General features: G+C 36.3%; 2 protein-coding genes across 12 annotated transcripts; one reads left to right on the forward strand and one right to left on the reverse strand.

Annotated features, from left to right (window-relative positions):
- Positions 1–8474: 8474 nt before the first annotated feature.
- On the forward strand, positions 8475–67715 carry DNM1L (dynamin 1 like). Of its 9 annotated transcripts, XM_081309612.1 has the most exons (21): positions 8475–8703; positions 28113–28260; positions 33077–33115; positions 34583–34629; positions 35270–35341; positions 37705–37791; positions 39401–39563; positions 42186–42306; positions 44161–44292; positions 45934–46140; positions 53071–53191; positions 53682–53837; positions 54040–54129; positions 56712–56804; positions 60641–60697; positions 61328–61405; positions 61713–61745; positions 63612–63788; positions 63894–64003; positions 65468–65627; positions 65900–67715. In XM_081309612.1, the coding sequence occupies exons 1-21, from the start codon at positions 8602–8604 to the stop codon at positions 65954–65956; spliced, it is 2250 nt and encodes a 749-aa protein (XP_081165738.1). In that variant the 5' UTR covers positions 8475–8601; the 3' UTR covers positions 65957–67715. The 9 variants fall into 9 exon arrangements, with proteins under 9 accessions (XP_081165738.1, XP_081165739.1, XP_081165742.1 ...); XM_081309613.1 differs by lacking the exon at positions 61713–61745 and having other exon boundaries at positions 8476–8703; XM_081309616.1 differs by lacking the exon at positions 61328–61405 and having other exon boundaries at positions 8476–8703.
- YARS2 (tyrosyl-tRNA synthetase 2) lies at positions 53978–78282 on the reverse strand. 3 transcript variants are annotated; one of them, XM_081309622.1, is made up of 6 exons: positions 77472–78282; positions 76522–76689; positions 71989–72144; positions 71504–71674; positions 69227–69495; positions 53978–54112 (listed from the first exon to the last, which is right to left on the reverse strand). In XM_081309622.1, the coding sequence occupies exons 1-5, from the start codon at positions 78251–78253 to the stop codon at positions 69336–69338; spliced, it is 1437 nt and encodes a 478-aa protein (XP_081165748.1). In that variant the 5' UTR covers positions 78254–78282; the 3' UTR covers positions 53978–54112; positions 69227–69335. The 3 variants fall into 3 exon arrangements, with proteins under 3 accessions (XP_081165748.1, XP_081165749.1, XP_081165750.1); XM_081309623.1 differs by lacking the exon at positions 76522–76689; XM_081309624.1 differs by lacking the exon at positions 71504–71674.
- Between the last annotated feature and the right edge of the window lie 45722 nt (positions 78283–124004).

A 124004-nucleotide genomic window follows, 5' to 3' on the forward strand; every position in this document is an offset into this window, starting at 1 on the left:
ATTGGGTCCACACTTATCACTAGATTTCAAGAAATGGATAATGGCAGCATGCCTGTGGTTGTTGATGAAAATGTTGGTCAGGGTGCAGTGGTGCATGCCTATAATCCCAGTGGCTCAGGAGGCCGTGAAGTAGGAGGATCACAAGTTAAAGGCTGTCCTCAGCAACTTAGTAAAGATCCTGCCTTAAAAAAAAAAATGAAAAGGACTAGGGATGTAGCTCAGTGGTAAAGCACCTCTGGGTACAATCCCTAATACCAAATGAAAGAAAAAAAAGTTGGTCTGAAATGATTATTGAATACATGCTATAAAAATAGTCTAATCTTTTGCAAGAACTATTTTCAGTTATTAATTTAATTCAAAAATAAGCATTGTGCTAGGTGTGGTGGTACATGCCTATAATCCTAGTGACTTGGGAGGCTGAGACAGGAGGATTGCAAGTTCAAAGCCACCCTCAGCAATTCAGTGAGGCCCTAAGCAACCTTGATAGACCCTGTCTCAAAATTAAAAAAAAAAAAAAGAGCTGGGGATGTGGCTCAGTGGTTAAGCACCCGTGGGTTCCCCCCCCAAAAAAAAAGCTTTAATTAGATACTTTAAATTAGAATAAAGCCAACTTACTCCATGACTGATGACAGTCCTGTGCCAAGCCAGCCTCCTATGTATTGCCTGGGTTTAATTGTAAATCCTGGTTGAAGTTGTATCAATTCAAAGCTGCTTAAAATCTGTGTTATTCCAGACATTTTAGGTAAAAGAAAAGGGATCCTAAATCCAGTAGATTGGTATTAGATAACAAGTGTCATACAAGGTAGTAGGGGAAATCAGCTAAATAAGGCACCACTGCTGTCCTTAGAGAGTTCACTATAGGGGAGGTGAGAAGGGCATGCTATTGTTGTGTCCTTGGTTTCTCCCTGACCTCCAGTGAATTCCATGTGTCAAATATGTATTTGATAAATGTGTTGAATAAATGAGGGAATAAAAATAATTTATGTGTAGAATTTAAGAGTTTAGCTAGGCACGGTGGCATATGCTTCTCATCTCAGTTACCTGGGAAATTGAGGCAGGAGAACCACAGTTTTTTAAAAAAAAATTTTTTTTAGGTGTAGATAGATAACATACCTTTATTTTATTTATTTATTATTTTTATGTGGTGCTGAGGATCAAACCCAGTGCCTCACACATGCCAGGCAAGCGCTCTACCACTAAGCCACAACCCCAGCCCAGAGAACCACAAGCTTAAGGCCAGTGTCTGGGATTTTTGTTTTGTTTTGTTTATTTGTTTTTGGTACCAGGGATTGAACTCAGGGGTGCTTAACCACTGAGCAACATCCTCAGTCCTTCTTATTTTTTATTTTGAGATAGAGTCTTGTTTAGGACTTCACTAAATTGCTGAGGCTGGCTTTGAACTTGCCAACCTCCTGCCTCAAGCTCCTGAAAGGCTGGGATCACAGGTGTGTGCTCTGGTGTTGGCTTGAGGTCAGCCTCTGTAATTTAGCAAGATCCTGTTCAAAATGAAAAAATAAAAAGGACTAGGGATGTGACTCAGTGGTACATCAGGTTTATAGATGTAGAAATTGAGGACCCAGGGATTTAAGCACAGCAGTAAATTTAGATAGCTAGTATATGGTGGATTGGGATTAAAACAGGCAAATTTGTGTGTGGGAGTGGGGTCAGGGAGGGGTTGGAAATTGAACCCAGTGGTGCTCTAGCACTGTGCTACATCTCCAATCCCCCCTCCTTTTTTTTTTTTTTTTTTTTTTTTTTTTTTTTTTTTTTGGTATTGGGGATTGAACCCAGGGTCTCACACATGCTAGGCAAGGACTCTACCACTAACCTACATCCCAAGTCCTTTTTAAAAATTTTATTTTTGAGGCAATACTTTTCAAGTTATTTCAGGAAATAGAAAAAGAGGGAGAACTTCCAAATACATTCTACGGGGCCAACATCACCCTGATTCCTAAACCAGACAAAGACACTTCAAAGAAAGAAAACTACAGACCAATATCTCTAATGAACCTAGATGCAAAAATCCTCAATAAAATTCTGGCGAATCAGATTCAAAAACATATCAAAAAAATTATACACCATGATCAAGTAGGATTCATCCCTGGGATGCAAGGCTGGTTCAATATACGGAAATCAATAAATGTTATTCACCACATCAATAGACTTAAAAATAAGAACCATATGATCATCTCGATAGATGCAGAAAAGGCATTCGACAAAGTACAGCATCCCTTTATGTTCAAAACTCTAGAAAAATTAGGGATAACAGGATCATACCTCAACATTGTTAAAGCAATCTATGATAAGCCACAGGCCAGCATCATTCTGAATGGAGAAAAATTGAAGGCATTCCCTCTAAGATCTGGTACAAGACAGGGATGTCCTCTCTCACCACTTCTGTTCAACATAGTCCTCGAAACACTGGCCAGAGCAATTAGACAGACGAAAGAAATTAAAGGCATAAAAATAGGAAAAGAAGAACTTAAATTATCACTATTTGCAGACGATATGATTCTATACCTAACAGACCCAAAAGGGTCTACAAAGAAACTATTAGAGTTAATAAAGGAATTCAGCAAAGTGGCGGGATATAAAATCAACACGCATAAATCAAATGCATTCCTGTATATCAGCGACAAATCCTCTGAAACGGAAATGAGGACAACTACTCCATTCACAATATCCCCCCCAAAAATAAAATACCTGGGAATCAACCTAACAAAAGAGGTGAAAGACCTATACAATGAAAACTACAGAACCCTAAAAAGAGACATAGAAGAAGACCTCAGAAGATGGAAAAATATACCCTGCTCATGGATAGGCAGAACTAACATCATCAAAATGGTGATATTACCAAAAGTTCTTTATAAGTTCAATGCTATCCCAATCAAAATCCCAACAGCATTTCTTGTAGAAATAGATAAAACAATCAGGAAATTCATATGGAATAATAAAAGACCCAGAATAGCAAAAACAATGCTAAGCAGGAAGTGTGAATCAGGCGGTATAGCGATACCAGACTTCAAACTATACTACAGAGCAATAGTAACAAAAACAGCATGGTACTGGTACCAAAACAGGCGAGTGGACCAATGGTACAGAATAGAAGACACAGTAACCAATCCGCAAAACTACAACTATCTTATATTTGATAAAGGGGCTAAAAGCATGCAATAGAGGAAGGATAGCATCTTCAACAAATGGTGCTGGGAAAACTGGAAATCCATTTGCATCAAAATGAAACTGAATCCCTTTCTCTCGCCATGCACAAAAGTTAACTCAAAATGGATCAAGGAGCTCGATATTAAATCAGAGACACGGCGTCTGATAGAAGAAAAAGTCGGCTATGATCTACATACTGTGGGGTCAGGCCCCAAATTCCTCAATAGGACACCCATAGCGCAAGAGTTAACAACCAGAATCAAGAAATGGGACTTACTCAAACTAAAAAGTTTTCTCTCAACAAAAGAAACAATAAGAGAGATAAACAGGGAGCCTACATCCTGGGAACAAATCTTTACCCCACACACTTCAGATAGAGCCCTAATATCCAGAGTATACAAAGAACTCAAAAAATTAGATAATAAGATAACAAATAACCCAATCAACAAATGGGCCAAGGACCTGAACAGACACTTCTCAGAGGAGGACATACAATCAATCAACAAGTACATGAAAAAATGCTCACCATCTCTAGCAGTCAGAGAAATGCAAATCAAAACCACCCTAAGATACCATCTCACTCCAGTAAGATTGGCAGCCATTAAGAAGTCCAACAACAACAAGTGCTGGCGAGGATGCGGGGAAATGGGTACACTTGTTCATTGTTGGTGGGACTGCAAAATGGTGTAGCCAATTTGGAAAGCAGTATGGAGATTTCTTGGAAAGCTGGGAATGGAACCACCATTTGACCCAGCTATTCCCCTTCTCGGTCTATTCCCTAAAGACCTAACAAGAGCATGCTACAGGGACACTGCTATATCGATGTTCATAGCAGCACAATTCACGATAGCAAGATTGTGGAACCAACCTAGAAGCCCTTCAATAGATGAATGGATTAAAAAAATGTGGCATTTATACACAATGGAGTATTACTCTGCAATAAGAAATGACAAAATCATAGAATTTGGAGGGAAATGGATGGCATTAGAGCAGATTATGCTAAGTGAAGCTAGCCAATCCTTAAAAAACAAATGTCAAATGTCTTCTTTGATATAAGGGGAGTAACCAAGGACAGGGTAGAGACGAAGAGCTGGAGAAGAAGAATAACATTAAACAGGGATGATAGGCGGGAGGGAAAGTGAGAGGTAAGGGAAATTGCATGGAATTGGAAGGTGAGCCTCAGGGTTATACACAATTACATATAAGAGGAAAGGAGGAGTACGAGAAAAATTATATAAGTGGAAGAAACGATTTATAGTAGAGGGGATGGAGAGAGAGAAGGGGAGGGGAGGGGAGGGGAGGGGTGAGGGGACAGTGGAGAATGGGATAGACAGCAGAATACATCAGTCACTAGAAAGGCAATTTGTAAATCAATGGAAATGTAACTGATGTGACACAGCAATCTGTATACGGGGTAAAAATGGGAGTTCATAACCCACTTGAATCAATCTGTGAAATATGGTATATTAAGAACTATGTAATGTTTTGAACAACCAACAATAAAATAAAAAATAAAAAAAATAAAAAAAAAGAATAGAGGACACAGAGACTAATCCACAAAGCTACAACTATCTTATATTTGATAAAGGGGCTAAAAGCATGCAATGGAGGAAGGATAGCATCTTCAACAAATGGTGTTGGGAAAACTGGAAATCTATATGCAACAAAATGAAACTGAATCCCTTTCTCTTGCCATGCACAAAAGTTAACTCAAAATGGATTAAGGAGCTTGATATCAAATCAGAGACTCTGCGTCTGATAGAAGAAAAAGTTGGCTCCGATCTACATATTGTGGGGTCGGGCTCCAAATTCCTTAATAGGACACCCATAGCACAAGAGTTAATAACAAGAATCAACAAATGGGACTTACTTAAACTAAAAAGTTTTTTTCTCAGCAAGAGAAACAATAAGAGAGGTAAATAGGGAGCCTACATCCTGGGAACCAATTTTTACTCCTCACACTTCAGATAGAGCCCTAATATCCAGAGTATACAAAGAACTCAAAAAATTAGACAATAAGATAACAAATAACCCAATCAACAAATGGGCCAAGGACCTGAACAGACACTTCTCAGAGGAGGATATACAATCAATCAACAAGTACATGAAAAAATGCTCACCATCTCTAGCAGTCAGAGAAATGCAAATCAAAACCACCCTAAGATACCATCTCACTCCAGTAAGATTGGCAGCCATTATGAAGTCAAACAACAACAAGTGCTGGCGAGGATGTGGGGAAAAGGGTACTCTTGTACATTGCTGGTGGGACTGCAAATTGGTGCGGCCAATTTGGAAAGCAGTTTGGAGATTCCTGGGAAAGCTGGGAATGGAACCACCATTTGACCCTGCTATTGCCCTTCTCAGACTATTCCCTGAAGACCTTAAAAGAGCATGCTACAGGGATACTGCCACATCGATGTTCATAGCAGCACAATTCACAATAGCTAGACTGTGGAACCAACCTAGATGCCCTTCAATAGTTGAATGGATAAAAAAAATGTGGCATCTATACACAATGGAGTACTATGCAGCAATAAAAAATGACAAAATCATAGAATTTGCAGGGAAATGGATGGCACTAGAGCAGATTATGCTTAGTGAAGCTAGCCAATCCCTAAAAAACAAATACCAAATGTCTTCTTTGATATAATGAGAGCAACTATGAACAGAGCAGAGAGGAAGAGCAGGAAGAAAAGATTAACATTAAACAGAGACATGAGATGGGAGGGAAAGGGAGAGAAAAGGGAAATTGCATGGAAATGAAGGGAGACCCTCATTGCTATACAAAATTACATATAAGAGGTTGTGAGGGGAAATAAACAAGGAGAGAAATGAATTACAGTAGATGGGGTAGAGAGAGAAGATGGGGGGGGAGGGGGGATAGTAGGGGATAGGAAAGGTAGCAGAATACAACAATTACTAATAGGGCATTATGTAAAATTGTGGATGTGTAACCGACGTGATTCTGCAATCTGCATTTGGGGTAAAATTGGGAGTTCATAACCCACTTCAATCTAATGTATGAAATATGATATGTCAATTGCTTTGTAATGTTGTGAACAACCAATAAAAAAAATAATAAAATTAAAAAAAAAAAGAATGAGAAAAAAAAAAAAGAGTCTTAACCCAATCAGTGATTTAATCCCCTCATAACTGAACAGTAACAGAAGTGGTAGGGTGTGGCTGGAGGAGGTGGGAATTGGGGCGTGGCTTTGGGTAATGTTTGTATCTGGCCAGTGGAGAGTCTCTCTCTCTTTCTGCTTCTTGATCACCATGATGTTGGCTGCTTCCCTCTGTCACCCTCTCCCTCCATGATGTTCAGCCTCACCTTGAGCCCATAGGAATGGAGTTTGACTAAGACCTCTGAAATTGTGAGCCCTCAAATAAACTTTTCCTCCTCTACAGTTGTTTTTTGGTCAGATCTTTTAGCCACAGTAGTGAAAAAGCTGACTGAAACAGCTTTCCCATAAGCAAGAGTGCTCTGAACTTAAAATGTGAAAACCAGATTGGTTTATTTTGTTTCCTGCAGTGAAACATATTGCACGTAGAATATCTTGCCTTATGTTGAAAAAAAAGTTATCAAATAAGAGTTATTCCTTTTCAAGGGCTCATCAGTTCCTGCTTCATTTCCTCTATGTCTGGTTAACTCAGTGCTCTAGGACAGGGACTGTCAGTGGTGGTGGCGTGATAGACTATGAGCACTGGTCATGAGATTATTCTTCCTTTTCCTAGAAAAAGATACATGTTAATACAAGGCTCTGGAGATTCTATACCAAAAGAAAAAATATAATTTAAATGGGAATATATAATGCCACACAAAGTTTATGACATTTTGCTTTCTGGATATATGTATGTTTGCTAATTATGCTATTTGCAAATAGGAAAAGACTGTGTCTATTGGTGCCACAAATAAGGGAAAATCAGTTGTAGTTGCATCATTTTTGCCTTAGGGCACTCCCACCCTTTAGAGTAGTAACTGGTTATGCCCATGAAACTTCACCCTGAGGCTGTCCTCTCTCTTGTCTGCCCTTTCTTTTTGGAATACTAGAGACTGCTCAGAAATTTCTCTTCTACTTAGAAAACAGCCAAAGTTCCATCAACAGAAGGTTAAGAAGCAAAGTGGGTAGTATTTGACCATTATGTAATACGATCTTTGGTAAAAAATAGAGTCACTTGGAATAAAATTGTCTCCTTTTTTTTTTTCTCCCCCTGAAAATTTTGTCTCATTTTTCTTAAGTAGTCACTATTTCTCCTTCCTCCAATTCCTGGCAACCAAAACTCTACCAATCTACTTTCTATCTCTGAAATTTTGTCTCTAAGCTTCTCAAAAATTTTTATTTATTTATTTATTTTTGGTGGTGCTGGGGATTGAACCCAGGGCTTCCTGCATGCTAGGCAAGTAGTTTATAATTGAGCCACATCCCCAGCCCTGAAATCTCTGCTTTAAAAAAGAATCAAAGGCAAGGAGACGGTCACAAAACTTGGCAAGATGCCAAAATATCACTACTGCATCAGCAATTCATTTGTTTAAAAATATTAAGCATCTACTTAATAGGTGCTCAAAAATATTAAGCACCTACCATAAGTACTACAGATTTATTAAAGTACAGAGAATAAGTGGTCAGCTCTTGCCTCTAAAACTCCCTACACTCTTAAAATTGTTTTCTGAACACTTAAAAAAAAATTCCGGAGAACCCAAGAGTTCTCCTAACATGGGTTGGTTTTGCACAGTAGCACCCCAGACATTCCATATCAACTTACAGACATTTTGCACCTATCTGGAGAGTCTTGTCTTGGGCCATTCTTTGTCTTCTCAGCCCGTTCTTCTTGAGAAACCTTTCTCATAAGGAAATGACACTGGTTAATCAAGAGAGAAAACACTATTCGTGTTTTTTTGGGGGGTGGTGGTGGTGGTGGTGGTGCTGGGTATTAAACCCAGGGCCTTGGGCATGCGAGGCAAGCACTCTACCAATTGAGCTATATCCCCAGTCCGGACAACGCTATTAAGACATATTCACACCCAGCGTTTCACATCCATCTTGCCTCTAGGCAAGCATAAATGTATCTCTTCCGTCCAGTTCTCCCCGTCCTACAACTCAGCCTTTTGACAGGGGCGGGCAAAACATCCCAACCCCTGGCTGCCCGCCCTCCCCGCTCTGCCCGCCCTCCCCGCTCTGCCCGCCCATGTCGCGCAGCCTTCTGGAAGTCGTAGGCACCAGTGCTCCACCGTCCCAGAACTACAACTCCCGGCAAGCATTGTTCCTCTCTCATTCCCTGGAAGCGCATGGCCTGCCGGGAGGGGGCTGGAGCAGGCGGCGGGTCCAATGGGTGCGGGCTCCCGGGAAGAGGGCGGAGGAGAAGAGGAAGGAGGTGGACTGTGGGCCCCGTCCCCATTCATTGCCGCGGTCAGTCGGGCGGGGGTCTGGTGTTTTGGGAATTATGGAGGCGCTAATTCCTGTCATCAATAAGCTTCAGGATGTCTTCAACACGGTGGGCGCCGACATCATTCAGCTGCCTCAGATCGTCGTAGTGGGGACGCAGGTGAGAGACGATGGCGGCATTCGCTCGGTCCAGAGCCCAGGGTGCGGGCCTGGTCGGGGCTGCGGCAGTGCCCGCTCCCGGGCCAGCCTTTGCGGCCTGTGGTGGGAGCACCTTGAGAGGTACCCCGCGGCTCTCCGCGCCCGTCCTCCCGGGGCTGCGTTGCACCGGGCGAAGAGTCTGAGGCCTGGCCGGGCGGCGAGGGGCGGAGTCGGCGCGGTGCGGCGGTCCCCGCGGGCGGGGTGGGGAAGGACAGTCGGGCGGCGGAACTGGAGTCAGCCTGGACCCGGCGCGGCTGGGTCCGCGGGCCGCTGCTTCCAAGGGCACCTAGGGGACGCGCGGGGCTGCACTGGGCTCGCGGGGGGCCAGACAGCCCCGCCTTGGCTAGTTTCCGGGCGCGGGATGTTGCTTTCCCTTTTTGCCTTGCCCAGGGGCTACGGAGTGTTTTGGAACCGCGCGGTGGAGCTGAGAAAGGCCGCTGCTGGGTAGCGCCTGCTTTCCTGCACTGCAACCCCTCCAGCTTTCCCAACCGCTGAAGCAGTGCTAAATAAATAGATAAATAATAAATGGTAAAATCTCACGTGTACCTGGAGTTCTGAGTGTTAGAAAGGAATATCCAATTTTTCTGCGTAGGCTGAGGTTTTTGTCTGCCACAGTTTTGTGGTTGTGACCTAAATTTGGCATGAGGTTCTCTGGCTCTTCCATGATGGGTCTTTTATGGATAACTCGTCAATTTTTAATATATGCATAAATGTTGAGAAAATAAGTGTATTAATTATGGAGGGACAGGAGAAGTATAAAAACTTCGTTTCCTCTGATCTTGATTTAAGAGGAATCATAGGACTTTCAATTAGAGTTCAAGAGTAACACATTTTAGTGATTACTTGGTATATAGATTTTAAGCGCTGTCATTCTTTTTTTCTTTTTCTTTTTAGGTACTGGGGATTGAACCCAGGGAGCATTTACCACTGAGCTACATCCCTATCCCTTTTTATTTATTTTGAGACAGGGTCTCATTAAGTTCCCTGGGGCCTCACTAAGTTGCCGAGGTGCCTTGAATTTGCCATCCTCCTGCCTCAGCCTCCTGAGTCGCTGGGATTGCCGGTGTTGCGCCACCGCGCTGGCTTGTCATTACTTATAATAGTATCTTTTGATATTATTACAGCGACGTTTCCTCCATCATTCTCCAGGAGGCGCATCGCTACATCTTGCTACAAAATGAAATTGCAATAAATATAATGAGAGGGAACTTATGTTCAGAATATTAGAGGATATCCAAGTACTGCAAACCTTGGAAGCCATAGATCTTTAATTTTTTTTTCTTTTGTTGTATCTGGGACTGAACTCAGGGGCACTTCAGCCATTGAGTCACATCCCAGCCCTATTTTGTGTTTTATTTAGAGACAGGGCCTCACTGAGTTGCTTAGTGCCTTGCCATTTGCTGAGGCTGGCTTTGAACTAGTGATCTTTCTGCCTCAGCCTCCCAAGTCGCTTGGATTTTAGGTGTGCGCCACGGTGCCCGGCTTCTTTTTGGCTTTTAAATAAAGCAATAAAAATTATTTTTGAAACAAATTATCTTGGTTTACTATAAAATTAGTATAGATACTGCCCAATCCTGCCAGCATATTCTAGTATTTGTAACAATATTTGTAATGATCAGAAACTGAATCGTCAAACATAATAAATCCTGAACAATATTTTTATTGAGCATATTTCATTTAGTCTGAATCATGTAATTAGGTGCTCCATTAATACTTTGAGTGAATATTGCTCACTGTAATTAGATAATATTTTAGAACACTAGGACTTTTATTATCAAAAGTGATCTGTTTTTGTAAATAGAATTAGAAATGATATAAATTAAATTTTCTTTGGTAGTAATTAAAAAATGTTCCCTAAGCGCATACCAGAAACCTCCCATATACTTTTTAAGATTTTCAGTGCTCTTTCAGCATGAAACAATAAAAGAATCATGGCTTAAGTGTATCAGCATAAGTAGTTTAAAATAAAAACGGAGTTTTCTTACACAAAATAAGAGTTGTTGGGCTGGGGATGTGGCTCAAGCGGTAGCGTGCTCGCCTGGCGTGTGTGCGGCCGGGATTCGACCCGGGTTCTATCCTCAGCACCACATACCAACAAAAATGTTGTGTCCGCGGAGAACTAAGAAAAAATAAATAAAATATTAAAATTCTCTCTCTCTCTCTCTGTCCCCCTCTCTCTCTCATTCTCTCTTTAAAAAAAAAAAAAAAAAAAGAGTTGTTTTTTTTTTTCAGTCAATAAACCTGATGGCAAAATAGAGAGGGGCAGGAAAGAAAAGACCCCATCTTTCTGAAAGCCATTAACTGCCAACAGAAACCATCCTAGAAGTGATAGTTATGCCACTTTTGTATGTTGATGTTTGAAATTTCTTAAGGGAATTTTTTAACTGATTTAATGAGGTTTATTTCTGTCCAACTCCTTGTTAGCCAAAATTTAGTCCTTTATTATTCATGTACAGAAAAAATAAAAATTAGTAACAGTTTCTTTTTCCCTAAATTTTCCTCAATGTGTTGGAAAAAACACCTCTTCTGCTTACTTTGAATACTACTAGTATACTACTATCTTATTTATTCCATTTTTACTCTTTAATGTTGTGTAACATAAATACAGTACACATCTCACATTCTTGTTTAATGGATGGAGTAGTGTATAGTGAGTGAGCTCCAGACATATAAATGTTGCATATGTAGTTCTGACTAGTAAATTTCCCAGTTGCGGTGATCATGTCTTTGTAAACCAGGTAGAGTCTATCTTATATATTACTTACATGTTAAATGGCTGCAGGTCCCACCTTGTTGAACTTAGAACTGTGATTTTTAAACTTGAGTGTGTATAAGGCTCACTTGGAAAATAAGTTTCCTGGATCCCATCCCCAAATTTTTATTTTATATGTCTGAAGCTAATGTAGTATCATAGGTTATTCTGATGCAAATGGTTCATAGATGAAACTGAACCATCTACCTGTGTATATTTGAATTGTAAACCACACAGTGCTTTGAAAAGCAGGAATGATTTAGGGAAGCTGAGTCTGAGGGCTTATTACTATTCATTATCATGTTGATTTTGGTGGCATTCTTGGTCCAAAGCATCAATTCTGAGGCAATCTTTGCCATTTCCTAAATGTTTTGAACCTTGATTTCTTAAATTTCCTAAATAATACTTATTTGATGGCTAGGGAGTTGGAGGAGTTGAGGAAAGAGAATCATGTTTACAGGTGTCGATCATTCACATATTTTATTATTTAGCTAAATAAATTGCTTTCCTCTTTCTCTAGCTGAGATCGTCTGTATGGAAAGAACAGAGAATGGGGAGAGAGAAGGTTGATACTTTTAGACCATGGTGTACTTTGCAGGTGGAGAAGGAGATAAGACTTAAAACAACTTTTGTGACTCAACTTGGGAAATTTAATCACTATTTCTTAAGTTGAGAATTGGAAGGGGGAGCCCTCCAGGTATGTAATCCAAACCACCATCCAGAACAGGCATCACAAAGCAGATGACATTAACCAGAGATTGTGGCTTAGTATTGCTAGTAATGTACTTTTCACATTGCATTTAATTTCAGTGATTTAATACTCTGTCTTCAGTAATTAAAACAAATGTAAAAGGAAATGAGATTTGGATTTTAATGACCAATTTGTAAATCAATTTTTTTAATTCAACATTCAGAAAATTGAAATTTATATACATAAAATTTACTATTGTGGAGTATGCAATTCTGTGATTTTCACTATATTCACAAGGTTGTGCACCCATTACCACCGTCTGATTCTAGAACATTTTCATTACCCGAGAAAGGAGCCACTTAGGTTTTGGCAGTCACTTCCTCATTTCACCTTCCCCTATCCTCTGGCAACCACTAATCTACTTTCTGTCTCTATAGATTGCCTGTTGTAGACATTTTATATAAATGAAATTGTTCAATCTGGTCTTTTGTTTCTAACTTTTTTTGTTCGACATAATTTTTTTTTAGGTTCATCTGTATTATAGTGATTAGTGCAGGTTGAGCATTCCTAATCCAAAAATATGAAATCCAAAATGCTCCAGTGTCCAAAATTTTCTGAGTATCAAAATGATGCTACAAATGAAAAATTCTACACCTGAGCTCGTAACAGTTACAGTCAAAATGCAGATGCAATAAAAATACTGTAGAATTACCTTTGGGCTATGTTTAGAAGGTATATATGAAACAAATGAGTTTCATGTTTAGATTTGGGTCCCATCTCCAAGATTATATTGTTACTTATATGCAAATATCCCCAAATCTGACAAAATCCCAAATCCAAAACACTTCATTCAGTTGTAAGCATTTCAGATAAAGGATATTCAACCTGTACTTCATTCATTTTTGGTGGCTGAATAATATTCCATCGTATAGATTTACCACTGTTATTTGTTGCAGGATATTGAGCTATTACCACTTTTGGGCTATTATGAATAATGCTGCTGTGAACATTTTTTTACAAGTTTTTATGTGAATGTATGTTTTCAGTTCTCTTGGGACTAGAATAGAATTGCTGGATCATATAGTAGCTTTTGTGTTTTAATTTTGAAGAACTGCCAAACTGTTTTCCACAGCAGCTGCAGCATTTTACATTCCCTCCAGCAGTGTATAGGATGTCAGTATACCATTACCAATGTCTTTATTTTTAAGTGTTAAATTATTCTGAATTTTTTTACTTAAAAAAAAAAATCTTTAAATCCCTACCCTGACCCTAAGTCTTCTATGGCCAACTCTTTTCATAGTTTGATGCCTCCTTTTCTTTTTTTCCCCCTCCATTGGATACACTGTCTACATTTCAGTTGCATATGAAATCTTGACTTCTCCTGCCTGATGCCTGATACTGCATACATTTGTTTAGTGTCTGTAGAGATGATGCCTTCATTAGGTTTAGTAATTTGGCTCCAATATTGATTGCAGTTTTCATTTCCTGATGTGGAGTATTCTTTTGAGTATGCTTAGGTAAAGAACTTTTTTTTTTTTTTTTTGGTAGTTTCTTTGTATAGATCATAAGCGGCTTCCTTTTTAACTTTAAAAAACTTTTGGTGAAATTTACATAATATAAAAATAACTTTAAGCCAGGTATGGTGGTATATGCCTGTAATCCCAGCTATTGGCTACTCAGGCAGTGAAAACCTGTCTCAAAAGAACAAAAAATAACCAAAAAAAAAAAAAAAAAAAAAAAAGGCTAGGGTGTAGCTCTGTAGTAGAGCACTTAGCTCAGTGGTAGAGCACTTGCCTAGTATGTGTGAGGCCCTGGGTTTAATCCTCAGCACCTATACCACCACCGCCAGTACCACCACCAAAAAACTTCACAGACAAATCAGTGGCATTTAGTACATTCAAAATGGGAAACCACCACCTCCACTTAGTTGTAACATTTTTGTTGCAAAAGAAAATTACCCACTAAGTAGTCATTCCTTAGTTCTTCCTCCAACCACTGGCAAGCATCAATCTAATTTTTGTCTCTGTGGATTTACTTATTCTAGGTATTGCATAGAAATGGAATCATATGATATGTGATGATTTATGTCTGGTTTCTTTTACTTAGCATATGTCTGGTTTCTTTTACTTAGCATAACATGGTTCTTTTGTGTTATAGCACATACTGGTACTTCATTCTTTTTAATGGCCTAGTAATATTCCATTTTAGTAATTTTCCCTATAAAGGGTGTGTGTGTGTGTGTGTGTATGTGTATGAAACACACTTTGTTTATTCATTTATTCACTGATGGGCGGTTGGGTTGTGTCTACCTATTAACTACTATTGTACTACTGTGAACTAGTGTTTGAGTATCTGTTATATGTTCTTTTAGTATATACGTAGTAAAATTGTTGAGTCGTATAGTAGTTCTATGTTTGACTTTTTGAGGAACTATGAATCTTTTCCATAGTGACTATATTGTTTTATAGTTCTCACCAGTAGTATACCACGGTCAGTTTTTTCTGTATCCTTATCAAAATCAAAATTTGTAATTGTTTGGTTATAGACATCCTAATGGATATGAAGTGTTGTGGGTTTGCTTTGCTTTTTTTCCCTAATGACTAATGATGCTGGGTATCTTTTCATGTGCTTGTTGAGGTTGTCTTTTCATTGTTATGTTTTAAGAATTCTTTATAAATTTTGGATACTTGTTATGGTTTGAATCTGGAAGTCCCCCAAAGGCTCATGTATTGAGGACTTGTTCCCAATTTAAAATGTTTGAGGCAGGGCTTTTAGGAAATGATTGGATCATGAGGATTCTCACCTCATCAGTGGATTAATCCATTGAAGCTTCATAATTTGAATGGACTAAGTTGGGAGGTGGTAGAAACTTTAGGAGGAGGAACCTTGTTGAACAGTGTGAGTCTTTGGAGACTGTGTCTTGTCCCTGCCCTTTCTTCTCTCTTCTTCTTGGCCACTGAGAGGTGAGCAGTTCTCTTCTACCATGTCTTCTCTGCCATGGTGCTTTGCCTCAGTGTAGGTCCATGGCAATGGAGCCAGTCTACCATGGACTGAAATCTTTGAAACTGTGAGCCAAAATAAATCCTCTTTTAAGTTGTTTTCTCAGGTATTTTGTCACTGCAACAAAAGGATAATTAACATACTTACCAGAACCTTAATAATATATGGTTGCAAATAATTACTCCCTTCCTACAGCTTGACGTCACTCTCTTGATAGTGTGCTATAGTGCATATAAGTTTTTAATTTTACTGAAGTCTAATTTATCTATTTTTTCTTTTGTTGTTTGTGCTTTTAGTGTCATATGTAAGATATTGTTAAATACAAGATCATGAAGATTTACTATTTTATATTTTCTTCTAAGGGTTTTATAGTTTTAGTTTGTATATTTAGGGTTTTGATCCATTTTCAGAAAATTTTTGCTAGTATGGAGTAGGGGTCCAACTTCAATTTTTACAAATGCCTATTCAGTTAACCCAGCACTATTTGTTAAAGAGACTGTTCTTTGCTTGGTGAATAGGGTTGGCACTATTGTTGAAGGTCATTTGACCATGAGATGTATGGATTTATTTCTGGACTCTCAGTTCTTTTGCATCCTTATGCCAAAACACATTGCCTTACTGTTGCTTTGTAGTCTATATTGAAATTGGGATGTAGGAATCTACCAACTCTGTTCTTCCTTTTCAAGACTGTTTTGGTTATTTGGAGCCCCTTTTCATTCCATGTGAATTTTAGATAAATTTTGTAAATAAGACTTAGGATTTTGATGGAGATTACATTAAGTCTGCAGATTGCTCTGAGGAAGTACTGCCATCAATAATATTAAGTCAGATATAGAATCTTTGGTTGTTAGGTTTTCCTTTTAGCACTTTAAATCATCCACTGCCTCTAGTTTTCATGGTTTCTGATGAGGAATCTGTTATCTATTGCTAATCTTATTAAGGATCCTTTGTACATGATGAGTTGCTTTCTGCTTCTCTCTTGCTGCTTTCAACATTTGTCTTTGTCTTTCAATAGTTAAATTATAATTTGTCTCTGTAGATCTCTTTGTGTTTTTTCTACTTGGAGTTCACTGAACTTCTTGGGAGTGTAGATTCATGTCACTTATCTCATGCTTCTCTGCTTTTATGGAAAAAGTATTTTTTGTTTTTGTTATTGTTTTGGTTCTAGGAATTGAAACCAGGGCTTTGTTCATGTTAAGGACATGCTCTACCACTGAGCTCTACCCCCCACCCCATAAAGTGGAGATTTTTATGGATATTACTTTTGCTATGGCCTTATCAGATATCAGATTTTTATGGATATTACTTTTTTCATGGCCTTATCAGATATCTGAATCTCTTTGCTCTTTTATGATCCAAAGAACACTGGGCTTATGTTTCATAACTAAGAAAAGTTCTTTTCTAAAGACTGTTATATTTTGTCTTTAGGTAGAAGGTATGAACTATAAAGTAAAAACAGTTTAGCTATTTTAAATACTGTAAGATTATAATTCTAAGAATACTGTAAAGAAAAAATTAAGGAAACCTCTAAATCTATAATTATTTCAAAATATATTAAGTATATCTTTATCAGCTATATTAATATCAACTATATCAGCTATCTTACACAACTACAAAAAAAAAAAAAACCTTAAAAGTTAAAAATTGAGTTGTCCTTGGTAAATGTGGCATATGTGAACATTTGTAATTCCTCACTCTCCAACCAATGCTACTTATCAGGGTTTTCTTTTTAGAGATGAAAATTTTAAAAATCTTTTTCAGTAAAAGGGCACATCTTAAAATAGAATTCAAAACATTATAAATTTCATTAGAGTTCTTTTGGAGGAAAATGGAGGGTAATGCTGAAACCATGCACACAAATCTTTTTATTTTCAATACTATGACCTCACATATGTTAGGAAGTGCTCTACTGCTGAGCTACATCCCCAATTCTTTATTTTATTTTGAGAGAGTCTTGCTAAGTTTCCCAACCTTGCCTTGAACTTGGGATCCTCCTGCCTTAGCCTCCAAAGTAGTTGAGATTACAGGCATGTACCACCATGCCCAGCCAGGCACGCAGATTTTAGCTCCTAAATGCTGTACAGGATATTGAATCAACTTTGGATATATGTGGAGATGGGAAAAACTGAAGACCTTAGAGTGCCAGTGGAGTCCTATTTTCAGAACAAGCTAGCTATAATTTTTTCTACTTTGTAGCTGCTGTTCACCTTCCTGGAAAGAGTATGTGGACACTGAATGGTTAAATCACTAGAGAAAAAAAACCACTGATCTAAACAATTGTTAAAGAAGTCAATGCTATCTAAAATACTGAGTATAGATAAAGGATTAAAAAAACTGGGAGCTAATAGACATGTTTTGTTGGTCTGAGTGTGTTGGCACAGTATTAAAAAGAAAAATTTTTGCCTACATTTAAAAAATTGGTGGATTCAGTTGAAAGATCCAGATTCTAGATTTTCCTTAAAAAAGTCAGAAAAGATCAAAACACTGAGCCCACATATCCAATGGATCTGAATAATGCCTTCTTTAAATAGATCATCCAGTATCTAATTGGTCAAAGCTCCCATTTGCCTTCCCTTGATGCCATTTATCATCATATACGTGGTGTTCTTTCTTATGGTGTGAAGAGGACAATGAAATGTTTTCTGTTTCTACATCTGTATAAAAAGTGGGAAGTTGAAGACGGCCTGGGTTACAGTTCAACCCTGTTGATTAGTTACCTAAGTATACCTGTGCAAATTATGTAACTTTTCTAAAAATTAGCTAATTAATCTATAAAAAGAATAAATAACAATTATTTTATGGAGGAGTTTGCCGAAATGACATTAATCATTTGAAACGGTGATAGTTATGTAGTATGTGCAATAAGCATTGGCCATTACTACTGATTAAGATGGCTGTACATTTTAAGAAAAAAAGAGATTTTGGGAGAACAGATGTTAGAAATATTCATGACATATATTTGGGGGAGGGATAGGATTGTTGGGGGATCAAACCCAGTGCATTGTGTAAACCTAGGCCAGTGCTCTATCATTGAGCTATACCCTTAGCCCTTGTCTGTCTGTCTCTGTCTATCTATCTATCTATATTTTTTTGGTACTGAGGATTCAACACAGGGACACCTTCCCACTGAGCTACATCCTCAGTCCTTTTTTATTTTTGAGACAAGGTATCACTAAATAGGCCACCCTGGCCTCAAACTCGTGATCCTCCTGTCTCAGCCTCTCATGTCACTGGGATTACCAGTGTATAACACCCACACCCAGGTTGCCCTCTTATATATTTAATGTGGAAACAAGAGGTTAGGACAATACAGTTCTGTGGCATTTAAAAAAAAAATTACTTTATTGAGGTGTGATTGACATTCTGATGACATTTTGATTGAAGACTGGGTTGATTTATATATTCACTGTCTTTGTGGGTAATTGAGTTTGTAATATCTGAATTAGTTTGCTAAGGCTGCCATAACAAAATATCATAGACTGGGTGACTTAAACAACCAATTTATTTTCTTGGATTTGGAAGCTAGAAGTCTGAGATCATAGTGTTTGCAGATTTGCTTTCTCCTGAGCCCTCTCACCTTGGCTTGAGAAAGCTGCCTTCTCAATCCTCACATGGTCCTTCTTCTGTGTGTCCAAACTTCCTCTAATGAAGATGCTAGTCAGAATGTATTAGGGCCTATCTACCACGCGGCCTGCGCAGTGGTTTCATTAATGAGGTTCTAGGCATAAAGTTAGTTAGAAGAGATCGAAATAAAACACACAAACCAGTTACCTTATTTATATTGTTAGGTCCGAGACGGCTCACCTCTCTGGTTCCCACCTCTAGCTGCCCAGCAGGGCAGCGAGGATTACTCAGGGCTAGCAGGAGAGAGAGAGAGCGAACACGCCTGGGAGTAGCCCTTTATTGGGGAACAAGAGATTCAGGGGAGAATTCCATCCAATGAAGGTTGAGGGGGGGGCTGCACTCCAAGGTCAGGGTCAGTGATTGGGTCCCCGGGGTCAGTGGTCAGGCACACCCCCACACGGATGGGCTCTCTCATCAGGAAAGGGTCGGGAAAGCTTCGACAGAGCCAAAGCGCCTCAGGCCCTTAACGGGAGTCACCCAATCACGTGTTAGAATGGCTTCCCACAGGCCTACTCTGATAGCCTTACCTTAAATTTACCACCTTTTCAAAGACTCCATCTCCAAATACAGTTACATTCTGAGGTACTGGGGATAGGATTTCAAAATATGGATTTTAAGGGGACATAATTCATTTCATCACAACCCATCTTAAAAAGTCTAATATACATATATTGTGTGTATATAAATATGTGTATAAGTGTAAAACTACAAATCAGAAGCCATAAAGGAGGAGGCATAGTTAGACAATCAGTAACAAAATGAGGTTAATTTAGAATTCAAGAGAGAACTTAAAATGTATTTCCCATGAAATACCTCATTTAAGAAAGAACAAAATGACAGGGTGGGAATGGTTGAAAGCAATAGTAACCGAAATTGCTGAAAACTTATTAATTAAAACAGAAAAATAACTTGAGGAATTCTCCTAAAAGATCAAAACACATGTTGTGGAATTTATTAGAGATAAGGGACTTGAAAATGACAGTTAAGAGAATCAAAATCCTTATCACAGATAATTGGGAGGAGTGCTCGGAGCAGATGACAAAATAAATAATAATAAAGTAAGTCATAGGCAAAACTTCTTCACTGCTGAAGTCAGACAGCTTCAGATCACAATTACTGGACATAAATATTGAAATAAAAGAGATCATTATTAAATATCTGAAACTAAAACACAAGGCATACCACAAACTTCTAAATAGAAGCAGGGTAGTGGTAGTGGTGAGGGGTACAGGTTTCTATAAAGGGGAAAAAGAATCGGACTACTAGTCTACAAAAGTAAATGTTAGATACACAGAGAAGTATATAGCTTTCCAAGGAAAACTGAAATTTAAAAATTCTGTATCCATCCATAATATAACCATTGTTTTTTTCTTTTTGGATGGTGCTGTGGTTTGATTGTGTCCCCAAAGGAATCAAGTGCTGGAGGCTTGGTTGTCAGTGCAGTGATATTAAAAGGCAGTGGAAGCTTTATGAGGTGGGATTTAATGGGAGGTGATTAGGTTACTGGGGGTTCTGCCATTATTCCCTCAATGCTATTCTTATGGAATGAGGTCTCACAAGAGTGGGTTGTAATAAAGAAAGGCCACTCCACACACTTGCTCCCTTTTCTGTTTCCCTTCCCACTTCTCTGCCATATTGTGCTGCATCCAGGAAGCTCTTCACCACAGGCTGAACAGATGGGGCTACCCATTCTTGGACTTTAAGTTTTCTAAAGCATGAGCTAATAAACTTTTTTCTTTAAAAGTACCCAGGTTCACTATTTTGTTATAGCAGCAGAAACCAGACTAATACAAGTGGTGATGTGCTTTTTGTTTTATTAAAAAAAAAAAATGGGCTAGGATGTGGCTTAGTAATAAAGTACTTGCCTAGCATGCACAAACTCCTGGGTTCAATCCCCAGCACCATGAAAAAAAACTAATTATACATTCTATAGTTATGATTTACGTGTAATCAAAATTAGTAAAAATCTGAGAGAGCACAGGGGGTCTGGTGCTAATTTCAGGAAATCTGCTGGGATCTTAGGAATAAAGACAACATATTAAAAATTTTGGTTTTAACTTATTATTCTTGCTCTTTTAGGTCATTTTTCTTCATTTCCCAGGTATGAGTTGACATGAATAGACAAGACTTATTTTAACAGCAGTCTAACCAATTAGGTGGGTTTTAGGAACTCTATTTTCTAAGAAGTAACTCAGTCCAGTTCCAAAATGACAAAAAGCAATTCATATCATTTTGTTCACATTTGAATTCCACTGGTGTCAGAGATGAAGTGACATTTTCTAGTCTACCAATGAAGTCTTTAGGTACTTTCTCAGTTTACTAGGCATCATAAAAATGTAGGGTTCATAATTTCTCCAATTTAATAAGTTTTTTTATTTCTTGAAGCATCATATGAATCAACCATGCTACTAAAGTCCACACAGAGCAGTCATCATGCTCTTCCCATTCATTTTAACATGAGGCTTACTTTCCATTTCAGGTATTTGTACATTTTCATAATGAGACAGGTCATAGCATGTAAGTGTTGGGTCCAAAATGCACTACCATTCAGTATATTTCATTTCTGGAGGAACCTTAATCCCACAGATACCTCTTTTTTTTATTTTCTTAGAATGGATACCAGCATATTTATGTCAAATTTGGATGAGTGTGATCCACACTGTGCCTGAATCCAGGTGCCTCTTATTGGCTGCCCCCTCTAGCTGCTCCTCCAGTTGAGGTCCACAGTACAGGTCTCATAAGGTTGGCAAAGGGTTCTTTGCTATAGCAGTGCCCCAGGCCTATGTGCCATACAACCCTTGTAACCATTCTTTTTAAGTGAATCCTAACCAAACAAGAGAACAGAAAATATGTTTGTCTTAGCTCTTCGTTTCCTAAGATGATGTGAAAGAAGATTGAAATATTACCTGAATTGCTTATAGACCTTTGTTGTAGACTTGAGTAATACAGTGAGCTTTCTGGCAGAGCTGGACACTTAAGAGAGTACAGATCACTTTTACAGAAGGCAGGTTGTACATAGTAGTTGATGTATAACCTATATCCAAGTTGTGTGGCTCCATCAAGTGTTTGCTTTGGGTATAGGAGAAAAGAGGCCTTTTATTATCTCTTCAGTGGGAGATTCTGTACCACATTTGAGGCATTATAAAATTATTTTGAAACACTGAAAATGTCAACAGAGTATAATAATAGTAATAATAATAAATACAGTAATATTATGAATATTGTTAAATGTACCTTCCAAATTAATAAAATATTAATAGCTAGTTAAATTTCTTTTCAGAGAAATGGAAAGAGAGGCACATTCTTGAATTTGGTGTTTTGTCATACCCTTGCACTTCATTATACATATATATAGAGAGAATCTAAACAATATATAATATTTTCTTAGATGGATTTAACTTGAAGTAATTGGTGTCAAATAAATAGTATATGCCCTTCTGCAGTGTTTTTGACGGTCATGTGAATTCATATACCCAGGCCTACATTCCTCATTTATTCACTTATACCTCTCTAAAACAGACAATTATAAGAATATATTACAAATTATCCTCTTGTTGAGGAACATTTGTCCTGTTCTCCATGTCACTGAGGACATTCCTATGCATATCTCTTTATACATGTTTCAGAATTTGTTTAAGTTATCAAAATGGAATTGCTAGACTGTATGTTATATTTATTTTTAATAGATATCTCTGCTGCTTAGGATGTTATAATCATTTATATTCCTACCAACAGAGCAAAGTATGTTTATTTATATAGTACTTGGTATTGTCATGATTTTTATTTATGATTTCTCATTGTGGTTTTTGTTGCATCCTGCTGATTATTAGTGAGTTTGAACCTCTTATTTCTTGACCTTTTGTGGTTCTGATATTATGAGTTTTTGTTCCTATTTCTGTACATTATTTTCTTTTAGGTTATTCATCTTTTATTGATTTGCAGCAGTTATACATTTTGGTTATGAATTATTTTTCTTTTTTTGCATGCTGAAGATTTAGCCTAAGGCCTCATACATGCTTTATAATAGTTACTAATTATTTGTAAGTTATATGGATCACAGATATTTTCCCTAATTTTTTCTGTGAGGGCAAGAAGTTTTAATTTTATGATCAGCCTTTTCTTCCCTGGTTTGTACATTCTGGGCATTAAGAAATCATTTCCTTTTAATTTTTTTCAGTGCTAGGGATTGAATCCACAGCCTTATGTGTGTGAGGCAAGCACTCTACCACTGAACTATATACCCCTAGGCCCTTTATTGATTTATTTATTTTGAGACAGGGGTTATACTATGTTGCCCAGGGTGGCTTCGAACTCCTGGGCTCAAGTGATTCTCCTGCCTTACCCTCCTGAGTAGCTGGGACTATGGCCACTATACTTGGCTTTATTTTATTTTTTAATGGCTTTATTGAGATAGAATTTATTTGTCATAAAGACAAAAGACATTATAGTGACAATAGGCATTTCAAAAAATTGGCTTGCATCAAAATATTTTAAAGTTAGATAGAATTTAATAAAGTATTAGAAATAAAAGAAAAATTATTTTAGAAATGAAGACAAATTATCTGGGTGTAGTGGCTCATGCTTGTAGTCCCAGCCACTTGGGAGGCTGAGTCAGGAGGATTGCAACTTTGAGGCCAGTTTCAGCAACTTATCAAGGCTCTAAATAGCTTAGTGAGACCCTGTTTCCAAAAATAAATAAATAAATATATATATATTAGTGTGTGTGTTTGTGTGTATGTATTTATGGGGCTGGGGATGTGGCTCAGTGCTTAAGTTCTCCTAGGTTCAATCCTTCAATCGTAATACCAAAAAACAAAACAAGACAAAACAACAACAACAAACCTATTGAAGACAAATTAGAAGGAACACAAATAAGAGCAAATAAACATATCTTAAAGCTGGGTGTGGTAGTTCATGTCTCTAATCTCAGCTACTCTGGAGGCTGAGGCAGGAGGATTCAAGTTCCAGGCCAGCCTCAGTATTTAGTGAGACCTTGTCTCAAGATAAAAAGGCCTACAGCTGTAGTTCAGTGGTAAAATGCCCGTGAGTTCAACCCCCCTGAGTTCAAACCCTAATACTTAAATAATGAACAAAAGCAACAACAAAACAAAAACCTCTAACAAAACAAAAAATCAAGGGACTTAGAACGGATACTAAAAGTTACAATTTAAAACAATTTTAATGAATTATAAACAGATTTGGAACTATATTTTGACAGAACATACCTGAGAACATTGAAAATACAAAAGGACCAATTCTGAGACATAGTCTAGAGAAACTATTTGGACTTTAAAGGAATAATAGAAAATCTTAAGACATGTGGGCAGAAGTCACATAAACACAAGTGAAGGAAAATCAGATTATTGTCATAGTTTTCTTCAGTAGCAGCACATGGAAAAAGATGATGGAATTCTGTATTTAAAGTACTAAAAACATGTATGAGTCAAAGATTTTATGTATATCAAACTGATGTCAAGTATAAAAGTCACAGATATTAATATGTTAGAACTTGAAGTCTATTGTTTCTAGTAGACCTTCCTGAGAAATCTAGTAGAGAACAAACTTCAGAGAATCAAAATGACTAGAGCTACACTAAGTAAGGACTGGGGGCTAGGATGTAGCTCAGTGGTAGAGTAGATCCTAGCATGAGTGAGACCCCTTTTGGTCCCCAGTAGTCTCCAGTCCTGCAAAAGACTAGTGGTTTGCATTATACACAAATAAAACCAGACCAAATGAAGGTTTAAAAGGAGGAAGTATGGTCTATAAAGTGGGTGTGGGAGGAGAATGATCATATGTAAAACACTTAAAAGTTATTTTCAGCAATGGTGGTGGTAATATTTGTATTATTTCAAGAATCTGTGTAAAGTGAAATAAAAAGCAAAGAAATTGTGTTGTTCTAATTCTGTCACTAACTGTCATTGTGAGCCACAATTCCGGTTTTTTTTTTTTGGGGGGGGGGGTTGGTACCAGGGATTAAACTCAGGGGCATTCATCCACTGAGACACATCCCCAGCCCTGTTTTGTATCTTTTTTTTTGGGGGGGGGGACACAATACCTACTTTTCTTTCTTTCTTTTCGAATCCAGGGCCACCGCACATGCTAGGCAAACACTCTACTGCTGAGCCACATCCCCAGCCCCTGTTTTGTTTTTTTATTTAGAGACAGGGTCTCAATGAGTTGCTTAGCGCCACACTTTTGCTCAGGCTTACTTTGATCTCTGATCCTCCTGTCTCAGACTCCTGAGCAGCCTGGCAAGAACCACAATTCTTGATGTGGTAGAAAGATTCAGATGACTGATTGGTGGATGTATATTTGTGTATGGGGTACGTTGGGGGTGCAAGTGTTGGTAGCTACAATAGAGAAATAAGGTAAACATTCAACTCAAGGAGTTTTAAAAAAGAAAAACAGATGAACCCTCCTTTTCCTGGGGCAGGGAGGAAAACAAGAAGAAATTAACCCATTATAAAAAAATTAAAAGCAAAACCAATAAAAGGTAGATTTAAACAATAAAATCAGTTAATTTGTTTCAGTGAAAAGCCTGGCCAGAAAAAAGGCCATAAAGATAAAATATTAGGAGTAAGAAAAACAAATTCTAAGATTATTATTAGCAGTTATTTGAAAATCTAAAAGAATTAGATGATTTTTTTAAACTGATAGGTTTTGTCAAACACAAAGAACAGGAAGTTTGTTTAAATTACTTAGAGTACAGAGATGAAATGATGGAAAGTACCCCATTTTACTTAATAAGAGGGAGTAAACTTGGATATCAAAACATTTGCAGGGGTGGGGTCTACTGAGGATCAAATGGGGCCTTGCTCATGCTAGGGAGCCACTCTACCATTAAGAAGTACCAAAAAATTCAGTTTCACAAATGTGTCATGTAATTGGACTCTAAATCCACTCAGCATTCCTATTCTCCACCATAGGGGACCTTTTTGGGCAATATGAATGATCTCCTATGTCCTCTGGCTTCTCATTGCAATTGGAAATGAGGACTCCTAATGGGGATTTGGAGGAGGGAGGAGACAGAAGTCTTTGGGTATTTATTCCCTTGTCAAGCATGTAAGAGAAGTCCAGGGCTGGCTTTGTCTCTTGTCTGAAAGTTTTAGTTCTTCCTTATGGAATTATGGATGATAAGAGTGTCTCTTTTTTACTAGCCCGGGTTATTGTATCATCCCTTATTTCCCTAAACGTCACCCACAGCTTTGTAAATAGTACTTTTGTAAATAAGCCATCCTTAACCTAATTTTTGTGGGTCGCATTGATTCCCATAGATCCTTCCTGATTCAACAGGTGAAATTAGGATTTTTTTTCATTTGTAGAAAGTATTAAAAGATATACTACTTTTGACTAAGGAAAAAAAACAGTACGGGAAAAATACAGTATATATAAAAACACAGTATATTGAAAAGTTAAGAAAATTGCAATTCTAGAAGTATTTAAAATGTGTATTAGGTATCATACACATTTAAAAGACTATCTAATAGAGGTTTATATGTTATTATTTACTGCATGTTAGATATTAGTATTGTTATCTGTATTAAATTTCCTGAGTATGATAATTATGTAGTTATAGAGAAGAATGACCTTGTGCCTAGGAAACACATGCCACATTATTTAGAGGGGAAATATTCTGGTATCTGTTACTAACTCTGAAATGGGAAAACAAAAGAAAAAAGTATGTGTGTATGTGTAAGGAGAGACATAAAACAAAAAGCAAATGTGTCAGATTGTTAATAAATGATTGACTCTGTGTTAAGGTTTGTGACTTCTTGCAACTTTTGGTAGCATTTAAAATTTCAAAATGGGCCTGGGGTTGTGGCTCAGTGGTAGAGTGCTTACCTAGAATGCACGAGGCACTGGGTTCGATCCTCAGCACCACGTAAAAATAAAATAAAGATATTGTGTCCACCTAAAACTAAAACTAAATATTTAAAAAAATTTTCAAAATAGCCGGGTGCAGTGGCACATGCCTATAATCCTAGCAGCTTGGGAAGCTGAGGCAGGAGGATTGAAAATTCAAGGCTAGCCTCTGCAACTTAGTGAGGGCCCTAAGCAACTCGGTCAGAGCCTGTCTTTAAATAAAATATTAAAAAGGCTGGGGATGTGGCTCAGTGATTAAGTGCCTCTGGATTTAATCTCTAGTTCCCCCCAAAAAAACCCCCCCTTTTTTTTTTTCAAAATAAGTAGTTGGGGGAATATTCAAAACAAAAAAATGAAATACATTATAGATAAAGAGCTTTATAAGAAATATAAGCTTTATAAGAAATATAAGCACTAGCATTTGCATAAGCAGATCACAAAAGGAGAAATACAGAAAGCCCTTAAAAAAATTTGACCTCAATGATAAAGGAATGCAGGCTGGGGCTGGGGCGCAGTGGTAGGGCACCCACCTTGCACGTGTGAGGTCCTGAGTTCCATCCTCAGCACCACATAAAAATAAATAAAGATATTGTGTCCATCTACAACTAAAAAAAATGTTAAAAAAATGATAAAGGAATGCAAATTTAAAAGAGCTGTTAGTGTCCATCTATCAAAGTAGCAAAGACTTGAAAAGTGACAATGTCCAGTGAGGCTGGGGATGCAACAAACAACAGATTTGTAACAAACTGTTGGGAGTACAGCTGAATGCTGCTATCTTGTAGTATGCAGTTTGGCAGTAACTATGAATGCTTAAAATCTGTATCTTCTTTAATTGCAGCAATTTAATTTAAATGAACTAAATATAATGAGGTAATAAATGAGTAAGGTTATGTATACAAACATATTCACTGCAGCATTTTTCTTAATAGTGTAAACCATTTAAACATTCATTAATTAGGGTTTGGTTTTACACACAGTAGAATACTGTGTAGAATAGTTTAACCATTAAACTCTGACGTTGTTAATATAATGATATGAGACTATATCCCTGATTATTATATTAGAAATAAAAGCAAGTTAGGGAAAGATATATTCAGTACTGTCCCCATTTAATGTGAAATACCTACATATTATAAGCATGATTTTATGTATATATCAGTATTATGTAGATTTTAAAACCTGGTTGAGGGAGTATCAGTAGGAAAATTATGGGAAAAGGGACTTTTTTTTTTTTTTTTGAGTAGGCTTTTATTTTTTTGTTTTTGGATTTTTTTTTTTAATAAGAAAGATGTCCTAATAGAAAATATAATTAAATTTCATTAAAAAAGTTTCCACTGATTTTTCCCTTAAGATAATCGGTGTATGTTGCTTTATTAGTAGTCTATTAACAGAAAAAAATCTGTTAAGAAACTCATTGTTTTCTTGTATATTCTGTTTTCAGAGCAGTGGAAAGAGCTCAGTGCTAGAAAGCCTAGTGGGGAGGGACCTGCTTCCCAGAGGTACTGGTATTGTCACTCGAAGACCGCTCATTCTGCAACTGGTCCATGTTTCACCAGAAGATAAACGAAAAACAACAGGAGAAGAAAATGGTAAATTTCAAATTGGAGATAAGAGTTTTTTTTACAGCGTTATTCTTTTTTTTTTTTTTTGTCTGTTCTTAAAAAGATATGCATTGATTAGACAATTAACAATTAGTGATCATAGCAAAATTAGAAGTCCTATGAAGAGAAGCAATATGCATTTTTCTTAATGTAAAAAAAAGTAATTTTTGTTTTTGAAGGGCCATGAGCAAAGCTGTTGGGAATAGTTCCTTTGGAGGAATTCAGCTTAGTAAACAGTTAATACTTTTCAAGTTGGATCCAGTGAGGCACTCAGTAAATAGTAATCAGTTATTTTTTTTAAAAAAAAGCTTTTAAATGCTTTATGGAGTATTTAAAGTTTTTTCCTCTTCTAGTTTTTAACCATATATATATATATATATATATATATTTTTTTTTTTTTTTAAAGAGAGTGAGAGAGGAGAGAGAGAGAGAGAATTTTTAATATTTATTTTTTAGTTCTCGGCGGACACAACATCTTTGTTGGTATGTGGTGCTGAGGATCGAACCCGGGCCGCACGCATGCCAGGCGAGCGCGCTACCGCTTGAGCCACATCCCCAGCCCCCATTAATATATTTTTTAAACTTTGATTTAGAATTTTAGTCATTTAGATTCTAGTTGAAGAAATTCATTCATCATTCATTCATTTTTTTTGTTTTTTTTGCAATACTGAGGATTGAACCCAAGAGCACAGCCCTTTTTATTTTATTTTTAGACAGTCTTGCTAAATTGCCCAGTTGGGCCTTGAACTCAAGATCTTCCTGCCTCAATCTCCTGAGTTGCTTGGATTACAGACATGTGTCATTGTGCTCACCAAAAGATTTCATTTTAAGTAAAATTAAAATGACTAATTTTTAGCTTAGCATTGTTTTCTCACTTTCCCTTTTTTTGGTCTTACCATGTGCTTGCTATTTTTGATTCTTCTGCTCCTCTATCGAAGAGGAATATTATTTATAGAAAGAGTTGTAATATTTAAATTGTTACTAGTTTTTTCTATTCTCATGTTAAGGTTTTCCTATATAACACATACTATTTGATTTTTAAAGATTCTCTTCTCCCTGTGTTTAGGTTTAGTTTCCAGCTAAACTGAATTAGGCTATTTCTTTAATGGATTAATGACTAGTAAGCAAGGAATATGAAAGTAAGCAAAATGCATTGTTTTATATAACAAGGTTTTAGAAAAATTAAACGGAAAATATTTTAAGAAATGCTATTTTGTCTATTAGCAGCTTTTAAGTTGCTTATTAAATATGTATCCTATATTAATCATATTAGTGAGATTTGAAATGTTTCAGTAATGTATTTAAGGGCTGAGGATTTAGCTCAGTGGTAGAGCACTTGCCTACCACTCTGATCCCTAGTATTGTGCATGCTATGTACTAACTCTGTGTGACCTAGAAAACAAAAAAGAGAGAAAGTTATGGATTCAATATTCCTGTTTATTTCAGTGTTCAGCTCAGACTTTCTGTCTTACAAGTGTGTAAAATAGCTCTAATTATTAAGTACCTTTTGCAGTAGAGTACCATGTCTGTAGCCAGGAGCGGTGGCACATGCCTTAATCCCAGTGACTGAAGAGGCTGAGTCAGGAGGATCTTGAGTTCAAAGTTAGCCTTAGCAATGGTGAGGTACTAAGCAACTCAGTGAGACCCTGTCTCTAAAAAAATATAAAAAAGGCCTGGGGATGTGGCTTGGTGGTTAAGCACCCCTTGGGTCAATCCTGGTACCACCCCCCTGGGCCCCCAAAAAAGTACCATGTGTTGTTTCTTACCTGCAGAGATCTGTGTTCAATGCAATTTCATTCTGCTTATATTCTGATGTAAGATGAAATAATGATATTGACAAAATTGATGGTATTTTAATTTCTGTATTTGATTTTTTTCCTTCATTTATTATAAGAGCTATTGGTGGTGTTTGTTTTATTTTTAAGTGGGGAAAACCTGTTATGAGCATCTACTATGACCCTAGAATGTTAATCATTGAAGCAAGTTAGCAAAGTTATAGATGTTAACAAGTAATGTTTTTGTATAGACTGTCAGAGAGACACAAAGAAATCTTTTAAATTATATTAGATATATCTAATATAATTGTGTGTTATTAATCACTTTACATTTCTTTAATATTTCTTTATTATTGAAATTCTGAACTGCAGATTTAGTCCTTGTGGGCTAACCTATATTTCAGCCTCAAATATGTAGAATAGCACTTTTTAAAATTCGTCCCCACCAATTTCATTAAATACATTTGTCAGACAATTTTAGCTAAGATTTTAAGAAAACTATATAGCATTATGTCTCTTAATTTTTAAATTTCCTTTAGTCACTTTGAAAGAGCAGAGGATATCCTGTCTCTCAGAAACTACTTGCAAATGTGGGCACTGTTTCCTTAGATTAAAGTTTTTCTTGTTTGGAAAGATAGTATATTTCAGCTATAGATGTGTCAGTTCCTCAGTATCTCTTTTGCTTATCTGTCCAATGTGTTTTGTTGATGTCTCCTCTCTGTATCTTTACCTGTGTATACATTTTCCCAAGCTTAGTGCTTTTATACACACACACACACACACACACACACACACAGAGTCAGGTCGGATATGGTGATGCATTCCTGTAATCCCAGCCCCTTGGGAGGCAGAGGTAGGATGATCACAAGCTCAACGCCAGCCTGGGCAATTTAGTGAGACCCTGTCTTAAAATATAAAATAAAAAAGGGCTGGTAGATCAGTGTTAAAATTCCCTTGGATTTTAGATTATTCGATTGGTTAAATCTAATATTAGGGGAAGAAAATGACAAGTTACCTAGAACACAAAATAGATAACCATAAATTTGAGTACTAAATTTCATATTTTATTCTATGATAGTTCTTTAGTTTCTCATTAGAGCTAATTTCTCCTGGATAAGCAATTCTAGTTATCATAAATCATTCTAACCCAGAGGAAATTGGAAACCATGAAGTAGATTAGCATACAGTTTAACTAAAAGAGTATGAACTTGCTGAATGCAATGGCACACAGCTGTAATCCCAGCTACTTGGGAGGCTGAGGCAGGAGGATCACAAGTTTGAGGCTAGTCTTAGCAATTTAACAACATCCTTTCTCAAAATCAGAAGGGCTAGAGATATAGCTTAGTGTCAGGGTGCTTGCCTAGCATGTGCAAGACCCTGGGTTCAATCCTGAGTACCCCAACCCCACTCTCCAAAAGGATAAATTACCCGATAGCCTGACAATAAAAGAGAATGGGAGGAAATCATAAGCGAACAGAAGTTCTTCAAAGAATTATTCATTGGCCATTTTGTATAGGGATTTATAAAGCCTGTGAGGGCTTTGTTATTTCATAAAAGTCTGAGTTACTAATAACATACTAAGAACAGTGCATTCTAAAATGACAGAGAAGTCTGGCATGGTGGCGTATCCCAGTAATTGAAGCATTCAGGAGGCTCAAGCAGGAGGATCACAAGTTTGAGGCCATCATTAGCAATTTAGTGAGACCCTGTTTCAAAATTAAAAGTATTGGGGATGTAGCCCAGTGGTAAAGTATCCCTGGGTTCAATACCCAGTACCACCGCCCCCCCCCAAAAAAGAACAAAACAAAATCCAACATGGATAAGTGTAATTTATATATAGGTCTATCAAAACTGGCTAAAATATTTTAGTGTTTAATAGGTATAATTATGATGAAAGTTTATTTAGCATGGGATCAGATCCTTCATTCTACTAGCTACTTGGGAAAATTGATGTATCAGTACGTAAATTTATGGTATTCTCATTGCTTCCTACTTCTAACAATGTAAATGAATTTTTTGTTAAATTCTTATTAAAAACAAAATTAAACTATGTTTTAGAGTAGGGTGTTTAGCTTGAACTTTATAAACTTCACAAATATCCTTCATATATTTGTAAAAAATCAAATTTTTATCAGATTTTCTTTTAGACAAAATGCAAAAGTGGCATGCTGATTAAAGGCCAAAATTCTGTTATATCTTATACCTCTGAACAGTGAGTCACTGGAAACTTGAAAAATTATGAATTTTTGGGGAGAGAGATTTTGTTTTATTAAGTACATATAAAATAGGATAATACTAATATTTAGGATAATACTAAAAATTTTGTGTATAATTTGAACTGTTTAGTTAAATTACCCATATAGGCAATAAAGACCAAAAGAAAAAGGTAGGATTAATCTTTCTGTATAGAGGGTTGTGGTTATAAGCAGTAGACTCCTTTAGTGGATTGAATCCATGAAGATGGAGAGATTACTTTCTGTTAAATTTAATTTTATTAACCAAATATATTCTGTTAAATTTAACATCTGCTTCAAAGAAAATACCCTTATAAAGTTCAGTCTTTGCTAATAGGGCAAATACTTGTATATACTTACTAATTCTTAAGGTTTTGAAATAAGGGCCCAATATATTTTATAGATTTTTTTTTTTATCAATTTATCTTTTCCTATAGTAGGCTATCAAATAATATCTCAAAGGCAAGTTATTGAATAGTGGACTAATTTTAATCTATTTAGAATTAGAAACAATGGTGTTTTCTAAAAATGTTAAAAAGAAACTATGGCACACAATATGATTTATAATTACTTTAAATATATATATATATATATATATATATATATATATACACACACACACACACACACACACACACACACACCCTCTAATTCAAGTGGTAAATTTTGAATAATTGAATGCTATGTGCATTTGAAATGTGATCATATTTTTACAAATTTGATTTTTTAAAAAGGTTTAAAATTTTAGGGTAAGCACTAAACTTTTCATTCTGTGCTGTTTCTCTTTAACTACAGACCCTGCTACATGGAAAAACTCAAGACACCTTTCTAAAGGTTTCCTCTATCCATTTGTTTTTGGCCCTTCTTTTTCTATTATGCCTGCATGTGTGCTTATGTACTCTTACAGGCTGTGTGCATTTTTTTTTCTTCCATTTTTATTTGCCTATCCACATTGATTGCAGGTTTTATCTTGTTATCTTTCTGGCATTACATCAAAATGCAAGCTTTTTCGGTGGTGAATGTAATTTATTTTATTTTTATTTTTAAAAACATGCTTGTGAAACTAGGCCTCTTTTATATTATAAGGTAAACTAAAAACACCCCTTTGGTATGTAGTACCTGCCTTTGTGAGTTCTGTTCACCTAGATAACTCCAGTCCTCCAATGAGACTTCTTGGAAGAAGGTACTAAGCTTCAAGTAGGTGAGCATTTTACTTGCAAAAAGGATCCAGTTTTATTTACCTTTATTCCACCAAAGAAATGATCCACCTTTCTTTGATAAATATTTATGTGGATATCTTATAGTCATTTTATTTTGATTTTAGGTAGCTAATATACATTATTCAATACACTTCATTATTATTAAAAATTTCTGTGAATTTGGCAAAAACAAAATAGCTCTGCTTGGGAGAGGTAGATTTAGATTATCTTTATACAATTAAACATTTCTAATTTCTGGGAAAAACAATAAAATTTGTTCTCCAAGTTTTAGCCTACTTTAGACTGTGTATACAGTGAATCTATTTTCCTTATTTCAGCCAGTACAGGAGGAACAGACCTATGATTGGAAACTAATGGAGAGTATGTCAACTCCATACAGTGCATATACCAGGTTTTTTGTTTTTGTTTTTTCCCCACTCCATTTCATTTCTTTCCTACCTTCAATTCCATGGGAAAACACAGCTTTGACCTTGGGGGAATTATCTTAAAAAGACATGTTACAAAACAGTTAGCTCCATGCTACTGAGAGAGCTCTTAAAGAAGCACCAAACTGTGACTTTATAGCTATCCAACTGGAAACTAAATAAAACAACAACAAAGCACTGAAAAAATTGGCTTTCATTCATATAAGAAAATTTTTACTGGGGGTGTATGCACAAATATGTTATATATGCTTTTTGTATTACTCAATGGAATTCTTTTATTTTCTTTTTAGCCATTAGCTTAAATGCATATTTTCATCAGATAAACTGCTTTCATACATAATATGTTTGGAGAATATACCTTTTACTTTATCATATTACAAATAAATAAAAATGAACAATTTTATTTATCAAATCTATAGAGTTCAAATGGTGGCAAGACCTATGAGCAAATCTCCCTGAAATTAGACATGATTTTGATATATGTGATACAATTTATTAAATTTGAAATGTACAATTTAGCAGATCTTAAAACACTTGTTACCTTGTTAATGGCAAAATAGGAACAAAAAAAGCAATTTATTGTGTTGCCTTTTTGAATTCCTAACCATAAAAAGTGATTCCCATAGTTTTCAATAAATTAGTTTTTCTTTTTCTAGGGGTAGAAGCAGAAGAATGGGGTAAATTTCTTCACACCAAAAATAAGGTAATCATGCAAGAATGTAATGAAGAAATAGCATGTTGAAAATAATATTTTGGAGAAATACTAGATAATTTAATTTCTTGTCATTGGCAATCATGTTATTTTAAAGCGAACATTTCTTGTAAAATAAATCTTAGTAACTTTTCTAACCACAGTAGTATATTTGGCAAACAATCTCTAAAGTGAGCCTGATTTCTCTCTAATTTGGAGATTCTTAACTGTTGCAGTTTGGAGATTCATAATTGTGGGATCAGGCAACTTTGAAACAAAGCTTCGAAAAACTGAATCTCCCAGTAGTTTGGGAGGATGAGACAGGAGGATTGCAAGTTCAAGGCCAGCCTCAGCAACTCAGTGAGGCTGTAAACAGCTTAGTGAGACCCTGTCTCAAGGGGGAAAAAAAATAGCTTGGGCTGTAGCTTAGTTGTAAACTGTTCTTGGGTTAAATCTCCAGTACCAAAAAAATAAACTAAAAACTAAAAACTATGAATCCTAGGCTCAGAACAAGTATATGTGTGCATTAGAATTTGTTTACTCATTCTTTGAAGCAAATTGATAGACATCCTTGAAATGTGTGGGTATCTCCCAACTTGAGAGCTTTTGGTCTTATTTTAAATATTGTGCTTTTTGTTTCAATAACTTTCAGCTTTACACGGATTTTGATGAAATTCGACAGGAAATTGAAAATGAAACAGAAAGAATTTCAGGAAATAATAAGGTAGGCATCTTTTTAGACTTGGAAGGCATAAACATGAGTAAATATATCATCGAGGATTTTTCTGTATCTAATATATGAAGAGTATTGTAAATTTGCAGTCTTGGTTTTTGAAATAAATGGAGTATTTTTATAACCTAAAAACTTTTGCTTAAAATCACTTGTTTTGTGACTGGGGATGTGTGAGGTGCTGGGTTTGCTCCCTGGCATCAGAAAAGAAATCATAAAATTCGTTTGTTTCTTAGAATTTTTATATATATTAAATATTTTATTTATATTTTTATTATTGATCCTATCAGGTACACATTACTTTATTGTATAATTATTCTACTTATTACAGTTATTATGAGTTATCTTTTTTGGATGGATTGATTTTTCTGTAACTCAGAAGCATTATATAGCTTATGAGACACATGTATTTGGAAAAGCTTTTTTTGTGTGTGTGAAAATGAAAAGCAATATGTTAACTGATGACTTTCTTATTTTCTAAGATTGTGAGAATTTAAAATAAATTAGATATCTAAGATACCATTGATCTCAATACTAGGCACTATCACCACCTCACATAAATCCTTATTTTTTGTTTTTCTTTACTCTTGTAACTTTTCTCTTTTATTCCTTTTTTTGTTTTTACCTCCATTCTTGTATTATCCAGGGGCACATTTAATCCCACAAACAGTCCCTAGCCTAATATTAATATTCTTCACATATTTACTGAGTCCTTTTATCTGCAAGATGTTGTGGTGAGGTTTTTTTTTTCCCCCTACCAAAAGCAGTTTTTGGAGACACATTAAGTCTTTATGCCTATTTGTCTGTTTTAGTGACTGAGTTTTGTTCATTATTTTACTCTAAGCTGATAACTTTTGAGTTTTTGTTATAGCTGCTATATTTCTATGAGTTTCTGATATTGTTATATATAGGAATAAAAAAGGGACCAGATAATTTTGTCTTTGGGGACATTATTAATCATAACACCAATTTGAATTATCTCTACAGAGATCCCAATGTACATACTGAATTCAGCAGTTGGTGGTAATTTTATAGTACCAGAACTTAAAGTATGAGACTATGATGATTCAGAAATGAAAGTGTTTAGTTACATGAACTGAATGTCATGAAATATTTAGTCTGTATTCATACAAGATGTTTACATTATATAAAAAAGATGTTTACATTATGCTAAGGATATAATTTACTTACCCAGTAAATTTTTTATCCACTCTTTACCTTTGAAATGTCCATTAGCTTCAATTAAATAAAAAAAAATCCTCTTAAATCATGCGTGTAATGAAGTAAATGCTGCTTTGATCGTATGTGATTTAATATGACTAAATGTATAAATGGTTTCATATAGTTAACATAAATCCCTGAAGGATTTAAAATGTAAGATTGGAGTTTTAAAGGTATTTGGCAGTACTTTGAATTGGACGCGCTGAGAATGCCATGGCAGTAGATCCTGAGAAATAATACAACCTAGGTGTGCCAAATAATGACAGTTAATGACTTTGGAACACTAGAGTATTTAAAATAGAAAATAGCCCACTACTTTTTTAAATATAGCAAATGTAACTGTTTAAAAAACTTATACTAAAGCTTCCTAGGAAATTAGAATTTTCAGTGGGTTATAAAGGAAAATATAAGGTGTATAAATATGAGAGGACATATTAAAGGATAAGGAAGAACATGTACAAACAAAAGGTGTAAATACCTCCTAAGTGTCCTTTTACTTGTATCTGACTCAATCCTAAAACTTGTAGAAGGCCAATGTTGAAGAAGAGGGAGGCTCTGCAATAATTATTCTATGGAAGAGAAAATAAGGTATCTCTCACTATTCATATTTTTACTATTTGAAGTTAGGAATCTAAAAATTCAGATGAATTGTCTAAGAAAACTCTTGGTATACACACTTTTGTCATTTCATATTCAAGGATCAGGAGCCAACTTAATCTAAGTAAGTTTTTATCTATTTCTTACTATCTCAACTCAAGAGCATCATAAATTTGAATAGTGAATTTGGATAGTGAATAAATTATTCTTTTGTTCAATACTAAGTCTATTAGACATTTAAGTAATATATGGACAGAATATATTACTTAATAGAGGAAAGAAATAGAAACAGTGCAGGTGATATAAATTGTTTATGTAAATGTTATGGGGTTAGGTAGGATTATAATTTGTTATATGACTGACTGACTGCCTTCTTGTGTTTTTTACTGTTTTGATTGTTGGAAAGTTGTAGTGATCATGGTTTAATTCATATTTAAAAGTATCTAATGTCTTATCTACTTGAAATGAGATTTACCTTAGCATTTCATACTTCATTGAAATTTTAATGTGATTTTAATATTTTTAAAACTTATTTTTAGGGAGTAAGCCCTGAACCAATTCATCTTAAGATTTTTTCACCAAACGTTGTCAATTTGACACTTGTGGATTTACCAGGAATGACCAAGGTGAGGAATAGTTGTTATTCATGGTGGATTTGGTCATGTTTTCACTTGAATAAATGTATTTACGTAACCTCATATGAGAATAATGAGCTTCGTTTTGCAATCAACTTAATCTGTTATAGCAATTTATATAGTTATAGCCTGCTCTGTCTTTGAAACACTTTCTTTACTTGGTTTCCAGGATACCACACTCTACTGTTTTATCAACAATATTAATGGTCACTTTTTTTCCAATCTCTTTTGTAGGTTTCTTCTCATCTCCCCAATGTCTAAACAGTTGAGTGCCCTAGAACTTAGTGTTTGGACTCTTGTCTTCCCTAGGTAGACTTACCTCCTTGTTTTCATCAAATCTTAATGGCTTTAAAATATATAAATTTCTATATTTTGATATTTACATATCTCTAGACTTGGATATTCAGCTATCCTCTTAACATACACACTTAAATATCTATAGGCATTTCAGACTTGAAATACTAAATTCCTGATCTGTCCTTCAATTAGATTTGATTTTTCTATTGTCTTCCTTATCAACAGATTGCTGAGCCATGAAGTTTATTGTTATCCAGGATACTTTTTTATCCTTCATTTCACTTTTGTCAGCAAATCTTCTTGTTCTTCTTATCTTTATAATATATCTAGAACTGTCATGTCTTACAGATTCTTAGCTACTATCCTGAGCTGGCCACTATCATCTCACCTGGATTGGTATAATAATAATAAGTAACATGTCTTCTTTATTATCTGTTCTTAACTTAGCAACCAAACATTCTGTTAAAGTAAAAATTAGATCGTATCATTTCTTGGCTCAGAGTCTCTTTAGTGGCTTTCCATTTCCCTGAGAGTAAAAGTCTAAGTTCTTACAGAGAGCTAAAATATCTACTTGATATCTCCCTGTCATTCTTAGTTTCTAACTTCTGCTCTAGTCTCTTGCCCTTATTTACTAAGCCTGGAATGTTCTTCCTCCACTTCTCTGTATGTACTACCTCTCCCTTATTGCCTTTAATTTTTCATGCTCTCAAATGTCATGGTCTCAGTGAGATCTTCTATGAATTTTCTTATGTAAAAACATAGCCTAGTTTAAGTCAATAATTTAAAATCATAAGTCTCTCAAATTATTCCCTAGCCTTTTTGTTTTGCTTTGTTTTTTCAATAGCCCGTTCTACACCTAGATACTTTAGATGTTTCTTTATTATCTGCCTCGCATCACTAAAACATAAGCAGGAATTTTGGTATTTTAAAAATTCATTACTGTAAAAGAATCTCACTGAGACGAGTACCTGAAATCATAATAGGCTGCCAATAAACATTTGATGACTTAATGAATGAACTTGTCTTTAGGCGGTTAATACTGATCAATCCTTAACATAGGCTTGTGTTTAGTAAACATTTGTGTAAAAGTAAACTTTGATATTTGAAAGATTTACATTTTGAGACTTCTGTATATTATCAAATTCATAGATGCAACTGCACAGTATATTATTAATATCTTTATTTTAACTCTTTGGAAATGGAGAAAAACCTATGCTCTGTGGATTAAGTGAGGAAGAAAAACTGAGTTGGTTTTTATTATTATTGTTATTATTAGTTCCTTGCTCATCTCTGTTTGGTTTAGGTGCCTGTAGGTGATCAACCTAAGGATATTGAGCTTCAAATCAGAGAGCTCATTCTTCGTTTCATCAGTAATCCCAATTCCATTATCCTTGCTGTTACTGCTGCTAATACAGATATGGCAACATCGGAGGCACTTAAAATTTCAAGAGAGGTAGATCCAGATGGTAAGGACAGATGTTAATATTTAATGAGATGCTTGATTTACCATGATAGATCTCCTCAAGAAAGAGTTTTTTTTGTTGTTGTTGTTGTTGTTTTTTGCGGGGGTGGGGGTGCGTTTTGGGGATTTAACCTAGGGATACTGTACCACTGAGCAACACCCCAGCCCTTTTTTATTTTTATTTTGAGATGGGCAGCGGGTCTTAAGTTGCTGAGGCTGGCTTCAAACTTGTGATCCCTTTGTCTCAGCCTCCTGAGTTGCTAGGATTATAGGCATGTGCCACTGTACCTGCCAAGAAAAGAATTTTTATTTTTAAATGGAATTATCTCAGATTAAAAAAAAATGGTTTCCTATTTTGCTTATAATTTCAAAAAAATGCTGATGGAAAATAGTTATTAAGCTGGTATACAGGCTAGGCAAAAAAAAAAAAAAAAGAAAAACTTGACATAACATCTGTATTTGCAATAGTTTCCTAGTGATTTTAACATAATAATATGGCATTGCAAAAAGTGTTTCTTGTTTTGTGTAAATGACATGATATAGGTTTTTGCTTGAGTGATTTTTAAGAATAACTCTCACAGTTATTGTTGATTCTCAATAATACAGGAAATAATTAAGTTATCTATGTTCTGCAGAATTAGAGTTAGAAAACATTTGGACATGTTAAAGGCACAGGGGATTCTTAAAAGTAAAGGTAAAATCCTATTCTGAAGCATTTGTAGCTCCAAGGATTAGATCATACCATAGGTTACTAATGATTGGCTAATGATGTAGGGATATCACTTAATCCATATAAAAGACTAGCTTATTGGAGAGTGGTCATTGTTGATACTGCTAGTAAATGTTTGCATTGCTCTATAATGAAATTATTATTATTATTTACTTAAATATTTGGAGGACCTGAAGGCTGTGTCATATTTTTCTTTTCTGGCTTTGAATAAGAATTTCAAATAACAATTTGGTAGGAAATGTTAGTATTAAGATTGTTAAAATTCCCATAAACAAGTACATTATTTTTTAAAAATTTCATGTTTTTAAGAAACTTTTTTACTTTGAGTAGCTAATGTGTTTATTTCAGTTGGATTAAATGATGAACTATACCAAAGAGCTTATTTAAATTTTACATTATTTAAAGTAAACTGTTAAGCATTTTATATGTATTTACTCTATTTTTAAAGTGGCCCTTGAGCTGTAACAGCTGGGGGCAAGACAGTGCTACAGCACATACTTAAAAATTCTAGCAAGAAAAGATAAAAAAATGAAAATAAGATTGAGTGACCCTTGAGCCATAAATATGTTTATACATTTTTTTTTTTTTTTTTTTTTTTTGGTGGTGCTGGGGATAGAACCCAGGGCCTTGTGCATGTGAGGCAAGCACTCTATCAACTGAACTATATCTCTAGGCCCTAAATATGATTCTACTTTTGATCTAATAATCTTAATCTGGTAAGACATGGTAAGAAAATAATTGAAACCAGTATGTAGGATCAAAAATTTAGAAATAACTTAATGTGGCTAACAATAGGTAAATTAAGATGTTAAAATGTTAAATTAAAAGGGAACTTTATTGATTTGGAGCAATATGGAAAAATGCTTGTAATTGAAAAATGTTTTATGTAAAATTGTACACTACACAGAGCAGCTGGAATTCTGACACATTGATGGTGAGAATGGTGGGAATTTCTTACAAAGTTAAATCAGCAATTGCCCTGTGTTAAACGAGAAACTGTATTCATATAGAAACTTGTATACTAATGTGTGTAGCAGCTTTCTTCAGTTTTCAAAAATTAGAAGCAACTTAAATAATTCTCAAATAGGGGATGAGAAACTAAATGATGGTATATCTACACAGTGGAACATGGCTTGGCAATAAAAAGAGATGAATTATACATGACAGATAGAACGTGTATATATCTCCAATGCATTATGCTAAATGAAGAAAACCAGACTCCATTTATATACTACTCTAAAAAAGGGCAAACTAGAAATGGAAAATGCATTTGGTTATTTAGTACAAGAAAATGTTGGGAGACAGTAGAACTGCTGTATCTTGAGGTAGTTGTGACACATCAGTTTTCACTTATCAAAAATAATAGAACTGGGTCCTGGGGATGTGGCTTAGTGGCAGAATATCTGTGTAGCATGCTGAAGTCCTGGGTTTGATTCCCAGCACTAAAAAACAATACAACACCAAATACCCATATTGTTCACCAAAAAAAAGTAAATTTTAAACAAATTTTTTTAATTTTAATTTTTTAGTTGTTGATTGACCTTTATTTATTTACTTATATGTGGTGCTGAGAATCGAACCCAGTGCCTCACACATGCTAGGCAAGCGCTCTACCAATTGAGCCACGACCCCAGCCCAAACAAATTTTTAAAAAGGCTTAGAAAAAGGTTAGTCCCAAAGTTAATGAAAAATTGCATGTGAAAGTGTTTGTAAAAATTTTACAGAATGTTTAAATTTGTTTCTTAAAAAGTATTTTAAAGCAGAGGTTGGAAAAATATTTTCAAAAAGATGAAAGAATTTATGTTAGGTGGGATTATATTTGAAGATTTTCTTTTATTGATGGCTTTACTTAATGGGTCATTTTCTTCTTCTTTTTTTGCTTTTTGCATTTACCAGGTCGCAGAACCCTAGCTGTGATCACTAAACTTGATCTCATGGATGCCGGTACTGATGCCATGGATGTATTGATGGGAAGGGTTATTCCGGTCAAACTTGGAATAATTGGAGTAGTTAACAGGTTAGCTATTAAGAATGGAATAAGGATTACAGTATTCTTGTTTCAAAACAAGTCCAAGATTCTTTTTTTTTAATATTTATTTTTTAGTTTTAGGTGGACACAATATCTTTATTTTATTTTTATGTGTTGTTGAGGATCGAACCCAGTGCCTCACGCATGCCAGGCGAGCATGCTACCACTTGAGCCACGTTCCCAGCCCACAAGTCCAAGATTCTAAAATCAGTCTGAAATGTGATACTACCCTTTTCCCTTGTTTTACCATAACGTTGGTATTACTAAAGAATTCATTGCCTAAAGATACAAAAAGAGATTTACTAAAGCCTCTCATAGACATTTCTAATGAAAATGTTTTTGAAGTAAGCAGTGTTACATATGGATGATAATAACTAGACTTAAGAATTCTTGTCTATCATTTAAGCTACATTTGAGAGGAGCATGAGGTTAGGGAAAAAGAAGAGTTAGCTAATCTGTACTCAATAAAGAAAGTTTAATGTGGTATGACTTTAAATAGCTTGGTTTAATCCATACCATTAGTGGTGCTGTATAATTGCCAAGATGTGACTTGGAGAAATTTTATTAAAGGTCTCCTAATTAGAAATTGCTGGTATTAAAAATTGTGAAAAAGAAAATATTATTGTCTATTTATGTTTTAGACACTACTGTGAGCAGTTTGCAAATGGTTTCTTTTGGAACTGTCACAACATCCTGTGAGGCAGGTGTTGGTTCTATTTTATAACTGAAAACTCAGGTTATACATTTACAAGAGTCTCATGGCTAGTAAAAAGGCTAGGTTTAAATGATGGTCTCTTTTAGTCTGAAGCTCTTATATGGTAGGAAACACTGAAAGTATCTTGAGACCTGGGTTATAGTCTAGTTCTCACACAGACTAGATACAATAAATGACGCTTAACATCTTTGAGTCTCAATCCTTTTAAAAACAAGAATGTTTTACTAAGTGGTATCTAAGGGCCATTCCAATTGTCTGTTTCTCTTCATATGTCCTTCCATCTCACCCCTCCTCCCATTTTGTTTTTCTTCCTATTCCAGCTATCTCCTGTTTCTTGCAACTAGGTATTATAATGCTGTTTTCTGTATTTGTAGATAATTGCTCTTCATCTTAATTATTTTTGGTAGAAACCATTAGCCTGTCAATGGATGAAATATAGTTGATTAAGGTACACATATTTTTGCACCCATCTATAATTGTTACTTAAGAATACTGCTTTTCATGACAGTGGGGATTTTTTAAAAAGTCTATATTCTTTGTAATAAATGGTTGGAAGACTTCTTGGGTGTCCTTTGAAGTGTCTGGTTTAATGTAACTTCATGTATTTACCATTTACTGGAATTGAGTTTTTATTTCTGAGGAAGAATTTGGGGCTGTTTCTCTGAAAAAAAGAGGCTTGCTTTATTGTCACAGGAAACCTTTTTAAAGTGACTCTGTAATAGAAAATTGTGGATGAACTTAGCAGCAGCTGGAAAAGAAAGGGTTGTGATTTGATTGAAATAAAACTAAATGTGTTGTCCTCCTTAAAAATAAAAAAGAATATTGCTTTTGAGTATAGTTAATGGTATAATGAGCTTACACTATTCAGGCCTTCATTATTTATAAGTCACATAGTTCATATCTTGGCTGTGCTACTTAATGTGTGGCCTTGGTTACCCAGTTCCTTGCTATAAAATAGTATAATAATACCTATCAGAATTATTGTGAGAATTAAATAAAACAACCCATGTTAGTTATTAGGGAACAATACCTGGTACCATCAGTATCTCATCATCTCTGTCATCATTTAGGGGAGGGAGGATGACAATTGATTTTAGTTGGACAGTTTTTCTATTTTTTATCTGTAGGAGCCAGCTAGATATTAACAATAAGAAGAGTGTAACTGATTCAATCCGTGATGAATATGCTTTTCTTCAAAAGAAATACCCATCTCTGGCCAATAGAAATGGAACAAAGTATCTTGCTAGGACTCTAAACAGGTAACATTTTTACCTTTTGGAAATGAGATGTTTTTGTTTTGGTGACTGGTAGCTGAGACTGTTCTTGTTTACTAGTTCCTTATGTTTTCACTACTGTTCCATACAGTTACTTTATAGTAGGCGCTGATGAAGTACATGTCTTTTTACTATGGTGCTTAACATTAAAGCATCCCATTGTCTACAATACTTAAAATAATTTTATAATGTTTTAATTATGAAATTTTTGACAGCTGATTTAGTTTTGAGTTTATAACTAGATAGCAGATGACTTTATTTCCACTTTGGATTTCAGGAACTGAAATAAAATTTATAATTTTCAAATGATCTATTTTTAATTTAGAATTTCTTCTATTCCTATATTCATAGTAGAAATAATGTAAGTTGTATACTTTGAATTATGAATACCCACTAGTGGTGTAGGAACTAGAAGAACTTCCTAATTTTTCTTACTTTTGTCTTGTTCCCCAAACTAAAGGCAGATGGACTTAGATTTTAATAGGATAGATTTACATTCTGTAAATCCTTAAGATAAGTTGATGAAACCAAAATTATATATGTAGAATTGGACTAAATGGTGATTTCAATTAATTTGCAGTTTTTCAGTTCTTATAATTGCCACGATTTGATGAGTCAAAGACAGATTTCAAAAGTATTGACCAAAACAGTTTGTGTCATTGTTTTTTTAGACTAAGTAGTTTACCTGTAATTTAAGATTGCTTTATTTCCTGCTCTTGTAATAAAGGGAGAAATCAAAAGTGTTTTTTCCTATTCTCAGTCAACAGAGCAGAGAATGTTTCTGATACAAGATTTATGTACTTCTCCCCAGACACCATGCAAGCAATTCTCTGGTAGTTTGCTCTGTCTCCATTCAGTTCAGTTCTGATGCTACTTATCTAGAGATAGCATGAAATCTGATAGGTTGAGAGCTCACTCTCACAAGTCTGCCTCTCCACTTTAGATGCAAGTTGCAAGCAGAGGTTAAGGCCTGTGTTTCTGACTGGCTGTAATTCTGGGTTCCCAGGAACCCCTCTTGGTTTAATTTGCTAGAGCAGGTTACATTCAGGAACATTTTACCCTTTTATTATAAAGGTTATTACAAAGGGTAGAAATGAACAGCCATTTGGAAGAGAGGAATAGGGCAAGACATATAGAAAGGGGCACAGAGTTTCCTTGACTTCTCTGGGCATAGAACCCTCCAGGAACTTCCATGTGTTTAACTTTATGAACACTGTCTTTTTGAGTTTTCATTGCAACGACATCGATTATATTACTGGCCATTGATGATCAACTCGGCCTTCATTCTTGTTCTTGCTTTTCTCCTTGGAGGCTGGAGATTGTGGCTAAATGTCCCAATCCTCTCATTATGCCTGTTCTTTTTGTTGACCAGCCACCATTCTGAAGTTTTTTAGGGATTTCCAGCTACAAGTAAGCTCATTAATATACAAAAGACACTCTTAACACTCTGGATTCCAAGGCTTTTAGGAACTGAGTGTCAGGAAATGTGTATATCTTAATACCAGACCGTAAAAATATATTGTTTGACAAGTTTTCCATGTTGTTTGCATTTTAAAAATTTTGACTGTTTACAGTGTCAGAACACATAATTTTACATTAAAATCCTGCCTTTCTAATCTTTGTTAGGTTACTGATGCATCACATCAGAGATTGCTTACCAGAGTTGAAAACAAGAATAAATGTTCTAGCTGCTCAATATCAGTCTCTTCTAAATAGCTATGGTGAACCTGTGGATGATAAAAGTGCTACTTTACTTCAGCTTATTACCAAATTTGCCACAGAATATTGTAACACTATTGAAGGAACTGCAAAATATATCGAAACTTCAGAGCTGTAAGTAAGAAATTTTTGTATAAATTTGGTTACCTGAATTGCAAGACCACTTTATCTTTTGCTAAATTGACTTTAAGACTATTTCATTGTGATTTATTACCTATAAAAGAAACAGGAATATCATTTTTTTCGAGAAATGATAGAATGATGACTGGTATGTATGGTAAATATTTTATAAACTATTGAAAGCATAGTAAAAATTTAAGGTTTTCTTTAAAAGAAATATTTTATTTGATAAGCATTTAAAAATTAATTACCTTAAATGTCTATTTCTTTAAAAATACAGCATGAGAAATTAGAAAATGCAGATAAGTAAAAATAAAACATAAAAATAAAATTGCCTTAATTTTATCAACCAGGGATAGTTCCTGCTACGTTTGGCACTGACCTAGACATTCTTCTATCTATAAGCAACATAAATGGAGTATCACATACTTAAAAATCAGATGCTATTCATGCTACTTTGGGATAATTTCTTTTAAATCTACATGGAACAGCTTTTTAATAGGATAGGATGAGTTTTCAGTCTGAAAACTTGCATAGTACTATTAAGTAATGACTGAGATGGCTACCAGGTAACTGATGGGCAGGATATACTTGACAAAGAGATGACTCAGATCCCAAGTAGGACAGAGTGGGACAGCATGAAATTTCATCATGCTATTTAGAATGGCTTACAATTTAAAATTTAGGTATCATTTGTTTTTGGAATTTTCTGTTTAATATTTTTGGATTGTTGGTGAACATGGAACTGAAATCTCAGAAAATAAAATCTGAGCGACTAGTGTATACACAAGAATAAGTGATGTTGTGGCAGGCTACACTTAGTCTTAGGGGCATGTATCCAAGTAAATCCTGAGGATAAATTCCTCGGAGTAGAATTAAAGCATGTAATACCCTCAAACTCATTTATTACATACTATATACTATTAGCATATTTTACTGTTTTAGTATTAGCCATATGTAAAAATCTCGATTTTCCTACACCTTATTATTATTATTTTTTTTGCCTTGTCTGTCCCCCCACTCAACCCCTCCCACATTAAAAAATACTTTTTATTTTGGGATAATTATAGACTCATGGAAAGTTGCAAAGAAATATACAGGGAGTTCCTATTTACCCTTTTCCACTCCTTCCCCAATACTGACATGTTACATAAGATTAGTACAGTAATAAGAAAATGAACACTAAAACAATTCAGAGCTTATTCAGATTTCACCAATTATATATACCTCATTTCTGTGTGTGCGTAGTTTTGAATACTTTTGTGTGACTTAGGTGGGCCTAGGTGGTGTTTCAGATGACTTACCTTCATAAAAAGATAGGGTATTTAACAGACTAATTTTTGATGGCTATTATATGCCTGGTGTATTGAGAGAAATAAAAGATTGCTCTAATGGGTATCTTAGGAGTTCAGTGGGTAACGTAGGTAGAGGTAATATAAGGCTTCATTAGGTGGCAAAAGTATATTTTTATTTAGACGTTTCTTATTGCTAAATACAATACATATGCAAAGAAGTGCATGTAATATATAAGGGCAGTTTTGTAAAGTGTTAACGAATCAGTTATCTTTGTCTATATATTCAAACCTTTGGGACATTCAAGAGAGACTATTTACATTTCTTTCAGAGATGGGGGAGCCCCATGGTTAATAAGTCATCTGAGTTGGGCTCTGAATAAAACTTGGGGAGGTATTTGGGAGGGCATTTTAGTCTTGGGAATAGCAAAATAGTACAAGATGCATTTGGAGAATGGCATGTACACTAATGGGACATGATAGATAAGGCAAGAAAGGTATAAAGGAATAAGACTGTAAGAAGTCCTGAATATCTTGCTCAGGATATAGATGATTTCTTACTTAAAAAAAATAAAACGCTTTTGGTCAGAGGAGTAACCCATTTTATTATTTTTTATTTTTGGTACAGGGGATTGAACTCAGGGGCACTCAACCACTGAACCACAGCCCCAGCTGCTTAAGGCTGTGCTAACTTACTGAGGCTGGCTTTGAATTTGTGATCCTTCTGTCTCAGCTCCCTGAGTTCCTAGGGTTATAGGCATATGCTGCTTTGCCCAGCAGGAGTAACTCATTTTATTTTATTTTTATTAATTTTTAAATTTATATATGACAGTGGAATGCACTACAATTCATTATACATATAGAGTACAAATTTTTCATATCCCTGGTTGTATACAAAGTATATTCACACCAATTTATGTCTTCATACATGTATTTTGGATAATGATGTCCATCACATTCCACCATTATTTCTAATCCCATGCCCCCTCCTTTCCCCTCCTACCCCTCTGCCCTATCTAGAGTTGGTCTATTCCTCCCATGTTCCCCCTCCCTATCCCAGCTTCCTTATATCAAAGAAAGCATTTGGCATTTGGTTTTTTGGGATTGCCTAACTTAGCATTATCTTCTCTAACTCCATCCAGTTACCTGCAAATGCCATGATTTTATTCTTTTATTGCTGAGTAATATACCATTGTGTATATATGCCACATTTTTTTAATCCATTCATCTACTGAAGAGAGCATCTAGGTTGGTTCCACAGTTTAGCTATTGTGAATTGATGTGGCTGTGTCCCTGTAGTATGCTGTTTTCAAGTCATTCAGGTATAGACCGAGGAGAGGGATAGCTGGGTCAATGGTGGTTCCATTCCCAGTTTTCCAAGAAATCTCCATACTGCTTTCCATATTGGCTGCACCAATTTGCAGTCCCACCAGCAGTGAATGAGTGTGCCTTTTCCCCCACATCCTCACCAACACTTATTGTTGTTTGACTGGAATGAGGTGAAATCTTAGAGTTGATTTGTATTTCTCTAATTCCTAGCAATGACAAACATTTTTTCATATATTTGCTGATTGATTATATATCGCCTTCTGAGAAGTGTCTGTTCAGGTCCTTGGCCCATTTATTGATTGTGTTATTTTATTCATTTTTTTGGTGCTTAACTTTTTGAGTTCTTTTTATACACTAGAGATTAATGTTCTATCTGATGTGTGAGGGGTAAAGATTTGCTCCCAAGATGTAGGCTTTCTATTCACCTCACTGATTGTTTCTTTTGCTGAAAAGAAATTTTTTAGTTTGAATTCATCCCATTTATTGATTCTTGATTTTAATTCTTGCACTATAATAATCTTATTAAGGTTGTTGGGGCCTAATCCCACATTATGGAGATTAGGGCCTACTTTTTCTTCTATTAGACACAGGGTCTCTGGTTTTATTCCAAGGTCCTTGATCCATTTTGAGTTTTGTGCATGGTGAGAGATAGGGGTTTAGTTTTGTTTTGTTGCATATGGATTTCCAGTTTTCCCAGCACCATTTGTTGAAGAGGCTATCTTTTCTCCAATGCATGTTTTTGGCATCTTAATATAATTGTAATTTTGTGGGTTAGTCTCTGTGTTCTCTGTTCTGTACCATTGGTCTACCAGTCTATTTTGGTGCCAATACCATGCTGTTCTTATTACTATTGTAGTATAGTTTAAGGTCTGTTATAGTGATGCCACCTGCTTCATTCTTCCTGCTGAGGATTGCTTTGGCTCTTCTAGGTCTCTTATTTTTCCAGGTGAATTTCATGATTGCTTATTCTATTTCTATTAGGAATGTCATTGGGATTTTGATCAGAATTGCATTAAATCTGTATAGTGATTTAGGTAGTATGGTCATTTTGATAATACTAATTCTGCCTATTCAAGAGCAAGTAGATCTTTCCATCTTCTAAGGTGTCCTTTGATTTTTCTCTTTAGGGTTCTGTAGTTTTCATTATACAGATCTTTCACCTCTTTAGTTGATTCCCAAGTATTTTATTTTTTTCGAGGCTATTGTAAATTGGATAGTTTTCCTCGTTTCCCTTTCTGAGAATTTGTCACTGATATACAGAAATGCATTTGGTTTATGGGTGTTGATTTTATATCCTGCTACATTGCTGAATTCATTTACTAATTCTAGAAGTTTTCTGGTGGAACTTTTTGGGTCTTCTAGGTATAGAATCATATTACCAAATAGTGCTAATTTGAGTTCTTATTTTCTTATGTATATCCCTTTAATTTCTTTCCTCTGATTGCTCTGGCCAGTGTTTCAAGAACTATGTTAAATAGAAGTGGTGAAAGAGGACATTCCTGTCTTGTTCCAGTGTTTAGAGGGAATGCCTTCAGTTTTTCTCCATTTAGAATGATGTTGGCCTGGGGCTTAGCATAGATAGCTTTTATGTTGAGATATGTTCTTGTTATTCCTAATTTTTCTAGTGTTTTGAATATCAAGGTGTGCTGTATTTTGTCAAATGCTTTTTCTGTGTCTATTGATATGATCATATTGATATGATGAATTACATTTATTGATTTCCTTATGTTGAACCAACCTTGTATTCTTGGGATGAATCCCGCTTGATCGTGGTGCACTATCTTTTTAATATGTTTTTGTATTAGATTTGCCAGAATTTTTGCATTTATGTTCATTAGAGATATTGGTCTGAAGTTTCCTTTTTTTAATGTGTCTTTGCCTGGTTTTGGAATCAGGATGATATTGGCTTCATAAAATTACAGTTCAGAAGTACTGACTCTTTTTCTATTTCCTGAAATAAACTGAAGATTATTGGTATTAGTTCTTCTATATAGGTCTTGTAGAACTCGGTTGTGTGTCCATCCAGTCCTGGGCTTTTCTTGGTTGGTAGACTTCTGATGGCGTCTTCTATTTTGTCGCTTGAAATTGATCTGTTTAAATGTGTATATCATCCTGATTCAATTTGGGCAAATCATATGACTCTAGAAATTTGTTGATGCTTTCGATATTATCTATTTTATTGGAGTACAAGTTTTCAAAATAATTTCTAATTATCTTCTGTATTTCTGTAGTGTCTGTCATATTTCCTTTTTCATCCCGTATGTTAGTAACTTGAGTTTTCTCTTTCCTCTTTGTTAGCATGGCTGAGGATTTGTCAATTTTATTTATTTTTTTCAAAGAACCAACTTTTTATTCTGTCAATTTTTTCAGTTGTTTCTTTTGTTTGAATTTCATTGATTTCAGCTCTGATTTTAATTATTTCCTGTCTTCTGCTTTTGGTATAGATTTGTTCTTCTTTTTCTAGGGCTTTGAGATGTAATCTTAAATCATTTATTTGTTGACTTTTTCTTCTTTTAAGGAATGAGTTCATGCAATGAACTTTCCTCTTAGAACTGCCTTCATAGAGTTCTAGAGATTTCTATAAGTTGTATCTGTGTTCTCATTAACCTCTAAAATTTTTTTAATCTCCTTCTTGATGTCTTTTGCAAACCCTTGTTCATTCAGTAGCATATTATTTAGTCTCCAGATGTTGAAGTAGCTTTTATTTCTTATTTTATCATTGATTTCTAATTTCATTCCATTATGATCTGATAGAATGCAGGGTAGTATCTCTACTTTTTTATATTTGCTTTGTGGCATAGTATATGGTCTGTTTTAGAGAAGGATCCATGTGCTGCTGAGAAGAAAGTGTATTCATTCATTATATGAAATACTCTATATATGCCACTTAAGTCTAAGTTATTGATTGTATTATCGAGTTCTATAGTTTGTTTATTCAGCTTTTGTTTGGAAGATCTATCCAGTGGTGAGAGAAGTGTGTTAAAGTCACCCAAAATTATTGTGTTGGGGTCTATTTGACTCTTGAACTGGAGAAGAGTTTGATGAACATAGATGCTCCATTTTGGGGGACATTTTAGAATACCCCTTTTAGAAGGATAATTTGATCGTTATGGAAATTACTTGGAGAAGAAGAATGTTGGAAGCAGAGACCAATTACTAGTAATTTTAACCATTTTTAAGTGCACAGTTCAGTGGCATTAATTGTATTTGCCATATTAACCATCACTGGTATCTGTTTCCCCGATTATCTTCAGAGAAACTCTCTACCTATTAAGCAATTATTTACTTTCCTCCCCTTCCTTTCCCCTTCTAAATTAGAGAATTTACTTTCTGTCTCTATGCATTTACCTGTTCTAGACATTTCATGTAAGTAGAATCATAGAGTATCCTTTTGTGCTTGGCTTTTTTTGGTTAGCATGATGTTAGATTAGTACCTCTAATGTGAATTACTATTAAAAAATATTGAATAATGATGGTGAAAACAGAGAGGAAGAGATGATTTGGGGAAGTATTATGAAGGTATTTGTAGAGTTTGAGTGGACTTGAATAAAAACACAAAAGGTAATTCCAGAGTTTCTAGTCATTAAACAAGATAGGAAATATAAGATTCTTAGTAATCAAAAGATTTAATCTGTCCAAAGTAGTAGGCAGACAGCAGTCCACCAGTTAAGAATGATTTTTCACAATAAATGTAAAATTTTAAATGTAAAAGTGAAAAATAATTCAGAGTATTTCATGACATCTGAAAATTACATGAAATTTAAATTTCAGTGTGCACAAGTTTTATTGGAACACAGCTATGCTCATTTGTTTATATATCTATGGCTGCTTTTGTACATAATGGTAGGGTAGAGTAGTTGCAACAGATTATATGCCCTAAAAGCCTAAATTTTTTACTCTCTGGCCCTTTAAGGAAAGACTTTACTGACCTCTACTTTAGATTTTATGAATCAACAGAAAACACTGTTTCCTATCTTTATGGAGCTCATAAGCTTGCTGAAGAAAATTAGGACAGAGAAAGGCTGTTTAGCAATCTTTAAGTTATGTTTTGTTTTAGAACAGTTATTTTCTATATTTATACCATTCATGAAATGACTCCTTCTCCTGTTTAAAAAAATTAGAGAAACTAATATTTTAATAAATAATGATTCTGAATTTAGAACACATGTAAATAACTGATATGTAATTATTTATTAGGCTTTCTCAGAAAATTAGACAAGCTTCAAGCTTATACAAAGACTTCTAACTTACAGCTTCTTTCCCTTATAGTAATGCAAGAAACCATATATTCATTGCCTTTCAGATGCGGTGGTGCTAGAATTTGTTATATTTTCCATGAGACTTTTGGTCGAACCTTAGAATCTGTTGATCCTTTAGGTGGCCTTAACACTATTGACATTTTGACTGCCATTAGAAATGCTACTGTGAGTATGTTTAACTTTCAGACTTTTAAAAAAAATCAAGTTAAAGCTTCAATTGTTAACCATATATTCCATTTTTTAATTAATTTAATTTTTTAATAACAGTTTGTTATTTTACTCTCATACTTGAAATTAAGAAGCATTTTGGGGGGGGGCTGGGAATTGAACTCAGGGCTTTAGGCATGCTCTGCAAGTGCTCTAAGAAGCACTTTCTATGAAAAATAACAAAGATGTGATTTCTATTTTAATCTTTGGGAAGAATTGAAATTATATGTAATGATGGGCTGAGGATGTGGCTCAAGTGGTAGTGCACTCGCCTGGCATGCGTGCGGCCCGGGTTCGATCCTCAGCACCACATACAAACAAAGATGTTGTGTCCGCCAAAAACTAAAAAATAAATATTAAAATTCTCTCTTTCTCTCTCTCTCTCTTAAAAAAAAAGAAAAGAAATTATATGTAATGATAATAAGAGCTCTGAGGTCTATTTTTCTAGGGTCCTCGTCCTGCTTTGTTTGTGCCCGAGGTTTCATTTGAGCTATTGGTTAAACGACAAATCAAACGTTTAGAAGAGCCCAGCCTACGTTGTGTGGAACTGGTTCATGAGGAAATGCAAAGGATCATTCAGCACTGTAGCAATTACAGTACACAGGTAATTGAGAGGAATGTAATGGGTTTTAGGACTTGCAGTGGTGGTTTCATAGGGAGGGAGAAAATGATGGGATAAAAGTTCTAATCTGTAGTTCTTTTATTTAAGTGATTTGTAATATAACTTCCAAAATAAATTCAGTATTTCAGTACTATTCCATTAAACAAAGTAGACTGTTACATTTGTATTTCTCCATGATTTATAGGAATTGCTACGGTTTCCTAAGCTTCATGATGCCATAGTTGAAGTAGTGACTTGTCTTCTTCGTAAAAGGTTGCCTGTTACAAATGAAATGGTGAGTTATTGTCACAAGTCATTGTAAGTACTATTAGTAAAGGGTTAACTTTTACTCTGGTTGGTTTTTATATATAGCATTATGGTTAGTTTAGGCATATTTCTCAGTGGGAAGAAAAAAAAAGTTAAGTTTCAGTCTTACTTCAAAGGAAATTTTTCAATAATTCAAGTGCAAAATGCATTTTTCTTCCTATTTTAATCATTGCTAGCCTTTGCAGCCACAAGTTTTCATGAGAATGGAGTTATTATTGAGGGCTGTGAACAGCTTTGCTCTATTATGTGGTACTACTGATTTTAGTTCTATCTTCAGCCTCAATAAACTGAACCTTTACAGCAAGCTCCTATTTTAATTGTGAAGTACATCAGAGTAATTGGGCCTCTTCTGCAGTTTGCTTGTCTGATGACCTAAAATACTTCGGTGGGTTGCATCTGTCCACCAGAAAAATAAAAATGCTGACAGATGTATGAAATAAGCATTTGAAATTGCCCTTAGCTTCTAATTAAGAGTTTTGTCTTCATTCTGGTCTCTAAAAATGCACTTGGGGCCTTGGTTGGAGCCCTAGTGGAGGTTTATTGAGATAAAATCATCCTTGGAAACAGAATATAAGTTCTGTTACTTGGTTATTACCCAGTAGGAATAACTGTCAGGACCAGGCACAGTGATGCACAACTGTAATCAGGACTGACTTGGGAGCTGAGGCAGGAGGATTGCAAGTTTGAGTCAGCAACTTAGTGAGACCCTTTCTGAAAATAAAAAGTGGTAGAGTACCCCTGAGTTCAATCCCCAGTACCACCAGAAAACAACAAAACCCCTGTCAGATTAATATCTAAGACCAAACTTAACCTGATCTCAAACTGTACCTACATAACCCAAAATCATTGGAACTTCATTTGAATAGATCCTTACAGTCTGTACCTGTAGTGCTGTTCTAATATATGAAATTTATCAGGACAGTACAATACAAAAGATAGAGGAATAGATTTAAGTTTATTCTCTTTAGAAGCCTCAGGAATTTTATAGAAGGCTGGAGAAATTAATTTCATTTTTTTGATTACTGTCTCATTAGATTTTGAACCAATTAGTTTTTCATAATTAAAACTAATTAGTCAATACCTAAATATATTCTTTATTCAAATAAACAAACAAATAAATAATATATTCTTTATTCAATAAAGTTAAAAATTTAAAACTTACATATGATTATGCACTGTGTTTTTGTTTTGCTTTTTTTGTGGTACTGGGTGTTGAACCTAGTGGTACTTTGCCACTGAGCCATATCCTCAGACCTTTAAAAAAGTTTTTTCGTTTTGAGACAGAGTCTCACCAACTTACCTAGGCTGGCCTCAAACTTATGATCCTCCTGCCTTAGTCTCCTGAGTTGGTGGGATTATAGGCATGTGTTACCATGCCTGGTTATGAACTGTTTTCTTATTATTGAACTAAAACTTTGACTGGAATAATGAATGATCTTAAGTTTGAATAGCAAAGTTGCCTATTAAAGGCTTGGAATTTAGATTTATGTCGGGTAGATAACTTATTTTTTTTTCTAATAGTAAAATACATCTAAGCTAGCTTAATGTCATTTTTCTTCCTTAGAAATGCAATTTTCTTTTCTTTTTGTGTGTGTGGGGGTGCGGTACCAGGGATTGAATTCAGGTGTACTTGATCACTGAGCCACATCCCCAGCCCTGTTTTGTATTTGATTTAGAGACAGGGTTTCATTGTGTTGCTTAGCACCTCACTTTTGCTGAGGCTGCCTTTGAACTTGTAATTCTCAGCCTCTTGAGCCACTGGGGTTATAGGTGGGAGCCACCAAGCCTGGCTGCAATTTTCTTTTCTTTTTAAAGAGAAAGTGAGAGAGAGAGAGAGAGAGAATCTTTTAATATTTATTTTTCAGTTTTCGGCAGACACAACATCTTTGTTTGTATGTGGTGCTGAGGATCGAACCCGGGCCGCATGCATGCCAGTTGAGCGCACTACTGCTTGAGCCACATCCCTAGCCCTGCAATTTTCTTAAAAAAACTTTTTAAAAAATTATTTTTAGTTATACATGACAGTAGAATGTGTTTTGACATATCCTATATAAATGGAATATAACTTCCCATTTTTGTGGTTGTACATGATGTGGAGTTAAACTGGACACATATTCATATATGAGCATAGAAAAGTTATGTCTGATTCATTCTACTGTCTTTCCCATTCCCATCTTCCTATCCCCCGCAACTCAGCCTTGTCGAATCTAGTGAAACAGCCCCCCCGCCCCAATCCATTGTGAGTTAGCACCTACATATCAGAGAGAAGTTTCAGCCTTTGGTATTTTGGGATTGGCTTATTTCACTTAACATAATAGTCTCCAGTTCCATCCATTTATCAGGAAATGCCATAAAGAAATGCAATTTTCAATGCTGAAATGCAAATTTAAAAGGTAGAGCAAGTAACATTATTTGGCATAAGATTTATCAGTGGGAGTATAATTATTTAGGCATGACTTTCTTTTTTCATCATTGTCTGTATAATAAGTCATATGTAAATTTTTCAAAGTAAAATTTTGTATAATACCCTAATTTTATTTTATTTTCTAGGTCCATAACTTAGTAGCAATTGAATTGGCTTACATCAACACAAAACATCCAGATTTTGCTGATGCTTGTGGGCTAATGAACAATAATATAGAGGTAAATATAATTCAGATTGTCTTTTTTCAGAGATAGAAATCTTTTATAACTAGGTTATATCAAAACTTAGCATGGGCTAACTATAAAACAGGTATGTCATAGTAGTGTCTGTTATATTCCAGCAAATATGCACCTGAGGTCATTACATTGTTTTCTTAAATTTAATTCTCAAAATTAAATAATGCCTTGGAGGCATTATTCTTATTTTCTGCTTAGGAAAACAAAAAACAAAAAACATTGTTTTAGTGTCAAAAGACTGCCTGGCTTCATTTCAATAAGTGTTGTAATTTATTCAGGTTAAAGTATATAAAACAAAGTGAATGTTTAAAATTGTTTTCATTTGGCTCTGAAAGCTGTGAAGGAAGTATTTCAAGAAAAGCAGAGTACTCTTTACTACTATTGAGGTGTATGCAAGGACCTTCTTTCCATATGAAGTTAATGTAACAAGTTGGAATAAGATCTGAAAGTCAAGACTGATGGCTACAGCAGTTTATCCACAAACTGTTTTTTACTTTTTTTTTCTTCCGACATTTTTCTCCAAGAACACATTATCCTGCTACTCCCTAATCTGGTAATATTGAGTCCCCTTCAAATCATACCTCCCCTTCTGCATATGGGTAGAGAAATTATAAACATGGAATTTGGGATCTGGAAAGGACCCTGGATTATCTTCAGCTCTTTGATTAAAAACAGATGAGGAATCAATAAATGGGATGGATTCAAATTAAAAAGCTGCTTAGCAAAGGAAATAATAATGTGAAGAGAAAGCCTATAGAGCGGAAGAAAATCTTTATCACATGCACCTCAGATAGAGCATTAATCTCCAGGATATAGAAAGAATTAAAAAAACTTAACACCAAAAAAAAAAAAAAAAAACCCAATCAATAAATGGGCTAAGGAACTGATCAGGCACTTCACAGAAGAAGAAATAGAATTGATCAACAAATATACAAAAAAAAATGTACAATATTTTTAGCAATTAGAGAAATGCAAATCAAAACTACTCTTAAAGATTTCATTTCATTCCAGTCAGAATGACAGTTATCAAAAATACAAAGAGTTACTTTAGATTGGGTAGAGGGGAGAAGGGAGGGGAGGGGATGTAGAGGTAAGAAGTATAGAATGATGATGTTGAGGATGTGGGAAATAAAGTACACTCATATATTACTGGTGGGAATGCTAATTGGTGCAATCATTATGGAAAGCAGTATGGAAATTCCTCAGAAAACTTGGAATGGAACCACTGTTTGACCCAGTTATCCCACTCTTCGTTTTATACCCAAAGAACTTAAAATCAGCATATTATGCTGACACAGCTTCATCAATGTTTATAGCAGCTCAATTCACAATAGCTAAACTATGGAACCAACCTAGGTGCCCTTCAACAGATGGAAAAAAAATATATATATATATATATACGCACATATATATGTATGTACATGTGTGTGTGTGTGTGTGTGTGTGTGTGTGTGTGTATATATATATATATATGGAGTATTACTCAGCCTTAAAGAAAAATGAAATTTGCCAGTAAATGGATGGAGCTGGAGAGTATCATGCTAATCGAAAGAAGCCAATCCAAAAAAAACTAAAAGCTGAATGTTTTCTATGATATGCAGATGATAATTCACAATGGGCGGTGACTAGGGAAGAAAGAATAGTGTTATTTTAGATTAGGGAGAGGGGAGTGATGGAGGGGAGGGGGTATGAAGGTAGGGAGGATAGTAGAATGAATCAGACATTATTACCCTATGTACATATATGTAACTATTCAACTGGTGGTATTCTACATCATGTAGAACCAGAAGAATGAGAAATTATACTCCATAATATATGATGTGTCAAAGTGCATTTTACTGTCATGTATAATAACTAATTAAAACAAAAAAGACAGATGAGGAACCTGAGGCTCTTAATTAAGAACAACTATTACTTCAGTATTTATTTTGCTGAGCTCTGTTATAGGAAACAAGCACCTTCTCTTTAATAGGTATTTTGAACTATTTTTTACCTACTAGAGCTGTAGTTTTTCTTATTACCAAAAAAATTCCAAAGTGCCTACTATAAGACTGTCACTCAGAAAGTAGACTAGAGGGAGTGAGGGGAGGGTTAGGATTGTGGGAATGGGAAGGGTGGAAGAATGAGACAGACATTATTACACTATATATATATGTATGATTACACTACTGGTGTGACTGCATCATGTGCAGCCAGAGGAATGAGAAGTTGTGCTCCTTTTGTGGACAATGTGTCAAAATGCATTCTGTGCATTCTACTGTCATGTATGACTAATTAGAACAAATTAAAAAAAAATACAGAAAGGAGACCAGTAGAATAGAAGAAGGGGATCAGGGAGAGCTGGGGAAGGGAAACGAGAGGTACTAGGGAATGAAACTGATCAAAGTATACTGTTTTATTGTGTGCACATATGACTATATTATAACCAATACCACTGTTATGTATAATTATAATGCTCCAATAACAAGGGAAAAAAAAAAGAAAGTAGATAGCAGTTGTTTTAAAAATTGGCACATGTACTCTTCCTTAGTTTAAGGATTTAGTTCCTGCAACATTGAAATCAACTTTTCTTGGAAAACTTTATCTGGAACAGTTTTGTTATACTGATAAGGTCATATAACATAGTTTCAGATCAGTATTTTTCTACAAACAAATATGCCTCTGGTTTTAATGACTACCAAGGAACTTTAAGTAGATATTAGAAATACTACAATTTTAAGTGGATATACCTGTAATTTTTATAGTAACCTTCTGAGGGTAGATAGTGTTGTTGTTAGATTAGGAAATTGAGGCTTACTAGAGTTGGTAACCTGTCCAGTTAATAAAGCAAGTAAGCCAGGTCTGCCAGGGGCCAGGGCTAAGGTCATAACTGGCTAGGGTGAAAATTCCCATTCTCCAGCTTTTCCTTTATATCCCTCTCACAATGTACATTTTAACATGTTAACTTTTTATTATCTCTGTAGTTTATTCTCACATACAGATTGTTAGAATCTGTTTAATTCTGGTATTTTATAATTGTTAACTTCCCATGAAAAAATTAAAGTGGGTCAAATTTTTATTTAGCCTAACTGCTCTTCTACTGTATTTGAAGATGCCTGTGAGAGAGCTGTTCATCATCTACATATCTACATGATCTTGCACCTGTTATGATATTTGGACACAGCAGATGCTGAGTACAGAGAGAATTTTTTAATATTTATTTTTCAGTTTTCGGTGGACACAACATCTTTATTTTATTTTTATGTGGTGCTGAGGATCGAACCCAGTGCCTGGCGCATGCCAGGCGAGCGCGTTACCACTTGAGCCACATCCCCAGCCCAACCACAGATACTTTTTCAAGTGACAAAGTAACAGTTTTGTTGTGTGGGAGTTGTCTGAATTTAATGCAAAGGTGTGCAGGTTAGAGTGACTTTTAACAGATTTAAGTTTTCTGTGATCTGTGCACTTCGAATTCTACATGATATGCTGAAGGCTTTTGTTCCACACTTATGTGGGAACATTATAAATCAGTGTTTTTTCGTGGGAAAGGGAAGAACATGTTGGTCCTTTGCTCCTATTAGAGAATCCTGGTATAGGGAGCCACTGTTACTGATGTATTATATCCCTCAAGTGTGCTGGGGCAGAAAAAAAATGATTGAGAGAAGCATTGGGTTAAATAATTTATTTGTTTTAAAATGTAATTATGGGATGAGTCCTAACAGTGAGAGGCTATATCTATAAGTTATGCCACACTTTTCAGCTAAGATGAATATTTTTTAGTAGTTGTAAATCTCAGTACTCTGATAATCACTTTTGGTTTGCTTGGTTGCACTTTATAGGAACAAAGGAGAAACAGGCTAGCAAGAGAATTACCTTCAGCTGTATCACGAGACAAGGTAAAAAACCCAGTATTTTTAAAGCATATTCTTAATTCCTAAAGACGGATGGGTAAGCCTCAAGAGTATTACTCAGTTCTAGAAGTAATTTTTTTTTCTCTAATACTCCATTGGAACTATTTAATTGTTTGAATAAAGGTATGCAAGTTTAAAATAGGCTTTGAGTAATCTAAAGGTAATGGCATTTAGGATGCATTGGAATAAATATTTAAAGGTGGCTTTTAAGTGTCAAGACTTTTTTAAAATTAATTCAGTCAATGATTTTATTACAATAAGGTTTCCTTGGAGTGGGAAGACATATTGCACATTAACAGGTTTTAATTACCAGGAATAACCATAGAGATGATAAATTAAAGTATGTATGGAAATCTGTTACCTTATTAAATGCTAAAAATGAATGGAATTTGGATTTTTCTTAGGCATTTATTCATCTGAAAAAAACTCTCAACAAAGATGATAATTATATAGGAAATAAGGCAGAATAAACAATTTTATGTCCCACAGTTACTTTGTTTTTCATGTTATTTTACTATTTTGTTACAGAGGGGAAACATTTTTCACATTTATAGAAAGTTTCTGAATGCATTTTTGGCATCCTTGATTTTTTTTCCCTGCATTTTTTGCCTTTAGTCTTCTAAAGTTCCAAGTGCTTTGGCACCTGCCTCCCAGGAGCCCTCCCCTGCTGCTTCTGCTGAGGCTGATGGCAAGGTCTGTTGTGATTCTTAATCTAAGCCTGCATGCCTAGTTGTTTCGTGCAACATAATCTTCTGGAAACAATACACTGAAAGAATACTGATATGGGATATTATGCTAAGGTCATATCATTTTAGTATAATTGAAATTTTAAAATTATATAACAATGCATACTTTAAGATATTGGTGCTTTTGCTTGCAGTATAGATGTACACAGAAAAAGTAATTTAAAGAGGAAATTATCCTTCATTTTTTGAATTTCAAGCCATTGATATCTAAATATTGCTTGTTAAATTGCATGTTTTAACATATCTTTTAACAGTTAATTCAGGACAGCAGAAGAGAAACTAAAAATGTGAGTCTTTTGCTTCAGAATGGAAATGTTGATATTTTTGGTTTTCACTGAACACTGTCTTCAAAACCACTGAGGAACCTGTTTGTATAGTGCCATCTATTTCTTGTTGTCTGTGTTATGTTCCTAATGGTCCTTTTATCTAACCCTTATAAGATGGCATGAGTCCAGTTCTAACATTGTTTTAATTAATAATAGGCTTTCATACTGTTTTCTGTTACTTTCAAGACTAGTTTTAAATTTTGTATTTTGATGGCAGGGAATTAAGATTTCAGAGATGGAAATTGTACTTTTGGACACTTCCTCTTTAAAAGGTTCTGAGATCTGTTCAAGACTAATGGATAATCTCCTCTAATGCTGCTCATGCTTCCCAATTATGTGTACTTTTTACTCAAAATATATAGCTTATAAAGATGTGCTTCGACAGCTTAAGCAAATTTAAAACAAACGAGGACTGTGAGAGTTTGAGACTACTGTTAATCCTTAATAACCATTTTAGTGGAAAATTAGATAACATGTAAATTATTCGGAACCATTCCTATTTCTGGTTTTTCTGCTTTTTAGTTCCCTTCCATACTTACTAGCCAGATTTAAAGTTCTCTCAGCCACTGTGTTAATATTAACAGATCATTGAAATTATTGCACAAGTTTTATTTCATTCATGCCACTGCATTCATGGAATGTGCTCATTTTCCTTATAATTTCATTTGACTTATCATTCTTGTTTCTTTAGCAAGCACTAAAATATAATTACTCATTTTACAATTGTATGTATAATTAAAATTTGTATAACTTAAGCCCTCACTTAGAAATAACTCACTTTATGGGCTGGGGTTGTGGCTCAGTGGTAGAGTACTTGCCCAGAATGTGTGAGGCCCTGGGTTTCTCAGCACCACATATAAATAAATGAATAAAATAAAGATCCATTAACATCTAAAAAAAAAAAAAAAAGAAGAAAGAAAGAAAGAAATCACTTTAACACACTATAGACAGATTTTGGCCAGCGTTAATTTAGAATAGTACTTTAAACTGCCATTTTTGTAACTACCATAACACTCTGCTGCTAAATTTATATAATCAACTTTTAAATCCTAATATCTTAGTATTTAAAAAATCTCTGAAATGCTGATGACTCATGCTTTTTTCATTAAGTCATTTTTCCCAGGCTACAATGTTGCGGAAGCAGCTGTATTTAATAAGAGCAGTAGATTTCTTTCAGGGGATCTTTTCTCAGGAGGGTAGATGTTGAGGGAGCTTACAGTGTTTCTTATTCCACAATTTAGGCAGCTTGAAGTGACTATCAACCTAAGATAAGGAGTTTCTACTTTTACCTCGTGGTGTTTTGGGTGACTATTAGGAATGTAAACCAATTTTGAGAAATTATAAACTCTTCAAGTTTGGAGACATCAGTTCATAGAGCTTTAGGTGAGGTCATAGATTGACAGTGTTTTAAGATGACTTCGAAGAGATAACACAGGGTAGCAGTTCTGTTTTCTGTATATGCTTTTAATAAGTAGTTTTATTTTATAAGGGCAGCATATACTTTTTCCACAGTCTAGTATTAGAGGGGTGGGAGAAGGAAATTTTTGAAAAGACAGCAAATGATAAAGAAGAAAAAGGGAACTAAATAGGTCCTAAATCGGTCAAGGCTTTGAAAACAAATTTAAAACAGAACTTGTTATTCTGTTCTCTTATTCAGTAGCTCAGGTTTCTAGTTATATGCTACCCATCATCTCTCTCTGACCCTCTTTATCTGGAGTTTTCCAGATGGATGCTGGATATGTGTTCTTGACTACTATCAAAGAAAGTAGACTTTGTTAATGTCAAATATGATATGGTTGGTATAGGTTTTGGAACATGTTTTTTCAGGTTGCACCTGGAAGTGGTGGGGTCGGAGATGGTGCTCAAGAACCAACAACAGGCAACTGGCGAGGAATGTTGAAAACTTCAAAAGCAGAAGAGTTATTAGCTGAAGAAAAATCAAAACCAATTCCAATTATGCCAGCCAGTCCACAAAAAGGCCATGCTGTCAATCTGCTGGATGTGGTAAGCCATGAGAATTTGGTTTAGGTGACCAAATTAGTAGGCAGACACTTCAAAGTAGTAAGTCTCAAAAACTTTTTAGTAATATTTCCCCCTTACCCCATTTAGCCGGTTCCTGTTGCACGAAAACTATCTGCCCGTGAACAGCGAGACTGTGAAGTTATTGAACGACTCATCAAATCATATTTTCTTATTGTCAGAAAGAATATTCAAGACAGGTTAGTGTTTACTTAATATAAATTAGAGACTGTAATACCACTGAATGAGTTCATCACCTGTTTTGAAAATATATGTATTTTAAAAATTTTAAGTTAGCTTTTTAAAAAATATTTTAAAGTTGTTGATGGACCCTTATTTATTTGTTTGTGGTGCTTTGAATCAAACCCAGTGCCTCACACATGCTAAGCAAGCTATAACCACTGAGCTATAACCCGAGCCCTAGGTTAGCTTTTTATCCTAAGTCAAATGGATTCTCTGATAGACATTGAGTAACTATTGCAGCAAGATTTAGATAGTCTAACATAGACTGACCTGATGTTATCAGAAAACGCTATTAATAGATATTCTTTTGTTGCATTCATTACCACATTGTTATTTTAAAAGTTTTTTTCCTAAATTTAATATTGTAGCTTCATTAATTATTTGGTTTGATTCTCTGAAATACCAAAACAAACCTCTTCGGGAAATACATTTTTTCATTGTAATTCAGAATGCTTTTTCTTGTGTTCACTGCCTAATATTGTTTCTTTGGTGTTGCATGTGATGTTGTTTCATGCAGTAATAGAGAGATGAAAATCATTTAGCTTTGTCTATTAGAAAATATTCTGTATGTAATTTGTGGGAATCTGTAGGAGGTAAGAGAAATCTGTACAGAGGAATAAAAAGCCAAATAACCTGGTAATTCAAAATCGAAAGTAATGATTTTATCTGTAAAATCAGTTATCTTTTCACCTATAGAATCTTTTAACTTATAGCTTGTGGTAGGAATAATTATTTTACATTGTAGATTGAACAAAATTCCAAAAAGGCCCTACTTTTGTTTCTCTGATTGTCCCTATCTTCTACAGAGGTCTTTGTTATTTTTAAGAATTTAAATATCGTAAAATTGACTGTTTAAGTGTACTTTACAGTGATTTTTAACATCTTCAGAAAGGTATATGATGCTAACAATTAATTCTATAACATTTTCATTAACCCATAAAGAAATCCTGTACCTAATAGCAGTGACTTCTCACCCCCAAACCACTGACTTAACATCTCTATGGATTTTTCTATTCTAGACATTTCATATATGTGACAACATACTAATATGTGGTCTTTTGTGTCTGGTCTCTTTTCACTTATCACATGTTTTAAGGTTCTTCTACAGTGTAGCATGAATCAATACTTAATTCATTTTTATGGCTGATTAATACTAGGTTATATGGAGATACCATATTTTATGTTTTCATTCATCAGTTTGAGATATATGAGTTTTTCACACTTTTTAGATATTGTGAATAATGACAGATAAAAAAACATAAAATACCAAGAATTATGTCTATTCTTATGTTTGATTATAATTATGCAAAAATTTGAAGGGTAATTATGCATTAAGGAAATATTCTGAGGCCAGAATCTAAGTCAAAGTTTTTAGAAGTAGAATTTTTACCCAGAGTTCATAATTTGGTTTTGTTTTGCAGTGTGCCAAAGGCAGTAATGCATTTTTTGGTTAATCATGTGAAAGATACTCTTCAGAGTGAGTTAGTAGGACAACTGTATAAATCATCTTTATTGGATGATCTTCTGACTGAATCTGAGGACATGGCACAGCGTAGGAAAGAAGCAGCTGATATGCTAAAGGTAGGTATTTCAAGTTTTTTCAATTTTTTTTACTTAGATTGTAGATATACTCATTCATATAGTATAAAATACATTCTGATCCTTAGATATATAGTTTTATATTATAACTGGGTTTTTTGTTGGTGGTCCTTAAATAGATTCAAATTCCAGAAGAGGTATTAGTAAAAATCTACATAAAAAGTGGAGCAGTTTCTCTACAAAGTTCAGATTAACATCTAAATATTAATGTAAATTTAATAAGCATTTAAAAGTTTTTATTTCTTTTAATGCAGGCATTACAAGGAGCCAGTCAAATTATTGCTGAAATCCGAGAGACTCATCTCTGGTGAAGAGAACTATGTAACACTGAGACTGTTGACTCGAAACCTGCTAGTTACTGCCTACTTGAGTAGAATTTTATTTATGAACTCCTGTGTATTGCAATGGTATGAGTCTGCTCATGTGAAGATTGGCTATACACTGAAAAGTATACTCTGCATCACCGAACAAATCACATTTAATCCAAATAATAAATGGCTGTTTCTAAAGTTTCACAGTATATGTATACACACACACACACATCTCTCTCAACAGTTTCATTTGAACTAACTGTTGGTGTTCTAGTTGTACAAAGCAGTTTGTGGATAAAGATGACCCGTGTAGTCTCTGTTAGTAGTCTTAAAGCTGCTGCAATAGTTCTTCAAGAAGAAAGCAGAAGACATTTCGTGAGACTTATAATGCATGCACTGTATAAACTGACCTGGTTTTGAAAGATGTGGGTTGGCAAGTTCCTCACTGTATTCCACCTGTCCTTCAATTTAGTTTTAAAAAATCTATGCAGCCTTTGTTGTTAATAAGAAAGCTGAATGCATAAGAGGATCTGGAATACTGATAAAGATGCAGGGTACATACTGTGCAGTCACATAGCCCTTCCCCTTCTGGGTCCACATTGCCCAGTGCATTAAACATTAAACTTAGACCTGAAAACTAATTCTCTGCATTGAAACCATGCAGACTTAAATTACTTTGTAGACTCAGTAATGATGGCCAGTTCCTTAAAGTTTCAGAAGAGCCAATGACAATAAAATTACCCTTAGTTTGCAAATATAGTAATAGTAATTTAGATATATCTTTTAAATGGGACATTGACATCAGGATTCAAAATTCACTAAAAATAGACTGATTTTTAAGTCCCACTTCAATTTGTTGGTAACAGGTACTTTTGCTCCATACCAACAAAATATATTAGAATAGTGATATGAAAATCTGACGGAACCTTGTTAAAGAAAAACATCTAGACACACCTACTTCTAAAGGCATATAGGATATTAAATTGCATTCAGGGGGTGAGAGTGAGGTTTACAACTTGGTGAAAGTTGGCCAGGTGATTCTTGGCATGAACTACAACATTAAAACCTTAAAGATATGTAGAAATGTCTACTCCATCTCTAACAGATTACACAGTAAGTAAAAGTTGTATTGCAAATATTAAACTTTCTTTTCGGGTTATGACCAAATATTTGTGAAGGATTACTGGCAGGAAAGATGGTATGTTAACTTATGGTACCCATTTACTGAGAAACAACAGGCTTGCAACTGATAGATCCCATACACATATAAAACAATTAAAATCAGTCTGACATATGGCACTACTTCGAATCTGTTTCAGTACCAGCTTGAAAGTGGATGCATGCTCCCAAAATGTTAGCACATTCAAAAACAAAATCACTCTTGTCACCGCTGAACATCAGTTTTGAAATTATAGCCACCCATGATTTTTTTTTTTCCAGAGAGATCAGATGACTATCATTGTAGCCTTTGAATTTGTAAGGGAAAAAAATTATAATGCACCTTTCTCCAGCACAGATTTTAAACTGAAAATGTTAGTTTTAAAAACATGCTATGGTAATGCACTTGCTAGTACTACACATTTTGTAAAAAGAAAAAAAGAGTCAAGAAACTTTTGGAAAGAAACAAGCCTTCCTTTGTCGGCCCTTAAACTGAGAGAGGTTTCTGAAGTGTGGAGATGATCTCTGGCATATTTATAAATGATACCTGTATGTTTTTGCTGTGTAAATAAAATTGCTGGTATGAAATGATATTTAAAAAGTTTGTCAATAAATGAATTCTTTCTAATTTGTCTCAGAGACAGGTTTAACTATAGCTTTTTAACATCTAAATCTACTTTAGAAACCAACAGTACAACTTGCATTGTAATTAAGGTTTTATGACTTTCCTATTAGTCTCTCACAATCACTGTTATATCTCCATTTCTGCATTTGTGCACCAAGTAATCCAGGTAGTGGATAGCTGGAATCTGAACACGAAAGCCAAGCTATGTGGCACGTAAGGTTTTCAGAAGAATTCTGATCATTTTGTGTGTTTCCCTTAATCCTCGTAGAAATGATTTTTCAAATGTGGAAACAGTTCTGGAGAATTAATATGTCTAATGTATGCAGAGCTGAACTCAGTACGGATTCCAAATTTCCAAATCCAAGTTTGACCTGAAAATTTCCCTTACCTGAATATCTTGATGTTCTCATATGATTACATTTTTGGTGAAATATTTACATTATTTTACTTCCTTGGTTTTATAAGATTTCTGTTTACTTGAAGTTATAATCTACCTGAGAACAGATGAAAATAACTGGAGACACAGGAGGCTGTGGCAGGAGGATCGCCAAATTCAAACCCAGCCGCAGCCATGTGGCAAGGCCTAAACAACTCAGGGAGACTGTCTCTGAAAAATGTAAAAAAGGGTTGGGGATGTGGCTGGGTGGTTAAGCACCCTTGGGTTCAATCCCTGGTACAAAAAAGAAAAAAAAAATGCTACCCTTAGGAATCCACTGACAAAAGAAAGAAGGCTGTGAATAAATAATACTGAAACCATAAGCAAGGGACTGGAACACTGAATTAGAAACTTTCTGGAAAGTCAAGTATTGATTTTTGTGTTTTTTTTTAAGAAGAACTTGTAAGTAATTTATAATGTTAGCTATGGCCTCATCTAACATTTCTCTTTTTTTTTAAAGGAGAACTCTGCTTAACAAAAAAGCCAGAAAATTATGTTTCCAATAGGTTTTCCATTTCTAATACGGACACCAGAGATACTGCTAATTTTATAACAACTATATAATACTAGTGGGATCAGTGCTCAGTTCCTGACATAAAAGTATCACAATTCTTTTGTTCACTCTTTTTTTTCCCTTTGGTACCAGGGATTGAACTCAGGGGCACTTAATCACTGAGCAACATCCCCAGCCCTTTTTTGTGTTTTATTTAGACACAGGTTCTCACTGAGTTGCTTAGGGCCTTGCTAATTTGCTGAGGCTGGGTTTGAACTCTCAATCCTCCTGCCTCTGCCTCCCGAGCTTCTGGGATTACAAGTATGCACCACCATTTCCAGTTTTTGTTCATTCTTATCACTCCAAAGCAGAGCAAGAAAGATGGGGACATAGAAAAGGCACCATTTAGTTTTTTGTAAAGCAGAATTTTTAAAATATTAATCCTGGAAATTATGGTTTTCTGTAATGGTCCTTGATGTTTCTGCCATCAGGAAATAAACCATCATTAAATAAACAACTTATTTATTAACCAATCTATAAAATAATTAAATTACTCACATTGTGAGGTGTAATATATATTCCATTCTCTGTTTTTTGTTCTGAAGCCAACCTTTCATGTTTTGAGAATGAATGATGGGTAAGTTTGAACAACCAAAAGGATTTTTCATCATAACTGAAGCCATTTTATAATGTAGAAATTCCTTTTTCCTATTTTAAGTAAGGAAAGTCCATTCTTGAGAATATGTTGTCCAACAACTAAAACACACTCGGGATTTGTTACTTGTCGATGATTTATACTGACTCCACCTTCTGTTATCATTCGATACCTAAAAATAGAAACGTTTAGTAACTAGAGAGATCAATCACTGTTGACCTCTCCCCCCAAAAAGATACATCACTATTTCACTTAAATTTTAGAAGCTCGTTAAGTTTAACCATTTAACTGAATTTTTTACACTTCATGTTCATTTGATTTGACTCTGCCTCCCTTTAATGACCTTCAAAAGAAGCAAATAATAGGCAAAACAATAGGTTTCTTGTTTCATGGATAAAGAGGTAGGTTATTTCATAGCTTTTCCCAGAACTATCCAGTTTGATAGTGCCTTTAAAAATTAAGATGAACAGGAATGGAGGTTCATTTTCTGGATAGCCTGCTACCCACCTTTCTTTAGGGAAAAAAGTCAGAAAAGAAACTTCCAAAAGAGAGACAGCAATGGTGCTGAGAGACAAGACAACTACAGGGCAACCTACAAAAGTGTTTAGGAAACTTGCTTATAAAATCGGGGCGAGGGTTGTGGCTCAGTGGTAAAGTACTTGCCTAGCACGCCTGAGGCACTAGGTTCAATCCCCAGCATCACATTAAAAAACTAACAAAGGTATTGTGTCCATCTATAACTAAAAAAAGAGAAAAAAATCCTTACAAATTACATTCTGAGACAGCAAAAAATAGCAAATTGTTTAAAAGGAAAAACTTTATTTCCTTTTATTTTAAAAATAAAGAGGCTAGAAAGAGGGTCTTGAAAGTATGAAAGAAAGGCAAATGTTTTTTTCTCATAATTAACTACTATATGGCATTTTATAAAACTCAACAATAAAGGACTTTCTATTTAAAGACAGTTCTTTCTTTTAAAGGAAGTATTATTTTACGCTGTTTCCAGATCATGTACCATGTTCATATTAATTAATTCAATTTAATTCAATTAATTAATTTAATTAAAGCCATTCATTATGAAATGGATATCAAGAGCTGAGATAGGCTAGCTCTTTTTCTCTAGTAAACACAGATTGACCCTAGTTAGTTTATACAATATAAAAAATACAAATGAATATTACTTAGAACCCTGGCTAAATTAAGGTTACCTAAGTAGGAGTAAAACTTTCAGTATTAGCAAATACACCATATAAAAGAATAAATGCTTCCAGAGTGAAGAAAATTCTTAAAAATAGAAGAGTATGTACATAGAGTAGAGTATGTATGTATATGATACTACCATCAAATTCAATATATATTAAATAAACTAGTATATTAGACAATGGGGAAATTTAGGGCTCAAGGATAGAGGCAAATAATCCAAAACAACTGAAAGAGCAAGTATCAAATATAACAAATGTCACTCGTAACCATGAGCTGATAATTATTTGACTTCTGCTCAAAGTCCTGAAGATGAAGCACTCCAGGTCTTATGACTAATGCTTTCCTTCTACATTTCCTTTCTCAATTTTGAATGAACAAGTGTCAAATATATGCCAAATTACTTCTTGTGGAGCCAAGTATTATTCCTTAATAGTATGGGTTAACTGAAATTTAAAATATTCTACTCACCTCCTGAATAAGAAAAATGCAATTCCCAAGGAGAATATTATATAGTTTATATTACCAGCCTCATGAAATTCTATCCTGTACTTATTTCATTTTAAGAAATTCAACTAATATTTTAAATAGGTTGGGAAACTTCTACTGTTCCCCAAAATAATGAGGATCAGGATATGAGAGGGGTTGTATGAATTTAATCACTTCTCAAATTGTAACTGTGTCCCTAAGCTGACTAATCCTAGTGCATTTACTAAACAAGGCAGTCCCTCCAACACAAGATCTCCCATGCTGAAAAACTGACTTAACAAGAGACAAGTATAGAGTACTGTACTTCACAGAAAAATGTATGGTATTTTCATAAATATTCAGTTTTTATCTTATTCTTGGATCAACCTAACTTCTATAAGGAATGAAATGCCATTCAAGCATTGTTGGGGAAACACCCTCTCTGGGAACACATCCTATAGAATGTCACATTTAACCATGAATTAACTGTGAATCAAAAAATTAAATAACCTTACCCTCGGGGACCATCTGGAATGGCATTTGCTTTGCGGCATGTATCTAGGACACTTGTTCCAGGGTCAAGAACTAATTCAGAAAATGAAGCTTCTTTAAACAACTCTTTTAACTCTTGATCCGACATGACCTCTAGTGCATCTATACTACTATGATAAAGGGCTTGTGTACACCTGAAAAAAAACATTTAAAAGCCACATCATGTAAGTGCTTAACCAAATACATATTCTAATACTCATTACTCCAATAATGGAGTGTCCACTATGTTGCAAACAACAAGTTTTTCAAACAGCAGCATCTATCATGTACAATTCATAAACTTCATGCAAGATAATCTTTCCAATAAAGAGGGACGATTTTAAGTACTTAAGTCAAATGACAATCCTTTGTCAGTGATAAATGACAAGATAACTGTAAAATAGCTCTAAATTTTCTCAAGTTTATCAGATAAATAACTTTGTGAGGTGTTAATTATTCCAAAGGCTACCTTTTAGCAGAATCCAGTCCTTCTCGTCCATGAACAAGCTTTGTTACTTCTGCAGCAAGTCGTTTCTGAGCACTCCGCTTTTCTGGTTCTTTGACATGCAGCTGCATAATATGGTCAATCTCCGGAAGAGGCAGAAAAGTGAAGAGTTTCAGGTACCTTTAGGACAAGAAATTAAGTGTTACACTTACATCACACACTTACATTTTTCTTTCCAGTTCCCTTACTCTTTAAAGAATACTATGCTTGGGCTGGGGTTGTAGCTCAGTGGTAGATCACCTGCCTAGCATGTGTGAGGTAATGGGTTCAATCTTCAGCACCACATTAAAAAAAAAAAAAAAAAAAAAGTGAAATAAAGGTATTGTGTTCAACTACAACTAAAAATATTTAAAAAAATAAAACATTAAAAAAATACCTTGCTTTCTTTTAAATTATTTCTAAATGTGAAAATAAATGTTCAGAAATGTACTAAAAGTAATAATAGATATTTATGCATACACCAGTGGGACTGAAGAAATAATACTATTTTGCCATATTTGTTTTGATCTTTTTCTTCTTTTTAATACCAGGAATTGAACCCAGAGGCACTCTTACCACGGAATTTCATTCCCAATCCTTTTTAATTTTTTAATTTTGAGGCAGGGTATCACTAAGTTGCCCAGGCTGGCCTTGAACTTGTGATTTTCCTGCTTCAGCTGCCCTAAATCACTGCGATGATAGGAATGTGCCACTGTGCCTGGCTCTATCTTTACTTTTTAAAAGGAATAAAATGATATAGATCTAAATGAAGTTCCCAGCCCCCATAACATTTCCTTCCTTGCCCTCAGAGATAACTACTAAACTTGTGTGCATCATTCCCAAGCATGTTTTTATACTTTTGCTTATGTGCATGTATCCACAAAGTATTGTATAAACACATAAATGACATAGTATCATTAAATAAATGATATTAATAATATCATTCTTATATGTATACTCTTATTTAACCTTTTTCTTTGGTGAAATATAACACATAATAAACATTAATTACAAACATATAGCTAATGGATCACTATACAGCAAACATCTATATAGCCATCACTTGGATTAATAACAACACTGCCTCTACCTGATGAAGTCCAAATATTATCATACAAAGTAACGAATCTGCTTTTAATGATAATCACTTTTCTTTTAACATCTCAGTATGCCTCCTTAAATAGCATCACTTAGTCCCCCCCCCCCCTCCCTTTTCTTTTTTAAGCTGGGGTCTTGCTAGGTTGCCCAGGGTGGCCTCAAATTCCTGGGCTCACGTGATCCACCTGCCTCAGCTTCCTGAATATGTATGACTACAAATATGCCATTGTGTCCAGCAAGCTTTGCCTCATTTTAAGATTATATGAATTAATGTAATTCTGCAACCTGTACACTCAGAAAAATGAAAAATTATATCCCATCTGATTCAAATGTATGATGTCAAGATCATTGTGCTGTTATGTGTAACTAATTAAAACAAATAAAAAAAAAGAATACTGAGAAAACTACTCAGATGCAAAAAAAAAGACTATATGAATGAATGAAATATAGAATGTATTTTTGTGTTTAGCTACTTTGGCAACTAAATTTAGGAGATTCATGTAATGATGTTACATGTACTACATCCCATGCTATGAATACCCCATAATACATTTACTTATTCTGTTCTGAGTATTTGTGTTATTTCTATTTTTGGACAAATGCTAATACTTCATCTCTGAATATCCTCACTTATTTCTCTCACATGTGCACTAACTTCTGTTGGGTATGTACCCAGCAGAGGAAATGCTGGATCATAGCTTACTTACACATTCAATTTCTCTTTCTAAAGTGGCTCTAAAATTTATTCTTCCACCGCCATGGAACATTTTCACCAACTGTTATGATTTGGATGTAGGGTCCCCCAGAAAGCTCACGTGTGAGACAATTCGAGAGGGTTCAAAAAAGGATTGGATTGTGACAGCCTTAACCTAATCAGTGAATTAATCACCTGATGGGATTGGTAATTGAAAGCAGGTAGGGTGTAGCTGGAGGAGGTGGGGTATTGGGTGCATGGCTTTGGGGTATATATTTGTATCTGGTGAGTGGAGTCTTTCTCTCTGCTTTCTGATCATCATATGAGCTGGTTCCCTCTGCCACACTTTCCCACCCTGATGAACAGCCTTATTTCCAGCACTGAGGAATGAAGCCAGCTTTCTACGGACTAAAATCTCTGAAACTGTGTGACTTCAAATAAACTTTTCTTCCCTAAAATTGTGCTGGTCAGATTTTCTTAGTCATAGCAGTCAAAAAGCTGACTGAAACACCAATACTTGGTATTGCTAACTTTCATGGTTATCCATCATAGAGGGTAAATAAATGTACCTCATGTGCTTTCATCTTGCAGTTTTCTTCTTAAGGCTGAGGGCTTTTTTTTATGCTTTTGGCCTTTTGGAGAGGAACTTTGTGAAGTGCCTATTCATGTCTCTATTTTTCTGCTGAGTTCTTTTTCTCATTGGCTTTGAGAAATTATTTTTAAAAAATATTTATTTTTTAGCTTTAGGTGGACACAGTATCTTTATTTTATTTTTATATGGTGCTAAGGATTGAACCCAGTGCCTCATGCATGCTAGGCGAGCACTCTACCACTGAGCCACATTTCCAGCCCTTTTGGGAAATTACAAGGTCATCAAGTACATATACTAAAAATAACTTCTCCTACTGATTATGGTGACTTTTGCTGAACAGTAGATCTTTATATTCTAATTTAGTCTGATTTATCAATCTTTTCCTTTTATGTCCCACTTAAGATCTTTCCCTATCCCAAACTCATGAAGCTACTTTTCTAAGAGTTTTACTGTTTTGTCTTTTATCAGTTACATTTATAATCTATATAGAATTGACTTTCGTATGCAATATAAGGTTGTTTCATTTTTTCTTCCACATCTAATTATTCAAACAATATTTACCGAAAAGACTATCTTACTCCATTCTCTGCAGTGCCACCTTTGTTAGAAACATGCTAGTCTTTATTCTCTAATTCATCCCATTGGACTCTTTTCTTAACCTTACATTTAAACTTATACTTCAAAGTCATTTTTAGAAATAATAAGTGAGTTTAGTAGGGTTGTCAGATACAAAATTAATATATAGAAATTAAGCTGTCAGGGACAGTGGTGCACACCTCTGATCCCAGCTACTCAGGAGGACTGCCAAGTCTGAGGTCAGCCCAGGCAACTCAGTGAGAATGTCAAAATAAAAACAAAAAAAGGGTTGGTGATGTAGCTTGGTTGTAGAACACCCTGGGTTCAATCTTCAGTACTGGGTAGGAAAAAAAAAAAAAAAAAAAAACAAGAGAAAAAAATCAATTGTTTTCCTATATATCAGAACAAAATAGAAAGTAAATTTTTCAAAAAAATATCATTTTTCCCCCCTGCAGTGCTGGGGATTGAACCCAGGGCCTCACACACGCTAGGTAAGCACTACTCTGCCACTGAGCTACATAAGTAGCCTAATATATCAGGTTTTTTTTTTTCTTAATATCTTTATTATTTATTTATATGTGGTGCTGAGGATTGAACCCAGCGCCTTGCACATGCTAGGCCAGCGCTCTACCGCTGAGCCACAACCCCAGACCCTAATATATCAGTTTTTGATACATTAAAACACTAGGACTCTATCATCAAGCATGCTAAGAATAAATCTAAAGAAAAAAAATACACTTAGTTATTATAAATTTGCAATAAGTCATGATATCTTCCACTCTGTTTTTCAAAATTGTCTTGGCCAATCTTTTGTCCTTTTTATTTCCAGGAAAATCTTGAAATTAATTTGTCAAGTTTCCTATAAAAGCCTGCTTATATATGATTGGGACTGCAATGAACAACATACAGATCAAACTGAGAACTGATATCTTCTTATATTATGAATATGGTATAACTCTCAATTTATGTAGATCTTTATTTTGCTCAATAATGTTTTCTGATATTCTTCAGAAGAGTCTTAAACATTTTAAAAGAATTATTTCCTAAATTATTTTAAAGATACAATATTTTTATTTTTTCTTTGTTGCAGGTATATTTGCTTTCTCATTATACTCTTCCAAGAGTATAATGCAATGTGAATTAATGAGAAAAATCACTTTAAACATGTTTATGTTACAGTCAAGAAGGAAACTGTTTTATCTTTTATCATAGAATTATACCTGTGAGATGAACAACAGAAAAATAAGCATAGTCAAATTTAAAATCAAAGGAGGGGAAAAAAAAGTAGAACATTCAAGGGATAAACTCCTTGCTAGATATAGATAAAAGTAACTTGGCTGTAAGTCTTCTAGTCAACCACTGTGGTTGTCTGTTTTAATTAACAAAAAGTGTCTAGAACATAGTTAAAATTAGAGTTCTAAAATGTAATGGTTTATGCCTTAAATAAAAATCTAAGTAAAAAATTCCAAGGAACTCTAAAGGGTATACTGGAATTCGAAGAATAAAATTATATGAGCTTATGACATTAATTTTTCTCAGCCAACTATTAAGAACTCACCTTTCTACAGAATCATCTTGCAGTCTCACAAAGAATTGATACAATTCAAATGGAGATGTCTTATCTCTGTTTAGCCAAACAGCATTGCCAGCAGACTTTCCCAGCTTTGCTCCAGTTGTATTTGTAATTAAAGGAACAGTGATTCCAAATACATCTTCTCCAGTTAACCTATACATAAAGACAAACTTCATGATTTGCTTCAGGCACAAGTAGTGGTAGGCCGCCACTATTCACCCTTCAGATTTCAGCCTGATTACTTGCTCCAAGAAAATGTGACCTAAATCTGTATTCTTTTCTCTGTTATATATTGTGACAGCACTCACCCTTCATTTGCATTTGTCAACCTGGGACAACTGCACGTGTAACTTGAGCAAGCCATTGAAGTGATTTTGAAAGGTCAGGAGGAAAGAAAGCTGGGTGAAGGGGAGTCAGGAGGAGGCACTCACTAAAGGGGTTTCTTAAAGGGGCGTTTAAATGAGTTTTTCTCAGTAGGACATGGGCTAGCTCTATACTTCATCTTCCTCAAAAAGAGAAAGTCATTAAAATCTACATTACTTGGCAAATATTTGGAGTTGCAAAAAAAATTTATGAGATGCCAATTGGAGACTAGAACTAGTTTCGTGGAGAGTAAGAACTAAAGCAAAATCTGGGGCCCAGTTACCGAAGCCAACAAAATAATTTTCTCAAACTAAAAACAGTCCCAATTTGAATCTTGAGTAGAGGTCTATTTCCTCTTAAGTTCCGGAATGCGCCTCCAGTTCTTAATACTCTTAATTCAGCCCTTTAGTTCTCAATTGCCAGTGTCATGAACCCCCTTATAGATCCTTAATAAGGATAAAAACCAATAAGGCCTTGAATGAAGGGCAGCATTCCACCATTCTAGTCATGAATTACAGGGTGCTAATGTGTAAAGGTAGTTCCTGGATTTCTGAGGATCTAAAGGCGCTTACTTGTGGATAAACTCGTATCCAGACATGATGTTGCCCAGCTGATCAGACCCACCCAGCTGGACCCGGCATCCATAACGCTGGAACAGGTAATAGAAGTCATAGGCCTGGAGCACCTGGTAAAAGAACTCGGCCAAGCTCATGCCCTCGGGGCTCTGGAGTCGCGTCTGCACGCTCAGCCGGCTCAGCAGCGTGCCCATTCGGAAGTGGCCACCCACTGCTGCCAGGAAGTCGACCAGGTGCTGCTTCTGGTACCAGGCCGAGTTGTCCAACACCGTGAAGCTGCCCCAGGTCCGCCCATCAGTGAAGAGCTGCTGGTGATTACCCGCCAGGGCCTCAAGCCCGAGGCGGAGGGCGCGAGCGTTGGCTCGTACGCGCTCCGCATCCAGCGCCTCGCGCTCTTTGGTTCGGCCGCTGGGGTCTCCCAGGCGCGCGGTGGCGCTTCCCACCAGCGCGATCACATTGTGGCCCCCTCGCTGGAAGTGAAACAGGCTCAACAGCGCTAGCAGGTGCCCCACGTGGAGCGAGTCCCCCGTGGGGTCGAACCCGCAGTAGATAGTCTGAGGAGAGTAGCCCGCCGCGCTACGGTCGAACAGCTGTGGGAGCTCTAGCTTCGTACCCCTCTCGGGGAAGAAGTCCTTGAACAGACCCCGAGCCTTCTGCGCCGCTAGTAAACCCTGAGCGCCCGAGTGGGCCTTGCGCAGCCCCAGAGCCAAAACTCCTGACAGGCCTGGGGTCCCGGACCACCAGCACCGGGAAAAGCACCGCAACATGGGCGCCGCCATCTTGGCGGCGGCAGGAAGGGAATGCTGGGCTGTAAGAGGCCCGCCACGCCCCTCAGTGCCCGCCTTTAGCAGCTCCTGTAGTGTTTTTCTGCGCATGCTCGGGAAGGGCGGGAGGCGGTTACTTAGTTACGGAACTTGCGTTTTGCAGTCCCAGGAGTTATGATTATATCCATTCCAGCTAGTTGGCTTCAAGTGGTCACTAAAATGTAATTTCCTCATTTTCCATGTGGATATGTTTATAATAATAGTTCCAAACTCACAGCCCTGTTGTGAGGATTAAGGACTAAAGCACTGGGCACCTAGCACTCTACAAAAAGTTAACTTTGTAAAAAGTTGTGCTGCGCAAATTCTTTGAAGCCTTGGTTCTCTGTAGAAACCTGATCAGGGGTTGTGAAAAGTTAGGAGCTGATTTAACTTCATGGGGAGATGGAGTTGGCGTTGAGACTCAGCCCCTAGCGTTCGCTAGTTTCTCCTGCAGGTGGCAGCCTCGTCCATGGTATGAAAGAAAAGTGAGCACAGTAAGTGAAATGCACAACTCCTTGCTTATTTATTTATTTAACCACAGCTGGGCACCGCCCTGCATGAGTGGATTCAAATTACTAATCACATCACCTCAGCATGGCAGGTGCCGCTCACCAGGGACAGGGTTCTAACTAGCAGCGGGCTGGCAGGTGATCCACTCCCAAATCCCTTTTTAGAATCTGATTTTCAGGACCATTTTCAATATGAACTATCTTAGGGTGGGTTCCCAGGACTACAAATTGGAGATTTGTATGCCGGAGGATTATTGTGTCCTTTTGTGAGCACCACCTGTGATGGAGCGAGGGAAGCAGATCTGGCAGAGAGAGAGGACGTACTGTGAACAGTTGGCAACGGAGAACTCAGATGATTCCGTGAAGACTCTGGAGCTGGGATTTCCAAGTTATACGAATTGAAGCAATCGGTAGAAATTATGCGGTCTTATTTTCTAGTCATTAGAGGTGGAATGACCCTGGGGAGGAGACAAAACCGTGGGCAAGTCTTTTGGTGGAGGGCCATCTGCAGAAAAGGCTCAACTGTGAGTCATCAGCAACCGACAGTCCCAGCAGCTGCAGGGATTGAATGCCTCCTCCTGGGGCAGGGATCTGGACCAAGCCCCAAACCATTCCCCGCAAGACCTTTCAATTTCTTAATATTAAGTCATTTAAATAAATAAAATCTTATTTTAATAATTAGTTTCTTTGCATGTGTAATTATCAATGAATTGAATTTCTCATTACCAATAGTAACTTAAATAGGATTTTAAGGTACTCATTTAACAAGCAGTATAACATGAGCCCTATTGATGAAGAAAATAATCAGAATGTGTTTTTTCATGTTGCTATTCAAAATATCTTAAAATTTACAATCATAACCTGTTGGATCCACAATCTTTATGTCCCATCAATTTGATAAGGGACTGATTTCAATATGCATAGCTGGAAATTCTTCTGAGCACCTAGCAGATACTAGGATTAGTACCTAACAAAAGGGAAGATCTGAACGTTTTTCCAGGGGACTTATTCTTGAGGCTTCTGGTCAATATGACACATCCCTATCTGTAGCTTTTTAAGATGTGTTAGCAATTTTATACCAGAAAGTATGACTTCACATCGTGGTCTTCTAAAATGGCTTCAGTGTTGCTAGTATTCTTTTTTATTTTTATTCGTTCTTTTTAGATGTACATGGCAGTATAGTGTATTATGACATATTCTACATACATGGAGTATACCATCTTCTAATTTGCAGTTGTACATGATGTGGAGTTTCATTGGCTGTGTATTCATATATGAACAGGAAAGTTATGTTGCTATTATTCGTGAAACCCACACTGTAAATCGTAAAGACTCTTCCCACACAGCCCATTCTCACCTGTAAAACAATTGCTTCCCTTTCATTTCATACTAATTCCAGGAAATTCCTCTCTGTTGGGTTGAACAAGGGAAAGAAGCTTTTACTATTCAGGCTCACTACACCCCTAAATGTATTAGAATATGAAATCAGTAATGTTTATCCTTACAAAAAGGACTAAATTCTATTAAAAATATAAATTCATGTAAGCCTAGTGCTTTGAAACCTAGTCTATGTCCTTTGAAGTGGCTCTAATGCTTTTTGAGCAGGTGATTATCTTAACATCCAAACATTTTATACAAGAGATTTAACTTAAGCTGTCAGTTGCAGGAGGATAATTAGATAAAGAAAAAAAAACCGTGATTGCTTGTGCATTTCCTTTCTGTATTAGAGTTTAGAGAAGCATACAACCAGTGTTCTTTCTCTTAAGCTGTTTCTTTAGCCTTGGGTGCAATCTGGAGGTCTCAGAATTGCCTTAATAGTATCTTCCTGGTCCTGTGCCCAGCTGGCTTGATAATGTTTTGAGATAATTAGTTTTTTTGTAATTTTCCATTTTCCAGTCTATCTATTTATGTTTGTAGCACACCAGCATCTTCGGGAAGTTACAAGTTAGGGAGAGACACAGAGTTAGCTGGGAACTTATTGCAGTTCTTATTTCCAAAGGTTAAAACCCTAAGACAGAATAAAATCTGAGGAATAAACTTAGAAAAACAGAAGAGAAAGAAATGGGTTCTCCACTTTAAATAGGGCCCCGACCTCTTCAGGGTAAAAGAGCCTAGGCTGTTGACCCCATTTGCCAGAGGAACTGTGTGTGCACTGTGCCCCAGACTCATAGAGGTGGCCTCCTGACACCCTGCAGGCCTGGGGCTGTAGTCTCACCAATGTTCCTCTGCTCTGGCTGAGGCAGGGGAGCAAGCTGAGTGCCAGCTGGAGGTCTCAGAAAACCACTGGAGGCTTGGCCAATAAGGATAGCTAATGTTATGGTTTGAATGTGTCCCCTGGAAGCTCATGTGTGAGACAATACAAGAGGTTTACTGGAGAAATGACTGGATTATGAAAGACTCAACCCCATCAGTGAATTAATCAATCCCATGATAGGATTAATTGAGTGGAAACTGAAGGCAGGTAGCGTGTGACGGGAGGAGGTGGGTCATTGGGGGTATGTCTGTGGGGGATATATTTTGTATTTGGCAAGTTGAATTTCTCTGTCTTTCTGATTATCATGTGAGCTGGTTCCCTCCACCACACTCTTTAACCATGATGTTCTGCTTCACCTCGGGAGCCTGCAGTCTATGTATTGAGACCTCTGAAACCATGAGCCCCAAAACTTCTCCTCTTCTCCAATTGTTCTTGTCAAATCTTTTAGTCATAGCAGTGAAAAAAGCTGACTAAAACAGCCAGAATGAACTGGATAGACTGAAAATAAAAGTTATTACTTCTTGGGCAACCATGATCAAACCATTTTACTGAAGTAAAATCCTAGAATGGGGGAGGAAATCCAGTCATAATAGAGAAGCAATTTCCAACCATTTTGGTGAATTAAAGATTTGGAAGTTTATTTATTCATTTAACAAGAATTTATTGGTACTGGGGATTGAACTACTGATGACACAGTCCTTTTTATTTTTTGAGATAGGGTCTCCTTATATTGTTAAGGTTGGCCTTGAACTTGCCATCCTCCTGCTTCAGCCTCCCAAGTAGCTAGGATTACAGACATATGGGCTTCGTGCCTGACAACAAATATTTATTAAAAATATTTGATGAGTCAAGTGCCGTTTTAATGGCTTAGAACATGTTCATGACCCAAAGAAAGATCCTTCCCTCATGGAGGTGGAATTGTTCTATGAAGTTGTATTTCTCTGAGTAGACCAGTTCTCCATTAACCACTCTCTGATCGGGGATCTTTTCCTCCCCTAATCCTTAAAGCCGAGTGAAGGAATGAGACGCCAAGGTAATGAGTCAGGAACATGCTGGGGATGGGGCTGTGGTACAGAAATATTTGTTGGATGGATACGCCTTCAAAAGGGTGGTGCTTGACAACTGGAGATCAAGTGCTCTGAGCCACAGAACTCAAACTATTCTTCCTCTTTCAATCTGCAGCTGTTTCTCTTCACAATTGCTTTACTGAATCTTTCTCCTCACACTGCCTTGTCCCCAGCATGCTTGTCTTTGGCTCTGAGCTCTGCGATGACCAGTGCAATCCCCACTAGCATTTTGTTTTACAGTCTCTTTGGTCAGGAGCATCATTTAGGAGTGACTGGCAAGCAATGGAAGCAGCTCATCTATTTGCCAATGTGGTGGAAAAGCAAGCTTCCTTAGAAACCAGATCTTGCAGAGACCAGGTGTGGTTGCATTTTGAAAAGCTTAGTTAAAACGGATAATATCTTGTGCTGGGATTGTGGCTCAGCGGTAGAGCACACTCGCCTAGCACTGATGGGACCTGTGTTCTTTCAATCAAAATAATTTTGGAATTTTTTCTTTCTCAAATTACTATAGTAATTTTCTGGTCTCTGATACCATGTTCAAGCAAATCCATCAACTCAGCATTGTCCAATTGAGGCCAAGTAAATTTACAACTCCATTGGAGAGAGAAAACAATAAGCCAATGTTTCGTAGAACATTTATATTTTAATTAAATTTATTTTTTTGTCTTTTTGTTTGTGCTGTCTTCAACATAGACTTTGTTTTGCTGATGTAAATACTGAATGGCCAATTATTTAATAAGAAACGAGTCTGGAAATATCTTCTAACTACCCTTCTGTAACATCAGAATGGAATCAAATGCCTTGTATTTATTTGCCTCAAGCAGAAAAGTCAAACATGACTTCCTTCATTCTCACAACAACAAATTAAAGTTTTGAGTTCTCTAAAGACCACCAAACTAGGACTCATAGATAGGGTGATTGACTCAGCTAATTTAACCAGCTGTATATTCTTAGATTAAGTCATTTAACACTCAGGGCCTTGGTGTCCTCATTTAAAAAAATAAATGGCCTGGATTAGGTTAGCTCTAAAATCTTATTCAGCTCTAAAATTAGGAAATGCCTGTTGCATTACTCAAAGTTCATATATATTATTAATTTTACCTTCATTATTTAAGCCACCATATTAGCAAGGAAATTAAAAATGTACGTATCTATTTCCTCCTCTACTAAAATTTGCTTAAGTAGTAGAAGCCACTTTAAGTAATCCCCACTTAGTTTTAGAGTCAAAGTGTTTTATGACAAGTTTTTAAAAATGAATATTTCAAAAGTGATAATTAACCAATGAAACATGTATCATATTTGCAGAAATATTCAATCAAGACCTAAATTGCACTGCTCAGATCCAAGCAGTTCAGGTTACCATTGATCCCATTTAAAGCTGCCCATGGGTAGGAGACCAAACTAGAAGAGGTCACACTAACAGAGATGAAATGAAAATGACTTCTTTGTATGCTCATAGCAATTTTTCCTAAATCCAAAGGAAATCTTAGATTTCTTGGCCCCTCTTCCCAATCTGTGTTTCACATAACTCTTTTCCAAGGACAGATTAAAAAAGAGGTAGAGGAGAGGAAACCAGGAACACTTTTGTCGTTGTCAGATAGTGAGCAAATACATAGTACATATTACCAAGTGAGATACCTTCCCTATGAGTGATACTCATATTTCATACTATGTATTTGAGAAAGCTTCCTGTGAGTAGGTTATATATAAGCTTCCGGTAAATGGTAAGCCCTGGTTACATGCCTCTGGTCTCAGCCTCTATTATTATTATTATTATTATTATTATTATTATTATTATTATATTTTGTATTACCAGAGATGAAACCCAGTACCTTACATATGCTAATCAAGCACTCTACCACTGAGCTACACCCTCTGCCCTCAGCCTAATTCTTAACATGTCCCTTTTATTGTCCTGTTTGATAATAACATGATCATTCTACTTAAATTTTCTACTCTGGAAAACAAGCTCATCAATATTCTTTTTTGGGGGTCCTGCTATGCTACAATGGCTGGCCTTGAATTCTCAGGCCTTGAATCCTCGACTTCCTGAATAGCGGGAACTATAGGCAAGGGCCACCATGTCCTGCTTAAAAAATTGTTTGAGTTCAGGGTTTTTGATATATTTTGTGGAGCTTTCACAGATGCAAATGGATTATCTTTAGTAAATGAGTTTTAAATAGTCAAAATGGAGCCTGGTACAGTGGTGCACACCTGTAATCCCTGTGGCTCTGGAGGCTCTGGCAGGAGGATTTCGAGTACAAGGTCAGCCTCAGCAATTCAGCGAGGCCCTGAGCAACTTAGGAGACCCTGACTCTAAATAAAATATTTTTAAAAAGCCTCAATAATTAATTGCCTCTGGGCTCAATCTCCGGTACCCCCCCCGCCCCCCCCCCCAAAAAAAAGAGTCAAAATGGAGGGATGAAAATGGGGGAAAGAATGGACATACAGAGTTGGGGCACTGAAATCAGTAAGGCAATCCTAGAATGGCGATATACAAGAGAACAATGAAATGTTTATTTTGGACTTGATCATTTGAAATGTGAGACATAACTGGTGCTAGGATGCATATAAGGTTATTATTTTAAACAGCAAGCTGTTAGAAAAAATGTAAATATCCCAAAATAGAGGACTGATCAAATAAATTGTGGCATAATTGCTGCTGGTGTATATTGTAGTCATTACAATTTAATTGTATTGTTATACAAAGTTGGAGGAATCACAATACCAGATTTGGAGACATTCTACAGGGCCATAGTAACCAAGATAGGATGGTACTGGAATGAAAACCCACACAAAGACCAAAGGAACAGGATAGAGATCCCAGAAGTAAATCCACGCATATATAGACAACTGACATTCAACAAAGGCACCAAAAACAAATATTGGAAGAGGACAGTCTCCTCAATGAACGATGGTGCAGGTACAACTGGACATTCACATATAGAATGAAACTTGACCCCACGTCTCTTACCCTGTTCCAAACTTGGCCAAAATAGATTAATGACCTCAATGTAGAACCTGAAACTTTGAAACTATTAGAAGAAAACATAGTAGAAACACTTCAAGATATTGGCACAGGCTTTGTTTGGAGAAGACCCCAAGAGCACAGGCAACAAGAGTGTAGCTCTTGCTTAACATGCACACAAGCCCTGGATTAGATCCCCAGCACCAAAAAACAAAAACAAAAAACAAATCAGAAACCCACCCACCACCACCACAACAAAAATAATCCAATTAAAATGGGCAAATTATATGGGAAAAATTCCTACCTACCACTTGCCATCAAGGAAATAAAAATCAAAACTCAAAACCACAATGAGATATCATCACACTGCAGTCAGAATGGCTATTATTAAAAAAGCAAAAAGTAACATGCTGCCTAGGATGTAGAGAATAAAGAACTCTTTTTTTTTATTGGTTGTTCACAACATTACAAAGCTCTTGACATATCATATTTCATACATTAGATTGAAGTGGGTTATGAACCCCCAATTTTACCCCAAATGCAGATTGCAGAATCACGTCGGTTACACATCCACAATTTTACATAATGCCCTATTAGTAATTGTTGTATTCTGCTACCTTTCCTATCCCCTACTATCCCTCCTCCCCTCCCCTCCCATCTTCTCTCTCTACCCCATCTACTGTAATTCATTTCTCTCCTTGTTTATTTTCCCATTCCCCTCACAACCTCTTATATGTAATTTTGTATAGCAATGAGGGTCTCCCTTCATTTCCATGCAATTTCCCTTTTCTCTCCCTTTCCCTCCCATTTCATGTCTCTGTTTAATGTTACTCTTTTCTTCCTACTCTTCCTCCCTGTGAGAATAAAGAACTCTTATACACTGCTGGTGGAAATGAAAATTAGTGTAGCCATTATGGAGAACTGCATGGAGTTTCCTCAAAAAATTAAAAATAGATTCTTCTCTTCTACTTCTGGAAATGAAAGCAGCATATTAAAAAGACAATAGCATTTCCATATTCCTTGCAGCAGTATTTACAGTAACCAAGATGTGAAATAACTAAGGTGTCCATCAATGGATGAATGGATTAAGAAAATGTTGTATATATCAATGAAACATTATACAGGTATAAAAGGATGAAATCCTATCATTTGCAGCAAAATGGATGGAACTGGAGGACATTATATTAAGTGAAATAAGCCAGACCTAGAAAGACAATACTACATGTTCTTTCTCATATGCAGAAGCTAAAATAGTTGATCTTGAAGAGAGTAGAATAGTGATTACCAAAGGCTAGGCAGGGTAGGGAGGAGGGAGGATAGAAGAGGGCTGGATGACAGATACCAGAGCACAGTTACAAAGCCTTACAATAGTTTACAATAACTAGAGAAGAATTAGATGAGAACAGCTTGAAGGCTCAAAACAGAAAAAAATAAAGAGATGCAAATACTAATTACCCAGATTTTTTTCTCCTTTTAATTTTTTATACCTTTATTTTACTTGTTTATTTTTTAATTAATTTTTTATGTTGTGCTGGGGATCGAACCCAGTGCCTCATGCATGCTAGGCAAGTAATTATCCTAATTATCCTGATTTTATCATTACATATTGTATATATGTGTTGAAATAATATCAGAGTGTACCCTACATATATGTATAATTATTACACAGTAATTAAAAAGACACTAAGAAACAAAAGTATATGTATATTTTATACTGAGGTATAAAAATTTTCTTTAATCTTTCTTTAATCTTGAGATCCAACATGGCGGTGGGCGCGGAGAGATCAAGTCTCTGACCTCTTCAGCTGCGAGGGCATAGGGAGTCATAAACTGTCTAAATGCTATTTGCTCAGGATCACTAGGCAATGCTGAGCTGATGTGGATCTGGGGCAAACAGTCTGGGCCTCTCAGAACACACACCGAGCCCGGATCGGCTGCATTCAAGCTCCGGTTCGCCTGCTTCTCGTGACTCAGCACTAATGATCCCGCTGAAACAACTGGTCGGCCCTTGTGAACTTACAGAGGTAAAAGCCAACCGAGCCTTCATAGGCAGTGGCCACAGGATTGAAACGGGGCTTGGGAGAGACAGTCAGGACCCACCCGTTGCATTGGTCACCCGGCAAAGGGAATGAACGGTCACCATTTGCATGGGATACCACCATGGCAGAGAACTGACGTCACGGGCGGAGGAGATAACTTCATTGAAACCAGCAACGACAGGTGTGTAATCTCCTAGCCATCCCTCTTCACACAGCGGGGAAACCTTAAGGGCCCCTCCCAGCTCTCCCGTAAGGGCCCCTCCCAGCTCTCCCGTGAGCGCTATAGCCAGACTGAGGGAATCAGGAGTGGCTTGGGACTCGTGGCGAGGAACTCTCGGCTACCGCTCCCACCAGTGCTGACAACTGAGGTCCCTTGCACCAGCTACCGGGGGGGGGGGGTGGCTACCGGAGGGCAAGCAAATTCACTGGGGGTTCTCAGCCCCAAGTTCTACAAACTTAGGGTCTGAGGGAGGCAAACAGGGAGAGTGTGCCCAGGTGTTCATGAAAACAGGGCTCCCAGGAGCAGCAGACCTGGTGTGTAGCCAGTATTGTGGTGAGCATCACAGGTGAGCGGGGCCTGGCATGAGGAAACACAAGAGAAGGCCCTAGACACTCAGGATTGGAGACCTGCCCAGTCTGGGAGGAAGAGCTGCTGCACAGTGATTGGTTCCCACCTATTAAGAGGAGAAGCTTGGCCCAGTGGGCACAGCTCCACCTACTGGAAGAGAAGTTAATCGAACTCTATGACTGCATTTATTATTAGTATTATTATTATTTTTTTTAATTTGGGTTTTTTCTTTCATTTTCATTTTTTTTGTTTTTCTTTAACTTTTTAAAATGTTTTTAATATTTTTAAAATTTTTTATTTTATTATTATTATTTTAAATTTTAATTTTCATTTTTTATTATCATCATTATTATTTTTTTAAAATTTTGTTTCTTTCTTTCTTTATTTTCTATTTTTTTCTCTTTTGTCTTTTCATTTCTTTTCAATTTTCTTATTCCCCCTTCCTTGAATTCTACCTGCCTACTCTCATTCTCTTTAGTGACTTCTTCCCTTCCCTTCTAATATTTTTCCTCCAAAGCATCAAATAAATTTATAAGAGTAAACAGTAACTCAGCAAACAGAACAAGAAGTAACATGAGCAGCATAAAAAAGCAAGGAAGAAAAGGAGTACAAACAATGAAGGACAGCCTAAATATTCAGGAGGACCTAGAGTCATCAGAAAAATGGTCATATAAAGAACTCAAGGAATACCTTAGACAGATGGAATGTAACCTTAAAGAGGATACGAGACAGCAAATCCAAACAGTGAAAGAACACATTGAAAATGAATTACATAAACAGATAAAAGAAAAAGTTAAGCATCTTTATCAGTAGATAGAGATTATAAAAAAATCAAACAATAATTCTAGAAATGAAGAAAACGATAAACCAAATTAAAAACTCAATTGAGAGTATCACTAACAGAGTGGAGCAAGTAGAAGCCAGAACGTCAGATAATGAAGACAAAATATATCATCTTGAAAAGAGTCTAGCCAACTCAGAAAGGCTGGTAAAAAATCATGAGAAAAACATCCAAGAGATATGTGATAACATAAAAAAACCAAACTTATGAGTCATCGGGATAGAGGAAGGTACAGAGATTAAAACCAAGGGAATGAGTAACCTGCTAAATGAAATAATTACAGAAAACTTTCCAGAAATAAAAAAGGAAATGGATATACAAATTGTAGATGCATACAGGACACCGAGCACACAAAATCACAGTAGACCAACGCCAAGACACATTGTTATGAAGATATCCAATATACAGAACAAAGAGAAAATATTAAAAGCTACAAGAGAAAGGAGGCAGATTACATTCAGGGGTAAACCAATAAGGTTAACAACGGATTTTTCATCACAGATGCTGAAGCGAGAAGATCCTGGAATCTACCACACGGCCTGCACAATGGTTTCATTAATGAGGTTCTAGGCATAAAGTTAGTTAGAAGAGATCGAAATAAAACACACAGACTCAGTTACCTTATTTCTATTGCTAGGTCCGAGACAGCTCCCCTCTCTGGCTCGCTCCTCTAGCCACCCAGCAGGGCAGCAAGTATTACTCAGGGCTAGCAGGAGAGAGAGAGAGAGTGAACACGCTGGGGAGTAGCCTTTTATTGGGGAACAAGAGATTCAGGGGAGAATTCCATCCAATGAAGGTTGAGGGGGAGCTGCACTCCAAGGTCAGGGTCAGTGATTGGTCCCCAGGGTCAGTGGTCAGGCACACCCCCACACGGATGGGCTCTCTCATCAGGAAAGGGTCGGGAAAGCTTGGACACAGCCAAAGCGCCTCAGGCCCTTAACGGGAGTCACCCAATCACGTGTCAGAATGGATTCCCACATATCGCCCCTTTTTTTTCTTAACAATGAGGCAGCGGTTCACTCTCTGGAGTTTCTGGATCCTTGATTGGAAGACTCGCCATCCTATGATTACAACACAAAAGAGAATTAACAGCAAGGAGAATAATCCAATAATGTACCAAGCGGAGTGTTTAAGAATATTTACAGGGTTGAATCCATTTAACTCCTTCAATATTTGGTTAGCCAAAGAAGAAGGATCTGAAAAATCAGCTCTATTATTTTGAATGTCTTGGATATGGTGATGAAGTTCCAGAATATCCAAGCTATTATTACTATTTTGCCAAATACCTAATAAATGGTTTTTAACCTTCTCCCAATCCCAGAGAGAAGCATTGTACTTGGCAGCTGTAACACATACATACTTATAATTAGCATGGCTTTTAAGCCTTTCTTTAAATTTTAAGGCTGAAAGTTCATTACCTATGTCTATAACAGTCGCCTCTAAGGCATTTAATTTAGTTTCAATCCTTTCATCAATATTTACTTGATTACGCAGAGCCTTGGAAGTATTTTGAGCTAAATTATTAAGAAATTTTGCATGCTGAATATTCTGAGACAATGTCAGAGATGCAGAGACAGTTGAGGCAATGAATGAGACCAGCGCTAAAACACCAACAATCATGACTCCAATAGCACGTTTAGGTATTGTTAGCTGGGTATGAATTTGCTGCAAGACTTGTAAACCAGCATCAGCGTACCATGGCTCTGAAATATTAGCAGGTAATAAAACGAAAGAGGGCTGATGAAGTATCAGCACTCCTTTTCCTCCATTATACCTAGTAATACAATTGGTTAGGTTGCACTAATTACAAGTAACAATATATCTGTCATCTATCCATTTAACTTTTACATTTCCAATAATTAAAACATAAGGAGATTGGACACAAGCTCTTAAGCCATAGCAAGATCCCTCTTTACAGTTCTTGCCGACAAATTTTGGTAAAGGTTTATCTATAAAATGTAAATACTCTGAGGCAGCAATTAAACACCAAATATCTTTTTGAACACCTCCTTCACTATAAGTCAAAATATTACTAACAAATCCTGCAGGTGTCATAGCAGAATTTCTTCGTAATTGTCTCTTATCAATTTTTGGAGACCAGTCTAAAATATACCCACTATCTTTAGACAAATTATGTTGTACAGGAAAGGTATTTACACAATCCATCCATTTAGGAAAGGTGCCGATCTCAATTATAGAACTATTTGGACAGTGGGGTATCGGTGGAGGTTTTGCAGAAATGACTGGCTTGTTATGGGAAAGTCCCATCTTAATTACTGATCTAGTATTAGGTTTTAAGTCTCCATAAATAGAATTATTTGTCAGTCTAGGTCTACCAACCACTGTCTTTTCTTCGAATGATACTTTCAGACAGCCAGCATGTTTATCATGTGACCAACACAAAGGTAATTGGGCACTGTAGCCAGAATAATTAAATCTAGTCACATGATTGGGAGTAATATGAGTATCTGTAAATCCTCCCATCATGAATGAGTCATTAGTAAATACTGGAATAGATTCTCCAGTCCACACAGCTGGGTGTACCAGGGGTGGATCTGGGAAATATGTCCAATAAGTGTCTACTTGATTCTCTTTTACCTGACAGCCCAGTAGGGCAATTACTGTTGCTACCATCATCACTGGGGTCCTGCTCTTTCCTAGGCGTCGAAGTATTTGGGAAGCCTGGGTTGTTAGCTTCTTCACATCTTTCCACGAAATCAGCTTTTCGGCTGGTTCAATCTGGTCTTTCTTCATCTTTTTCTGATACCTCCTCCTTCTGGGTAGTGGCTCCTCCAGGTCGATCCTCAGTCGCTTGAATCTGGGTTCTATCTCTTCCATGTCTGATAGCATGTTCAGGCACCCAAATAGGACGGAAAGAGCCTTCTGGGAAGATACAAGCATGACCTCGGCCCCATGTTATTACCAGGTCTGGACCCTTCCACTGACCAGTCTGTAAATCTTTCCACAGAACTCTGCCTAAGGGGCCTGTTACTGAGGGAGACATTTGTCTCTCAGCAGCAGTGTGACCTTCTGTGTCACAGTTTAAAAAATTTAAAACAAACAAGGCATGATTAAGGCTATTTTGGGGAGTCACAATCCTATTCCCCCCTTTTAATTTTTGTAATTGAAGCTTAATAGATAAATGAGCTCGTTCCACAATGGCTTGACCTTGGGGGTTATAAGGAATTCCTGTTCTATGATTAATTTTAAACTCTTGGCAAAATTGTTGAAAAGAAGAGCTTACATAAGCTGGAGCATTATCTGTTTTAATCTGTATAGGACACCCTAAAATGGAAAAAGCTGCTAGGCAATGAGAAATTACATGTTGAGTATTTTCCTTAGTACGTGCTGTGGCAAAAATAAATCTAGAATAAGTGTCCATTATGACATGTACATAACATTGCTTACCAAATTGAGGAATATGAGGTACATCCATTTGCCATATTTGATTTGGTTTTAATCCACGGGGATTTACCCATGATGGCAGAGATGGAGTGTGAATAACACACTTAGGGCATTGGCTTACAATCTGACGAGCTTGTTCTCTGGTAATATTAAATTTTTTACGTAAGCTAGAAGTTTGAAAAAGCCAATTAGTCTGTTGAACAGAAAATGGAATAATTATGATATCAGGCTCAGATCCAATTAATTGTAAAATCCTAGTTCTACCTTTAATTACTAATTGAGCTATAAAATCATGAAAAGGAATTAATGTTTTTTGAGGGGAGTGGGATAAATAAATCCACTCAATAACTCCTAATCTTTGCCATATGGCTCCTGTTGGGGTATGCTCAGTTGGAAATATTAATAAATACACTATTTCTTTAGGATCTATTCTAGTAAGCTGTGCATTTTTAATTGCAATTTCAACTTTTCTTAAGGCTGTTTTAGCTTCCATGGTTAGCTGACGTGGAGAGGTTGGAGAAGGATTTCCTTGTAATATCTGAAATAAAGGACTTAACTCAGAAGTAGTTAGTTTTAAGGATGGCCTCAGCCAATTAATATCTCCTAATAGTTTTTGAAAATCATTAAGGGTATGTAACTCCTTAACTCTTATCTGAAGATTTTGAGGACGGATTGTACGTCCTTGAATTATCTGGCCTAGATATTGAAAAGGAGACACTTTTTGAATTTTTTGAGGAGCTATACATAAACCCATTGCTGTAAGTGAAGTCTCTAACTGAGTAAAAATTTCTGAAAGTACTTCTGGATTAGCATGAGCCAATAATATATCATCCATAAAATGAATAATATATGCACCAGGAAAGCTATTTCTTATGGAATCTATCGCCTGATCAACGTATTTTTGACACAGTGTAGGACTATTACGCATTCCCTGGGGAAGTACCTTCCAGCAATATCTTTTAACAGGTTCCTTAAAATTAATTGCTGGGACAGTGAAAGCAAATCTTTCACAATCTTCAAGATGTAACCTTATAGAGAAAAAGTAGTCTTTTAAATCTATTACCATCAAGCTATAATCTAAAGGAATGGCTGTGGGGGAGGGAAGTCCTGGCTGTAATGATCCCATAGGCTGAATTGCATGATTTATTGTCCTTACATCCTGTAGTAATCTCCAATTTCCTGACTTTTTCTTAATAACAAAATTAGGTGTGTTCCAAGGACTAAGCGTTGGTTCAATATGACCAGCCTGAAGTTGTTCCTCCACTAATCTATGGATTATTTTAAGCTTTTCCCCTGAGATGGGCCACTGAGAAATCCATATAGGCTCCTCTGTGAGCCACGTGATTTTTTCAGCTGTCTTAGGGATCGGGGAAGTACTCAGGGCCCCTAGTAAAAATTTTGGTTTGGAGCATTTACTAATCTTTGTCATGGAGACTGGCTTGTAAACAGATACTCTTCCTGAAAGGTCTCCTTATCATCTCCAGGAAAATACCTCTGATTAACTTCCTCAATTGACCTTATAGAATTTGGAGTAACTAATAACAATCCCAGTTTGGCTAAAATATCTCTTCCCCATAGGTTAGCTGGTAAAGACTCTAATACATAAGGCTTAAATACTCCACTGTTCCCATCGGAATCTTCCCAACGGAGATAGTTGGCACTTTGAGCAGGCTGTGAAACCTGTCCTATTCCCTCTAGGTTAGCTGGTGCTACATGCAAAGGCCAAATCCTAGGCCAAAATCTACTGGATAATACCGAGATATCAGCCCCTGGGTCTATTATTTCTAGGAAATTTTTATTATTAATTTTAAGTTTTAATAAAGGGCGTTCTTGCTGTACTAACTGGGACCAGTATACTCTGTCCGGTGGTTTAGAAACTGAATCTACCGGCAGGTGCCTTTCTGAGACACAAGGCAGTAATATTAATTGAGCAATTGTATCCTTTGGGGTGAGCCTTAGGGCATAATTGGATTTTACAGTAACATATAACTGTCCTTTAAATTTTGAATATATCACACCAGGTATCACCTCAATGGCTCCCTTTAAATTATTACGTCCCAAAATTAAACCTACAGTATTATCAGGAAGTGGCCTGAAAATCCCAGTAGGGATTTGTTCTGGCCCCGTTTCAGGATTTAATTCAACTGTCTTTGAAGGTCCTAAGAAAACTGTCTGTGATCTCTGTCCCTGTCCCGGTAAAAATCGTGGACTGTCCTGGTCGGCGCCAGTGACGTCACACTCTGCGACCTCCCTTGAAATTCCCCGTATTGTTGCTCGGCTCCCACTAGGAGGAAATGATGGCGCGAGAAGGCGGGCTGATCCGCGCCATCTGAATCCTCTGCATGGGGCTGCGAGTTTAAGTTCACATTTCTAACCTTTGGCTTGGCCCCTAGTGCCTTTGTTTTTAAATGGCTTAAGGGAAAGGGAATTAACTTAGCCTCAGGCTGATTTTCCATTTGAATAGACTTAACAGCTCTTTGAATGCCTTTTAAAAGGTCTTTAGGGGGCCACGAACTGTGGCCCATATATTCAAAAAGACAAACTTCTAGGGCCGTCCAAGTTTTCTGAATATTTTGTATGCCTCCAGGAAGTTCATTAGAAAGACAGACTCTCTGTAACTTTCTTTCTAATTTCTCCCAAGTAAGTAAATTTGGAGACTCTTGGTCACAAAACCAAGGACAATATTCACCTACAATCTTTAAGAATTGTAATAACTGAGTTTTCTTTATCTGTTTTCCTTTCTGATTAATTATACTGTCTAAAATAGTCAGATACATTTCCTTATCCGTAGAAGTTGAATTTCCCATTTTAAGTAATTTAATGTCTCTTTCCTTGAATATCTTCAGGTACTTTTGTGACTCAATTGTCACCTCTTCCTTTATCTTTATTTTTTCCTTATCTTTATTTTTTTTCCTTATCTTTATAGCGCGCTCCCACTCAATCTAACTGATCTAGAATGCCCCCCTCGTGGGCACCAATTCTACCACGCGGCCTGCGCAATGGTTTCATTAATGAGGGTCTAGGCATAAAGTTAGAAGAGATCGAAATAAAACACACAGACTCAGTTACCTTATTTCTATTGCTAGGTCCGAGACAGCTCCCCTCTCTGGCTCACTCCTCTAGCCGCCCAGCAGGGCAGCAAGGATTACTCAGGGCTAGCAGGAGAGAGAGAGAGTGAACACACCGGGGAGTAGCCTTTTATTGGGGAACAAGAGATTCAGGGGAGAATTCCATCCAATGAAGGTTGAGGGGGAGCTGCACTCCAAGGTCAGGGTCAGTGATTGGGTCCCTGGGGTCAGTGGTCAGGCACACCCCCACACGGATGGGCTCTCTCATCAGGAAAGGGTCGGGAAAGCTTGGACACAGCCAAAGCACCTCAGGCCCTTAACGGGAGTCACCCAATCACGTGTCAGAATGGCTTCCCACACTGGAACAACGTATTTCAAACACTGAAAGACAATGGATGCCAACCAAGAATTCTGTATCCAGCAAAATTAAGCTTCATGTATGACAACGAAATAAAAATCTTTCATGATAAACAAAAGCTAAAATAATTTTCAGCCAGAAAACCAGCATTGCAAAGCGTCTTGAGCAAAACACTACACGAGGAAGAAATGAAAAAGAACAACCAAAACCATCAGTGGGAAGTGCCTCGGTAATGACAGAGGGCGGGGGGAAAGCTAATCATGGAGAAACAAACTAAATTAGAAAAAAAAAGATAAATAATCAAACATGGCTGGCAGTACAAACCATATAGTAACTTTGAATGTTAATGGCTTAAACTCTCCAATAAAGTGACATAGGCTGGTAACATGGATTAAAAAAACAAATCCAACAATATGTTGCCTCCAGGAGACACATATGATTGGAAAAGACATACACAGGCTGAAGGTGAAAGGTTGGGAAAAAATATACCACACACATGGTCCTCGTAAGCAAGCAGGGCTGGCCATCCTCATATCGAATAAAATCGACTTCAAGACTAAGTTAATCAAAAGGGATAAGGAAGGACATTATATACTGTTAAAAGGAACCATTCACCAACAAGACATAACAATTATCAATATTTATGCACCAAATAATGGTGCTGCGATGTTCATAAAACAAATTCTCCTCAAGTTCAAGAATCAAATAGACCACAACACAATAATTATGGGTGACTTCAACACACCTCTCTCACCATTGGACAGATCCTCCAAACAAAAGTTAAATAAAGAAACTATAGAACTGAATATCACAATCAATAACCTAGACTTAACTGACATATATAGAATATATCAACCATCATCAAGTGGATATACTTTTTTCTCAGCAGCACATGGATCCTTCTCAAAAATAGACCATATATTATGCCATAGGGCAACCCTCAGTAAATATAAAGGGGTGGAGATAATACCATGCACTTTATCTGATCATAATGGAATGAAACTGGAAATCAATGATAAAAGAAGGAAGGAAAAATCCTACATCACATGGAAAATGAACAATATGCTACTGAATGATCAATGGGTTACAGAAGACATAAAGGAGGAAATCAAAAAAATTCTTAGAGATAAATGAAAATACAGACACAACATATCGGAATCTATGGGACACAATGAAAGCAGTTTTAAGAGGGAAATTCATCGCCTGGAGGTCATTCCTCAAAAAAAGGAAAAAACCAACAAATAAATGAGCTCACACTTCATCTCAAAGCCCTAGAAAAGGAAGAGCAAAACAATAGCAAATGTAGCAGAAGGCAAGAAATAATTAAAATCAGAGCAGAAATCAACGAAATTGAAACAAAAGAAACTATTGAAAAAATTAACAAAACTAAAAGTTGGTTCTTCGAAAAAATAAATAAGATCGACAGACTCTTAGCCATGCTAACGAAGAGAAGAAGAGAGAGAACTCAAATTACTAACATACGGGATGAAAAAGGCAATATCACAACAGATGCTACAGAAATACAGAAGACAATTAGAAATTATTTTGAAAACCTATATTCCAATAAAATAGAAGATAGTGAAGACATCGATAAATTTCTTAAGTCATATGATTTGCCTAGACTGAGTCAGGAGGATACACACAATTTAAACAGACCAATTTCAATGGATGAAATAGAAGAAGCAATCAAAAGACTACCAACCAAGAAAATCCCAGGACCGGATGGGTATACAGCGGAGTTTTACAAAACCTTTAAAGAAGAATTAATACCAATACTTTTCAAGTTACTTCAGGAAATAGAAAAAGAGGGAGCTCTGCCAAATTCATTCTATGAGGCCAACATCACCCTGATTCCGAAACCAGACAAAGACACCTCAAAGAAAGAAAACTACAGACCAATATCTCTGATGAACCTAGATGCAAAAATCCTCAATAAAATTCTGAGGAATCGGATACAAAGGCGCATCAAAAAAATTGTGCACCATGATCAAGCAGGATTCATCCCTGGGATGCAAGGATGGTTCAATATACGGAAATCAATAAATGTTATTCACCACATCAATAGACTTAAAGATAAGAACCATATGATCATCTCGATAGACACAGAAAAAGCATTCGACAAAGTACAGCATCCCTTTATGTTCAAAACATTAGAAAAACTAGGGATAACAGAAACTTTCCTCGACATTGTAAAAGCTGTCTATGCTAAGCCTCAGGCTAGCATCATTCTGAATGGAGAAAAATTGAAGGCATTCCCTCTAAAACCTGGAACAAGACAGGGATGCCCTCTAACACCACTTCTATTCAATATAGTTCTTGAAACACTGGCCAGAGCAATTAGACAGACAAAAGAAATTAAAGGCATAAAAACAGGAAAAGAAGAACTTAAATTATCACTATTTGCAGATGACAAGATTCTATACTTAGAAGACCCAAAAGGGTCTACAAAAATCTACTAGAACTAATAAATGAATTCAGCAAAGTGGCAGGATATAAAATCAACACGCATAAATCAAAGGCATTTCTGTATATCAGCAACAAAACTTCTGAAACGGAAATGAGGAAAAACACTCCATTCACAATATCCTCAAAAAAAAAAAATACTTGGGAATCAACCTAACAAAAGAGGTGAAAGATTTATACAATGAAAACTACAGAACCCTAAAGAGAGAAGTAGAAGAAGATCTTAGAAGATGGAAAATATACCCTGTTCATGGATAGGCAGATCTAACATCATCAAAATGGTGATATTACCAAAAGTTCTCTATAGGTTTAATGCAATGCCAATCAAAATCCCAACGGCATTTCTTGTAGAAATTGATAAAGCAATCATGAAATTCATATGGAAAAATAAAAGACCCAGAATAGCAAAAGCAATTCTAAGCAGGAAGTGTGAATCAGGCGGTATAGCAATACCAGATTTCAAACTATATTACAGAGCAATAGTAACAAAAACAGCATGGTACTGGTACCAAAACAGGCGGGTGGACCAATGGTACAGAATAGAGGACACAGAGACTAATCCACAAAGCTACAACTATCTTATATTTGATAAAGGAGCTAAAAGCATGCAATGGAGGAAGGATAGCATCTTCAACAAATGGTGTTGGGAAAACTGGAAATCCATATGCAACAAAATGAAACTGAATCCCCTCCTCTCACCATGCACAAAAGTTAACTCAAAGTGGATCAAGGAGCTAGATATCAAATCAGAGACTCTGCATCTGATAGAAGAAAAATTTGGCTCCGATCTACATATTGTGGGGTCAGGCTCCAAATTGCTTAATAGGACACCCATAGCACAAGAGTTAATAACAAGAATCAACAAATGGGACTTACTTAAACTAAAAAGTTTTTTCTCAGCAAGAGAAACAATAAAAGAGGTAAATAGGGAGCCTACATCCTGGGAACAAATTTTTACTCCTCACACTTCAGATAGAGCCCTAATATCCAGAGTATACAAAGAACTCAAAAAATTAGACAATAAGACAACAAATAACCCAATCAACAAATGGGCCAAAGACCTGAACAGACACTTCTCAGAGGAGGACATACAATCAATCAACAAGTACATGAAAAAATGCTCACCATCTCTAGCAGTCAGAGAAATGCAAATCAAAACCACCCTAAGATACCATCTCACTCCAGTAAGATTGGCAGCCATTAGGAAGTCAAACAACAACAAGTGCTGGCGAGGATGTGGGGAAAAGGGTACTCTTGTACATTGCTGGTGGGACTGCAAACTGGTTCGGCCAATTTGGAAAGCAGTATGGAGATTCCTGGGAAAGCTGGGAATGGAACCACCATTTGACCCAGCTATTGCCCTTCTAGGACTATTCCCTGAAGACCTTAAAAGAGCGTACTACAGGGATACTGCCACATGGATGTTCATAGCAGCACAATTCACAATTGCTAGACTGTGGAACCAACCCAGATGCCCTTCAATAGATGAATGGATAAAAAAAATGTGGCATTTATACACCATGGAGTATTATGCAGCACTAAAAAATGACAAAATCATGGAATTTGCAGGGAAATGGATGGCACTAGAGCAGATTATGCTTAGTGAAGCTAGCCAATCCCTAAAAAACAAATACCAAATGTCTTCTTTTATTAATGAGAGCAACTATGAACAGAGCAGAGAGGAAGAGCAGGAAGAAAAGATTAACATTAAACAGAGACATGAGATGGGAGGGAAAGGGAGAGAAAAGGGAAACTGCATGGAAATGGAGGGAGACCCTCATTGTTATACAAAATTTCATACAAGAGGTTGTGAGGGGAATGGGAAAATAAACAAGGAGAGAAATGAATTACAGTAGATGGGGTAGAGAGAGAAGATGGGAGGGGAGGGAAGGGAGGATAGTAGAGGATAGGAAAGGTAGCAGAATACAACAGTTACTAATAGGGCATTATGTAAAAATGTGGATGTGTAACCGATGTGATTCTGCAATGTGTATTTGGGGTAAAAATGGGAGTTCATAACCCACTTGAATCTAATGTATGAAATATGATATGTCAAGAGCTTTGTAATGTTTTGAACAACCAATAAAAAAAGAAAAAAAATAAAATTATTTCAGATTCAGTAACAATAAAAAAAAATAATGTTTCTTAAAGAAAGAGTGAGGATATAGACCAGAGATGTTTAGAACTTCTGCAAACTAAAAGCAATTTACTAAACATATCTGAAATATTTAAATAGTATTTAGTAACTAATGAGAAGAAAGTTAATGCTCTAACAGATAAATGAATAAAGAAATTATACACATATGGAAACACAAAGCCTAATGGTTAATTGAATTAAGAAAATGCTCAGGCTTACCATAAGGCCAAATTTTCCATATATATAATGTTTTGGTAGTTGAAGTGAGTGATTGGCTTCTAAGGCAGCAAAAAATGATCTTATGAAACTAGGGATATTAGAAGATCTAAAACACAACTTTGTAAAAATAGGTCAATGATACTACCTGGACAAGGAGATGGGCAGACTTGGAAGCACAGAATAAAAGATCTGTAAAGGAGACCTTGCTAAGGCCCACCCAGCCACCATCCAAGCCTTTGAATTTGGAATACATTCATGGTTATCCCCGAGTTAGATGAAAGGGACTGGAACAATGGCACTGTTACTACCAATAATCGCAATAAATATTAGTGAATGCTATGAATGTTGGGCATTGCAATAAATGCTTTACATGTATGATTTCATTTAATTTTTACAAAAACTCTTGAAAGAAATTTATTTTTTTTCTGGTTCACAGATTAAGAAACTTACCAATATCCGTACTTAAATCCATATCTTATTTATAGCAAATGACACCTTATTAGCCATTGTGCACAAGGTCTTTAAGTAGTTTTTTATTCAAGGTATATTTATTATGTATTGGACCTGCATTCGGCTCTGGTAATTCAGCTGACAAGAAGACAAATGACTCTTGTCCTGGTTGAGTTATGGTTTAGCAAGAGCCTACAGTCTGGTGGCTCTGGTACTGAGGCTTGTTGCAGTGAGATGAATATGTTAGACTCTCCAAGTGTGCCATCTGTGCTATGATGTTAGGTTGACATTTAGTCCTCCTTTGATATGACTTACTGTGCTGTAGGGGCTGGAAAGCTGTTTCTCCAATTTCCTTACAGATGGAGTTCAAAATGTGAGATGGGTTCCTCTAATTAGGCATACTCCTGGGGAGGCAGATGTGAGGTGGACGCCTCTTTCTGAAGGTTTCGCCTGGCAAGCAACACATGAGGATATGTCAAGAGGTAAAACAGGTAACTCAGTATTCTTGCATCTGGTGTCCATCTTCATGGGTGTGGAGAGGCAGTTATGGAAGTAGTAGAAGTAACAATGTAGCTATGGTGTCTGATCCCCCCATTAGTGGAACACAATCATTCAGCGGTAGCCTTTTGACTCCTGCTCCTTTGGCTCTTCCAACAATCCCGTTTCTTATAAACCCCTTCCTTCTTAAATATGGGGGAGTTGTGTCTTCCCTTTGTTGAATCTTGACTAATATCCCAGTTCTCCTTTGATTAGTTTTTCTATCCAGATTCCATGTTCCTCAGGCAGCCATCTAATTGTGGTTTGTTAGGCAGTTTGGTGGATTGGGTAAGAATATGATCTTGGGATTCAATTTGGGACCAAATCCTCTACCATGATCACCAGCAAGTCACTTAACCTTTAGGAACCTCATTTGTTTGTTGCAAAATATGAATAGTCATTCTAATGTACCTCACAGACTGTCATAGAGATTAAGGACCACTTTGTACAACAAATATCTTGCAAAGTGACTGTTATATGGAGAATGGTAATGAATGACATTTGTGCTATTCCTATTGTTAATATTGCTCTTACTACCATGCATCCGACTGTAACTCACTTTCTTTGGATCTGCAAAGCAGAAGACAGATCCTCACAACGTAATCAAAGACATCTCTTCTACTTAGAATTAAAAATCATCTTTTTTGAACATTTTTTTCATAACACACATAATGAGTGATATCCATAGGCAAAACTAACACATGAAAGGAGAGTATACTCTTTACTTGAACCCCCTTTCCAGAAAGCACTTTAGAATTCACATGCATTATAATGACATTATCATTGCAATACATACATGTAAGCATACATGTATGATTTTGCAAATTATGCTGTTATTTGTTGAATGAAAGCAAATGTTTTACACATTTTTATACATTACCAATTCCCAGATGCCTCCACTAACGAGAACAGTTCCTTTACCTTCCTGAATGCTGTCTCTCTCTATCTCATAATAATTACTTTTCTCTGGTGGGATCCCTTTCACCTACTCTGTGTACTGGAATCTGGAACTTCCTTGTATTCTCTTCTCTCATAGGTCAAAGCCCTGAAAAGCTTGTGTAACATCTAAGAATAGTTGTTTCATATTTTTTTGTTTCCAGGGGGAAGATAAGTCTGGCACCAGTTACTCCATCTTGGAGGAAGTAGAAGTGCTTTAAAAATATTTTTGATTTAATAAATGATAAAATTCAAGGGAACTCTTAGAACTTTACCCCGGTTTTCTGCCAGATTTCTTTTGTGGTCCTTGGAAATTGGATGTAGTTTTCCTTTGGGGCTAAAATTTCAATTATAGCCCCTATCTTTAGATCTTCTCTCGTAGTTCCTAAATCTCAATTTACCACCAGAATGATATCCAGCTGCTTATGGTAGGAAAAAACTACTGTTAATTTTTTAGGGCATACATTTAGATAGATTACTAAGTCATAATTTAAAAAAAAAACAACATGAAATTCTACTTGGCTTTGAATCTGTTTCTGGCTTTCCAAAACGCCTAGTATCTTATTCTAAATCCTCCCTCACCTTTGCTCCAGGAATCATGGACATCCTGTGTCTTCTCCAGTTCTTCCACTGGAGCTACAGATTAGGGCTCTCTATACTCTCTTTGTTTGTGTATGTGTACTAGCAATAAATTAAAGTAAGTAACATAAAGTACGGAACTACTGAAAGAATATATTGGCCTGGGGGAATAACTCAGTTGTAGAGCACTTGCCTGGCATGTTCAAAACCCTGGGTTCAATCCCCAGAGCCAAAAATAAAAATATGTGATAATAAAACATCCACAAATTCAACTGAAAATATAGAAATACCAATTCTAAGTTTTCACTGTGCATCCAATGTAAAAATTTACACCAGCTGCACTCCCCATTTTAAGATAAATGTCCTTCAATTCGGAACAAAGTGCAACTGAGCCAAACCCCTGCAGTGGCAAATATCCCTGACTCTCCCTGTGACAATATTTATTATAAAACTGGATTTGAATGGATTTTTAATTTTTAACACTTTCACATAATTCTTCTTACTTCAGGCTCCAGCCAATTTCATCTCCCATTTTTCTTGTTCTTTTTTTGACTTCTGTTGTATTTCTTTTCTTTTTCTGACTCTTCTTATTTGCAATCCTGTTTTCTGCCAGGGAACCTAATTCCCATCACATTTAACATTTAAGAAAACATACGCTTACACTGACTTCAAAATGTTGCTCTCAGCAATCAAAAGGCTCCACACGCAAATGAAGGAGTCATTTCTTTTACAGTCCACTTGGATTCCATCCAAGAGGGAAAGGACCTGGAATCTATTCAAAAACTGGATAAGCTTCCAACTGGGTGGAAAATCAGAAAGTAAATTGGGATTTCCCAAATGTAAAAGTATATAAAAGAGAAAAGACTGGAAATAAAACCTGTGCTATTTTTCATAGAAAAATAACTTTTTTTTTTCTTTCTTTGCTGAGCTTGATTCCAGGACCTTGTGTATGTTAGGTGAGCATTCTGGCACTAAACTATGCCACTGACCCAGAAAAATAACTCTTTCTAAAATATAATAAGATATGTGATCTTAATCATTTGACAATTCTGTCCTGGGATTCATGTTAAAACCTCTGGGTCAAATATGAGGCATTTAAAGATACGTCCAGTTTATTTCTAGAAGACAATCCCTGTTACCAGTTTCTTTTCTTTTTTTATTTGCTCTTTTTGGATAGAGATAACTTTTACATATTTTCAAATATAAAACACTAATAATATCATGATAGAGAGACTCTTCTGCACCTTTCTTTTTATCAATTTATATTATATCTTGGAAAAGTTTCCTGTTAGTACAGAAGGAACACCTGCATTCTTTTTTTATAGTCTAACAAAAAAGTTTTGCATTAGCCTATTTAACTTATTGATTATCAATAACACAGGTCTCCAATCTGTTACAAATGCTACTGTGTGAATAGTCTTGCATGTGCCATTTTCATATATGTAGTGATGCATTTGCAGTATGAATTCCTAGAAATTGAACTACTTGTCAGTTTATATGATTTTAACTTTTTTTTTTTAGTGCTGGGAATAAAACCAAGGGCAATTTTACTTTTATTAGGTAGAACCAATTATTACCAGCAATAAATTAAAGGAAGTAACATAAAGTAAGTAACATGTTCTTTACAATGCCCCAAACAGTGCTTGACAGGTAGTAAGCACTCACATATTCATTTGTTAATCTGATTATCTGTTGTAAAAATCAAATATAGGAAGGTATGTAAAAATAATGACTAGTATATCATCTTTAAGACCAAAGCATTATGATAATTCCCAATAATAAATTCTAAGTTTCTGGGTTTATTACTTTCTTTTCCTGGACTGGGCATAGAGAGAGAATTCAGAGGTAAGCCTTGCTGGTAAACTACACCCTAAGCCTATTAACTCTGCATCATATGATGTGCAGTGGCTCTGGCTTCAAAAAAGTTTTGCCTAAAGAAAGAAAGGGTAATGATGTTATGTTGTATTAACCAAAAAGCAATAATAAATCATTTTCACAGAATCTGTTTGTTCAGATGAAAAAGAAAGCCTGCTTTGTTCTCCCAGGTGTGCTTCTTTGGATAAAAGACAGTCCTGTTCATGGCTGGATTGAAGTTAACCTACTGAGCAGCAGACATTATTCAGCATTATCTCCAGTTGAAATTGTTTAGGGTGTAGAAATCCCATTGTAGGAAAGAAGGCATCAAGATGGCCTAGAGCTCTGAATTAAAAACATACCAAGGCTAAGGAGTGGCCTGTGGATGCAAGTGTTGGTTTGTGTATAAGCACACTCAAAAGGCACAGCATCACTGGGAGAAATATTTGGGGAAAAGTACACAGGCCTTTTGTACCTTTCCCCCATCATTATAAAAGTGGTTATGTTGGGTCTGTTAGAACTGACAGGTTCTGCACAGGACCAAGCCGTTGCTCTAAAGCACATACTCAGAACCTTGCCTTGCTGTGAGAGCTAAACACATTGCCTTGCTGGCACTCACACACATATCAAATGCAACTTGAAGTGAGCACTCTTTGTCCTGGAATAACAAGTCAGTTCTGCCCAGTGTTACTGTGGATAGTCTTTGCTTTTAAAAGACTCTGTGGTGCTGATTCCAATTCAAACAAGTTTAAATTCAGTTTTCCTTCTCTTTTTTCCTATGTGGCTAAAGTCTTGAATCTAGCCTGTATCTTTCTTTTATATATTTCTCCAAAGCTTAGGCCATTGGATGGGGATCTCTTATCGATGATCCTAGTCCTAGAGAGTTTAATTCCTCACTCTGACCTGCTTACCCAGGGACTGAATTTTGCAGGGGTCCTCAGATGAAGGGTCACTCAACACTTACTCTTGGCTCTGCAGTTAGAAGCCATGGGAACCATGTATCTCCTTTGTAAGAGAGCTGGTCCCTGCTGACCCTGTAGCCTTTGTCCTGCTCTAGCACCTTTAGTGGCCTGCTAGGGTTCTGATGAGAGTCCTTCAGAAGCAGGAGAACTGGATAATGCAGCTAAGACACAGGCCTTGGAGTAAGACAAATGAAGTTTTGAATCTCAGCTCCATTTCTTTCTGGCCGTCACTTTGAGCAAGTTACTTAGGCTGCTTTGAGTTTTCAACTTTCTCATCAAAAACATGGTGACAACAGGGTCTATTTCATGAGGTTGTCCATGGGATTGCAGACAATAATGTGTGTAATATTTTTGGCAAAGGCTGATGAATTTTGTGCACTATATTCTCATAGCTCTGTCCTGCAGCCACCTTTGATAAGCACTGCTATTCTCCTTTGACCAGTGAGGACTGTGGTAGTCTTGTGTATCTTCAAAGAGACCCAGGGAAAGCATTCCTTTTTCTTCTCTTTCAACACGAGCAGCAGGTGGATCCTTCCTCTTCAAGTTCCTGAATGAAGAGATGGAAGTGCTCTTCAGCCCCTCCTTGGTACATAGCCAGTCAACCTGCTTACTGGACAGAGGAAGGATCTTCTGTGGGAGGTCCTCTTAGCTCTAGAAATTGCCTTGAACAATGGCCCTTCTGGCTATAAAAACATATGCTTTCAGCACAGAGCTCAGCATATAGCGCACACACCCACATCCCTTATAATTATCTTTGGATTTCATAATAATGTAAGAGGAAACAGATTAGAAATTGCTCTTTCATAATATTCTTACATTTAGAAGGCCAATGAATGTCAGTTAATTAACAGACCAAGGAAACCAGATACAAGGAAATCAGGCTGTTTTGTACAAATGGCCATGAGGAAAGTAACAAGTACATTTACTAACACCAAGCAATCATAAGGGGAATTTCCTTGTTCTGTGCCCAAGAGAGATTGAAAATTGTTACTGTTCTTTTGCAAAAACCTTTTAAATCTTCAGACCATTATTAAGATTGCCTTCTGCTGCTTCTTACTAAGCCAAATGATTCTATTTTTTAACAATTTTAAAGTGTTCTTTTTCATATATAATTTTTTGATTCCACTTTGAATTCTCTATAAATCTCTGTACTTTATAGTGGAACAATCCAGAAGTAGTCATAGTTTTCTTGTGAGATTTAAACTATTATTGAATATTCTCTTTTCTGATGCTTGAGCCCCAGGAAGACTAGAAACCAGTGTTTCTGATATATTGGAAACAATGTTAATCTAATCTTGGATATAGGACTGGGACTATCCCTATCCAAAAGAAGGTAGTGTAGCTCTTCTAGGAGCTGTTCAAAGGCTCGAACTAGTTCTCAGGTGTACCTATGGGGATTTAGAGTGCAGGGAGAGAAGGAACTTCCCCTCAGAGGGTAACCTAAAAGGTGGGCCACAAACCATAGCGGTTTTTCCCTTTGTGTTCAGATCTAAGGAAAAAAAAAACAAGAGAAGACGTATGAGGATATGGGAGGGAATAAGTTCACAGGATATTTTAAAAAGAAATAACTGGAAGAAACTTGTTGATCTTCTGGTTCAAATGTTTTACTTAAGAGATAATGATCTTGGGTCATGGCATTACAAATTGGCAAGTGTAACAATTCTATGACACAGGTATGATTTTAACATGAATTTTATGGGTGACAAAATTGAGGTAACTCAGACATGAAGTGGTAGAGCTGGGATTTGAACCTAGATTTGATTGGCCTCAGGACTTAGGTTTTAGGCACTTATATATAAAGATATGTGGCCTATTATCTATCAATCATCCTTTCTTGAGTTGGCTCAGCTCTGTTGGCTCATTAAAGTGACTATATTTATACCGCTGCTTTGCTCATACTCCCTTTAGTTTTCAGTATAAGGAAGAGACATTCATTTATGATTAAGAGAAGTAGATTAACACTTGTAGATCCCCTGTTGAGAATTTTGCAACCCTCCAGGGCATCTCAGGAGATAGAATTGGCAGAGGATAAAAAGCCAGGGAGTCAGAGAAGGTTATAGAAAGGCCAAAGCCAGGGCTCTATAAAAACAAAACAACCCCCGCCCCCAAAAGTGGGAAAGATGAGTGGGAAATAATGATCAACGGATATTTGTAGTGAATGAAGGTACTGAAAACAATATTGGTCATACTTTAAAAGTAGAACATAAAGTTGGTAAAGGAGGCAAGTCAACCAAGGGGCTGAGTCAAAGGGACACTGCTATAAAAGAGAAAAGGACTCACTGTTTTCCTGAAGTCTGGCTCAAGGTTTTAAACATTTCATGGATCCTTAAGTGAAACTTGGCAAGAGGGGAAAGAAGCAAGTAGGAAATGCTACATAAGATACATTGCAGAGGACACGTTCTATTTATTTATTTTGGTACCAGGGATGGAACCCAGAGGGTCTTTACCACTAAGCCACATCCCTAGCCCTTTATATATTTATATTTTGAGACAGGGTCTCACTAAGTTGCTGGGGCTGGCAATCTTCCTGCCTCAGCCTCCCGAGCCACTGGGATTACAGACGTGTGCCACCACAGCTGGCTAAATGATGTGATTCGAATGTGTCTCTCAAGGTTCCTGTGTTGGGAACCTAATTCTTAGTGTTGAAAGATGGGACCTTAAAAGGTGATTAGGTCATGGAGCCTCTGCCCTCCTGAATGCTTCAACTCCATTGTGAGCATGAGTTAGCTTCTGTGGGAATGAGTTCCAGACAGTTCAGTGTCTCTCTCTTCTTTCTCTTGCCCTTTTGCCTTTGCCTTGGGATGAAGGGGGCTGCAAGATACAAAGTTTTTGACCCTGGAACTTCCCAGCCTCCAGAAATATAAGAATAAACATTATAATAATAAATATAAAATAAGCATAAATAAAATATAAGAATAAATATATTTATAATAAATATAAAATAAAATACAAGAATAAATAAATCTCTGTTATTTATATATTACTTGGTCTCATATATTCTGTAAGAATAATACAAAACAAATTTAAGATATGGAATAGCATCACAAAAATTTCTGTTAAGACTTGAAAGGAGAAAAGAAGTTTGTTAGGTAAAGAAATGCAGGAAAAATATCCCAGGTAAATGGAATTGTATAAGCATAGACAGATCTGGGAAAGGACATGCATAAAAGGTCTGGAGAATGGTGACAGGTTAATGTGGCTCTGGTTAGAGGACTAGAGGTGGTGAATGTCATTATAATAACTATTTATAGTGAAATTTTCATTGTTATTATAACAAGTCAGTTCCATTACGGTCAGATTGGTTGAGAAAGTTTGGATCTGAGAAAGTGAGAATATGTCTGTGTAGGATAGAGGTTATTGAAGATAAAATAAAGAGAAGTTTTGTATCAGACTGATGGATAATATAAGCACGCCTATCACTTCCTCAGCTTAATGAAACCTCTTCAACAGAGAGACAAATAGACCACTCAACCTTGAGAGAGTAGTGAAAAGCACTTTCTTGAAGACCAGACAAAACTTCAAGAGACCAGAAGTAAAACATCACTGAAAAGAATAAATAAATAGAAAACTCTGTGCAATCTTTTTGGATTTCTTTTTAAGGGATATGGCATTTGGAGTTTGAAAGTTTTGTTTGAATTCTAGCTCTGCCATTTCCTAGCTGTGTGGCCTTTGTCAACTTAACATTCAGGAGCCTCCATTGCCTCATGAGGAAATAGGAAGCAGGAAGAGTTACCTGGCAGAAACGACTGCACAGAGCTTGGCCTGCAGCGTGCACCCCATCCATGAGAGTTACCTTTGCTGTGTCTTAGGGGAATCGCTTTGAACAAATAAATAAAAGTTGTTCTTCAAACACACGCTAGAAAATGTCTTCAAATTAAGCAATGCTTACCATGAACCATTCATGTGGGAGGGTTGTGTTTGGTGATTGTGTTTATAGATACAGAGAGACTGAGAACAAACCTGGAATAAAAACATCTGTTGAAAAAAACAGGATTTAGTGTTGGTTAAAACTTTGATCTAGGCTCTAAATGTATTTGTTTGTATTTCACTTTTGTGGGCGCTGTTCCAGATGCCAGGAACCATCCCCCGTCAGTGCAAATTTCTTCATGTAGAAACTAAGAAGAGTGGTGGCCTCATTTTAAAGTTTCAGTGGGTGGTTTTTCATTGAACTATTTTTTAAACAAACAAAAAACTAAATTATACTTCACATTGAGTGAATGATAAATACATGAAAGTTTTGACCATTCAAAGTTATTCAGGGGCATCTAAGTTTCAGTGAAGACGTTGATTTTATAAAATGTAAGCTCTGTTAAGGCATGGGTCATGTTCATCTTGTTCAGCAGAAACCTAGTGCCAAGCACTGTACCTGACACCAAGTATTTGTTGAGTGAGTGAAGAACAAATGATTGAAAGGTCTAAGGCGTGCTCAGAGATGGAGGAGACAAGGTGATCCCAGGGAGAGTTGAGAAGGAGCTTAGGGCGTGTCGGCTTCTTCATCCTGACATTGAGATAACAATGCCAAAATTTCATTAGTGCCATTTTTGGAGTGAGAAGATGTCATTGGATAAATCCCTGAGTGGATGAACTTCCCGAAAGTTCTGGGTGAGAGGTTTTCAGAGCTCACATCTAAAGGACGTTACTATAAAAAAGATTGAAGGCAGAAAACAAAAATGATAATAAGATGCTGCATTCCTCTCTTAAGATGAAACCCAGGAACCTTCAGATGGTTTCTGTACTCGTTTCCATTTTCAATCCAAATAGGCTTTCTACCTCTCTCAAAATCCCTCAGTTTTTGCACAACGTAGGAGGTACCATCAGAGTTTGCTTTACTGTTCAACAGAACTGACCAAATGATGGTATTTTCTCCTTAATGCAGAGTTGGGAGGTACCACCTGATCTCAAACAAGACCAAAAGACAAATGATGCTAATACACTCAATAGGCTTTGTTCCTTAACTTTTTAATTCCTTGCCTCTAAATATCAACCTGCTCAAAACTAACTGTGGTCGGATTCTTTGCATTCATAATATTTGTTAAAAAGGCAAATTTTAGGCTCATACATTTTGTTTTGTTTTTATTTAAAAAAAAGCAAGCCTTTTCCCCTCATAAGCAAATAACACTGGAAATTCCATTGTGGAGTTTTGTAATAAAAATATTAAAACATGTTTTTTACTATAAGAGGTCTCTGATGAAAAAATCCTCAGCAAGATGAAGAGGTTCTGGACAGTATACAGTTTTGATAATAGGCCATTTTATAAAGTGACTTGTGTTTTCAATGATATCTGTCATTTTTCTCAATTAACCCCAAATATTTCTAACATTTTGCATGTTTATGTCATCTCATATGAATCCTCTCAGGGGCCCAGGAGCTGGACTTTTTAAATTTCACCTTGACTTGTCTGCAGAGATGGGCTATCCGAGGAAGCATTTATGACATTGGGCTTTGGTACTTATCAGCTAAAGCAAGAGCTGGGGGAAGCTCAGCTGGGAAAAGGTGGTGACCAATACTCCTAGAGCTAGGGGTGGATTCATACCCAGAGCAGGGGATCTCGGTTGGCCTCTATTAGAGATGGCACGGGGCCAGTGTCACATGGGGGCCCTGCATGGAGCTCTGTCCTCCTTCATGTTTTCATCATGATATCCATCTTTAAGTTTTAAAATAAGCTTTGAACTTTTAGATCATGACATATGTCCTACTAGAGAACTCATGATATGTGTATAAGAAGTAGATTGTTTTCAATATCCTAGAAGCACCCCCATAAGAGTTTCCAGTTGCACCTTCCTTCCTAGAAGTTAACTGCCTGACTCTGACTTAAGTTTGGTGTGAATCTTTTACTGGATACTCTTTTTGGCTTTGAAAAGCATATAAGTTCTGTATCTATTTTTTAAATTTAATTAATTAATTTTAATTAGGTATATATGACAGCAGAATTCATTTTGATTCATTGTGCACAATTGCAGCCCAACTTTACATTTCTATGGTTGTACATGATGTAGCGTCCCACCATATGTGCAGCCATACATGTACCTAGGTAATGATGTCCATCTCATTCCACCATCTTTCCTGCCCCCATGTACCCTCCTTACCCTCCCTATCTCTTGTCCCATCAAAGTTCCTCCATTTTTCCCATGTCCCCATTATGGATCAGCATCCACTTATTAGAGAGAACATTTGGTCTTTGTTTTTTGGGGGATTGTCTTATTTTGCTTAGCATGATATTCTCCAACTCTATCCATTTACCTTCAAATACCATAATTTTATTCTTTTTAAATGTTGAGTAATATCCCATGGTGTATATATAATCATAGTTTGTATCTATTCTTAATATTTCTTTTTGTTTTTGAATTTTATATAAATGAAATCACATCCACTCATGCTTGTAGCTCATTCTTTTTCTTTATATTATTCTCTTGTGTATCTATGTGCTATCACTGATTTATTTTATATGGTTTTATGATATTGGTTGAACTTTTGGTGTGATTTGTCTAAGAGAGTTTGTATTTTAAAAGAGGTATTAAACCTATATTTTTAAAAAGGTACTGGGCCTATTTAACTAAAGCCTTAACCTGCGATGATTGAATTTCAGGCTCTATGACAAACCAGATATGCATATCTTATTCAACAGGAATATTTTGGGGGGTGGAGGGTGGGAAAAATGTCTTTTTTTCTACCACATAAATTCCATTTATCCACAAGGATGGTTGGCTTTTGTCAGAACATAGTAACATTTAAACATTCAAACACTTTATAATTGATGGATAAATTGTGACTCTACAGTTGAAAGAATATAAAAAGAAAAAATTTCAAGAACAAAATGAGGTCAAAAGAATAAGCAAAAATCAATGAATAACTGTGGAATATAGAAACCAGTTTTGTGTATGGGCACCACATGAATAACTCAATCATTTCTGAGTTTTATTGCTTGATTATCAAAGGTGGGGTCTGAGCCCAGAACACACCTTTTCAAAATAATGAATCATGGGCAGAGAGTCAGGAAATGTTGAACTTCAGCCCATAACCCTAAGAATAAGGTGTCTGGCTAATTGCTTGGGTTTTTGTATTACACCAATGTTGTGAATAGTTTTTCAAAAAAGATTAATTTGCCAAGCATAGCATTGCTGAAATGTCCTTTCTCTAATTGTCTTCCCGAGGCAGAACAAATTCCAACAAGAAAACTCAGCCTTCAGTACAGTTTCCAGTAGCAAAAGACAGAACAAATCAATGTCTTTAATTATCTGCTTGCCAAAATTTAACTAAAACTCTTAAAAGCAAAAGCCCCAGGAGGGACTTGTTCAAAAATGATTTTAAGAATCTCAAACAGCTAAGGATTCTTGATCCAGGAAAGTTTCTTTGAAGTAGGGTGTAAATTCTAGACCTGGAAGTGCCTTTCATTTCCCATGAGTTCAAATCTATTAAGCTCTCAGAGGAAATGCTTTTTCCCTAAGAGGGAAAATGAAGACATTTTCCTTTTTCTTTTCTTCTTCTTCTTTTTTTTTCATGTTTAAGGAAATAACAGCCTCTAAATTTAAATTCTCTTAGACTCTTAAAATCAGAGCCTAAAGTCAACAATGCCCAGATTAAGTTTAAAAAAAATGATGGCTGATGAGATAGGTAATGAAACATAAAAAATTAATTATGAATGTGTGTGTGTGTGTGTGTGTGTGTGTGTTTGCAAAATTCAATTAACTCTAATATGACAGGAAAGAGATGAGTTGTAATCTCAGGTGGCATGTCTGAATGCGTGTGTGAGTAAGGAATCCACCACACCTAAGTTAGATAATAAAATGTTGTAAGATGTTGGGTAAAGGGACTAGAAGCAATAAAATTCATGTGTTTCAAAAATCTTATTACTGTTAGAGGGATGGTCTGTGGGAAAGGGCAGAGAGAGGTCATTTGTGGTTTGGGTAAATTGGGCAGAATTAAATGGGAACAGTACCCACGGCTCTTGCCTGGGTCTAGAAACTCTGATTTTAACCAGATCAAAGACAGCTTTTTGAGATTCTTCTCAGCAAAAGAAACAATTAGTGAGGTGAATAGAGAGCCTACAGAATGGGAGCAAATTGTTACCACACGCACATCAGACAGAGCACTAATTTCCAGGATATATAAAGAACTCAAAATCTTAACAGCAAAAGCACCCAAAACCAAAAAAACAAAAAACAAATAACAAATAACCCAGTCAATATAAGGGCCAAGGAACTGAACAGACACTTTGCAGATATACAATCAATCGACAAATATATTAAAAAATGTTCAACATTTCTAGCAATTAGAGAAATGCAAATCAAAACTACTCTAAGATTTCATCTCACTCCGGTCAGAATGGCAGCTATTATGAAGGCAAACAACAGTAAATGTTGGCAAAGATGTGGGGGGAAAAGGCACACTCATACACTGCTGGTGGGACTGCAAATTGGTGCAGCCAATATGGAAAGCAGTATGAAGAATTCTTGGAAAACTTGGAATGGAACCACTATTTGACCCAGCTATCCCTCTCCTCAGTCTATACCCAAAGGACTTAAAAAAAGCATACTACAGGAACACAGCCACATCAATGTTTATAGCAGCACAATTCACAATAACAAAATTGTGGAACCAAACTAGATGCTCTTCAGTAGATGAATGGATAAAGAAACTTGTGTATATATACACAATGGAATATTACTCAGCATTAAAAGAGAATAAAATCATGGCATTTGCAGGTAAATGGATGGGATTGGAGAATATTATATTAAGTGATATAAGCCAATCCCCCCAAAACCAAAGGCCAAATATTTTCTCTGATATGAGGATGCTGATCCATAATGGGATGGGGTTGGGGAACATGGGAGGAATGGAGGAACTTTAGATAAGGCAAAGGGGATGGAGGGGAAGGGAAGGGGCATGGGGGTAGGAAAGATGGTGAAATGAGATGGACATCATCATTAATCTAAGTACATGTATGAAGATATGGATGGTGTGACTCTACTTTGTGTACAACCAGAGATATGAAAAATTGTGCTCTATGTATGTAATATGAATTAAAATGCATTCTGCTGTCATGTATAACAAATTAGAATAATAAAAAACACAAAAAGACAGCTTTTTGGTCCTGGATAAAATGGACTCAGCTACCTTGAAATTAGAAATCTGCTTTTCTCAGTTATAAGTAAACTTATCATCCTCTAAAGACTTAGAAACTATCACAGAAATGATTACAGAAATAAAAATAAAAATTTTAACACACTATGTACTCTCTGTAATGGTAAATTTTAAAGTTATCATATTCTGCCTATATTTTAACACATTTAATCCACACAAGAGAATGACAATTTGTACTTGTGAATTTGATATGAAAGATTTAATTAATATTAAGCTTCTGATTTCTATAAGAAGGCTATTTGATTTGGTTTATAAACAGTATTTGAATGTTTAAAGGAATCAGATGAATTAAATCTCTTTATTCAGCTTTCTTAGGTTCATAAAGCATCATCTCACTGCTTGGTTAATAAAATGTCTGGGTTTACCCTGTTAGGCATATGAAGACTTTGAGAATCTCTTAAAATTTGTGATTATGGTTTAAAAGGCTTAACTGAATTTAATTAATTTAATTAACTATTTGGGGTCAATTACTGTTAAACTTATTAATTTTTAGAATATTAATCAATAATCAAGTAAAAGCTTTATAGAAAAATTACTAGATTTAATATGTGAAAATGACCAGATAGTTGAACTTAATGTTTATGAAACACACTTTTATGCAATTCCAAAAATTATAACATTTAAAAACTGTTAACAAACAAAAATTAGATCTATTTTTTTTCAATTCCTAAAGAATAAAAGTGGTTGGAATACTGTACCAGAGTTTAGTTCAGGAAATAGAATTCATATTTGAGCAGAAAGTATTTAATACAGGAATTTAGGAGCTTATCCAACCATGGAGAGTTGGAAGAGCAGAAGTCAGGCACCAGCTGCTGCACTTTCTGTCTCCACGTCGGCCACTGCATGACTGCAAACCCCACAAAGCTGTCGGATAATGGACTCCACCCAACTGCATCCTGTTGGCAGAATCTAAGTTGCATTCAAAACCCTACCCGTAAGAAACTCTGAAAAATGTAGTTATTTTGCCTTCTAGTTGCATGACACAGTAGGAAATTCAGAAGTCAGATTGGAGGCCGAGTGAAGCAAAAATCACATGAAATTATACAGAATTATTTATTCTGACTTGCTAATGTTTCCTAAGCACCACATTATGAAGGTAAAAAATTGGATGCCTTTTGTCAGAGCCCCATCAGATGCACTATATTTGGCAACTGTAGGTGGTTTTCAATAGATCTTTTAAAAATGTTTGTGACATAAGTAGGTATTAGTCCTCTTTGCGTCACTGTGACTAGAATACCTGACAAGAACCTAGAGAAGGAAAAGTTTATATTGGTTCCTGGTGGGCCACCTCCACTGCTCTGGGCTTTGGTGAGACAGCCTATCATGGCAGAAAGGTGTGGCAGAGGAAAGCTTCTCAGCTCATGGCATCTGGAAAGCAGAGAGAGGTAGGAAAGGGTCAGGTAGGGCGCACCACTACTGACATATCTCCTCCAACTAGGTCCCACCCCACAAGTGTCCACTCAGCTATCAGTAAATTAATCCACCAATGAGGTCAGAATCCTTGTGACCCAGCATTGCCTAAAAGTCCAGCATTGCCTAAAACTCGAACCTTGCTGTACTGGGGACCATACTTTCAACACAAGATTTTGGAAGAAGTGTACAGATCAACACCAAAATAGTGTCTCCTTAATGGCACTTTTCACTGTAGAGAGACTATACACTGTAGCAAACAGACTTTGCTAGTCACACATTTTTTTTCCTGCTTTATTAAGGTGTCACTGACAAATAAAAACGATATATTCAAGCTACAGAATGTGATGTTTTTATATCCTTATACATTATGAAATGATTACTACAGCTGATAAGGCAACATAGTCATTATCTCACAGTTAACTTTCTTTTTAATGGGAAGATCACTTAATATCTACTCTGTTAGCAAATTTCAAATATGCATTATTAACTATGTCTATTAACAGTATGTAGTATTAAGTATAGTCCCCATGCTGTACATTAGGTCTCCAGAACTTAAGTGGTCATTTTTTTATCTTCACATTTTTACTCCTCGACCAACATTCACCCTATCTCCTGGTCCCTCATAAGCCCCCTCCTATTCTTCCAGTGAGTTTGATGTTTTCAGGTTCCACATGTAATCTGAGATCATTCAGTTTCTTTTTGTGACTGGCTTATTTCACTTGGCTTAATGTCTTCAAGGTTCATCCATGTCATAGTAATGACAGGATTTCCTCCTTTTTAAAGGCTGGATAATATTCCATTGTATGTGTATACCAATTTTCTTGATCAGTTCATCTGATAGACACTTAGGTTGTTTCTGTATCTTGGCTATAGGATAGTCACATAATTTAATAGATCAAACTTTGTGTATCCCCCCAACCCACCCCATCTATTCTAGAAATTTGACACCATTATGTCAGATCTGTGCTGTCTAATTCTCACCTAGAACTGTATGTATTTTGCCTATTTAATAGAATTAACTTCAGAACATAGCTTAGGATTGCTTTGTCAAGAATATTATCCACAGGATACAGGTATCTGAACATAAAATTAACTCACTGAATTCAACTTACTTTATTTTATTTATCTTTTATTTTTTTAAGAGAGAGAGAGAGAGAGAGAGAGAGAATTTCTTTGATATTTATTTATTTTTTGGCGGACACAGCATCTTTGTTGGTATGTGGTGCTGAGGATCGAACCATGGCCGCACGCATGGCAGGCGAGCGCGCTACCGCTTGAGCCACATCCCCAGCCCCACTTTCTTTTATTTTTGTTCATAGCTTTAACTTGTGTTGGTGTTCTGACCTAGGACAAAACCCAAATCTTCTGGGTTTGAAATATTTTTTTCCTCCTGTGGGTTGAACCCAGGAGGTCTCTACCACTGAACTACATCCTCATCCCTTTTTACTTTTTGAAACAGGAACTTGCTCAGTTGCTGAGGTGGACCTCAAACTCACAATCCTTTGGGATTACAAGCATGTGCCACCAGGCCCAGTGAAGACTTTTTTTTTTTTTAAATTGATTTTGTTGTAGACAAATGTGTCAAAAAGTAACAGTTACAATTATATTTATTTGATTGTAAGTTATAAAAAATAAAATAATGGCATAAACCCCAAAAGTTTTTCTCTCATGTGTGTGATGTCTGGTGGGTCAGTGCACTGCTGCATGAGAACACGACCTTTATTCTAAGTTTCAGGAAGGCAGGCAGCATAAGCAGAAAGGAGGGGAAGGGCACATGCCCCCTGTCTCTGAGAGCAGGTTTGGAAGAGCTGTTGAATTGTACTTCACCTGTATCCATTGGCTGACACCTAGCCATATGTCTTCACCACATAAAAATAAATAAAGATATTGTGTGGCAAGAGGGGCTGGGAAATGTAAGTCTTTACTCTGGGCATTACATATCCTGTTCTGGAAAAAGGAGACAGAGGAAATGGTGGTAGAAGTCTATTCCACACCCAACTTTCATACAAATATAAACATTTACTGGTTTCAAATACTCTTCCCCTAAACTAGTCTTTTTTCAGAAAAGGAAATTGATCTTTACTATTGGGCTAAACTAACCCATTATTTACCTTGGGTAGCACAAATGATTTCTTTTTTTTTTTTTTTTTTTAAGGAAAACATGTCCAATATTTCTACCTGAGTCAGCAATGACACACTGTCTCCCGTTGCAACCCAGCAGCAAGGAGGTGAGTCCTGCCACTTTTTTTTTTCCCCCCTGGAAGGTTCCCTTGATTTGAATTCTCTAAGAAGGTGGGTTTTGGTGTGGAAAAGGATAGGTCAAGGACTATTGGTTGTGGCTAACAGATCAGAAGAAGAGAAGTGATTGCCAACTTGGAGACATGGGAGGGTCTGGAGGGAAAGATGGGATTCAGCAGGTAAGTTTTCTTTCCTTTCTCTTACCACTACCTGTCTGGGGATTTGCTTTCTGTTTGAAGATGATCCCTTGGATATGTGGAGAGCATGGGAACAAAATGGGGGTGGGAGAAAGCAGAATCCCCTGGAGATCCTTGGCTGGCAAAATTCTACAAGAAGGAAGAAGTAGTCCCCACCTTTTATTGAGTGGCTAGGTGCAAGGCATTTAGGAAACATTATCTTACTTTATCCCCTGAATAATATTATGAAAGAAGCAATGAGGTGAAATTAACCTGCTCCCACCCAACATCTCCATGAGATACAGAAGACCATTCAATCTCACATGCAAGCTGACGTTCCTCCAAGATGATTTTATCAATGGAGGCTTAACTTCAGTTCCATAATGACTATTTAAAGGTTTGGAAAGATGGATGTCAAGAAAATAAAAAAGTAGCTGTGCCTCTTATTTTAAAATTCTACCTCCTATTGTTCAATTGAGCTTCAGTCTTGTTAGTCCCTTTTATTACTCCCCTTGAAATGATTATTGAGCTAACTATCCACAAACATTCATGGACTTTGTCCTAAATGCAATGCAACAACCATCACAGAAAAACCTGAAGTAAAAACACTTAAGTGTTTGAAAGAACGTAGTGAGCTTACAGGCCAAATGAAATAACTTGCTAAACCTTGCTGTATTCTTCTTCTCTGAATGTCTCTACATATAGTGGATACTGTTGCTTGACTACTCTGTAGCCTTTCCCCCATCCTTGTTCAATAAAATCCTGACTTCCTTCAAGTATTCACCTTTCATGATTCTATGGAGTGTGGGCAAGTCCAGTCTTGAGTGAAGGGTGATTGGTCATAGGATTAGTGGTTTCATTTTTTCTTACCAGGAACTGGCTTGGGAATGGACATATAATGTAATTCTGGACAATGAAAAATGAGAGATGTCTCATGGGGACTTCTAGGAAAATTTTCTGTACTTATTAAAAAAAGAATGCAAGAGAGGACTGTTTGCTCTTCTAGCTTGTGAATGGGCTCTGAGGATGGGATATTTGGAGAGGCTGCTACCATTTTGTAAGAGATACTCAAAGAGCAAAAGCCAACATAACATGTAGGGCATGAGAGAGTAGAAAGACAAAGAATCTGAGTTCTTAAAAAAAAAACTGTACTTAATAATGGACAACTGCAATAGCTAAGCCTGATCCTGATCTTCCTGTTATGCAAGATAAACACAACTTATTGCTTAAGCTATTTTGACCTTTTTTTTTTGTTACTTGAATGTAAATGAACCATCTTAAGTGATAAACTAAAGAAGGAAAAAATACAACGTGAGATGTGGAATTGGGTCACTTTAGGTATTGAACCACCACCATAAAAGATGGGAATGTGTTACTTACTATGGTCACACATAATTCTTATATAGAGCTGCTAAAGCAATACCATTAAAATAGATTATTTTTACTTTTAAAATTAGGACTTTGAAAATCCTCAGTTAGATCAAAGGGCAAAACAAACAAAAGTTTCTAAGGGAAAATTTTGTAAATATTCTGAATATTGGAATTTTCCCTACTTAATATGTAGTTGCCATGGGTTGTTTTTCTTGACTGTCATTAATTCTATTTCTTCTGGCTAACAATGCAGGTATCTTAACAATTTCCTGCTTCTCACACTGACTAATTCTTGGTTTTAAGAGCAACCTATTCTGAATTTCATTTATCAGGTGAAATTGGGATGAAAGTTGTTTCACCAAGATCTGAGAGGCTCTTCCTCATAGTCACACTTTTATCAACTCCAGGACTAGGAGTTCAAAGTAATATGTACCTTTTTTTTTCTTTTTTTTTGTACTGGAGATTGAGCCCAGGGAGAGCTCTACCACTGAGCTATATCCCCAGCCCTTTTTATTTTGTATTTTGTAGACAGGGTCTCACTAAATTGCTGAGGCTGACCTTAAACCTGTGATCCTCCTGCCCGAAACTCTCCAGTATCTAAGATTACTGGTGTGCACCACTGTGCCTGGCTTGCAAGTCATGTACGTTGAAAGTTGTATTTAAAAATGGAAAACCCTAACTTTTGCCTTAAAAAAAAAAAAAAGAAAAAAATTCGCCCTAAGGATTGGGAAGAATATCTTTTATGGTTGTAAGAAAACTGCAAGGGTTTGGACTTGTTTTTAATTCCTTGCCAGATGTATTATTAGCAGCTTACACACAAAATTCAGGCTTCTAAGAGATTTACCTGCTGACAGATGTGAGATTTATGGGAAAGTTTGATTAGCCTGGTAGAGGCTGTCCAACATTCATCTGTTGTGGCCTTGACCTACTTCTCTGGGCTGATAGCTACCCTCTGCCTGTAGATTAGCAGCATTCCAGGCGAGCATGAAACAAATGTTAATAAATGGTTCTTGAAATCTACTGAGATCACTGACTTTTAGATTTTACTGAGATTTCTCAAGACTAGCCACAGGTATGGTTGGTTCATTAGTAGTTGAGACTTGAGTCTGCCGAACTGGACCAGGGACCAGATAAAAATCAAACACCTTTCATTCTTTTGCCTCTGTCGGTTGAAGCATTTATAACAAAGGCACAGCTTCAAGAGTTATGGAAGAAAAAAAAATGGCCTTACTGATTCACTCCTTGGAGATTTCTCAATGCATGCTGGCATGAGGGACTCCAGGAAGTTCTGTAGTCAAGAACCTTTTGATCTTTCTATAACTCAGCCTTTCTCAAACTTATATAAATGTGGGATAGTTCTTTTCATGCAACAGTTAAAAACCCACAAAGTGTTCATGTTCTGAGGAGCAGGCATTCAGAATTGCTTGCCTGACCCATATTTATTTTCCTTATTTCTACCTAGCCCATGAAGGGGTGAGCCGCTGTGTGTGTGTGTGTGTGTGTGTGTGGTGGGGGTTGGGGGGAAAGGGGGAGAGGAAAGAGAGGGAGAGAAAGAAATGGCTGGGTGAGAAGTGTTGGGGTTTTTAGCGGAACCAGCCATATTTGCAAAAAGAAATTCAAGAGATGAATTAAAAAAGAAAAGCAGAGACCTCTAAGGAACTCCAAATTATTTAGCTAGAATTTATTGAGTACATACTGCCAGGCACTGTTTTACATGGTCTGTATTTATTAAAAGTTAGTCCTCAGAACAACCCAGTGAGATGAATGCTACCATCACTTACATATCATAGGCAAGGAAAACTCAGGCTCAGTAAGAATAAGAAGTCCCAGCTAAGAAGAGACAAATTACAATTTGAACTCAGCCTGGCTGTTTAGCCAGTCCTCTTAGATGTGATGAAATACTGTAGTCATTTCTCTCCAAAGAGCCAAGCCAAAGAGATCCACCCCCCAGTTCATCAGCATGGAGACATGAGTTTTTCACTGGGTTTGCAGGAGACCCCCAGAGAGGACTGGCTTCATATAGATCCTCTGCACTTTCTAGCTGTGACTTTGGGAATGGGACTCAATGCCTGTTTCAGGATTTTCCCATGGATAAAGAAAATCTGTACTTTATGGGGAGGCTGTGAGGAGGACTCAGCATTTCCCACCTTATCCAAAGCTAGGCTCACAAAAACTTCCACCTGTTGGCCTGGCACTGTGTCAGAATAAGACTGCCATCTTCCACACAGTGCTCTTTCAGAGAACACAAAGTGCTAAGTGGGATGCCTTCTCCAGGCTAAATACTGCTGGACTCTAACTGAGTCTCAAAGGCTATGGTTTTCAGAATGCCTTCCCTTCTGCTCAGACTTTAAATAGCTCTTATGCTACCATATGGCATTTGGATCTCTGTTTCCTAAACATGGTATCACAAAGAGAATTTTCCTGAGAGACCTTCTTAAAAGGTTGAATTTATTTCATAAGTGGTGAAACTGTCAGGAACACTGTTAAACTAAAAAAGTTAACCTTAGAGCCAAGTTTTATTTTAAAATTTTGTTTCTTTTCTTGCACAATAAATACTTCAATGCAACAGTCACTGAATCTTAAAAAGGACCAGTTAGAGGTCTTGTTGGGTATTTAGTCCTATGTGTAATTGTTTCTCTGCTTTCACATTAATAAGAACTGGGTCTCTTTTGACGCAAGAAGATACTTTAAGGAGGACTTGACCAGATGCTTTCTAAATTCCTTCCTAATCCCACGATTATATGATTTGAGGTTTCTTCTGCAATTTTGTTCGAAGTACATATACCAAAGTCCTCCTCATTACAATGCAGTGTTTATTACATATTTATTTAGAAGAAATCTCACTACCTATAGTGTCTGTAAATTCCTAAACATGTTCAATTTTCTGTTTTATGTGAGGAATTGCTTCTCCAGAGAGTGGTAAAATTGGTTTTAAAGTGGTTTTTCTCCTCCTGCTTATTTTCCCACTGGACATGTTAATCCCCTCTTTATCTTGTCAGATAACCCTTTGGTTATTTCCATCAGGTAGAAACAGATGTTTCCAGTAATGGAATCTAAGGTGGCAACTACCCATATTCCAAAAGACCATTAAGAATTATTGACATAGAATCAGCCCTTTGGAATTCTTAGTAAAATAAATGAGAAAGCCTGTTAGTTCCTTTGATGGCATGGGCAAAATCAGGGACATATAGAAAAAGAAAAAAGAGCTTTGTATATAGACCTATGGTCCAAACTGATATTCACTCATATAAGGAGTTCCCTCAAAGGTGTTCACAAATAGTAAAGGAGGGAAATGTTTGCAAACAGAGGGACAAAGCAGGATATGAGGATCAAATATAGCCTGTCTTTACATGGACACAGACCCCCTCAACATATTAAATCTAACAACAGCCAGCACGTTTGTATGTTTCCATTTTTATATACTTTAGTTACTAGCTAGTCCTGTATTCTTACAGGATGTTTCTTTTTTTTTTTTCATTTTTTCTTTTTAAAATATCTTTTTTTTATTTTTATTTTTTTATTGGTTGTTCACAACATTACAAAGCTCTTGACATATCATATTTCATACATTAGATTGAAGTGGGTTATGAACCCCCAATTTTACCCCAAATGCAGACTGCAGAATCACGTCGGTTACACATCCACAATTTTACATACTGCCCTATTAGTAACTGTTGTATTTTATTTATTTATTTTTATGTGGTGCTAAGGATTGAATCCAGGGCCTCATGCATACAAGGCAAGTGCTTTTACCACTGGGCTACAACCCCAGCCCTTACAGGTTGTTCCTTGATAAAGAATTTAGGACTCTAATTAGGAAAGAAATAGTAATAATAAGAAGATATTCAAAAGTAATTGAAGTTTACAAGGTCAAATCCTCAACTCTCCTGTCATATAGAAAGGTAAACACATCATATACACATAAATACCTATGCAGGCAATGTTATTTTTGCCTCATTCTGTATTTAGTATTATTAAGGTCTCTATTAATGCCCCCCAAAACACAGGAACTTTTGAATATACATCAATTACCTGGAGAAATAAACTCCAAATTCTTATTGTTAGAAATCTGGAAAAGAGATATAAATTCTCTCTTATAGTATTTAAAAAATGGACATCTAAATAATTTCAGTTTGACCTGAGTTAGTAACCTAGTAGTCTTCACTGAGCTGTA

This window comes from Spermophilus citellus, assembly GCF_964194105.1.
Source record: "Spermophilus citellus genome assembly, chromosome: 10".
Taxonomy (NCBI): Eukaryota; Metazoa; Chordata; class Mammalia; order Rodentia; family Sciuridae; genus Spermophilus; species Spermophilus citellus.

Coding starts and splice junctions, on each gene's coding strand:
- DNM1L (XM_081309612.1), top strand. CDS start 8,602: ATGGAGGCGCTAATTCCTGTCATCAATAAGCTTCAGGATGTCTTCAAC. Junction 61,406..61,712: donor CTGCTGAGGCTGATGGCAAG/GTCTGTTGTGAT, acceptor ATCTTTTAACAG/TTAATTCAGGACAGCAGAAG. Junction 65,628..65,899: donor AAGCAGCTGATATGCTAAAG/GTAGGTATTTCA, acceptor CTTTTAATGCAG/GCATTACAAGGAGCCAGTCA.
- YARS2 (XM_081309622.1), bottom strand. CDS start 78,253: ATGGCGGCGCCCATGTTGCGGTGCTTTTCCCGGTGCTGGTGGTCCGGG. Junction 72,145..76,521: donor CAAGATGATTCTGTAGAAAG/GTGAGTTCTTAA, acceptor CTTGTCCTAAAG/GTACCTGAAACTCTTCACTT. Junction 69,496..71,503: donor ATTCCAGATGGTCCCCGAGG/GTAAGGTTATTT, acceptor TTCTATTTTTAG/GTATCGAATGATAACAGAAG.